The sequence below is a fragment of the Tyto alba genome, unplaced genomic scaffold, assembly GCF_018691265.1.
Source record: "Tyto alba isolate M040663 unplaced genomic scaffold, T.alba_DEE_v4.0 Super-Scaffold_26, whole genome shotgun sequence".
In the NCBI taxonomy this organism is placed as follows: Eukaryota; Metazoa; Chordata; class Aves; order Strigiformes; family Tytonidae; genus Tyto; species Tyto alba.
The window spans coordinates 16,484,926-16,629,104 of record NW_024881300.1 but is presented as its reverse complement, the minus strand read 5'-3'; the positions used below and the strand labels follow the sequence as shown (position 1 = coordinate 16,629,104).

At 38.4% G+C, this 144,179-nt stretch overlaps 3 protein-coding genes across 6 annotated transcripts in view; all 3 read right to left on the bottom strand.

The window, feature by feature from the left end:
* Window positions 1-27,438, bottom strand: part of WWOX (WW domain containing oxidoreductase) — a 529,125-nt gene extending 501,687 nt beyond the window's left edge. For all 4 annotated transcript variants that reach the window (XM_032990637.2, XM_032990638.2, XM_042797682.1 and 1 more), the window contains exons 1-4: window positions 27,291-27,438; window positions 24,632-24,696; window positions 23,321-23,378; window positions 21,936-22,114 (exon numbers count right to left, since the gene is read on the bottom strand). In XM_032990637.2, the coding sequence (XP_032846528.2) occupies window positions 21,936-22,114; window positions 23,321-23,378; window positions 24,632-24,696; window positions 27,291-27,397 (409 nt within the window). In that variant the 5' untranslated portion in view covers window positions 27,398-27,438. The remainder of the gene's footprint in view (window positions 1-21,935; window positions 22,115-23,320; window positions 23,379-24,631; window positions 24,697-27,290) is intronic.
* Window positions 27,439-47,453: 20,015 nt separating this feature from the next.
* On the bottom strand, window positions 47,454-54,957 carry CLEC3A (C-type lectin domain family 3 member A). The gene is made up of 3 exons (XM_009970898.3): window positions 54,774-54,957; window positions 52,573-52,653; window positions 47,454-49,521 (listed from the first exon to the last, which is right to left on the bottom strand). The coding sequence occupies exons 1-3, from the start codon at window positions 54,886-54,888 to the stop codon at window positions 49,130-49,132; spliced, it is 588 nt and encodes a 195-aa protein (XP_009969200.2). The 5' UTR covers window positions 54,889-54,957; the 3' UTR covers window positions 47,454-49,129.
* A 15,072-nt stretch (window positions 54,958-70,029) lies between these two features.
* Window positions 70,030-132,986, bottom strand: VAT1L (vesicle amine transport 1 like). Its single transcript, XM_032990664.2, has 9 exons — window positions 132,596-132,986; window positions 126,060-126,189; window positions 121,903-122,118; window positions 110,763-110,905; window positions 107,078-107,181; window positions 105,795-105,850; window positions 103,884-104,078; window positions 74,395-74,478; window positions 70,030-73,098 (listed from the first exon to the last, which is right to left on the bottom strand). Exons 1-9 carry the CDS (start codon window positions 132,823-132,825, stop codon window positions 73,000-73,002), a joined length of 1,257 nt encoding a protein of 418 aa, XP_032846555.2. The 5' UTR covers window positions 132,826-132,986; the 3' UTR covers window positions 70,030-72,999.
* Between the last annotated feature and the right edge of the window lie 11,193 nt (window positions 132,987-144,179).

The window sequence follows — 144,179 nt, the reverse complement described above, 5'->3', positions numbered from 1 at the left end:
CCAAGTGAATTACGTTGCTCATTTAGTTAACTTTAATAGCACCTTGATTTTTCCCTGCAAACTTGGGAGATCACTGTTACATTCCTCTTGAGGACTCTTCTGGGCTACCAAAGGATGATTCTTCACCCTTAGACAGACATGTTCTGGACTTTTCCATGAAATTATGGGCTTAAAATAACCTCTTATCAGAGGATTTTTAAGCAGCAGTCCATCCTTCCATTCAAAATACTGCCACAGGTCAAGTGCTGATGTGTCTCCCCATCAGACATATTTTAAACCTCCAATTCATTCATAAACACTCCTGCATTGTATTTAGGACAGCTAGATTTATGAAAAAGGAGAAAAACAAATCCAGGTACCCCAAACCACACAACGGTTCCAATTCAACTACTGAATTACTGGCTGTAAGTAGGAATTGTATATAACTATTACTACTTGATTTTTCTATCACTGTAAGTGGAGCAGAATTCATAAGGCATCTTTTCAAACCATCTACCAGACGAAATATATCAAGAGGAGGTAACACAATGTCTTCTTCATAGAGCTCACAAGTGTTTAAGTACAATCTACCTACCAACTTACTATCGAGACTGCAGCATTTTTATATATGTCCTTAAAATATATCTTCATAGACCTGAAAATCCTCATTAAGCAGTACAATTCAGTACCTTCACAGTTTAAGAAACAACTATGCAGGATCTTAGAAGAATGCAATTGCTAACTGAAACACCTGAAGTAGGACTTTAGAAGCACCTCAATACCCAAGTCCTTTTACAGCTTTAGCTCTTTGTTTCTTCTGCAAAAATTAATGCTTCTTTCCTCCCTCAGTGTCACAGTTTAAACAGGTGGGGAAAAGCTCCTAGCAAGGTGGAAAACTTTTTTTAACAAAGTTATTGTGTCAAACTAAGTTTGACAACACTGTTTGTTCTTCAGCAAAATGTAATCATGTTTTCAACATACAGTAAATTATAAAACCTCATCCTAATACAAGGATTGAGTATTTGAAGTACAAAACTATTTAAACTCTGCAAAGAAAAACCTTGCCTATTAAAAAAATACATTGACTCAAAATCCACATTGAATATGGTTTCATACACCAAAGTTATACCACAAAAAACATAAACACCCAAACAACAGTAAAACCTTAAGAAAAAAAACACAGTAAGGTTAAATAGAAAGGTTAATATAAATAACTATGTTAAGGACATGAATAAATAGCGAACCAGTCCAACCTTAATTCTACCCACAAGAACAACTCTGTGGACTTGCAAAGAACCAAAGATTTCTTTATAATTTCAATTAATTTGAGACTGCAGCCACCAATGTGCTCTCTTATGGTGACACAGCCCTTTCACAATGAAGGAACGTGAAGAGCAATGATACTAGTTTCTTTTCCAGGAAACAAATCATATCCTTCAGTGGTGAATCTTCCCAGTACTATAGTGCTAGGGTATTGCAGCAGCAGAGCTATTTAACCCAGGTAAAACAGACTGCACAACTTCTGCTGTCAAGAACTGTTGCCCTTTACATTCTGCCTAGCTGCAACGACTGGCAAAGGGCGCACGTGGCTGAAGGAAACTGTGCCCAGGCTCAATGTATTATTGTTCTGTGCTTCAGTTTTCAAACGTCAAAGTAGGCAGCTCAAAAAAAGCTGCAAAACTTGAGCATCTTCTTATGGAAAAAACACATGTATACTAGTTGCGGGTTTGGGGTTTTTTTGTTTTTGTTTTTTTTTGTTTTTTTAAGTATGAACATCTACATTAGAAAAACAGCATAGGATGATATACATGACAAGGACAGAAAATTACAAAGAGTTAGATAGATACTTCCCCTAAATGTGACAGAAGAACAACATGCTTAAATAATGTACAATAACTAACAAGAACACTACAAGTGCATGGGATATGCTACAGACATTTAAAACCCTTCAGCCCTTTACTTACAGCATGCTTTTCATAAAGACTCAGAAATTAACACTCAATTTCATTCTTCATCTTCTGTGATGTTTGTTCCATTCAATACTCTCACATTCTTGTCTATCTGCAGTCAACTGTTATCACTGAATTTTGGGACAGATTTTCAGCTAACGGTCTCAATTAAGGAGCAGTTAGTATCGCTCAATTAATGCCAACTACATTGTGTCAACATACACCAGATGAGTATATGGTTCTGTCAAATGGTGCAACCTCCTCTATAAAACAGAGGAAGGGATTCACTGAGTAGAAAAGTAATTCAGCGATTTCTTGTTTAAATAAAGTAGACAGAATACAGTCTGTTTATTATTGGGGGAAATTTTGTAAAGGATTTGCATCTGGCATTTAAATTTTAAAACATCCCTTTATTTCAAATAAGAAAGTTTAAGTACACAAGAAGAAATACAAAAACATTTCAGACAATAGCAAGTTTTCTTCAGCTTCTCTACCTTCTCCCAAATACTCCCAGATACCTTGGGTCTGTCATTTACAACACACCTGAAACACAGTGGTGCTATCTTTCTTCAAACAGCTCAGTCCTCAAAGTAAAAGCCTACAGTGTTTCTTTGCATTTAGTTTCTCCAAAATCATTTCTTCTTTTCTCTCTGCCAACAGAAGAGCTCTGGAGGCCCTGAGATTGTAAAACATCTTCACATGTACTTGAGTAATGACTTAAAGCTAATGAGTCCAGCCTTCCTTGAGCCCTATGTCACAGGCAGTTTGCATGTAAACTAAAAAGGAATCCAGAAAAAAACTTTCTTCCCTTCCACTACAGTAAAGATGGCAAGATCCAGTAATTGAACAAAAGTGTTCTGTGGAAGTGAAAGTGAAAAGTATTAGCCTGCTTGTGTTACACAGTTTTGGCCTTTTGTACACTGATGTATTACTTATGGACTGTAGAACAGCAGAAAGCAACTCTGATTTTGTAAGCATGAGTGTATTATATCACTAAATGTGTGTATTACTTTCACAATTGTGTTCAGGTTTTTCTTCTTCCCCCCATTACATTGTTCTCAGACTTTCATGCTGCTTTCTGAATTGCAACAAAATCTATTGGGTTCTTACAGAGAGACAGATGACTCATTTGCAGAGTGAGATGAGTTAATTTTCAGAATAGATCTGGATTTTTGGAGGAATATTTGTATTTTCTTCCAATACAAAATATGTAAGAGACCTATACAAAATCATTCTTTGATAAAGTAGTAGCTGGAAGAGCAACTTCTTTTCCATATATGGTATTATGATAATGCAAGTAAAAATCCAACTTCCAATGCATAGGAAGTTTTTTATTTGTACAGCTTGGTTCTTCTTGGAAAGATCAGTAATTTTATGTAACCTTCATAATGTAAAAGCAACAGCCTTTTAAAGTAATTCTGCAGTCAAAAAAAAAAAAAAAACCCAAAAAAAAAAAACCACAACATTCTTGGCACTAAACATAAATAAAAAAAACACTTCCTGGCCTCTTTCACACAAGGGCAGTATAGACACTAGCTCAGGAGTTCACATTTAAACCTTTGTAGTATACAAACCACACAAATTAAGAGGACTCGTTCCTCCACGCAGAAGTGATGCAAAGAGAAATGTAAAAAGAAGGATGCTATTGTCTTGGTTTTTTCATCTCCTTCCTCTGAGTTCTTTCCAGAAAAAAAATAAACTACTTCTTAGGTACTTCCTCTTGCACTAAGCATAAGCCAATATGTAGTACCTTTGTTTTTTTAATTTTACTTTGGTTTAAGATCTTTGAGAGAAGAAAAATATTCTCATGGTTTGGCCAGTGTGTTTCTACAATACAAATCCAACACCTTACCTAGAAAACCTGCACAGATGTGCACAGACCCAGCAGAATCTTGGCAGTTTCAAGATGTCAAAGAGAGGACAGAATGCATCTTTTTAAATCCTTAACATTCTAATAAGGCACAACAATTTTTACTCAGCCATCAGAAAGTCCACCTGCAACATCCGATCATCCAAATCATACTTGCTTTCGGGGGTTTTTTAAATGCAGAAGTAATAAAAGTATCACAAAAATATTTTTTCTAGTTAAAAGGTGTTACTCCCTTCAAACACGCTTTGCTTTGAAAAGAAAACCATGCTTTTTTCCTGGATCAGGATAAACTTTAATTTTAGCTAAAAAGTAAGGAAGTAAAACCTTAAGAGCAGAACCTAGACTCAATATACAATACCAATACTTTTTTTTTTTTTAATGCAACATGTAATCTACATGAAATACAATTTAAGACCAGTTTTACCACAGAGGAGAGTTGTGAAAAGGTTAAGCACTCAAGAACTTGCAACAAATCATCTTTATAATGCAAAATAGATTCTCATCCCAACTTCTGCATCTCAGCAAACAGACTGTGTTTTGGGGGTTTCTGGTACCCAAAAGAACTGCATATAAATGGAAAAGAGACTTGTCTCCTAGACATCACTAGATTTATTTCAACTTGGAAGACCTAAACACCAGTGACAGTTAATCATATCATCTTATTCAACACTTCTTCAGAAAAGGAGTAAAGCAGATTTAAATGTGGTAAAAAAAAGCGATGAAGAACTTTGGAGTTACATAGGCTTATTTCCACATTGAAATACTATAACAATGACGGGTGATTTAGGGTAGAATCTTCTGCAACTAAAATCGTTGCTGCCTGTACTGGTGGGTTTAAGGAAACAACATGCAACAGATCTTTCACATGGAGTGATGGCAGCCATATGGAAAGCATCACATCATTGACAAACATACTTTTCAGAGCCCAGAAAGCACCATGCATTCTCTATCAGGATTGCTTGGCCACAATCACTCTGCTTCAATATGGATATTTAAGATAAGAATCTTAGAGTCACATTATTCAAGTTGCTCCAAATGCATGTTTCCAAGCAAATAAAGCATTAAGATATTTTTAAGAAACTAAATTTAAAATGTGCAATTCATATGAAAATACTTGTTGCTGTGTGTTTGCAGGCACATGGTAATGACACATTCTGATACTTTCCATTGAAAATTTTGATGTTATATGAAAGATCCATCCTGCCTCTCCCTTTGTGTGTAAATTGGACAAATGTGTTTTTCTTGGAGCCATGAACCACAGAAAAAGCCAACCAAAACAAACCAGAATGACTAATGCATTGGTTCTGTTTTCCATCTAACCAACTTAAAAATATGCACTCATTACATTTCTTTGCAATATACTGTTCTGGGCAAGGCAAAGTTATTCTTAACAATAAGTGCATTGCCATTGTCACTAACAAAACTCAAAATATTTTCTTTCATCTGAAGGGAACACGACACTTAAAAAATATGAAAAAAAATCCATAAATTGATGGGATTATAAAGATCTGACTCATTGTTCCTGTAAAAAAAAATAAAAATGTATCATTTGAGGCAAAGAAAGCTAAATGTATAACTGAAGATGCTGTAAGCAAGGAAAAATACAGAACAGTGACTATGTCAAGCACATGTATTACAAATACGCTGTGACTAAAAGCCACAAATTTGCAGTCAGATCTGGTATCTACTCTAGTTGTATTGCCCAAAGACCTCTACCAACTCACTTTAAAATGCAATTATGCAAGACACAAACAAAGCTTGGACTTCAGTCCTTTCAGCTATGTTAAAGCCTAACACAGACAATTATCTCAGGTATCCAAAGGCCCAGTCTAGCAGCAGATTCAAACCCACATTTCCTATCCGTGATGTTACAGAGGTGCTAGCATCCAATATAAAGATTGCAGTAACAGCCAAGGGTTCCAGTCTGGAATGAACCCTACTGTAAAATGTAGCATATTAAATACAGAGTCAAGCTGCTTATGCCCCATGATAAAATCTTGATTTTAATTGTGTAAAAGCAATTCCCACCAACCATTAAATGTATGCCCATAAAAATACATGGAGATGACTACCCTGAAAAACTATGGCTTTGCAATGTTAGATATTCTTAAAGAAGCTTTGTTAAAACATTGGGGGAGACAGAAACAAAACTGAAATTTAACACTAAACTGCATAGATCACCCCAATCAAGATTTTTTTTTCTTTTTTTCCAGTTGCTAGATCATGTAAATACAAACAGGTCCTGTTAAGTGCCTGAACAGATGAACAGTGGCCATGGATTAGAGTGAAGAGAAGGAGAATCAGAGGTAAGAACTGAATTTTCAGAGAAATCTCAGTTTTATCTTTTGTATTCACTCCTTGCATTAGATGTACATCAGTGACCAAAAATCCTGGTCAAAGGGGATTCAGACATGCATCTTCCATTTCAACCAATCCCAAAGCTCTCTTTGAAGAATATACACTAAATTAAGGAGGCGGGGGAAGTCTCAACCTTCATGTTTCATCATGCCTTTTTTCATCTATTAAATGATCATGGATCACGCTCCTAACAAATCCCAAACAAAGTTTTCCTGAATCTAAAATGTACTGTATCAATCTAATGAACGTTGTCAGAGTAGCATTTTACCAATACTAAAATCATTTGCAGAAATTAACACAACTAGTCATATCTTAGCATCACATCTGCAACTGAAGATTATTCTGTTTGAACTTTTTATTCTCAGTGTTTCTTCAAGCGTAGAATAAATCCATGTTTTCTTTTGATTGCCTTTAAAAGTGACATGTGGTTCCTTGCAAGCAAGTCAGCCAGTTTTCCTAACACAAATCAATTACTGTATTTTTAAAAATGTATATGAATTTAGCATTTGGCTTTACAATTTAATGTTTAAGGAGAATTTATTAGAGTTTGTTTTTCTGTTTGCATATAATTTTTCCCTTGTAAGAGATATGGTATCACAGAAGAAGACAGGCACGTGAATACACAGCAACGTAGCACACAACTTCACATTTTCTAGACAAAAATAACCTTTCAAACCAAAAAGTGCATCTACATGTATTATTACCAAGTCAAGTCAAACACAAAGCTATATACATTTTAAAAGAAACCTGAGCCAGCAACTTTGTCTCAAAATGATCAGAATTCATTTTAGTGTGACTCATATTCCTAATTTTAGTAAAAAAAACCTAAATTACGCTATTCAGAATTACATATGTTTATGTTCATAAGGGATAAAAATATTTTGTTAGACTACAGTTATGTTAATACACTACTTCTATTTTTATTGCAAAATAAACATTTCCAAAATAAACTGAAATCTAGAATAAGCAAAAACAATTAATCTATCCACAATGTAAATCAACATCTCAATGAAATCTAGATCAGAGTAGTCAAAGCTGACACGACATTTAGGGCACACTATTTCCCAGTAGGAAATCACTCCTGAATGTTTAGTCACTATGAGATAAGTGACCAGGTTTTTTGTTTATTTGTTTAAACAAAGCCAGTCTACTTTTAAGTACCACTACTTGAATACATTATCAAAGAAATAAATAATACTTTTGCGCATGCTACTGTAGCTTCATCTCTACTTTATAGCAAGGGTGAGGCAAGCTAAAGAAAAGCAGTGTCAACAAAAGGTTAAACAGTCACACATACACAGAAAATCATTAAGGATTTACCTAACATCAGTAGCAAGTACCAAAGGCCAACAATAAAGAGACTCCAGTTTCTAGCTAATCCACACACCCTTGAAGGGTTCTGGAAAAGTGTCAGCATTAAGAGCATTAATAACTGGGTTTATAAAAAGTGTGATCAGATATTCAGTATCAACTAGGTTTTGAAAGCTGTTTTGAGGGGCATATGTTTTGTTTCAACTTATTTCCAAAATTTGGGGCTTTTCTCCCACCTAATTGTTGCAATTTTTAACATACCTTCTTAGACAAGCTTACTCAAGTGACTGGAAAAAAGCCCAGAGAATTTAAAATTTATCTTTGACTGTCTCTCCCAGGCTTTTTTTTTTTTTTTTTTTCTTATCAGTTAAAAAAAGTTCCCAGTTCAAAGAAATAGGGTTGGCAAACTTTTCTTCTCTAAAGCTGCTCTTTGCATCAGCAGTAGCTTTAGGCAACACAACAGCTTTTCCCACCAAAGCAAAAATGGAGAAAAAAGGCAGAAGTTGTCTAGTTTCTTTTCAAGTACGCTTCTGCTCTTCTGTAAGCCAACAGTATCATGGGTTTCTGTACTACTGAGCTGAGGCCTAATTAAACGTAACAAAAAAATTAGTTGCATGTTTTGAATCTCCTTTTGGCAACTACAATGGTGCAATGTTAATAAAAGAAGTAAATTTATTAAAGTGGAATATTTCATCCAAGGTAGAATAATTAAAAGACATACTGTGCTGTCAGCTAAAGTGCTAGATCCTCCAAAGCCTTAATCCGTAAGTTCCTTCATGAGAAATATTCAGTGTTATGTAAAGTTATGAAGTATTACAACATAAATTGGACCAATTTTTTTCTTAAAACAAACTTGATATTTATTTATATCAGTCACACAAACAGTGAAAGAGTTTAAAATGTATACTAAACATTTTACAGATAAATAATGAAACAAGGTTCTGTGCTAAACAGCTCACAATTTAGGTTACAAAAAAAAGATGTCTTAGAGAATCAAATATACACATCTAGGTCCTGTTCTAAAGAGCTCACAGTTGGTGTCACAGGGGAAAGGAATAGACTAGTGGACTGAAATTTAAAAGAACGCCACTTGATTTCTGGCAGTCGCTACCCATCTCTGTCTTTGGGCAACATGAGATAAGACAATTTTTTTAGTTAAACAGCAGAAAAAAAATTTAATACAAAAGTCATTTCAGGATCCTGTGAAAAGAACTGAATACAGGGAAGATGCAGTTCATTGTTCTTTATAGTGCAAGCAATTAAAAACAGCAGTTAAGAGACAGCTGGCAAAGGCCACGATAACAAGACATGGAGGTCTGGGAATTTATACAGTCCTGGGTTACCTCCTTGAATTCTAGTTTTTCTGGATTAGATGGTATTCAGGATAGGTACCAACCTCCCAAGGTACAAAACTGGCAAACCTTTTGGGTGTACTTTAAACTACGAAGGAAAGAGGGAGATGGGAAGCTGTAATGTAACTCAAATGATCCATCATGTGGTTCCGACATACAAAGTAAGGCAGGAGATGAAGTTCTGAAACAAAAGATGAAGAATAAGAACAGTATTAACAAAAAGTGTCTATACATAAAAGCAAGGAGAATGGAAAACAAGCAAGAATTAGAAGTCATTAAATTGTAATACAAGGCCATGGGCAAAAAAATCAAAGACCTCTTTGCCGCACTTTCAAGAAGGGCACAAAAACATATCATGCATCTTCTCACACCAAAACTGATTTATATTTTTTTAGATAACATTTAAGGTCTACCTGCTAACAACTGGAAACCAGCAATCCCCCCAAAAGCTCAATGACAACAATCTTCTAAAGCAAATGACCAATTACAGCTGTATGTTCTGTACCAATTTTTTTCATGTTCCAAGAAGTTAGACCTTGTCAGTTTGAGGAAGGAGATGTTAAATCCAAAAATACATATGCCTACAAAACTTTACATCTGTAAAATAGGAAAAACTGCCAGGTGAACAAGCACACTAAACATTTTCTAAAACCTACTGGTTTTGTAACGTTATTGTACTCTAAAATCTTGAGTCACAATTTGCAACATTACTGTGAATTCAGTAGAAACCATTACTTCTACTGATGGTCAGAACCTACTGTTGAATAGTTCACTCAAGATCACAAAGAAATCAAGCTGCACAACTCCTGATCTCATATTAATTCTGCCCTATCCATAACACATTTCTCAGTTAAACGAGATTGTGTGTATAAAGTCTAGTAATTGATACTTACTCATTAAATTACATCATACACCGTTATGAAGCATATCTCTGCCTTACATTCTAGACACATAACTGTTTTGCAAGACACAAGTGTTTAAAGTACCAGATACAAAGAACAGAAACAGGAAGTCCAGGTCTTTCTTCTTTTGATCACAGATCAGACTCAGATACAGTAAAATACCTTCTCACAGATCACAATCTTGATTCACTCAGGGTGCCAAAAGTGTGCTGCCAAGTAGGTCATGCACATTTTTATGTATTCTTCACTGCCATTCTTAGTAAGGCAAAAATAGTCCAAATTTACCTTCAGAGTAAAAATCCTTCAACAAGAGTAAGATTTACAGCCCTCAGCAACTGCTCGCAGCTGGACACCGATCCAAACAAATAAAGCACTTTTTGGAATCCTTTACACATTTCTAGTTGTGATACTTTCTACTCTTAACATATCTTAATTAGTCCTTCTGCTAAAGAATTAGAATAGCTTTCAGAGGAGTATACTTTTTATCCTGTGACAAAGCAATACAACTCCCACTTTAAACTGGAATATGGACATGGACATAACCTGTAAATATAGGTCAGTTACTGCAGCTGTATGCTGCTCCATAAGTAAAAAAAGACTAATCACATGTCTTAAGTAGCATAATAAATGTCTGTAATGTACAAATGTATAAAAGAAATGCTGCTCATGCTTACCAATGGCAGAAAGGGAACATAACCAGAACCTCTCTCAGTTCTTGGATCTCTGAATACACAATACAACATTGTTTTCTTTGATTTTGTTGTGTTAGAGGAGAATCAGCTATCCTCCTTGCAAACTTTTAAACAGTGAATTTTTAAACAAAGGCAGCTTTTTGACTAATCATCACAAGAGGAAAATGCCCCACAAGTTTTATGAACTTGAGTTTAGATATAAAAATAAAGGAAATGAAATTAAAGCATGTGCTGATAAAGCTGCTTGGATAAAGACTAAATAATGAGAAGGCAACAAGCATACCTTCTACAAAGATAATATAACCTGGAAAATATGAGAAATTTCTAAGCAACACTGCATGCAAAAGATTTAAATAAATATATCCAAAACTGAACTGTGGCAGTTGCTTGTTCACAGATATTATTACTATCAAGATAACAACCAGAAAAATCAAACTTCACTGCTTTTTTAGTATAAAGGAAACACTTAGAACAGGAACTTAGAAACAATGACCAAGGTATCTATATTTAAATGAAGGAGAGGAAACATAAAGCGTATTACTACAAAGTTATTCAGATTTGAAGAGAGACAGTTTTGTAAGGAGCTTTCTGAAGCAACAGATGAAGTACTAAAAGCCACCTTGTAGAAGTACAGCAAGAAATCAAAACCAGCTAAATGTTACAAGAACACAGAAACTGAGGTTATATAGCTGAACAGAAAGTTACAGAGATCTCATATTAAAAAGAAAAGCCTATAGAAGAAGTGGAAAAAGGAGAAGAAACAAACAAAAAAAACCACTTTCACTCACAAAAGAAAAATAAAAACAACAGGATGGAATAAGACTTAGTGTGTAGTCAACAACAGAGCTAAGAACTGCAAATATCATTAATCACAAAAAAAAAAAAACACAAAACAAGCAAACAAACAAAATCACTGAAGACAAAACTACTTTTGTTTTTGATGATCTTCCCTTGAGAATTATTACAATAATGTGACATTTGATGCATTTATTTTCTTAAGTCACACACCATCTTTTAGAAAGGTTTGCACATCATAGACTTTAGGATGAATACAAGATCAATTCATTTCTCTTAGTACTATTCCTATTCTGTAATTCAGGCAAAATTCTGGCCTCACTAATTCTGAAGTCAGCAGCAAGACTCCTGTTAATCAGGTCAGGACTTAGATCTTTATCTTCTCAAGTTCTTACCTGTTTCCTTTCACTTCCTTCTTGGTTAGGCTTTACTGTTTCCAACTTGAGTTTCAAAACCTTATAAACTCCTGACACAATCAAGCATGAGAGGTTTAAAAGGGACAACACAGGATACTGAAATCCTTTCTTCTTGTGACCCTACTGCTTAGCATAGGCATAGTCACAAAGAAATTTTCTGCTGGTAAACCAAAAACATCATGTCCATTCATGTACATCTGTAGGCTGTAACTAGAGTTGACAGTATCTAGAAAAATCACTAGATGTCTCAGAAGATACCGTCATTAGAAAACAGTATACATTTATCAACCTCTTCTGTCCCCACCATCTAATAAGCATTCCAAGAAAATACAAATGTACAGCTCTTGCAGCACAATTAGCTTTCAAAGCACAAAGACACGAGATGATGGAGAGAATAACTTATGTGTTGAAGCAAAATAGACTGAATCATGCAAAAGGTCTTTTCATCTCTGGACTATGAAATACACATAAAATAATGAGAAAAATCTTTCTAAAGTTAAATATTTTAGAAGACAAGAAAGTGATTAAGTTATGTTGTGGCCCACTGAAAAGTCTTTTTAACACTTAGATAACAGGTAAGAAAGTAAATACCACATATGAAGGCTCCTGTTCAATGAAAATGTTATTCCCCTGTAAAAGGAGCACCAGGAAGTACAACACAGCATACAGCTCAATCCTACCCTTTGTGAAAAGATTCCATTACAAGTAGTAATCATTATTGAACCCTTTAGCCCAGATGTAATTTCTTACATGTTACAAGTTTCACATGCATTGTGAATTTCAGCCAAGGTTGATGAAGTTCAATAACTTGGCTAACCAACCATGTGTACTACTCATTACAGAAGTAATAAATAGATTCATCAAAATGGACATGAAAAAGCAGTACGAACATCTGACACCATTTTCAACTTACTCAGTAAGAAAAATAAATTACAGAAGTCCAAGAGGACCTTTTAATATTTACAATATGTAACAAGTAGGCAGTTGGAGCCTTATGTAAAGCAAAGCAATATTAGTATTCCACAATATTAAGCCAGAGTTAAAACAGACTGATGGCATTAATGGAAAACTCAATCACTATGACCTACCATAAGTTTCCAGAATACAGCACTGTAAATTGAATAATGTTAATAGAAGAGGGTTCTCTTAAAAGTTTGAAAGTAATGGCTTTTAGCAGTTTTTTTAATTGTTCCAATTACATCACGTACTAATCCCTGACCAACAGCTACTAACCCCACAACAGAATGAGTTAAAAGTTCCACCCCACTGGCATGTTCCCCTGCATAAACTGTGCTTTTCTACACCAGTTACCTAGATAATATACTCTAGCCAAAAATACACTTCCAGCAAGATCCAGGCTCTCCTGAAAAAGCTCTGTACTTTCATTCCCCAAAAACACTGGTACAACAAAATTAATTCCTGCTACAAAACTTTGGACTTCCACAAAGAAAATACCTGAAAAAAAATGGCAAAGTGTACATTTATTTTTTAAGGAATGTTTAAGCAAGAAGCAAACAACAAAACTTCTATACAGACACCAACATTTCTTGGTACGGCTATTCATGTGGTTTAAAATAATCTATGCCAAGTTTAGTCCAAAGCACGTGTATCACAGGAGTTAAAAATTCAGCCTTGAGTTTTTCAGCATTACTTTTCCCATGAATTCTTCATTAAGCAAGCAGTTTTTTCTCAAGAGAATGAATAAGTCTATTGAAGCCAGAGTAACAACATGAGAAGAAAATACATAGCTGCATATACAATACCAAACTATATTAGGCTGAAGGATGATTATTTTCTCCCCTCGCCTTCCCCACCCAATCACATTTTAAGAGGGCTTAAAACCAAACTCTCATTGCCACTGCTTTGCTGGTGAAGGATGGAAAGAAAGCAGTCCCTAAGCAACACAACTGTGCTGGCAGAGGACCCTGCTGTAAAAGCTGCATCTGCAAACCAATGTTTTTATTTGGTAACTTATTTTTCTCATGAGAGGTTATTTTCTTCTACCGGGGCAATGCATACACACACTGGCTGCACCCAGGCCAGTAGGATTTTCTGTGTTGCTAGTAATAATGAAACACAGAGCCTAGAATTCACAAAAAAAAAAATAAAATATACATCAAGGAACTACTGTTTCATGTGTTTAAAAGCCCAGTAAATACAAAAGTATCCCATGAAAACAATCACAGGAACATCTAGGACTTGGTCAAGAAAAATAATCCAAGGTATTGCTGATCTGCCTTACAATAAGCTCTGAACCCAAATCTCCATAAATAATTCCCCCTTCAGTTGTCCACATGTGAAACACTTCCAGCATGAAAACATACAACCATGCAAAGGTTGTAATAGTTCGTTCACCACAATTTATGCTGGTTTAGCAAAAACATAAGATGTAACTCCCTAGCAAAACCCTGGAACTTCCCTTCTCTCTGCATCACTGAGCTAGAACAGAATTACATACAGAAATTCCTCTCAATAAAAACAGGCAGAAGTTACAACTTATTAATACACATAAATTCATGCATTCTTGAAAACATATTTTGAGTCAAACAACACTTTTCACTCCACTGGGGAAAAGATCTAGTGAGTAGGAAAAGACTATTCAAGAAGCATTGTCACAAGTGTGCTTCCCTATGTCACATCCCTTTTTTCTGCTCTCATAAAGAAGAGGGATGCAAATAGACAATTACTGGAAAGTAAACACTCTGCTGTTTATTAATCATAATAAAACATATTTCAAAATAAGTTTACACTTAGAAATCTTCAAAAGTTAAACATATGAATAGAACTGAGAAAAATAACAATACAGACCAAAATAACAATACACAGATGTATTTTCTTTTAAAGATTTTTTCCAAATCAAACTATCTAACAAGAACAGGCTGATTTTTTCAAGACTGACAAAATTCATGTGCTACAGCATAAGAAAAATTCCAAAACCACGTAAGAAACCATAGAATGAATCTGAAACAGAGAACTATCTTGATTAGTTCCTCTGCAGAAGTCCTGCCAGTTGTATAACCTTTAAATAAGGTTTCATCTGGAAACAGAGGAGAGAAATTAGAAAATAAACTTCGTTCTTTCAAAGAAAAACGTGCACATTTTTCAAAGAAAATTTGCAATCTAGCTCAAAAATAGAGCTGAACAATTCCTTACTGACAGATTCAGACAAACATCTGTGAGCTTATACCACCAAACTGTGTGAAACACAGGGAAAGACAATGAACATGTTTAAGACAGTCAGACTAATGCTATTAAAATGAGAGTCCTCGATGGTATTTGTAGGGGTCTATTTTATTCCTCCCATATGATCTGAGTTTGACTTAAATGAGACCATTCACTACCCTAATTAGGATTCAGCAAATGTTACCTTCTTTGTGAAGGCCGATAAAGACAGACTCAGTAAAAATGCTATGTTGCCCACAAATAACATCAGTAACTTCTGCAGCTAGAATGGTTCCCCATATTCACAAAATTCTCTTGTCTGCAGGTGTGGAATAGTCAATTTGTAACTTCTTAAGAAGTAAAGTTGTTCTTTCACATCATACTTTTCCTATCTCTCTATCACCAATAGATTTAGGGCATAGCGGTGAAAGCTAGTCAGCATCTATTACAGACCTTAAATGATCTTCACAAGAAATTTAGATAAGCTTTAAAACTTTAATTTTGCTCCTCTTATGGGTAGTCACTTAAATAGACATTATTCAACTAGCTATTACTCAACTGGTTTAAGAAAAGCAAAGGTGAACTATACCTGCCTCTATCAAGGCTCTGAAGGTAGATTTTGTTCTTTAACTACAAGAAAGATGCAGAACAATACTAATATAGGAAGTGCTCAAATATTACTAAATGATATACATAAACAATAGCTCAGAAATCAGGAATTCAGAAATTCTGAAGCTATGCAATGTATCACTCCTCTAATAAAACAAATTTTCATTAGCTTCTGCCAGTATGAAATACAAAAGCACACAGTCAAAGCACACCAGCCTGGGCGTGTGGATTGTATCATTTATGTATAGGTTTACTCATTTTTTATACTCCTTTGATAAACAGAAAGAAGTAAAAAGCTAACCAAAATAGCTTATTTTAATACAATAAAATGATGACAGGAAAACAAATAGCCTGGGACCTTTCTGAATTAATGTAAGCACTGTATGCTTACTGAAAAGAAAGACTCCTAGCTTTCCAATAGCTTAAAGTTCCACTTCTACCCCGACAGTATCTGATCTTAGATGCTATTGGACTCGGAATTAACACAGTTAATCCCACATACCAGATGACTGAAACTTTTCTGTCTCACTTACTAGAAAAAAACAGTAAAGTTTCCACTATTTTGGGAACTGACTGATATAGGCAGGGTAGCCATTCTACATTGCTCACAGATATAAAGTGTTCATATAATGTCCAATATGAGAGAGATTTCTGAATTGGGTGCAGGTGATACAGTGAAAGACACATGATAAATTGCAGAGCTACGTAATTTGTATTTATCACAAAAGCACCACCATGTGTGAACAAAATCTAATCATCTACATATTACCATGATGATTAATACTAAGTAAATTATGTTACCCATTGTCAAAATGTTACCTTTACAGTTTCACAATCCTCAGTTGTTTGCATATATATACAAACCCTCACTGCAATTAACCATGACATTTGATATTGGGAATACAGCTCATTAAATACATGATGCACTTCACAAGCTGCATAGGCTCTCTATTTTGATAGTTGATCTTAAAACAAAAGTTTTACTTCTAAATCTCTTCCCCTGATTTCATATACCTGATCCTCAAGTGTTGGCTACATTTGTTTAAGGGGATGCCAATCAGCCATAGGTATAGCAAAAATCAATTTAAAAAGAAAGAATGAAAGAATATAGCTGCTAACTGTATTTTAGTAGTTAAGAGAAAAAAGTAGGAAAAATTGTGTTGCATTTCTTTGGTTTGTAAAAACACATTTTAATAAAACATGTCATCATCTGCTAAAATTTGTTAATCATTTTTAGTTGTAATTTAATCAGATTCTTAGTTTAAAAACCTAAGCAGTATGCTACAATTTAACTTGAACAACTTTTGCAATAACCATTTTTTAAATACCTATATCAAGCTAGCTCTTCATACTTCAAACATAATACACCAATAGAGACATCAGGATTAAAAAAAGCCATGAGAGATGAATAAAACAAAAACTTCTGCTTATAATTTAGAAACTAAGGGGCCAGTTATTTTAAATAACTTTTAAAATTGTAGACACTTAATTGCGATAAATTATAAGCACATTTCCCAACCTTTTGCATCAGTATGACAAAAGTTGCTAATACTGATGTTCTGTACAAGAAAGAAAAGAAATACGGTAACTTCTCACACCAAAAGGATATGCAGGTTGAAATCTCACTGGAGTAGTGACTTGTCTTTTAATTACTGATTAATAGCACCTAATACACAACTTTTCTCCTGGCTAAAGCCTCTTCATTGCATAGCAATAAAAGTGCCAGAAAAAAAGAGAATTCCATTTAACCAAACATTAACCAACGATTTGAAAGAAATAACCTAAAACATTTCCATAATTATAAAATTACATGCTTTACTCTGGCAAAATACAATCAAGAAAAGCAATACAGCAAGCCACATTATGACTGAAGCTTCTGGATTTTCTTCAGCATTTGCAAAAAATTAAGCTTCTCAAAAGTGCTTTTCATTTTCTTGAGATAATTTGTGCGTGTTCCAGGCATCCCTTACAAAAGCAATTAACAGATTTCTTCTGACTTTCCTATAGCAGAAAAATTAGAATTGCAGTTTAAGCAATGGTTTGGTTGTGATTATCAATACAGGTTTGTGGTAAAATCTTGGAAAAGCATGAAGAAAACCCCTAGTTCGTGAAATCTGCCTGACTGCACAGAACATACACATTTTGCCCTTCCATAATATACTGCAATACTACTTATATTTCGCTACTGATGCATACTCTGGCAGTCACAATAGGTTAGATACAACTGCACCCAATACAGAAAACAGGATACATTGTAGTTTCAAGGTCATACAGCTATATGACTCTTAAAACCAGATAGCAATATTTATACAAGTCACAGAAAATCACATTAGCTACACAACTGTCGTCTTGATGTTAAAATCAAGTAATAATGTTTTTTAAAAATGTTTGATTTCAGGAGATTGCTTACATATACAGATGAAAATACCACATCTCTTTATAAAGTTAAAGCTAGATGGACAGTTGACATCCTTTTTAAAATTTCAAATTCTAGCCCTAATAAGTAAGAACACAAACAACAAAATTACAGAAGTATTTACTAAAAACAGGAAAAAGAACCAGGTCTCTTTTGTTCAGTATTTTCAAAGAGCAACACAGCCCTCTAGTGGAAAAATTATAAAGTGTGACTTCATTCTTGGAAATAACATGCTAGGGAAGTATTTTCTCTGTAACCTAACTGATATTGAGAACTTTAAAACATAAAAACAACGCACACACAAAACTGCATTCAATTCCTCACAGTGAAATAATTCTTACTGACTTTAAGAGAACAAACTGACAATGTACACTACGCATGTTTAAATGTATATTGAACGATTAAGTTTTTAAAACCAGAAGGCTTGACACAAGACTAAACTGTTCAGTAAGTCAATTTTACTTCTTTTTATTACACCAGCATTACTGTGACCAAAAAGTACTTCAACTTCTAACATGATACTAAAATTTTGATTGAGCTTAAAAAAAATAAATGAGAAAAAAAACCCAAAGAACCATTGGACTGCAGGGACAGAAGAAAAAGCTTCCAAAAAAAAAAAAAACAACATGTTTTACTAATAACTCTTGATCTGCTGTGATCTCTTTATATCAGAAGAACAGAATAATTCATTAACCTTTTCCAAGCTGCTAATGAAATGTTTATAAATCTTATTTTAGTACATTTTTTTCCCTACACTTTTCACAGCAATTTTACGGACTAAGTTAAGAAAGAGAGTATGTAATCTAGGAAACTCTTACAGTGCATATTCCTAATAAGTAATGAACAGAATCACCACAAGACAGACAGTTTCCCCATTTTACAGACACGTTAAGAGAAGTTAATGAAAATGAGGTAATGTTTGAGAAGCTAGTACGTGTGATACCACTATAACTCCACCACTGCTGAAGTCATCCAAAGTATTCCCTCAGTAATTAAGTAAGCATTTCTGTTTTTCAGAAGTTGAAGAGATTTTTCAACTATAAGGAAAAAGAAAAAAAAATGCTCATGGCCAGCTACATTGGATTCCCTTTATTAGATTCACAACTGAAGTGAATTAACAAATCGTTCCATCTTTGTTGATCTGTTTTTAACTTTGCTATCTTAAATCAGTATATGTGGATGAATAAAAAAGTAACTTCTAAGTTCATCCATCTTTCAAGGGATTCTCAGTATTTTCCAAAATTTCTTTTGAGTATGCATCAATGCAGTAATTGAAAATGCATTCTTCTGAATTTTGACAGACTGCAGTCTATCAACTTACACCTTGATCTTTGTTGTACCCATCTTGAAACAAAAAAATTCTCAACAAATGTACAGATATTATAAATTTAGTTTCAAATATACCATTGAGGGTTTTTTTTTTTCCTTACATAATTAAGTACAAATGCTCAACAAGTAATACATTCTTTCTCAATCACTTTTTACTTAATGGACAGCAGTATTTCCTTGGAAGTATTTATGCTTACCTCTTAAAGAAAGCATGTTAGTGTTCTGAAAACACAGTAATTGTTTACGCCTCAAAACATTCAAGGAGGGAAATATTAGTTCCAAACTACACAGAAAGTTTAAAAGGAGTATCTACAACACAAAGTGGAGTACAGCACTGATATCTTAAAATAATCAGGGAATAAGCTCCAAAACTGGTAAGGCTCTGCTTGAGCTAGCTAGTTAGTATTTCCACTTGGAGCCTTAAAGAATTGCATAGGCATATTAAAGCTCACAGGGATCTCTGTATTGCAGTTCATTACATGACACCAACATGTTCAAAGCAGTCTGCCAAGAGTAACAAAGCATGCTTAAGAGTTAAGCTAAGACTGGTACATTTTAAAGACTCAAACAACAGAGTTTCAAGAAAACTTAAAATTCTGCCAATTATGTCCAAATTAACTGGACAAGAACACTATTAGCCAACCCCAAAGGGGAAGTGTTCCCTTCACACAACAGCAAGGAGTTTGAACCTTGTTTTTCTCCATCAAACAGGTCGATCAGATGACATAAACAGTCCAAGCCCTGCTCAGATTATATCCTCTCAGAAGCCTTTAGAGCTAGGAACAAAGAACACAAGATTACATAAAACCCTAGAACTGTTTTCTCCTTAATCCATGCTCTATGGCAATTGGTAAGTAGTATCAGACACAAAGCCCAGGACTATAGTAATACTAAATGCAACATGGTACTGCAAGAGCTTCGAGTTATACAGGCCATAACACCACCTTCATCACATAATTGCTACATCACCTTCCTAGTTTTGGACTCCTGATCTCCTAACCTCATATAGCAGCACAAGCCCAAGGTTTATTTCACTAATGCTCCCACTCTTCTTGGTATGCTTCTATCCAGGGGTGATATCCTGCCCTCACCTACTAACAGAAATCAAGAAAGTATATATCTGTATGTGTATATCTATCTGTGCATATATGTCACAAGTAAATATGATCTGGTGTGAGGACATGTTCACTTACTTCTCATCAATCCACATCATAAACTAAGGGAGAAACGGAGGAAAAAAAAATCTTGACAAAAGCATCATAAATCTTTGATTAACCTTTTGCCATATATGAAACACTTTCAGCTAATTCAGCAAGTCCAAACTGTACCTCTTCTCCTGCTGAAGGCAAATCATTTGAGTCCAGGTAGTTCTTAAATGTTCTAAGACTGCACAATTGCACACAAAGCAAATTCTACTGCTGGATGCGATGTAAAGACATGCTGTACCAGGAATCTGGAATGTAAACCTTACTTGAAAACAAATTACTCACTAAAACAGGTAAGTACACCACTTGCTGCCCTAACTGCAATACCAATCTGTAGTAGCATATCATGCAATGACATCAGGACATGTGCTGTTAATGCCAAACTTGTAAAGCTCACAGTAAAGCTCTAAATTCTTCATCTGACTCCTGTGGGATAACACTCCCTTAAGTAATTAAGGGGTAAAGATCAAGAGAATTCAGACTGGTAAATCCTGCTATTAACCCATTTTCCAGAACATCTCCAAGGTTTTCCAGTGTCCTCATATATGTATTTAAGTCAAGATCCTGCACTAAAAAAAGGCTCCAAATAATTTGCATAAAGACTCTTTCAGTACTGATGTAATCCCACCATAAAGAAAAATGCAAACCACAAAAGGGAACAAAAGATTAACAGCTTTCTAGGATTTAGGTAGATCTCCTCATGTACCAAAAAAATTCAAATCTAACACCAAATTACACCAGTGTTTTAATATTTATGGCTCCTCTAAATTTAAACCACAGAAAAGGCAGATCCTGTGCAGGTTGCTGAGTGAAACTTCAAACAGCCTAGAAAATTAAGTTGGAAAAGAAATCTTGTCTTCTGAGAAGAAAGGCAAAGCCCTTAAGCACCAAAGCTTCATTATAAAAATGAAACAAAAGCAGCTAATTAGAATCTCTCGAATACTCAACTACTACAGAAGTAATACTATCTAACAGATAACTAAACAAGCTGAGTGCCTAAAGATTTATGAACCTGCTAGAAAATACATCTAACAGGGATTTCAAAAGTCAGAAACATATTTTTTTGCCCTGAAGGAGCATTGAATATGACATTCTGACACAAGTTCAAGATCCAGTTGACTTGAAAATACCTTCAGAGAAAAAAATTCAACAGCCTCCTTGGAAAATTTTTACCTGAGTTTATTTGCTGCCATTAGAAAGTTTTTCTGAATACTTTATCTGAACTCCCCAGCAGCCATACAAACCTTACTCCTTGTCCTAGCCACAAAGACCATAAAAAGAAACCTTCTTTCCCTTTCACAGTCATCTTTTATATATTTATATAATGTAAAATGCCTCCATCAATATTTTTCTAGACAGAACTCAATTGTTTCAGAACTTCATGCCCTTCCTGTAGCTCTTCTCTAAGCTCCAAATTCTCCACAATTTATTAGAGAGCAATAAACAAATCTGAACTTTTCTAACTAAAGGTTTTATATGGACATAATGCAAGCCAAGATTGAATAACAAAAGTACACATATATTTAAACAACAAAGTAGCCTGTAATATAAAGAATGGCATATTTTACCTTATGTGTAATGTTAACCTACCTATTCCTGAATTTGCTCCTGTGATTATAACCACTTTCCCACTCAAGTCACGACCCTGGAGTATTTCCATTGCAGTACTGTTTCCATCATATTTTTGTCTAGTAGTAGGTTTTACTGGATTATCTTCAACTGTAAAGGCCAGTCTTGGGTCAAGGTAGGTAGTCCTTTTGTTTATGTGACTGCAAAAGAACACAGAAATTCAACTGCTTGGACCCTTCGGTACTTTGCATTTAGATTTTAAATGTATTTCAACCACTGTTGTGTACAATTTCAGTGGATTATTAAAATTCCTCCAAAAAAAATTGTTTTCAAATTTGTTAAAACGATCTCAATTACTTTTTTTATCAAACATTTTCCAAGTTGTGACAGCACTGATTATATTGTATTTACATACTTCACAAGGCCATTCTGAACTTCATGTGAACCCTGACACAGAAAGCACAATTTTGTCAAGAGAAAAATCTCATTGTATTAGGGAAGATCATGTTCTCATACGAGGTCTATAAAAGGGGCCTATACTACTCCCTTGAAATAATATACCAATGAGAAATGTAGATCAGTACTTTTTTCTCAAACAACTGAAAACAAATAGCTTCACATTACACCCGCAAATGGCACAATTTGGGTCAGGCTTACCTTTCTAAAACCAAATTTTAGTTTTCTTCAGACAATTATCAGAAAGAGACACTAAACAACAACTTTCAGTTTTCAGCCCTTAATTATAGGACAGAGGGACTACTCTTACTATTTTGGCCTGTGAATATTCTTCATTCTGCCAAGTCTGTTTAAGATAAGCACCCCATTTTGACACTGCCACTGAAAAGATACAGAGAGAAACATTCCCAGAAACCTCCTTCTGCTTCTGTGAACTTCCTCCTCCCTCACCTTTTCAAAAATCTTTGCTACCTCAGTCCCTGTCGTCTTTTCTTTCTGTGCTTTACATGGCAAGTGAGTCAGAGCTGCAGCAATTTTGGTTTCATCTTGTATGTTTAAAGCACTACTGCAATGTTAATAATCAGCCACGATGTTCTGGGTATGTTTTTAAAGTTATATGTACAGATCTTATCCATAAAGGTATACAAACAAAATGAGCCTACATAAACACTATCTGAGGGTCAGCTCACATTTTGAGATGCAGATATGCAAGCCACTTCAACCTGCCACCCAAACTAGTATTTCGGGGCACACGGAAGATTTCAGAAAACCACAAATGAGTGTTTAGACACTGCTACAACTGCAGTATCTGCATACAGATTCTGAAGCTGTACTTACTAATTTCTTTGTCTTGCCAGCTGATATTGTCACAGTATGATAACCGAAAAAGGCTACCCAATATGAAACATAGCTGTCCTGCTTGTCCATATTCTACATTTTGACATACTTACTCTACAAAATAGACTTGTCCATTTTCATCAGTCTCCTGCTCCCATCCGTATGGCAGATCTAGGAAATACATAAAACATTATCTTTTTTCAGGCCTTAGAGTACACTCTGATTTAATGTTGAAGTGATTTCTCAAACAGACATGGCAAAATTCTGCATTATTTCTTAAGTAACGCAGCTGCCTGCTGCACTTGGATATTGGAACTTGAAAGAAGGACTGCTTCCCTAATCACATGCAATTGCTCTCTAACAAAGGTACAATACACAGGAGATCTGGCACAACTGTAATGACTAGCATAATCTAAAAATTCATTATAAAGATTATTTCATGTTATAGCACAAACCAACAAAACGTAACCATGCTTCCTAGAACTTACATGTCTGTACTGCACACAATTTAGTATCTATCCCTGATAAAGTAAACAGCAAAAACACTGAACAAAATGTAGGAAGTTACATGTCACACACACCCTAAGTTGAAAGATCAGAACCCTCAAGTGGGTAAGGTATACATACATTAAATCAAACCTTAATGATTCTATGATACTATGAAGTTAGAAAGGCAGATTAAAAAAAAAAAAAAAAAAGAGACAAATCTTTACAGAATAAATTTGTATATAAAACTTAACAGATAGCATTCCCAGTATTTCTAATCCTGGTTGAAAAGTATTCAATTGACTCAAAATCTATTGAAAACATTCCAGTTATAGTCACATTACCAATGTCAAAAGAAATATGGCTTGCCAACAGTACAGCACCCCTAGGTACAACATACAGAAGCTTCTGGGAAGATTCAATTCAATGCACTGATCCAAGATCCTTAAGAAGTCATATACCTTTGGAAGTATCCTACAATACCAGCTGTCTTCTGTTCTGGCACAAACATTCAATAGGGTTAGGGAAAACAAGTAAAATTAAAACTAATGGGACTGCCTTCTGTGCCAGGGATATTCTTTGAAGAACAAAATCCAACTATAAATATTATCTGATGGACACCAGGATATCAGAACTCAATCAGAGAATTCTAGACTTTGACTATATGTTTTACAAGCCACAGTAAAACAATCCCTTTATCTTGGAATTAGTAATTTGGCTTTATGGAGCAAAAGAAAGCCATAAAACTGCAAAATGATCACTCTACACAGACACAATCACATAGGTAAAACCTCACTGAAAACAGCTGTATTTTGTAAGCTCAGTTTGCCTAGATGATTAGCGTCATCTAGAAGATCAAAATGAGATCTAGTTCCTGCAAAAACTCCAACTGATGTTTGCAACATAATTTCAGTTCATTACAAAAGCTTAACACTAACCTCCTGCAACACGTTTCCTCTTCCCAGACTTAGGATGTTCCCACTGTGTTTTCTCTTCTAGGTGGCTGTAGGGAAAGAAAAGTTTAAGATTTTTAAAAATTCCCTAAGAATTTTTCCAGTGTAATCCAAAATCTTTCTTTTCATGCAGTAAATACAGTTTAACTATTTTTTATTTTAAATACGGTTCAGAAAATGGCTTGACTTCCACAAAAAAAAAAAAAAAAAAACCAAACCATGTCAATCCCTTCTTTAAGGAAAGAAAGAAAGCACGGGAGTCTATAAAAATTCAAATTCAAATAAATGTTTGACTTCCAATATAAGTTTTGTTGCTTATGATGAAAAGAAAGAAAACCCAAGTCACTAAACAATAACATTAGCAGACTCAGAAAAGGTTTCAAAAATATAGTGATCCTTGGCAGCAAAAAGGAAGAAAGAAGCAAGAAAATAATTTATCAGAAACTAGTAGGAGTAATACTAGAAAGTTTTCAAATGACAAAAGCACCTTTCTAAAACTCCTGTCTAATAACATTGATTTGCAAGCTATAAGATAAATAAGTCTGGATTTCTACACAAGCAATTGCAGCTTATGACATAAGTTTATCCAAAGGACCTCACTAGCAGACTATTAATTTAATATGGGTGATAACAGTATCACATCTCTTCTTCTAATTCACATTTTTATTCACTAATATCACTATAACAGAATTAACATACTTTATCATAAAGCTTTCTGCTGTACAGACCAATACGCAAAGTGATGTGCACATAAACAAGCTCTTGATATACCCCAAGAGCTAAAATCGTATTGGATACTAAAATCTTATCTTTCACTAAATATTTTAAAATAATAACCAAGTTTTATATTAAGAGTCAGGCAGGGATTACTTGAAAGAGTGTCCAAATTGACAACTGCCCAAGTATGAAATAAAGATTGATAGCATTATTGAATAACATACACAAATAATCACTAAACTACAGATCTAGTACCAAGAGTAATTTACACACAACTTTTTTTTCTTATTATAATCACGCAGTTAGCCCACAGTGACAGTATACTGTTACAAGAATCACAGCTGGTGGTCTGAGATTAAACACACACGTCTGTGTGACCTGCAATAGCACCTGAGCTTCAGAACACTCATACACTAAAGATACAAGACCCTGAGTCACTCCTGGCTGATGTGAGATACATAACCAAATCACCACAGCTTGACAAACAAATGCATGCCCACCAAGCTTTGATAACCGACTGTGAGCATACCTAACTTGTCACAAAGACCTTTAAAAGTCTTAAGACAAAGTAACTCTATTCCAGGTAAGTTTAAAGTTCATATTGTTGATGAGATTTAAAAACAAATTTCAAAAATATGCATAAGTTTCACATATATAGAGCCTACATTAAAGGTAGCAGCAGTGTAACATCTCTTCACGTCAAATATTTTTTAGACACAGTGGGCAAGATTTTCAGCCAGTAGAGATGTATCAATGTCATGTCATTAAACTGAATCAGTTAAGTTTCATAACAGTTAAGAAACAGACCTACTGAATTAATTGTGTAAAAATTACACTCAGTAATAACTTATTATTTTGTAGGTTTGCTACTTTCACTGAGTGATTCTTTTCTGAAAGAGGTTTTGAAGTCAAAGTAAATATACAGAAGCTTGACATAAGAAAAACAAACACCTAGAGAGAATCTGCAGTGCTTACAAACAAAGTGCAAATAAACAAAAACATTCTGTCTGGTGTTTGTAAAGCAGAACTTGGGAGGAAGATGCCAACTCACCACAGGTGAGAATGCACTATACTTTTCCCCTTTTGTGAAAGGGAATAAATCTTGCAGCTTGAAACAGACTGAAACCGATTCCAAAACCAGCGTGGCTACTGAAACCACAATAGAGGAGAAAATATGTATATATATATTCCACTAGGTTAGTTGGCCCTGTAGCACATTCCTTTTTGTAATCAGTGAGGATTCAATCACTTGCAGAGTGGCAGAAGAAAATGGTACTAAACGCACATTTTTCTCTCTTGTCTAAGCTACTGTATACCGAAGAGCTTAGGGAAAGCAATTATAGTTTTTAACTTTCATGGTACCCGTTTCTTCTCTATTCCTACAAGGGGGAAAACTCTTCAACTACGACAACGCGTAAGGCTTAACTGCCCACGTGTGCGACGATCACCCGCAGAGCCACGAGGTGTTCAACAGCAGCAGCGGGGTGACAGCTCGCCCCTGCACCCAGAGCTGCTCCAGCACCCCTCCCACGCGAGGCAGGCGCTGTGGCTCTGCCCGGCGGCGCTCGGCACCGCACACACCTACTTGCCCGCTCCCCCCTCTGCTCCTCCGGCCTCCGCGCCCGCTGCCCGCGGACACCCGCGGGGCTCGGCGTGGGGAGGCTCCTGCGGACAGAGCCCAGCCCACACTCGACGCTGGCAGGAGCCAGGAGGGCACCGCATGCGGAAACCGAGTCACAGGGAGCGCGGTCCCGCGCTCCGGCCCCATCCGCCCGACAGCAACAGCTCGCCCCGCTGGGACAGGGCGGGAAATGGCGGCTCCCGCCCGCCGCGCTGAGGGGGCAGCAGCGGCCGCCCCACAGATACCACCCCAAGGCGAAGAGGCGGGCGGCCAGGGGGCTCCAGCCGTGCTCGCCCCCTCCCTTACTTCGCGTAATAAACCCAGCCGTCCTTGGTGGTGCGCTCCTCCCAGCCCGGCGGCAGCTCCTCTTCGCTGTCCGTATCCTCCAACCCCGCATACTTCAGCGCCGCCATTGGGACGGGCGCTCCGCGCAGCCCCGCACCAGCCGGCCCGCGCCACCCCGCCCCTTCCGGCAGGCCCAGCCAATGGCTCGGCGCGGCGGCCCGCGGGCACCATGGGAAGTGTAGTCCGGCGCGCGAGGCACCTCCTTCAGCCCGGGCAGCCGCTCCCCCCTCAGCCATGTGGGGTTCATCGCTGCCGCCGAGCTATGAAGCCCTGAGCGGCCCCGGACTCAGTCGAGATCTTCATGGATGGCCCAGGAATCTCAGAGTTTTGGGGGTATGAAGTGTTCCCAGCCCTCTGTTCTCAGAGGCAGGTATGAATACAACAAGGCGCCAGAAAGCAATGAGAAACAAACCGTTCTTTAAGCTTCCTGCCATTAAATTGACACCTCCTGATTTCTGGGACGAGGTTCTCCGTCGTGGCCATGTTAGTCAGAGCTCCTCCGCGTTGCTTTGCTTGGTGAGGAAGGCCTGGCTGGAGAGTAGCACCTTGCCGCCCTGAGGGCCCACCTCACCCGCCCGGCTGCACAGGCCCCGTGCCAAGCCTGTGTCACACAGCCAGCTGCAAAGACTGAAGCATTCCAGGTCAGTGAATTGATAGTACCTCCTCGCCTGTTAGCCCACTTTGCAGCTGTGAGAGGTGAAGAAGTGCCTTGCCTGTTCCCAGTACTCCGCTGACACGACATCCGCCCCCTAACATACCTCAGTGCTTTTGGTGCGTACCCATGTACTGACTTATTCATATCTATTTATATAACCAAAACCAGATGTCAGTATTTGTAACAGTATCTTCCCATTGTCGTCCTTTGGCGGGTATTTAAGAGAGAAAAAAAAAAAAAAAAAAAAAAAAAAAAGGGCAAACCCTGTGTTGGACAGAGCCTGTAATCATTGAGGTCTGCACCAGGTGGCAGTGCAACCCCACAAAATATAGTAGAGTGCTCTGGCTCCTTTGGGTAACATTTTTATGCCCTATTTGAGTCACTGACCTATATGACTCACTCGCTGTCTGCTAATGGCATGCATATCTGGCTAGAAAAAGAAGCCTGAACTCTTTTCTGCCCTGCTGCTGCCATCGCTTTGTGGGTTCCCTTGAGGGATTACACCTACTAAATTATCTCCTCTTGCTAGTAACAAAAACTAGTACATAATCAAGAGACAGTTTTCATGGGAGTATTACTGGGAGTATTAAAAAAGGTTTTGACCGTACTCCTTTCGGTAAACATATGGGGAGGGAAACTTCAGTGACATGTTCACTTCTGGTCCAGGAAAGGGCTGAAATACTCCATAGCTGACCAAGTGCAGAAATGTGCCAGGTCTCAAGAAAACAGCTTATTGGAGTCAATATTTGAAGAACAGAAAAAGGGTATTAATCTAGCAGTAGTACTGTAGGAAAAAGTAGTTGTTAGCTTTCTTCCTGTTGCAGTCTGCTAGTATTCAGCATGCAGTGTTCCATGAATTGTGTTCAGTGGGAATGTGGAAATCATTTGTCTGACAGTTATCATATCCCAAACATCTGTATTGCATAAAGTATTCATTATGTTCTAAATGTAAAGAGAAGTATTACAGTATTTCAGTGCTAAGGGTGTACAGTATATATTAGATTAGAAAGAGAAATAGAATTTTCAAATTACACATATATTTGTATACGTGTATATACTCATTAAACAGAACCGCTGCCTTTCATGTAAAAATATTTATTGAATGAGAAAGGCTTTTTTTGACAGAGCAATGTGGATAGTAACAAATTGTCTTGAAATCCTTGGTACACGAGTAACATGATACCACAGAAGTTCTATGGGTTTATATTGTTTTTAGTGCAATTTCAGTTTCTACAAAAATATTTAAGAAAACCCACACTTCCCTCTGAAAATTCAGAATCAACAGAGACTCCAACAGTTATGATATTTTTCACAAATATTTCTTCCCTTCTAGTTTCAACTACCTAATACTTTTCAGGAATTTTTCACTGGGGAAAAAAAAAAAGTCACAAATTTTGATAATTTGTTGATTCATGTTACTTACTTAATTGTTTCAGAGAATGCTGAAATTCAACCATGTACTTCAATTTCAAATCCTGTCAAATGGAGGATTCATTCTCTTTCAGCGGGTCAGAGAAGTCCTTCCCCATCTTTTCCAGCTTTTTCTTTTACATCAATTACCTAAGTATCTTACCAACATAATCCAAATTGCAACAAGAAACTTCTTGCAGACATATGAGATTTAGGTATGATTTCAGTGGGGGTCCATGCAAATTCAGGTTCTGTCCATTTGTATTATATTGCAGAACTACTTCTGTTAGGTTTCTCAAATGGCAGAAAGCAATGGCCATGATTTATTTAAGAGCAGGACTGTAACTTTAGGACATAGATTGAGGCCTGTAACAGTTTTACCACAAATTAAGACAATTTTTCAGATCCTAAAATGATAGGAGTAATGCAGTTTTCCTCCTTATCACTTCTTCCCAATCATCTCTGTGTTAGGAAAGCAAGAAATTGTATATAAATTGACTGAGGTACACACTTATCTTTGAGGTATACAGTGTGTGCGTTGTTCTGCTTGGGTTCTCAGGTTTTGCTTTTTGTTTGTTTGGGGTTGTTTTGGTTTGGTTTGGTATGGGGTTTTTTTGTAATAGCAGTTGTGTGAAGTTACTATCCATTTTCTTGCACTGCAGAAGAAGAATGGGTCTCTATTATTACAGTGATCTCAGTCATCATGTTCATTCAGGAAGGGTGTTAAATAATCCATTCTGCTTAAAATCTTCTGTCACTTGCTTTCAGAGTCATATTTTAGCAAATAGTACTTCAAAGATATCATTCTTATCCATTGCCACAGCAATCCTGTAAATTAATTCTTCTGATTCTAAGCCTTGCAGACCAAGATTAATTCTACAGCCTGCCAGAAAGTGGATAAATTGAAATAAGAAGACATTTAGAAATGGTTGTTGATTTTGCAATAACATAAATGTCAATTAGAATCTTAATCCCATTTTCTGTTAGTAATATTTTAAACCATCAAAATCAAGTGGTTTTGTCTAACTTCTCCATGAGAAACACTGACAAAAATTTGGTCATACAATTTCACTGGCAAGACTAAGGCAGCAAAAACTTAACAGTTCCTTCACATTAGTCACAGGTCTGCTTTGCTGAGTCATGGCCATTATCTGTCAAAGATTCAAGTACTGATTTATCTGACAAGGATTTGGTCACTGAGAGTTATCCAGACAAAAGAAAAATATTTGTGGCATATTTCAAAAGCACACAGATGACACAGCAAAAGGTTGATTCACCCTTTTGATAGACCATGTGTATATCTTTTAGAAATCATGATTCGGGAATATGACAAAAATCTGAACAGCCCTCAGATCATAATTTTTCAGCAGCTGCCAAAACATGTTTGCATAGGCTCCAGCCATTTCTTTTCAGGTGAAAATTCTGCCTCTGTGACTCATGTCTTTCTTACCTCAGCATTAGACTAAAGCAGTGTAGTCTGCATAAGGCTAGGATATTAATTCACCGAGAAATGGTAAATGAATATTTGAGCTACTGCCTAGTAGTAGTGAATGTGTCATGTCCTTCAAGTGAGCAAATTAATTTATTTATTTTTTGTGGAATTAAACTCAGCTTCCCATAAAAGCGTTTACAAGGTCATGGTTGACTTTCTTTCAAGTTATAAAAACTGTATAAACATTTTAAATCCCTGAGTTTTTACCCAAGTTTATTTTTAGAAATGTAAAGAAATTTATCCTCCTTCATTACATATAATAACATCAATTTCAACATGATTTCAAGGTTAATAGGATTCAAATAGGCCTTGTTGATGATCTTCCATTTTCCTCCGAAAACAACATAAATAATGTTTTGCATACAGAATCTAACTAAGAAACCTCTGTGGGAACTGCATAGTTAGAATCCCAGTTGTAAGAGTTTCTGTGTCCCTTTTTTTTTAAATTATACTTCCAGAGAAAACAACATACTAGTGAGATGTAAAAAACTGTAATACAATTGTGCCTTGAAATGCATGTGGCAACAGTAACCTCGGATAGGCAGATAGGCCCAGAAAGCCAGACATGTCCTGGGCTGCACCAAGAGAAGTGTGACCAGCAGGTCAAGGGAGGTGACTCCCTCCCTCTGCTCTGCTCTGGTGAGACCCCCCTTGCAGTGCTGTGTCCAGCACTGGGGCCCCCCAACGTAAGAAAGCCATGGATCCATTTGAGTGGGTCCAGGGGCCCTGAAGATGCTCAGAGGGCTGGAACCCCTCCCCTGTGAGGCCAGGCTGAGAGAGTCGGCGTTGTTCAGCCTGAAGAAGAGAAGGCTCCAGAGAGACCTTATAGCAGCTTCCCAGTGCTTAGAGGGGGTATAGGAAAGCTGGGGAGGGATTCTTTTTCAGGGAGTGTAGGGATAGGATGAGGGGTAACGGTTTTAAACTGAGAGGGAAAATTTAGGTTAGATATAAGGAAAAAATTCTTCCCTGTGCGGGGGGCCAGGCGCTGGCACGGGGTACCCAGAGAAGCTGTGGCTGCCCCCTCCCTAGAAGGGTTCAAGGCCAGGTTGGACGGGGCTGGGAGCCCCCTGGGCTGGGGGAAGGTGTCCCTGCCCGTGGCAGGGGGGTTGGAACTAGATGATCATTAAGGTCCCTTTCAACCCAAGCTATTCTACAATTCATTCTATGATATTTGAATATTGTAAAGTCTACCTTTTATATTTAATTTAATATTCATTTGTTAAGAACATACACAGTGTGGAAATTAATGTGCAGAGTCATATTAGATGTTGTTACCTGCAAATTCTGATATGTTATTAATAAAAATACTATTTTTGTTCAACATGATTTAAAAAATAATGATAGGAAGTGATATATAACAGTATTGGTATAAATGCTAAAAAGGACATTATTTCATTGTTTTATTCATCATTCAGGTAAGAACTTTCTGTCACATTCCAGGAGCAAACCTTACCCACTGCAGAAAAGTAAAAGTCAAGTAATCCAAAAGACGAGGCAGTGTTCAGCCAAACTTTCAGTCTGTGTATATGTTATTCCAAGAGTTTATAAATTTTTGCCTTATACACTAGTAATTTTTCATGCTATTTGTTTCTTTCTAAGCTTTAAGTATCCTTAGTCTCCAGTGCTTTGGTTCTACCAGTAGTGGCACTTACAGGGACAAACATACCAATCATAAAGCACTTCCTTTCTTGCATGTTTCTTTCTGTGCACATCAGCATGCATAAATACCTGTAAGACAAAGTCCAAACTTACCAGTGTCAAAATCCATCATTCTGGCAACTACTTCTTCTGGAATGACATTGACCTCCTCATTGAGGGCAATTGTAAATGTCCTGTGAGACACTGTATCTCAGTTAGTCTCCTGCTACATTGGATGTGATGCAGTCGGTTCATTCACCCTGGATTCTATATCCATCTTGGAGACACTGAAAGATTGATGGAATATTCTTCATGAGCTGGTTAAACAGAACAAACAACAGTCAAGCCTCACACAGGACAAAACCTGTATTTGAATATACAAAAATTCATTTACTCACACCTACTAAGTAATTACTCATCCTCCAGGCTTCAAAATTGGACACTGATAAGCTAGTAAAAAAAAAAAAAAAAAAAAAAAACAACCAACCAACTAACCAAACAAACAAAAACCAGAAGTGAAAGTCAGCTATCTAAACTCCTTTAAACATTTGGTTTTAATTACTTTGCACAGGCAAGAAAGTCAGAGGTAAGTAAAATTAATTAGTGAAAGAACATATGAATGGCAAAGTCCTTACACTTCAGTGCAATGAATACTCTTATTCACTCCTGATTTTGCAATCTCTCTCTGAGTTCAGGGATACAACTCACACATCTAAATCTAAACATGGTAATATTTGCAGCATCAGACCTAGAGGATATAGGAGAATGTGTGGTTCATTTTTTCATTATTATTCTGGCTCCTACCTGAGGCAACAATTAGAAAGCTAGAATATGCATGTGCAACATTACTGGCAATAGAAGGGGAATTACCAGTATATTTTAAAATGAAGATGAGAGTTGATATTTGACCCAATACATGACAAAGATGAAGTTTTCATTCTAAGAGATTTAAAAACACTCAGGTGATTTGGCTATAATTACTCATGAGAAAGCAAAGAGATGGAGCATATCTAAAAGAAAATAGAAAAACCATTATAACTGTTTATAAATATTTATCACCGGTACCCTTTCTTAATCAAATTAGTTATCACTCATAATTAATCTCATCTTTAATGAGCTTCTTCACACTCATAAGTGCAGTTCATGTACAATGAATATAATTCAAACACAGTTGTTATTTAGATTAAACTCTAGCATTTCTTAGAAAAAATGTTCCCTCCTAAAATTATTTCAGCACAATAGCCCATTGTAACTAAGTAACTGCAGGCTGATTTCCTTGATCTAGCAGATTAGTGGCCAGGACTGCCTTATTATGAAAGCAACTTATTAGAATAAGTATTGAGCACTGATGATATACAATCATTTCATAGCACTGTGGAAGAAAAGGTATTACTTAGATACAGGATCAAGAAGATCAAATGGAAAACACTTTATCTCCACTAAACAAAGCATTCTAATCCATATCAAACTGCTAGGAAAAAGAGACCTGATACAAAGAAAACAGTATTTCTGATAAATTTTGCAAAAATTTTGTAGTGGACTTTTTTTTTTTTCATAGCCTGGCTGCTGGATTATGTCAAGGAAAAACAAGACTAATGTCAGAGAAGTTAGTGCTGTATGGACTGCAGCAAACTTATTTTGGAAATAGTATGAAAAATCTTGAGCTGATTCTGATCTTGCTTAAACAATTGATAACAGACATAGTGACCTTTCACTTGTGAGAGATTTGAATCTAGCTTATATTTTGAAAGAATGTGTAATATATTTGCATGAAGAAGTATCATAAATCCTTCTACACCCCCCTCTCTGTTACCTTTGGATGACCATACACTGTTTGTTTATCTGTTTAAAAATCTTGCTTTTGTTTCCTTCTCTCTCTGAATCTCTAATGGTCATCCCAGTGAGGCACATCACATCTGGTTTTCTGCAATAACTTTATTTCCTTAGTAAGACTGTGGGAATTCTTCCTCAATGCATGTTACATACAACCATGTAACAGCAGTTCAAGCTGTCTGACACACCTTGATTTTAAAGATGTTTCATCAGCTGGTTCAGGATATCCATATGCTTGGCATAAGTGATATTGTACCACTTAGAAAAACACTCATGAATGCAGGGGAAAGGGACCAACTATCTAAATTCATACTGCACGTGACCTTCCTCAAAAAAAAATGTGTTATGCAAATCTTGGTGTAAGGCCACCTATAAAAACAAAGCCATGGCGAAAGCGTTCTTAGGGCAAGTGTAGATTATGACAGGTAAGCCATTAGGTTTAGACACAATAAAGAGCTCCTCATATAAGGCTTACTGAGTGTGAGGAGCAATAGAGAGAAATTTGTTAGCACAGACTAGTGACAAACACCTTGGTTTTGTAAAATTCCTATGTCAATCATTAGTCCTGTTGCTTTGTTGGAAGTTAAATGGTCTACAGTCTCACAGAGCTGAAAATGTGCCCTGTAGAGTCATCCTTGTCATCTAAATAAAATAAATTAAATAGCATGAGGTTTAATGCATGTCCCTGAGGCATTTCACTGGGTGCTTCTCCTCAGTGGTCTATTATCTTCTGTTTATGGTCCTTAAGCCAATTTTTGTTCTGCCTGAAAATCAATTTGAATTCAGTAAAAGGCTAGCAGTACATTCATTTACATTCCTGACATCTACTGATTCTGTAATTCAGTAACAAAAAAGCAGTCACAGTTGCTTAATCTACTAACTTAGTGTTAAGATGATCTAATGAGAACAAAGGCATTTATGGAAGTGCAAATTAATGGATACATTGGATTTAATTTCAAACATTACATAATGACCTGGAAAATACAGTGCATTTCACTGAATGCTATGTCCCTATCGGAAGAAAAATTTCAAATGGCTAAAATCTCATGTTGGCACCAAGTAGCTGGATTTTCAAAAGAGCTTAAGTTATTGAGTGTTGAATGCTGTTTGAACCTTGGGTCTTGAGTCTGAATGTATTCTTAAAAACCTGGTCATGAATTCCCTTGAAAGTCTATCTTTTATTGTACAAGATGTTTGAATTAAGGTATTCACCTTTCTTGCTGAATGAGAATATATATTCTGTGGTTTTGAAGAGGGACCAAAGGGAAAGTTACTTCCAAAAATAGCCTGTGCTTGTGCAGCCTTTAAAAATGAAAAATAGATCTTTAAAGAGTAATGCTTAACAATGTGCCCTCATTACTCATGTTTAAATTGCTTTTCTTGGCATGAAACATTTCTATGCTGGAGCCTCTATTCTCTAGTTGGAGAGAATCCAGCATTTTAAATCTCTGATCAAACTCACAAAACTTCACAATTACTCTATCTTCGGTGGTAAAATGAAACCCTCAAAATATGTTAATAAAAATCTTCAAACACACACTTTTGTATCCATAAACCAGACACAGGACTCTAATGGGGATCTTCTGCTACAAATATTCAGCAAGTGTTTGGAATACTCAAGGGTAGCATATGACAGTGTTAACAAGCAGATCTCAGTCCTCTCAGCTAAAGATCATATTCCTGAATGTTTTTCACATTATTCATAAGCTTCTAATAACAAGTGTGAGTCCTTTGGGAGCAGAGCTTGATAAAATACTATTTTACTTTTTCCTCAATAAAAGTCAATTGTATCTTGATCTTACAGAAGAATGTGAGGACCTGTTCTAGTTCCTGACACAAGAGCAGGAGCAGAGATGCCTCTGTAGTATACATACCACTGTTGAACAAGAAGGTGGGAAGAAGCATGAATAAGAGAAAAAGAGGTTCTTACCTTACCAAGACACTCATAGAAGTTTATTGTATCATGACAAAAAGTTAGTGTTAAAATCCCCTCTTAATACTGCCTGATTGACATGGCAGCTAAGGAAGACTTGTGAAGCAATCACAGATTTTGGCAGTTGGTATGCTCTCACTTTCTCAGGATTGAGTTTAAAGACAAAAGCAGCTGAGGCAGACAGTTACCAGCAGAGCTTCTCAGCTCCATGCTTAGTTACTACATAGCTTCCAAAAAGGAAACTCATGTCTAGCTGTCTCAGGACATGTAACTTTGAGGATCTGACACTGTAGACATACCCTATTCATTCTATTCTGAAAAGTAGCTGTTCCCATCAGCCATTTGAGAAAGGATAGCTTGGACAGTCATTACCAAGCAAAGCTGCCCGGCTGATCAGAGATCAGCTTTTCATTTTTTTGGTCCCCTTCTCCTTACCCCTCTTCCTTACATTCAATCTTCCTTTCCTCTTCCCTTCAAGAAAATAAAATTTTTTAAAACCCACAAAATTTTCTGCTTACTTTGATCATTTTTGCCCTCCTGGTTTTTTGGTTTGACCACAAAACTAGACAACCCGTTATTCACCCAGCTCTACTAATGAGCTCCTTTCTCAGAGGTTTTGTACCGTGCATAATGAAGAACATCTGCATCTTGTATAAAGCTTGACATTTCCCTGCCTATTCACCAATGACCTTTTTCTCTTTCAGTGACTGAATGGATTAACACTGCAATACTACTAAGGCAGTGTATGGGAAAGGAAACTGTCAGTGTCTCCAGAACATTCTATTCTTATCACCTTCCATTAATATTTCAGTAGAATTAACCAATTCATATGGTAATCATTTCCTTCTAATCAACGTTCCATATGTAACCTTGCTTATTCACTCCTACTTTTTCCTACTTGCCAAGAAAGCTGAATGAGACTATTGGGGGTATCTGTCTTTCATGATATTGAGAACAGATTAATCACGCTGACAACATGCTAACAAAAAGATGTTTTTCATTAGTTAACACTTATAAATAATTTGTTAAAGGCTACAGAGTGCTTAATGTATGCCTTAATAAGCAGCTATTACATGGACCAACCAACCAATAAATTGCTTATGACTATAAAAGCTTTTCTGATGTGTTTAGAGTACTTCTCAGCCTTTCTAAAATCAAAGGGCCACCTACTATCCTGAAAAAAAATGCTGACTGCCTAGTTCTGTAGAAATGGACTATTTTGTGCATCACTGCCACAATGTGTTTCATATTAATTTATTGAATTTTATTATTCATATTAACATATCTCTTTTTATTTTGCCTTGATGGTTTGGTCATGAGCATAGGATTGTTTGTGAGACCATGTTTTTTGGAAGGGAGAGAGACCCTTTTGCAGGCTACCTTGTGATGTCAGGCAAACCATCAGTGATCCAGGTTGAGGCATAGTGATGTATGGTACACACTGCTCATGTAAGGTGCTATTAGCAGTTTCTTTATTAAGTCTTACTGGAAGAGTACTCATGGACTTAGACTGCAGTCATTAACATTATTGAACAGCTGCATCCACAGACATGCGTGTACACTGACACAGTTTATATTTCCTAAGAAACCATCTGGTTTTAATTTACCACAAGTTACACTATTGAGTTTCAGTAGCACATCTAATGAAAAATGAAAAATCTGGATTTAAAAATTTGAAAAAAATGGAAGCAAAGCTTGTCTTCTGCTGGGTAAGGACTACATTAAGTCTCCTAGCCTCCCTGCTATGTCAGCAAAATCCAGTGGATATTACTTAATTGCCATATATTGGCAAGAATATTGTAGGAAAAATTATAGTGCTGTGCAGACAATAGTTTGGGAAGATTCACATGTTTATAAAATCCATTTGAGCTCATTGTCTTCCATTTATCACAGCATCTCTATAGCAGAGTATACAAAAGAAAGCTGGAGCAGTTTTCTTTGTTACCTGTCTCTGATCTCAAAAGCTGTGTTTGTTCCATATGCATTCCAAGATTCCACAATGTAATCTGGGCTGATCTAAGAACTGAACTGGGTTCTCCACAAGATCCATCCACTACCACAGGTTTTTTTGACCAGTCTCAAGATAAATGCTTCCTTACAGAATCACCTGAAAAAATATTTTTTAAAAAAGGATATTCATATGTGATTATTTAAAATTTGCTAGGGAAAATGCATGAAGTAGCTTACGTTCTTTATAAAATGTATACCAGCAAAATGACCTATGAAAATGTAGTCCTATGTCAGTTAAACTCATTAGGAATAAGTTACAAGAAAACATAAACAAATACATTATGCCTCATTTGAAAGATCCCTTGTCTAGACTAAACACACCTGCCAATTCTTTAGAAAAATTTCAAAAGATTGCGGCAGCATTAGTAAAATTTTCCACCTGCTAACGCTTTGAACTAGTTATAGATGTTCCATTTTATAGACATGGGATGCAGTCTAGGAGATTAAGCAGTTAGAATTTAATTTCTTTTAAAGCAATGGAGAAATTCCACTGAGGTCTTTGCACAGAACTAGTACCAAAGTTTTCATAAACTGGAGACTAAGCAATATTCACATAATTGTCTTTACACAACAGACTTTATGAAACATAGGATTTATAGTGGCCAAAGGGCTTCTTAGCAATGACTTTCAACTATCTTTTATAATGTTCCTAAATGGTTACAGTGATTCTTAGTAAGCAATATTCTCGGCAAATGTTGTGTTTTAAGCAGCAAAAGAACATACTGGATGGTTGCAGGTAGTACATATGATGATTGACAATAAGAATGGGTTGATAATGTCAATAACTCCAGAGCTAAGATAAAGCTAGGCATGAGTAAACATCTTTGAAGATAATGTTTGAACCTCTGACCTTGGTGCTTGGAACAGAGGAAGCTGTTTCTCATCTAATGTACCAACATAATTGCGCCTAGAAACTACAGACTACACAGTCTCAAATCTTTGTATTAGCCATACTTCTTTAGGAAATGGTTTAACTTGGTGTAGCATGTATGAACTTTATTTGCAATAGGAACAGAAGTAGTTTTCTCTTATTTTCATTTCTCTAGCCACTTAAAATTGTCATGTTATACATATACAATACATGTTTGAACCAAGACAAATATCTCAGTCTTCAGCATACTACAGTGAAATTAACTGCAACAATGCCTTCTCAACCTTGGACAGGTTTCCTAAAACAAATTCGCCTGTAGTATCCCTGTTTGCACTTCACCATATTGTTCACTGCTTAATTAGACACTAGCTACAGTTTGTTTCATGCTTCTAATCTTGATCTTTTTAACATTGCTTTAGCTAGCTTAGACTGATTGCTCAGCTAAATATGTAAGATGATAATTAGTTTAACAGTATGTTAGATTTATAGAGCAGTTCAACAGTAACTCATCATTGGCTACACTAATCACATAGTGCACGCTACCATAATTACTGTAGATGTACTGGAGTAAATAAGAAATATAGTATTTATCAATTGAATGCTTGGCATAGCATTACCTGACCCAAGAATAAAAATTAATTCAATATGGGCTTTTTCTTAGGATGAAAATTCAGGGTCTCTGTCAGAGGACAGGGTGGATCTGGCAGGAGCAGTCCTTGTCCTCCTCACTCTCCCAGCTGCCATCTTTGTTATCCGGCACCCGGATCCTTCAGCCTGGGCTGTTCCTATCCACTCCCACACATGCACACTCAACTGCTGCGCTCAGGTTGGAGGTAAACATTTGTTATAATGCATCACACACCCCAGATCTGACTCTTGGGCAAGAAAGATAACCTAGTGGCTAAGATACTGGGTCCAGAAGATTTCCTTTTATTAACCTTGCTTGACAATGCTTTATTTCAAACCTTAGTTTCTTAATGCTTCAGCTTCCCCTTTGTAGAACGGGGATAATAATCTTCCTTTTGTCTATCTAGACAGTAAACATTTTGAAATGGACACTTTGTTTTATCATGTACACAAGAAGGCCCTGAACACTGGACATGCTAATATATTAAGTTAGAATAAGTAACTCTGATCACATATAGGGAAAAATTAAAACAAATGACTCATCTTTTGAAAAGGGCTAGTTCTGCAGCTGCTGGACACTTTTTGTTAAAGCTGATTCTGCCCTAAGAAAACAGCTTGGTTTTTTAATCCTTACTTTGAGAAAGGAACTAAAAAGTCCACAACTCCTCTCTCTCCTCCTTCTCATCCTCTTTTTGCACTCCATTCCTCCAAAAGCAGACAGCAGGACAAGCAGGGATACGTTTTCCTACAAACATGCTTGATGCCTGGTAACTCTCTTTTCATCTAGCCAGAAACTGTGTTCAAAACCGCATTTAAACCGATTTTCTAGATGTCTTGAACAACACCTCAGAGAAGAACGAAGCCCCTGGTATTGCACACTAACCCCAGCTCCACTAACTCCTCTCCTCCGCGGTGCTCAGCAAATGAGTCCGGCACCGGCCGCTGCGCGTCTCCTCCGCGGGCAATAAGTTTCAGCACCTGGCGCGGCGGACAGCGCCCCGCGCAGCACCGCCCCCAGAGCCGCCGCGCCCCGGGGCCGGGGCCGGAGCTGGGACCGGGGCCGGGGGTCGGGGCCGGAGCTGGGACCGGGGCCGGGGGTCGGGGCCGGAGCTGGGACCGGGGCCGGGGGTCGGGACCGGGGCCGGGGGTCGGGACCGGGGCCGGGGGTCGGGGCCGGAGCTGGGGTCGGGGCTGGGGGTCGGGGCGGAGGTCGCGGGGAGCGGGAGCCGGGCCACTGCCGGCGAGGCGGAGCCGTCCGGGCAGCCAGCCCCCGCGCTTCGGCACGGCCACGCGTCGGTCACTGCTGACTTCGGTGGACAAGCAAATCACCTCCAAACCAACCAACCAAAAAAAAAAAAAAAAAGGCGCCCATCAGGTGGGCGGTGAGTGCTTGTCTGCGTGCGCGGGGGAAGCGCGAAAGCAGCGTGGAAACAGTTTCTCCAGCCCGCAGCAGCCACCCCCGAAAAGCCTCTTGTTCTTGCCCACCCAACAGCTCTCTCTGGGGCCTAACAGGGCAGGCAGGAGAAACGCTCTCACGGTGGAGATTTCTGAGCAGGGACTGTGGAGGGACAGCGGTGATGTAGCAGGGGGCATTGGTATTTAGGGCAGCCAGCACTTACAGGCGCTGCTGTGCTGGATGACAAAATCACTTGCTGCTGAGATACCCCCTTGGCCCACTGAGAATTCATGCCTCTTTGGGACTGGGAAATCATGGGAAAAATACCAGGGTTTTCTCTGCTCCTTTCCTTCTTGAGCTGATGTCTGCATTTACTAGTTTAAACACCTCCAGAAATGAAACCAGGGTGATAGCCAGTAACAATGGAAGGGGAATGACAAGTTCCTGTTTTGACCCAAAGTCTGTTGAAGGAATTTCCTTCAGTAGTTTCCAGATCAGGCCTTTGCACCATGAACAAACTGAAGGATTTCACTAGTGAATACATCTCCAAAGCAAGCACCACAAAGACCTAGTTCTGCTTCTGTTTCTCTCACGGGGAAGGAAAAAATCACTGCTATTGAAGGAGGAGTGAGTCTTTTCATTTACAGCTGAATATTCTGAAAAAGCAAAAGGACCTGGAAACACCACCTTTTGAACAGCCATCTTCTGCAAAACACTTGATAGTGCTTGCCTTAAAGTAGATTGTACTTCCACATTTGTGTAAAAAGAGTTTGGGATATTCTGGTTGAAACCCCCTTGATTTCAACAGAGGTCTTTCCATTCACTTTAAAGATCTTTGGATCATGCCCTAATAATGCAACATTAGGATGTTTCTGCTCCATTTTCCCTAAGGATGTACATTACAAAATGATTAACCTTACATGGACAAACAATGTAGTACTTTAGTAAAACAAAGATAAATGCCACTGTTCTACTGAGGAGGTTGAGTATCCCTGGAAAAGATATTTTTCATTATATTTGTTTAAATTAGAGAGAGAGAGATGACTTTGATTTCAAAGGGTTTGTTAATTGCTAGCAGCTCTCATAGCTGTGTTACAGTACAGGGAAAAGACAGCTCATTTAAAAGTACATCACTTACAGCTAGACCATCTTTAGAGTCTTGTCCCTGCTGCGCTGCTGCTTTTCTGTTTAACTGCACCTATATTCATCTTTGGTGATCCCGATAGAAGGGATACATGTTTGTGGAATTTTCCACATTGATTCTGTAGAAGCATCAAAGAATAAATCATGGTGCTTTAGTACGTGTATCACATTCCCATGTTTTAGGTCTGAATCTATTTGTCTTATAGGCAGACTGTCTAATTAAATGTGCCATCCACAGATGCCTAGCCATACTGTATCAGTAACAGGCTTTATTCACTACCAAAAAGGTTTTTAAACTTATTTTCTATTTAGCTGGCTGCAAGGATGAGCCAAAGTAGTACTCTGAATGTCATGGGTTGATTTGCTCAAGAAAAACCACAAGTGTTACAAGTTTGCTCAAACTAGATTATTTACTTTCAAACCCCTGTACTGTAAATTCTACTTCTTTTCCACATAGGCAGTGCAAAGAAGCAATGATCTGTGTACACCCCAGCCTCTGGGCTATTCCTCCCTAGCAAGTGAGAGAATGGCCATCTGTACCCTCATTTCAGGTGTTGCTGAAGGAGAAGAGGCTATCTGGCACAGTACAACACTGTGTCTCCCTATTTCTCTGAGCCTATAGACAGCTGCAACCTGAGAGAGCAAAGATATCTTTAAAAATCTCTCAAGCCATCCTCTCCTGCCTAAAACTTGGCTGGGGGGGGGAATGCTGTATCAAAGCCATCACTCCAGGGAAGTTATCTCTTGTTTAGACATCACTAAGTGAGATTGGTGTTCTATTTATCAGTGCAATAAACTGTTTCTAAGGTACCCATCATTTAGTTTCCAAGATCTAGTACTGCTTTTATTCTTCTCTAAAGTGATCCATCCACAAGATGGAATTTAACAAGAAAAGAGAAGTATGGAGGCTTTGTAGGAGAAAGTCTATAAAAAACCTTCTATATAGTAAATAGAAAATCAATAAAGAAGGAAATATTTCCACACTTTGAAGAGTAATTGCAGGCCACAGAAGGGAATAAATAAACATAAAAGGAAGTAGAGTTCCTTAGAGAAGCAAGTTAAGCCTTACCTTTTTTTTTTTTTTTTTTTTTCAGAAAAGAGTGCCAGAATTGTTAGAGACTTAGCTAAGCCTATGTGGGCCAAATTCTACCTCAATTTGTAAGCAGCCATCCAGCTGTTAGGACAATTAAAAACAACTTAAGATTGTGCATCACATTTTTATTTTAAAATGTGATCTTTGATATCTTACCTGCTAGTTACTGGGTCACCAGTAAGGCTATTCTGATTCATGGCAGATACTCCTTTTTCATGTGTTGATAGTGATCAGTAAGAGGATTTGGGACTCCTTGAAGCAGATTGATTGTCTCTTTCCAAAAGTGGAGGGATAAGGCTTATACTGATGAGAAATTCTCATGCAGTTCCAGTGAAGCACAACAAAACCCCCACAGTATTTTTGCTCTGCATAGCACGTTTCTCCTCAGAGAGGCTACAAGGCAGGAAGCTACATGCCTGTGATGCAAGTAAACAGGCTCTTTGTATACAGGTAGTAGCTATGCATGTAACCCCCATCTGTGTCCTGTATTCAGTAGCCTCCTGCTCCCACCGGGCTAATCCAGCTCTTACTGAAGGCTTTGAGCTCACCTACTTATACATGGGCCTGGTCTGCTGAGCACAGAAAGGTGCTTCCAGCTGGGATGCAGAAATTCTATCTGGGATTACATCCTCCAACCCCACAGCTTGGAGTCTGGTACAGGAGCACTTTCTCCTTTTATAAACATCCCTACAGTGGAAGGAACACAGCTTTCCTGATAGCACAGCCATCTCTGTGGTCTGTAGAGCTGGTTTAATCCCAGAAGAGTGTTTAAATCACGTATTAAGACCAAGCAAGCTGAAATTTTAAACCATTTCCCAACACTTCAATGGATTTCCAGTTAGTTTTAATTATTAAACATCTGCCTGTGCTCCATTTTTAAAGCTTCTGCTGCTAAAATTCGCAGCACATATCAGTCCCTCAGACAACCTGTGCCTTAAACACAGCTGAGAGTTTTTAACTGCAATCCAAACATTCAAGTGGGGATGGGTGCTTGATGTAGGCTAACAAGTTTAGGCTGAGCTTAAATATGAGGAGAGCCTCCATTTGAGGTTCTTTACTCCTACAGAGGAGTCCCCCTTGCTTATGGCTACTCAAAGGTGAGGCTTTTTGAGGTTATTGTATGTTGTTTGCAGACATGGTTGTTGTCCCTAAGTAGTTACACAGACTTAGGTAGTTGCAGTATGTGATTCAGATAAATTGTATGTCCTTGAGACATAGCAACGTTTGAACTCATAACTGGTCTGAGCTTACTGGGATAACATCAATGCCTCTGAAACACTGAGTGTTTCAGAAGGTATTGGGCTGTTGCTGATTGATGGAAGGAGTTCAACAAGGTTGAATTTTGCACTTGTGCTAGAGAGAGTACTTAAGAATGGGTCTGTAAAGTCTTTTAAATTATAGACCTAGCTACATAAGCAAACTTCTATGCTCCTATAACATTTTCTTTCCCAGGGGATTCATGTGTATGCATGAGGACTATGGAAAACAAAATATGGAGAAAAATAAATGGAAGGAATAAAAATCAAGAGAGAGGTCGTAAAGGTGACAATACTAGTAAATAAAAATACTGTGTTTACATTCTTGTGTGTAAGATCAGCTCTGGACTTGGCTTTGAATTGTAACTTCCTCCCACTCTGAACTGCTATACTTTGAGCTTTATATTCCTTACTGAGCTCTCTAATGAAGGTTAGGGGAAAATCAGCAAGCCATTGTCGCTGCTGTGCAGTTTGAAGAGCTTGGGAGATGCTCCTGAGCACCTCTCAGCTAATATCAGAACTTCCCCTTCAAGAGCAGACCAAGGAGGGTAAGTCTGTGGTACAGCTAAGCTCTTGGCTGGGTGTTGGTCCTGGCAGTCTTTCTTCTGCCTCAGACTCTCCCCTTGCTGGCAGTGTCAGCAGGCTCACTAAGATAAAGATCAGCCTAGTTTAATATACGCAGGCAGGGCTGAGGTGGTCAAAAAGAGAGAGGAATGAATGAAGCGGAGTTATTGAAAAGCCTGTGAGATGTAGCCAGACCAAATGATACTGGGCATGTATCATGTATGATGAATTAGGATGAAAGAACTTTTCCTTCTGACAACCTCTTATAACTACTAGCTCTTACCCTAGAAACAAATTACTGCGAAAACACATCATAAGGCAGAAGCAAAGAGATGTGAATTCTGCAAGAGACAACCTCTTGCTCTAATAAGAGATGAGATGCCTAGGGACAGAGCAGAGAGGGGTGACCTAACCCTGTGCCACCCTATATGGTTACTTGAGTGTGAACATCATCTGTTATCAAGTTATAAAGGCTGGGGAGGGAACTCGCTCGCTTAGGGGCCCACAGCCAGCTTTGTGTTACCTTAGGGCAGGAAGGTGGAAGAATGAGACCTCCCTTGGGGTAAGACAAAGGAGGAGGGAAATCCATGGACACATCAGATGTAAGGTAGGAGGACAAATATAAGTATGAAGTGGGGAGAGAAATCACATATTATTTAGCTCATTGTGATGCTGCAATGCAAGGAGTGGTTTTAGTTGGTTGGTTGGTTGTTTTTTTATGTTGTCATCTTATATATTCAGGGAACCAATCCCAAGGTTTTTATCACGAGGACTGTTTGGTCTATCAAGATAAAGTCCATGAAACTGTATCAGTTTAAGAAATATAATTTTTTTTCTGCCTAAAATGAAAATTTCCTAATATTTGTCGTAAAAAAAAAAAAAAAAAAAAAAAATGTAGGTTTAGCAGCTGAATGTTAAGCACTTGTGAAAATTAGTATAACGTCTTTTACAAAATTTTATTTTCTATTTTCTTGCGAAGATGCTAGTAGATGTTTGGCCATGTTATGTTGGGCCTTTTTCCTTTAACAAGCAACTAGAAGTAGTATTTGTTACACTAATCTTATTTAAATGGCTCTTCAAACTTTGTAAACCCTGCATTCTCCTGTTATACCACTAGGTGTGAGTGTTGCAGCTTTTTCTGTTGTCAGTTTTGCAATAACGTATATAAAAGTTGCAGTCGTGTGTCCTGTAGAATTCCCAGTCACCCAAGCAGTTCCCAGTGGCACCATGATGACTATCCGGTGTGCAAATGGGAAATTGCCAAGTGACCACCCACTCCATGGTACAGCACCCAGCTGCCATGCAGAATACCCGCCCCCCCCCAGCTGCAGAGCAGACCTCTGGCTCTTGCATCCATTTTGCCAGCTGTACATGCATGTACTGGGGAGCAGGGGTTCCTTGTGCAGAGTTTTGTGCGACTTCTGCCGAGATGAGGATCCCAGAGTTGTCACTGGAAGGGAAAACACCGCTGGGAGACCTCTGAGGATTTCAGAAAGTGATTGTGGGAGTCTGGTGTAGAGAAGGGAGCCTAATCTGCTTGAATGGAAAAGATACACCTCCGTGTTTATTAGGAGAGAGGAAAGGTAGGGAGCGAAGGTCTTCGGGACAAGAACTGGTGTAGCAGTGGGTCGGAGGAGACCTGCAAGGCAACAATACCGACCCTCGCTCTGAGCCCACTTCGCCCAGGCACATTCAGACATTGAGAAGAAAGATAGTGGCAGCTAATTTGACAGGACAAAGCCCATCTCCCTGCTGTGTTTCCACTTTTTTTCCCATCTGTTTTGCTCCCATTGCAGGCATTTCTGGAGGAGTTTTTCTTCCTACTGTTTCCTCTCCAACTCTATCCACCTGTGTTTTCCTCCCTCAGTTTTCTTTTTTGCTTTATGTCCCTTTGTTATTTCTTACCTAGGCATTCTGTTAGAAATCTTCAAATTGGTTGCTGATTTCTGTACGGTGGGTTTTATCTTTTTGCAGTAAATCACTACTAAACAGTTATTTCTGTCTGGTATCTGTATCCACCATCTGAAAAATGTCTACCAATAATATCTATAAACATATAAATTCCTGCGTACAACTTCAGAAGCTTAGCAGAAATAGATTGAATAGGACATAAATTTATAAACCCCTGAAAGGTAAACAAGTTCTGGAATTTGTGGTTAATTTTCAATTTTATTGTAGCTGTAGGGATATGCTGAGATACTGATTTATTTCAGACAAGCCAGAGGTAAAGAAGCCATACAAAGTTACTGCAGACTCTTAATCAAGTTAAAATGTAGGTAAAAGGAATGTTAATAGCAACCTTCACAAAGGTTGGTAGATTTTGAAAGAAAAGTTGAGATATTTGGGAATTTTTTGCTCTTTTATTTTAGCTCAGGCACTAAGTGAGAGAATTCGGAATCAGGCCTATTTTACAAGCACATTAAGTGTTGGAAAATGAAATTAGTTACAACACATTACAGCGGTGCATTGAACAGTTGCATCTCATTCAGCACTTAAGCAAGCAAAGATCCAAATTTTGTATTGTGGCATGCAGGTACACTAGTAAAAAATATATATAGTATAACGTGCCCGAAGACAGTACCCATTTTGAATCCTTAAGAAAAGTCCTGAGAGAGAATGACCTTCACACGGATGCATAAACTGTCAAAAATACTACTACAACTAAATACCAATAATCACAAATTTATTGCATAATTTAAGGAAATCTTGCACAACTGAAAGATTAAAAAGTAGGAATTAGCCTCCAAGCAGCAATATATTTAAATATTTAAATGAAATTCCTTTACACAAGAGAGAAACTGTGATTTATAACATGAAGGCAAATCTGTTGTGAGGTTAAGAATAGCAGAAAATAATTGGTGCATTTTACTTTTTTCAAATGCCAGGTGTTAAATTGGGAAAATTCGCGTGCCCAAATGAGCCACAGTTTGGCCCCAGTCTTTTCTGCCAATCAGGCGTGCTGCCTGCTATGTGGAGAGGGGTGAATGAGCCATGATGTTGTACCCAGAAAGGGGATCCTTCTTCTCTACTTGTGCTTTCAGGCAGCGTTACTGTCTGAATTATAAAGCTTCTTTCTGATCCTGCAGGAGAGAAGGCTTTTGCACATCTTATTAGGGTGTAACATGGTAGGGTTGTGATCTACGCCCAGGCTGGTTTCTTCTATGGGAATGTTCCACATGACATCTAATATTTAACTATAATGGAGACATTTAGAAGCAAACATGTTTAGACTAGCTGATGTTTTAGAGCAGCTACTTCCCCCATTTTCTAGCAGTGTCACTTTTAACTCCATGTAGTTTAAAAATTAACATCAGATTTTTCTGTTTAATTTTCTGTTTCATGGCTTTCTTAACCCGTAGGTAAAACTCTTGGTCACAGAGTAAGTAACCATCTGTAAGGATGTTGGCCATTTTTCACAGGAGCTCACATAATCCCAAAGTCCCTCTTATGCACTGGAACTGAAAGGATCCCTACACCTTATATTGACACATGTAACTATACATCTTTTGTAAACTTTCAATAAATTCACTAAAGTTCTGAGTTCAAGTAAATTGTCCTACCAGGGAGATAAAAAGTACAGAAATAGGAGGTAAATTCCAGCAACCTGGACATCAGGCTGAAATAATATGCCAAGATATGATACAACATAGGTCAAAACTTAATATATATTCCTGTACATAATGAGAGCACTCACTAAACACAACATTTTTAGCATCTGAGTAGAAAATAAATTATTAGAGAAAGTTTCTGTTTCAGGAAAGAGTGAGTACAATGTGGGGGATGGATATTTTTAACTTGCCACTAAGTGGGAGGGGTTACTAACAAACAAAGCTGCATGTTAATAACCCAAAGCATGGTCATGGTCACTTCTATATGCAATTATGGGATCAGAAATTCACAAATATATCTTTTGGCAATACGGCAGACTTCATCTGTCCACTTGCCTTGTGATGACTGGGAAAAAAACACACAGTTTTCACGCTTCCCCCCATTTGGTTGGGCACGATCCCAATTGAAGTACTGTAGAGCCATGCCATTGACATCAACGAATTTCCCTTCATTTGTCATGTCATTGACACCCACCCAAAACTCAGACGCTCTAGGCATACTTTTCTTGGCATAATCTTGAAGAGTGTTTGTTTCATCGTTATTCCTTGGGATAGCCAGTGTCCCTCCCTTGGCTATGCAGTCTTCATTGGCTTCATGAAAATGTTTGCTGCCTTCAGATACAAGGTAGCACTTCTTATGGGCCTTTGTCCCACGAAGACAGACTGTGAATAGATATTGATTTGCATGTTAGTAAAAGCTTGGGCTATAGCTTTGAATAACACTTCCTAAAATTATAATTTTCTAAAGGTATGTTTGGAATTAAGCAGACAAGTCTCTCAGCAAGTGAAAGGCTCTTGATTCTACTGAGCGGACCTGAAAGTAGCAGTAAGATCAGACTTTCCTGCTATTCATCCTGTACGACCTTGTATGCAGCCAGTGTGTTAGTGTGCCTTTGGGAATTCTGAACAGACTGCTCACAGGAACTCTGCAAAGCACCTTGGACTCCAAGGGATAGCCAAAAGCAGAACTGCCAAAAGCAGCTGTTCCAGAGAAAAGGCACTTAAAAGGCAGGACAGGCACACCATGAAGTGCTTTGGAGAACCTTTCCTGTGTTTATGCTGATAAACCCCAGGCATGATCTTGAGCCCCAGATTCCCTCCAGTAGTGTAACATTCTCAAGGATTTTTTTTTTTTTTTTTCATTTTGCTGTTTCAGAATGCCAAAATAAAACCCAGGTCTGTTGTTGGTGTATCGTATGCCTTCTTTCAGCAAATAGTCATGCTTTCACACATTTTTACCTTATTTCATCAGTCTTAAAACTGATGAAATGGATGAGGTATGGATGTTTGTATTGTTGGCAGATGTGAGTTGGTCATCAGGAAATCTATACTTGGACTTACAGTAAAGAGACAGACCTAAAGGTCTTTTCAGATTTATGATATTTAAGTGCCAAAGAAAAGTAAAGTTTTATGCATTAACGAAGCCTAGTTCCTAGCAAACAAAGGCAGGTCAGAAAAATGTTATTTTAAATGTTTTCTGCTCACCAGAAAAATATTGGTTTGAAATTCATAATGCAAATCTTTCTGGGTTATTGATAAAAGTGTATTTCCACCTGCATAAGAGCACATATTTGCCTCTAGTTCTTAATTTCTGGTCTTTCCATCAAAGTCTAACCCTTCAAATGAAATTCAAATAAGGTAGAGTGACTTAAACTTATAAACACTTCTAAAAAGTATATACTTATTACTGAGCTTGCATGACAGTCTGAACCAAATAATCTAAACATTTGCATTTATAAATCTGTTTGCTTTTAGTTTTACTGGAACTTATCAAGGAAGTCTTGATGTAAAGTCCAAATGTACTAGAACATTAATTTGGCATGTGCTCTGTACCTGGAATTGCCTTGCAGAAGTGAATCCTTAAACTTTGCCTTCCAGCTCTCCTAATGTAGATGTGTGAAAACCTGATTCTCCCAAGAAAAATATGAGAACAGTCCTTGAAGGAGTGTTCCTTCTGAGCTGAGGAAGGTAGAAAAGGCCTTGAATAAACTCCTGTCACAATTATTTTTAGAATCCTGCATGTGACTATTTCCAGATTATTTCATTTATTGCTCAAACTCATCTTAGAAATATGTTGTGAAACAATATGAACATCTTCTGTCCTGATGTTTTCTATAATCTGTTTCTAATTGCTGTCATCTGTTCTTGTAAAAAAGTAATTATGTATCTGATCAACAGGACATGGAAATCTACTTTGGACCATATTCTGTATGTCTCAGTTTTTTAGTATTTTCAGTTGTCATATGCACTGCATTCGTTAGCTGCGTTTTCAGGGTCATCAATTTATATTAGGGCTTATCCTTCAAATTTTATCCCTTCCAACTGCTAGTGGCCAAAGGAAAATAATGAACGTTTGATAAATGTTGAATTCTTTAACAAATTTATATTATTGGGAAAGATCAGAGAGAGACCTTATCTACTTCAACAATGCTGCAGTAATGATGGAGATCGGCCTTCTTTAGGGAGAATGCATGTGCTGCTAAATGGCATATGGCAACATTTCACAGTATGCAGAAAGGAGACCTAAGAAATTCAAGCAAAAGAAGAAATCAGATTGTGATGTGTGTCTTGGAAATGTCCATAAACTAAAAAAGCAGCTCCTTTTTCAAGTATCATAAGGCCATTAATAGACACAGTCTGAGCTAGAGGGGTGATAGTTTTCTTTTTGCCAAATTTGGTATCCAGCTGAACAGTGTGGGTTCTGAATTTAGAATATAGCTCAAAATAAGTTTTGAGGATAGAAAATCTCTTGGCTCTAGTTTCATTTCTAAGCCACTGCATGCTTACTCTCAAGCTCCTTCTGGAAGCAATACAAGAAGTACTTTTAAACAAGAGTTACTTGTCTAACACAGACTCCCTCTTTTAAGAAACTTCTAAAGACTTCTTATAAGAAATTTAAAATAAAAATATTCTGTAAATCTCAAAAAGCTCTATGTAACCCAAAACATAAAACAGGACAACCCAGACACTACCATCCCTAAGGAAAATATGTTCTGCTTCATGTGAATGATGTAATTTCCTCTGTAGTGTTCTTCTGTACATGTTTAAATGCCAACAGTCAACAGCTGTGAAAAAGCACAACTGTCTAGTAGGTGCATGTGTATTTACCCTTCTTATTTTGTTTGGAAATTTCCATCTGGCTATTTAAATTCTTAAAGGACTCTGCACATTGATATGAGATATTTATGAACTCACAGTGGGTATTACTTTGAAGTTTTATGGCAACATTCACAATTGAATGTCACAAACTGCACACTTTAAAAAGGCTCAGTCCTTTTAGCTTCCTTTTCAGGGTATTCTCAGCCTTTTCTGTGAATATTTTTGTCTTGATTGTTAGCCTATTTTCATATCAAATCTGGGGACCTAACTCGCTGAGCATCTGAACTCTCAAACCAGCAACCCTCATTGTGTTGCCTTTGTCTCACTATACATAAAATCACAGCTTGGGGTTGTGCATAGTAAAGACAAAAGTAGTTCTTACTCCAGATTAATTCTTGGGTTTAGTGAAGAATTGTCACTTGTATGCCATAAGTTCAGACTTGATTTTACCTGAAGGCTTCTTTCAACATTTGTCTCACCATTGCAGCTATGGCATACCATACTCAGTAGTATTTCTCAGTCACAAATCCCCATTAAAGAGAAGGATAGGAGTGAAGGAGAGAGGAAAGGCAGTAATAACTTTTGGAAGCTATTGACCGGTGTAAGCTACTTTACCTGTCTGAAGTGCTTGCATTTCTTTCAGAGCATTTACTTCTCGCCACAATTTGTCAATCTGGGTCTTAAGGTCATCTTTTTCTTAAATCAAAGAAATACAGAGAAGTGAACAGATACACATGCAAAAAATTATATATATATATATATATAAATATATATATAAATTATATGTTAAAAGCTGTTTCAAAATTCATGGGTTTCTGCATTGCTGAGATGTTTTGATTTCTCTTAAAGACTTTTCCTTAATTAAAGGATTCCTGTAGGGTTCCTATAAAAAAAACAAGAGGCATCCATCTTTACCTTTCACACTCATAGTTTAAATCTCTTTTTCAGTTGGGCTGTATCCTAGTAACAGTTTGAAAATCATGGATTGTTTCAGCTAATCGTTATTTAGCATGCCAATATCCAATTTACAGCAAAACTTGCCTATTTACTTTTGAACCTGTACACCATGGTGTGTGTGTAAATATATATATGACATAAAAATAACAGCAGGACACAAGATGTATTTATTCAAAGAAATGTTATTTCTGTGATCTTGAAAGTTTCACACAAGTCTTGTTTTAACTTGGTAAGGAACAACTAATATAATCAACTTCACAGTCTGAGTGTATGCAAACAAACTTGCAGAGCTGCAATTTCCCCTCCCCAGTATGAGCCTTCTCTCCATCAGTACAGAGAGGGCCTGATGACTTGAGTTACACACATTCAGTCTGAGTCACCATTTTGTAGCACTTACAAAAGCACAAAGAAGATGGTGGCACAAGAAAATAAGCTAATTTGCTCATTACTCCATTTTCATGTTCTCTTTTCCATTCTTAATCATTATAATATCCCACCACCATCAAACAACTAACAGGCATGTTTCCATTGCCTAAGATGACTATTTGACTGCAGCAGTAACCAGACCTTCCAGAAGCCACAGTAATGAACATGAGGAATAAATAAGCTCTTTCACACGTAGCAGAACTAACAAAACCACAGTTCCTACAGATGTGTGTTACATCACCTAATCCTCTAGCTGCACCCCAGAAATCTCATCGCTTCTCCATATTCCCTGCTGCCTGTGGGGATAACACTAGCTGTTGTTCATGAATCCCTGGTTCGCCAAGGCAGGACTCCCAGTTCCTTGATCCATGCTCCTTTGTATGACTCCCAGTTCCCAGTAGCTTCCCCATGTTGCCTGTCTGCTTCAAAAAAAGCAAGAAACAGAGCAAGATGAGCTCCTGGTGCAACCTTTTCATAGTGGGACACTGATGGAGATTTTTTTTTTTTTTTTTGCACCTTCACTCTGAATTTCATAAAATATTGGGGAAACTTATCCTCAGGAGCTCCATTCTTCTGTAGTAGAAGGTTGACAGAAAAATGTGCTAGCAAAACAGATGTATAAGCAGCCTGTCCTTAGGACACTGAGCTAATAACTATAGAGATTCAAAAGAAGGAAGTCTATATAACTGTGTAGCTCCAGAGCAGTGTAATAATGTTGTACAATGGCTTTATCAAAGCTGTGTTTTTTTCATTGCATAGGAGTTTAAATATTTGCCATTAGTGTAACCTCCATCATACCCCCTTTTACTAGAAATAAGTCTTTCAATTAAATACACAGACATTTCCAAACAACATTCAGCACTTTTTTAATTTGCCCTGGGAATTTATTTTTTTCTGCTAATTCTTTTTCATTAGTTTGACTTGCTATTTCACAGTACTTGTCACACAGGTAAAGTAATATTCCACAAATATTAGACAGTCATTCTGTTAAAATTAGGAAATGGTACAAAAATCTGAACAATAACCATTTGAGACTGAATATCTTATTCTGCTCTTTTCCACCATATGTAAATGAATTTCCATTCTTCTGATCTTAGTCAATATAACTATGTAACTAAGAATGATCAGCCAGAGTCCTCTCAGCTGTACCTCTGAGTCCTAAATAATATTGACAGAGATGATAGGCATAACAAAGTAATATATTTACAACTGTTATACAATTCTATTTCAGTAACTCATTCTGCCACCTTATTTTTAGCTTTGCTAACTCACATAAAAATATTTTAGAGACAGATGTTATGCAGAATCAACTGTCCTTTGTTAATAAGGATTTGTATAATGTTAGTTTCTGGTTCATGTGATGCCAGTTAAGTACATAGTAAATTTGTATAGTCTATAAGCTTCTATCCCTCCTCCCAGTTAAAACCCTGTACCTTTCACTTTACGTTTGCTGTGCTTCCTGGCTTTGAATTTGGAAGCCTGGCTGATGGTCTGATCCAGCAGTAGTATGCTTATGAGTAGAAAAACCGTAAGTCCAGTTTGTGCCATGTCTCTTCTAAAGAACTTCACAAGGATCTCCAAGAGATTCTCTTTAGCAGCTATGAGAGCAAGTCACATAGACACATCTTGGTAGGGACTGACTGAGGTCAGTTTTATAAAAGTGTTGTGATAGGGTTGGCTGTACTCCTTGCTTACGAAATGTGCTTAACACTTAAGGTGGCTGCAGCATAAAGCACCCTCTTGTTCTCACATCTCATCTGAAATTCCTATTTCTGTTTTGTGTTCAGCTGGGACAGGTTGCTTTTACAGAGGCTGTACCAACACTGAACAGTGCACTGATTACCACTAATGAGTGCCATATCTCCTGTTTTAACTTTGAAGCCAAAATGTATGGAAAAGCAGATGGATGCTCAGAAATACCTTGTGCAATGCCAGCTTCAAGGAGGGATAGCCAAAACACTTGTACAAATAAAACAGGCTCACCCAGCATGGCTCTGACCCAAGCTGGCTAATTCATGACAATGGTCATGATCTTATTTACATTGAAACAAAAAATGAATTTACTCACTCCTGAGTAAATGCAAACATTGCAGCTACACACACACACACATATATATATATACACACCCTAAGATCACATCATGTGAGGAGTGCGTTAATTTATGAAGAGTTAAGTTATGACTGCATTTCTGATTAAGAACAGTATGTGCTATCAGCAGGGTCTAGTCAGGGGAACAAAAGATAGTGCTACTCTTCCAAATGTTCCCAAGTCCTGACTATATGGTCGGAGGAAGAGATGCTGCTCTCAGTAAAGCGCAAGATGCTCAAAGCAGGACAGTCTCTCTGGACTCTGGAGAGCTCTCTGCATTTGGATCTCTTTCATTTGCCCTTGGGCTCTGCTGAGTTTTGTGGGGCTGCCTTTTAATTAGGATTGGTGGACAAATGAAATTGTCACAATAATGCAAGTATCCCTCACACTTTTTTTTTTTTTTTCTCCCTCCTAACCCTCTCCCCTCCCCCTGGTAAGAGAAGGTTTATTTAAAATGTTGACACTGAACACATCATTGGGTGATGGGTACTAGCAGGCACAGTTCATGCCCTCTCAGAGCTGTTGTTCCATACTTCTCTGCCATCTCTGCCTTGGTTACATTCTGCTCACATTGCCAGATTTTTTTCAGAAGTGTAACAGCAAGAGACTTGTTACTTTACTAAATGAATGCTGAGATTTAGGGACGTGCTGTTAAATTACATGACTGTATACAGTTTTTTTCCAACCCCCACATACCGTCTAAAAGCATTTCACTACTTATAATGTAAAAAACACCTATACCATCTGTTTTGGATACCTTTAAACAACTAGCTATATTCTAATAATCTGTAACTAGTAAGCATCTATTAATCATTAGTTAGTAAACTTTTCATAAAGGTATCCTGATATGATAAAACTTAGTTTCAGTGGTCTTGCTTCAGAATATTGAAATATGTTACATTATGTAGGGAAACCTCTAGATCAACCATGCAAAATCGTCAGTGCTATTACAGAGCATGGCACACCAGAGATGGTTATTACAGGGTCCCACCCACCCAGGACTGCCTAACAAGTCAGTCGCACAGCTGCACATTTCAGTATACAGTTAAATGTGGAAAAGGTTATCATTCCAACTAGCATGCCAGAAACTGAAATGTGGGCTGTCAGAGAGCAAAACAAGGAGCTTTGCAAGGGTCTACTTCAAGATCTAATCTGTCATTTAGAACTAACCCTAAATTCAGGGTTGATCCCTATTCTATCCCAGTAATATTGGGGCATCAATATAAATTAATTAAGGTCAGACAGCTGAATCAATAACTGCCTCTAGTTAGTTTTTCGGTTGGTCCCTTCTCAGGGGTTATGGAATTGCACATGAAGCTGATCCTGAACCACTGCATCTTGTAGTCTGACATATTAAACTAGTGCTAATTTTGGATTACCTCAGTAAGGGAGAGGTAAACCCCTGGAGCTGTCTTACAACGTGCTTAGCTGTCCCACGGGCTCCAAGAGAAGCAGGACCAGCAGCTGAGATCAGCAAGCATTTTAGTGTGTGTGTGTTTAAGGACTCAGTACCAGAATGTATTCGTTCCTGCTCCTAGGAACTTGAGTTTTCTAACACAGGCTTTCTTTTCTCTCTGTGAAATGTGCCTGACAGAAAAAGATTTGTATTTTACTAAGGCAAGCACACAACTCACTAGATAGAGAGGTATAAAGAAAACACAGATTTGGTATTCTTAGAGTTCTTGGACAAGACCCTGAGTAAGAACCTGTGCTTTTTGGAGTATGCCATGTTATGTCCTTTTAAGAACAGAGTGCAACTCTGTTTTGAAAGCTTCATCCTGCTCATTCAGTAGTCTCTTTGAGCATTTTACCACTCTGCAGGTAGCTCAGCTGGACCTCACTCCTAAAACCTGAGTCACAAAGCTGTCCTTGCAGCTGCTGTGAGAGACCACAGGGTATAGGGGCTTGTTTGTCTAGAATTTGTCTGGAGTACCTGAGAAGTAGGTTTCACACTTATGACTAATCTATGGCAACTGAGGAAGAAAGTTTAAGTTCTTGTATACAGTGTGTGGGCATGAGAGTCAGAGAAAAGTCAAAATATGTTGCTGGAAAGATTTAAATTCCCAGTTCTGCCATGAGGAAGCAGGAAATGGAACCACACAGGTGGCCTAAAGCCTCACTGAAATGAGTACCTGGTCTGTGTATGGTCTTTAAACCACTATTACAGTGTAATTTAGAGCTGTAATTTTTCTTTTACTAGCATACTTATAGTAATATAATGCAGCCCAGAGAGTGATAATACAGCCCTATACACCTATGTATAGGTGTAATTTTTCCTGGGACAAATTATTCCTCTTTCCATATCAGAATGTGTTATACAAGTATAGTCTCATACCTTTATAGCTGCATCCAGACTAGGATGGGATTGTGCTTTTTTATTTACAGCTGTATAGGAGAGCTTCTGCATACAAACAAAATCATAGTTTCTTTTGAAGTGGTTAGTTCACTTCAAAGCATTCTTGAAGTGCTTTGTTTGATAAGAAACATCTTACGGAAGCCATAGCTGCTATACTACACAGGCACATGGTTTTATGGCTCCTGTTTCCCCACCTCATTCTGTTTGCTGTCAGACAACTGAACCATTCAGAGCAGAAGCATCCTTTGGTAAAAGGTTTATTTCAGTTTTTCCACAGAGGTTCTTCAAGGTAAAAAGTCTAATCCCCTCGGAGACAGTTATACCTTTATATGCCTCTGTAAACTGGCTCAGAAAAACTCTTCATACAGTTATTTTTTCCTCTCCATTCTCAGCCATCACTGGGTTTGTGGAAAGAAAATGCAATTGGGCACAGGGTATGAGAAGTCACTGTGAGATGGGGGCTGGATGCTGGGCTGAGATCCTGAAATAGGTCTGGCTGCAGAAACTGTTTCCTGTTGTGTGGACTAAGATCCTATGTAGGGAGATCATGTCCTTTACTTATATCCTGAGAGAGTAGAGCTACAAATAAAACACTACTTGTGAAAAATATCTTTAAAGAAAAATAATGCTTCAGCCTGTTGAAAAGCAAACTCCTTGCATATTGCTATTAGTCTGGCTATGTTTTATTGAGATCTACAGTCCACTCCTTGCTTCAGAGCTAATGGTGGTGTGGCATTTTTGACCAAACAGGAAACTGATGGGCTATATCTGCTACTGAGATCATAGAAAACAACTTTTTTTTGCAGCATTTCAGTTGTGGAAAATTCAGATCAGCATAGGATTTTGGAGAAAAAAAAAACAAAGCTTCTGTGTGGGTAACTATTTGACCCTTCTACTCAGAGTATAAAGAAAAAAATGAAAACTGATTAGAGCTGTTGCCAGGATAAGGTATTTCAAGTGGGGCAATCTGAAGAGCCAGTATAGACAACAAAAGTAGATAACACACAGGTTAATAAAAGGTTTATCACCTCCCGTTCATCAGGTTTTATAACTGTCTTGAGTGGCAAATGGAATTCACTGGTTGATTTTCATTTGTTTCAATTGAATGTAACAAATGTTGCAAATTCTGCTAGTCATGGATTATGTCCTTCTTGGAAAATTACTGTATGCTTGGTTTCTTTGGCCTTGAAAAGTCTTGCAAAGTCTTTCTTAAGGATTTGGTCTCAGGTATGAGGCAGGGTTATGGCTGACATCCCAATACCAAAGTTATTTTGGGGAAATTTGTGCGAACTGTGTGTTTAGAAAAGGGAAGGGATAACCTTATGGTATGTGAGGTTCTGTGAAACTTCTTAATGATATTTTGGGGTTTTGTAATCAGTTCAAGTTTTTTCCTGTCATGTTAATTTTCTCTTTTGAAGAAATTTTCTGGTTACAAGTGATCTTCTCTATTAGAATTAAAGGAGATTCCAGGTTTATTGCAAAACCAGGATGCCTGCCAGTGACCTGCACTGAAGGTGACTGAGGGCAGAAATGAGGGCATTCATGTCTTCTTTAGATATGTGATACTGCTATCCCAAATGCATGCCTCATCTTCGCACTCTGGCACTGATAATGGAATTGATCAATAAATAGGCTTCTCTAGGTGGTATTTTTCAGTTCCAAACCTAGATGTTATTATCTACAGGTCTGGTGCTTTTCAATTCTCATGCTGTAAATAGAAGCTTCAAAAAATGAAGAAATTTGAGATATAAATACTGGATATATACTGAAAAGATGGATCAGGGCAGCATTTTGAGCTTCTGGAATATGTGCTTTTTGTATCTATTATTTGAGGTCTTTGTCACAACAGCATCTCACGGCTGGGTCTTAGCAAGCAGAGAGGAAGGTAAACAATTTGCAAGGGGCAGCAGAAAGACTTGTATTACATCTAGCACATGTTTAAGGCAAATATCATTATCTATGTGACCAAACTGTTTCACCTGTACTCATTTCATTCTCTTGTAATGGCAGTGAATATAGATAGTAGGTTGTAAGGCTGAGAAAATACTGCTTATCAAAGTCAGAAGAGATTCACCATATCTACATGAAGCAATGTTAGCAAAGCCATTGCAGTCATTTTTCGTTACCTATCCAATGCCACTCTGCACTGATAAAGTTGCCTTCCTGCAGTGTTCAGGTATCTAAAAGGAATGGCGCAGTTGCCAAATCCTTTTTACTTTAGGCCTTTAGCTACAAAAATAAGTAGGTGCTGAGTGTTTTGCTGACGGTATTGCCGATTTCTTTAGGTAGGAAGGACCCCAAAGAAATTGTGATATATTTAAAAATAAATGTTTTGATGGTTATGTGAAATGTGCAAAGAGAAAAAAAAAAACAATCCTCCTCAGAACAGAGGCTTTTTGCAGATCAGCTGACTTTGTGTCATCTTTAAAGGTAAGGGCCTTCAGGATGAAATGTAAAGCAATTTCTTTGCAGTCCAGGTGCAAATAGAAGAGTTGAATGGGGTCTTTTAAAATGCTACTCCTGTGGACTTGGCCAAGTTTACATGTTGGGAGTTACTGGCAGCAGCTCAGCTTGTTTAGCCCTTGGGATGTGTGTGAGAATGGGTCTCTTTCTCTTTTGTAAAAACAAATTACCTCTTGTGCTAATTTTTATCCTCTAATGTGTGCTGCCTTTTTTCCTTCCTGGAAATGATCTGAAAACATCCCCAGCATTTAATTTCTCCCTTTAAATATTTTATTTTTGGTCATCACAGTCTCCCTAATATGAGGTTTTCCAGCTTCACATTAACACGATCTTAATAGATTCTGCTCATCCTTACATGTGCCAGACAAAATGATTTGGACAAAGCCTTGATTTAGGCACTGTGAAGCTCTCCAGACAGTCTGAATTGCACATTCACAGGTTCATAGCAGGTCATACTGCCAGCAGGGCTGGCCAGAGTGAGGATTCTGTTTTGGCTTGTGTAGATATTTGTAGAATTTTCCTAAACCAGATGGAAAAATCAGACTTTCTCAGGAGTGTGATCATGTGTCTCTTTGGTGTCTCCACTTCACCAAGGACTCAAAGGTTCTGCTCAAGGGCTGAGGCCTTCTGCTTTGCCAACCCAGAAACTCGAGCCCCCACCTCATGTATGGCCATATGACCTCTGAGGTCCCGAACTCCTGTGCCATGGCAGAGGTGCTCGCAGAGACACCCCCAGAGCTGCCGCTCCCACCCCACCGCTGTGGCTGCCCACCGACAAGGAGATGCTTCAGTCTGTGACTGCCAGCCTGGCTAGGGGCAAGAAGCCAAACCACAGCTCTGCAGTTCAAGGCTGTCACAGGATCTGAAAAAAGCTGACCTTGTTTTACTGTCTCTTAGAAGCAGCACTACCCCATGCACAGGCATAATCAGCTCGTGCACCAGGCCCCCAGGGTTGGAAAACATGTGATATAGTCCAAATAAAACACCGTTCTTTATAATGTAAAGGAAGTTTTTAGTTGCCTGGTCAGGAAAGAAAAATAGTACCTAAAGGTAAATGCCTGGGAGATGTCTGGTTGTCTATGCAGGTAAACTCAAGCACTGAAAAGTGAGAAGTGGCTTGGCCTTGCTAGAAGCTGGGGAAGGGGCAGTTGTAGGGGGAAACAAATATTGCAACAAGCCCTTCCACCATATACTATGCATGTCCCTGCCCCCATGATGGGATGAAAGTGCCAACCACACATCACCTACTGGGAAATGCTTACACAAGGATGCTGAGAGTGGAAAATTAAAAATAACCCGTATCCGTGCGATCTTCACTAACAGCTCAGTATGTCAATTGAGAAATAACATTTGTTTCTGGGAATGCTGCCCTCTTGTGAAAGGTCAATAGTAGAACATCCCCTCCCATCCAGCTCTCCTACCCTTAAGGCTGTGTTTTGATGATACACAGATGATTTATATGTTCTTACTGTATTAGATGTTACTTCAAACACCGCCCCTAAAATTTTTCTGATTACAACACAGAAATCTGTGAGGGCTTTTTTGAAGTCTTAGTTGCTTTTCCCTGCTGAATTCTAGGTTGGGCAGAAAGAGCCATGATGAGGTAGCTCAGCATCTGCCTTTCCTCTTAGCTGCTGTCTTTAAGGATTTGAAATCTTAGTACATGTCATGGGTGGGTATTGTAGCCAGAATATCATGGCCTCCAGTGTGGACTAGCAAAACATATATTTACCTATCTTTTCTGATATGTTTTGTAGCTTGTTTGCTGATAGCACTCAAGCTATCTAGTATGAAGCCAGCTTGTTAATGTCTATACAAAATGCACTCACTGCACTGTCTACAGTGCAGACAGACCCTGGCTGAGATACTGGCAATATTTAATGAGTAGGATCATTCCATTTCAGAAATTGTAGGACATTCCAACTCCTGCACTACATGTCTGGGAGAACCCCGGAGTTTTTAAATAAAAAGCTGAAGGAATCAGCAAGAAGGTGGCAGCAGTTATACCTGAGAGGGTGAACACATCTGCATTTCACGGAGATTTCAGAATCAGGGATTATGGGTCTGGATATAACATGCTGCAGAACTGAAGAAATTAATATTGTAACATTATAATTAGCTAAAAGTGGATGTTGATTGTGAAAAGGGGGATAAAAATCCCTATTTCTCATCTTCCTGAAAAGTGAGATTTCTCTGGCAGAGTTGGGGAATGCCATAAAACGTGTCTCTCTGCAGTCCTTGGGCTATGTGTGAACCTCATGTCATATTCCTGGATCGTTGTCCAACTCCGTATGTTTCCAGCCCCATGCAGCAGCATCTCCCTGTGCCACGACCCCACAAGCCAGGTGCAGCCAGAGAACCAGAGCTGTGGGTTTACAGTGTGGGATTATGCAGCTGGGGATGTGCAAGTGGCAGAGCCACACACCCTGACAAAATATACAATCTTTATAAGCACTTGGAGTCACAACATGACTGATAAGCAAGATGTTTGTAAACAAGATTTGTAAGTGAAGAGGGAAAAAGATTTGTGTCATCCCCTGTATCCAACTGCAAAGGCATCTGATGTTTACATCCATCCAAAGCCTGAAACCTGGCCTGTACTTTAGTCCCAGCACACAATGCTACATATTGTGCATGCATGTCTGTTGCGTGACCTTACACATCAGGGGAGAAGGGGGTTCAAAGACTGCATTCAGACTTGAAGTTTTTTGAAAATGAAACTTGATTCCTTGGTGGCAACTAGAACAGCAGGAATAAACAGGCTATTTATTCAAATGTTTTCAAATAATACTTTCAAATGGAAAATATTCTGGCATTTGCCAAGTAATTTAGACATTGTGTAAGCATAAAATTGACAGAATTTTTCATTATTTCATTATTTATTCTGTCATGTACATTCTTACTGCAGTTTATTCTAATTTCCAGCAGATGTCTTAAGTGTCCTAGGAATGATTAGGAGAGCTCTGCTTTTATATTGCTTATCCATCAAAGTAAAAGAGAAAAGACCAGGCTCTCTTCTGTCTGCTTAATACTCAGGGTAAATCCACTTTGCTGTATGGCCTTACACCAGTGTTATCCACTAGAGGATCAGCTGGATTATACATTTTCCAGATGCTTCATTACTGTAGGAAGAGCAGTTGTGGACAGACATCCATCAGGTCAAACATGTTTATCCAACTGGGGTTTCAAAAGGAACAGGAAATTGTCCTGGTTTTGTCAATATTGTTTTCTAAAATAATGCTATGGGCTCTGCCTGGTTTAAATAAGCTTCATGTAACAAAGTGACATGATTTCACAAGTTACATGGACATCTGACTGATTATATTGGCTGATTAATCTTCTAAAGATCTTTGAATCTCAGGATCACTTGTGTTTCATACCACTTTGTGGCAGTAAGAATGGACAGGTTGGGTTTGTCTGGGTTTGACATTCACTGCCCGTGTTCATCTTTGATGCCTCTCCAGCCACAGGACAAATTTTTGCAGTTCTCATACCCCTCCCCGCAGGGCCAGGTTCCCTGCTGACATGGAAGCCTGCAGCTAATGTGGGCTTTCCAAGTCTTACGCTTTACCTTGCTCCCTGCCCTGTGCTTCTCTTGCAGCACTGGCAGCTGTACACAGCTGCAGTGCTGGCAAGCGCAGGCTCAGGTTGCAGCCATGTGCCATGGTTCCTCCCCTCTCATGTGCTGGGCACTTAAACAGTGGAGAGAGTGGCTTTTTTATGGCTTTATCAAGCCCTTTACTCTCCCTTGCTCAACAGACTTGCACGTTACTGGAAGGCTCTTAGCCCACAGAAATGGGGAAGGAGAAGTTGCTGTGAGTTAAATTCTCACTAAAGGCAACGGAGTTTTACCTGCAGAAGGCCAACAGCCTTTGTTCCTTCTCTTGATAACTAATGGCAAAACAGTCTGGGACCATCTCCCCATGCAGAAGTGGTACTAGGTCATGAAAGCTGGACATGTACAAGCGAGCGAGGAACACTTGTGTAGCACTAGATCGGAGCTGGTCCAGACTGGTGAGGTGGCAGGACTGCTTGCAGATATGAGCTGGCATGTTTGCACGGTGCCTCATGCTGCTACATAGACTTAACAGCTTGGGTTTCCATTAGTTTGAGAAACTTGGCACTGCATGCCACTGCTTGTAGATGCTCCCCAAGTTGCAAGCAATGAATGGTCTCTATCAAGGCAATCCCTTTACAAGGGATCTAATGTGACCAGGAAACAAAACAGCTGTTCTAAAGAAAGGCTACCAAATTAATCTCTCAATGCAGGACCTGTAAGACAAGTGCTTGCTTTGCATATTGAAGCTTCTTGTACAACCTGGCACTTGATGCAGGAGCTTGGCCGGCCTTTGCACACTGTCGCTGGTAGAGCAGAGGGCTGTGAGTCCCCTGGAGCATCAGAAGCAGCACAGCTGCAAATGCAGAGGAGCAGCTGTAGTCTCTGTGCAAGGATTTTCCATTTTATACTTCATTTACTTGTTCCAGTGGCTCCATAAAACCAGTATAAACCAATACTGCATCCTCAAGAAAGATAATTGGGTTTGGCATTGAATATAGTGTATTTTAATATGGAGACCTGAGTAATGATTAAAAAAAAATCTTGTGTTTGTTCCCCACCAAATAAGTTACAACATGGAAATAAATATTACTCCCTGAATTTTTAATACTGCAGCTATGATTAGGTTCATTTAGAGGACCAATCAGCTTCATGCTGTCCCTATCAAAGCCAGTAGTAAAACTCCTGTGAGATTCCAGTTTGAGTGGAGTTTACCATCTTAATGGGAATAAGGAAGGAAGCTTGCAACAATTATTCTTTTATTATCCTGTTTTGCTTGATGATTAGCAAACAGAACACTGTGTAATAACTTTATACATCACTGGTACGGTGAACAAAGCGCAGAACAAAAATCTCATATGAATCATATTATGTATGCTGTATTAAATTAACGTACAATGCCAAGGAATATGCTGCAAGAAAGATAATATTGAAATGAGATTAACATTTAATATGTGAACTGTGAGAATGGGTTATATAGCAAGTGTCATGCAGCACAGTTAATGGCATCTGATACAGTTAGGTGAGCAATTGTAGATTGATCATTCAAGTGAGACCTTAAAGACCATTCCTTCTGTAAACTCTTGTCACGTGCCTACATGGAGTCTGAGTACTGCCTCTCTAGTGACACTCTGCATAAACCCATGACTGATGTATGGGTCCAGCATCATTTGGCAATCAGATTTCATTATGGCACTCATTTTTACAGCCCAGTATGCAACACCATTTCCCATCCGATCCTCAGATGAAGCAATCCCAGTTCCACTGATGAGGTGAGGATGAGCCAGATCGGCTGGGTCTGCAGTCTCATCTGAATCCAGGCACTGCTCTTGTTGGAAAAGGCTGGGTTTGGGGATCCGGGGTGCTCCCTTCCCTGTGATGCCCTACCAGAGGTGATTACTCAGATAGTGTGGAAAGGGTGATCAAGAAGATAGTAGAAAATGCTTATAATAGCCACATACAGTGTTAGTTCAGGCTCTGAGCTATCCTACTTGATGAGAAAAAAAGGAAGATTTAGGTTATTGTGTCTCAACTGCATAGATTTCTATGTGGTTTTGCTGACAGTGTCTCAGCTGAGGACATTCAGCATAAGGTTCTGTGCATCTCCTTTCCTTTGGAGCAGGTATGATTTGAGACACAGCTTTCGGCCATGGAGGCAAAACTTCCAGCTCAGCTGCTCAGTTTAATCAGGATTCCTTCAGCAAGTGGAGAATTAAATGCTAGAATACTGTATGTCCTTAAACCAACCGGCAGAATTATGGCACCGGATAAGTCACTTTAAATTAATTTTCCCTGTCTACAATAGAAATGGTGCAGGAACTCAAAGGGATGCTTTTACACAACCAAGGAGATACTTGGCAAGTCTCACAGTAGACTTGGTTTGGTTTTTTTCTTTTTTACAGTGGGGAAAATATTCATCGTATAAAATGCAGACACTAGAAGGAAAAAAACAGCAGCAGAGAAACAGAAAAATAATCTGCCAAAGCAAACAGACTTGGAAAAGAAATACACTTCACTTGTCATCATCTCTTCTGTGTTAGCAAGAAAAGAAGTGTTTTCCCCTATAAGCCTCTGGGAAACATCATTGATCTGACGCATCCTCCAGGCAACATGATGCCTGTATCACCAGAAGGCACCCCAGTCACCGTTCAGCCAACTTCGCCCATCAGCTTTTACAAGTATTGTTTGGTTGTTAGCTTATCACCTGGCCAGCCCAAGGGCCAGCCATTTCAGGGAAAGTGCAGAAATCCTTAACATAAATAATGCATCTAGCATATCTGCCATCTCGCTCTGTTCTTCTAGGGCAGCTACGATGCTGCATCACTTACTGCTGCACTATATAGTGAAATACATCTCTCCTTGTGGGAAATGTATTTACAAAGATTACCCAGCAGAAGAGCACAAAATTATTTGTACTGGAACCTGCAGCTTATCAGGAAAATTATGTTTGCCAGGGACACAGCTAATGTTTGGCAGAACACAGCACAGTTCCAGTCCTGGAAGTTGCAGAGGCAAAGCTACTTCCAGCAGGGCTGCAGGTAGCAGGGGGCTGATTGATGGCCTTGGACCTGGGATGGGCAGAGAGCCCCTGTGCCTGGCAGGCATGGCAATGTGCAGGAGCTGTGGGTATGGGTGCCACAAGTACTTCACAGCTGTAGCTCTGAGAGCAAACCTGCCTCCAGAGAAGCGCTCACTTCCTATTTATTCCCCAATAATTACTCAGCTCCAGCAGTAGAATTTTTTCCTTCACTGTTTTTCCCAGTACTTTTGGGCTAATTGTAGCATCTCAGCATGGTCACTAAGCAAGAACAAAAAAAGCTCTTCCAGGCAGATCAAAGCCCTCCTCATCGCAGAAGGAAAACAAGCACGCCACCATTCCTGCAGCCCTCCCTCAGTCACAGACCCCATCTTCCCAAACCACAACCCTTTTCCCCTTTTTATAGCTGGCAGCTGGTGTTCCTAAACTAACAAGTGCCAGTGGCATCTCACAGCCCACCCATTTAACCCCTGCCCAGTTTGCAATTTTGTGTAGTGGTATCTGTACCAAGCATTAAACATCATGAGGGTTTGGAGGCTGCAAGATTAAACACTCTTCCCTTGTCTATTTAGATTATGTTTTAGTTCAGTCAGTTTTAAAGCTTTTACCAACAACTGTGTAGACTGTTCCTTTCTAAATGAAAGCTCATCTTATATGGTGGCAGGTGTTTTTAAGAGAAAGGACAATCACTATGAAGGCTGTCAATGCTTGTTCCTGATGTTTTGTTCACATCTTGTCCAAAACGCCTGCAGTTGCCATATGTGAGAAGAAAGGTTCCAATATGTGTAGGGTTAATCTACCTGTGATAAATCCACTAGGAGTTTGTCTGTCAGTCTCTGTGAGGAATGAAAGTGGACATGACCCAGTATTCTTCGGGGGGTAAAAAATTAATTTTCCTGAAGTGCTACCAGAGAATGATTCTTGAATATTGTGGGGGCTCTAGAAACCCTGCAGAGAAAGGCTGAGATGCCCATGTCAAACCTAGTGAGGGATAGGGGGACTGTTAAAGTAGTTCCAAGGAGGATGCTCACTTCAGCAACAGCAGTGTCATTGCCAGGCACCCCTTTATGCTGTAAAAAGCAGCATCTCTTGAACCTTCCTCTTCTCAGCTTTGCGTAGCCTGGCTGGCTGAGGGAGGAGGCAAAGGTGCAGCTGCCTCATTTACCTGCCAGGTCTGTGTTGATGGGCTGTTCTGCAGCCTGGTAAACATGCCTGGCTTCATACAGAGACAGGGGCTAAACTGAATTCTGAGTACTGAATACTTGCCCTGAAGCGAATCAGGTTTCCAGTGATGTGGTGAAAAACAGGGCAAGACCAGAAAGCCCTACAGGCTGCCACACAGGAGTGCAACAGCCTGGGCAGTGACTAAACTCCACACCTCTAACAAACTACCCTACTGCCTCCCTTTCAAGCATACAAATAAATCAACAGGTAACATGCTGCAAATTCTACTCACTTGTTACTCTTGGGTGGAGACATACATGATTCTTTTCATACATTCACTCTAACTCTTAATCATCTGCACTGTTCTAACAACACTTTCCAGTCTTTGCACAGCGTACTGGTGGTGAGGTGCCCAATACAGCATTGCTACAAATAGAAAAGATCAGGGCAATGTTCAGAAAACCACGCTATTTGCTGCAGAGGTAGTTGACAGTGGGGTAAACAGGAAAGGGGTGGCTTAGCTAGGATCAACCAAGCACAATCAATCAGCATGACATCTCAGACTGAGAAGATAAAGCTACATTTGCTTTTATACTCTAACCTGTTCTCTCAAAGGAGAACATTAGGATGTTTGCCTAGATGTTACAAATTACTTGGAAAAAAGGTGCTTTGATGCAGATAGCAATTATACTGTGTTGATTGTTTTGACTCTTTGCAGTGAAACAAAACACTAGCTCACACTAAGGGACTAAGGTGCTGCCAGGGAGAGAAACTCCTGCACAGTTCTCTAGGTTTTAAGCATGTTGTGTGCTGGCAATCATGGCCATACTAGTCTTTCCTGACAAAAGCCAACCAGGATTAATCACTAAGCTCACAGAAAAGGAGAGAGGAGGCACAAAATGGAGGATGAGGTGAGACCCAGGGATACTCAGTATTGTAGGATGATTTTTGCATTTTATCTGGCCAGACGCCACACAAAGGCAGCCTGCTGCATCCTTGCTTGCCCAGTAGCAGCCTCTGGATGTTAGATTGTTTGATAGTCGAGTATAGATGCCCTAGTGGGAAAGCTGGTAAAAGGCAGAGCTTTATTAGTAATCACTGAGAGTTTGCAAAAGGCTATTGCTGTTTACTCTCAGCCTTATCCTGACCCTGTGATAAGAGATGCACTGATCATTATTTGCTTATTAAGGCTTGAAAACAGAGGGCAGATTTACTCTGCTCCTCTTCACCAGCAACAAGTGTTCATATGAGCTTTTAGATTATAAAGCACATGCAGTAACTACTGAAGTGAGATTTTCCAGGGATGTTACAGGCTTTAGAACATGTCTTGCATGGCCGGAATGAACCAAAGATAACATTTTTTTGTTTAGGTATGAAAGTGAAGTCCATTGAACCATTTCTTCCTTCCATGCAGGGAGACTATTAAAGCCATGCACTCAAGTACAGGCTCGAGATGACCTGTAAGGTTTGCTAACTCTAATCATTTCTTTGAAAGAAAAGATGTAAGCCTCCTTACAACCCTGAGTTAAGACCAAGACCCAGAGAGAGTGGGATTTTAGATTAAATCATGTCCTTCTGCTTTCTATTAGCTACTTTGGTGGTGGCTGTTTTGGATGTTGTAAGAGTATTCCCTTAGAGTAGCTTCATTTCTGAAAGGAGCTGTCTCAGGATAACTTGTGTGTCAATCCATCTCCCAGTGCAATCTGAGTGCTAACATTGTGGAAAATAGTTTCTGTAAGTATCGAATTACACTTCCCTGAACACTTCATGAATGGTGCTTACATAATGTTTTGATTTTCTTAGACTGTAACAGTCAACATTTTATATGTAAATTGTCAATGTTCTATAAAATAGCACACTCAGCCATTTTAATAACCTCAATGTACTCTGTAATAAAAAAAAATTCTTTGTCTATCCCTCAGTGACCAAAATGGGAAATGAGATCTCAAATTTCCCTCTTAACCATTTCCAAGTCAGTTCCCTAATGTGTCCATAATATTAGAATAAAACATGTAAGCCAAGGATAATGCTATGCTCAATATTTTATTTATATTTTTATGTAAACATAATTTGCTTTGTAGGCACAATATAACAAAAGCTCTAAAGCAACAAATACAATTAAACAGTGTTTCAGTTCACTTCAATCAGGCTTAAGTTAAAGAGAAGCTTTCACAGTTCCTTTAAGGCAAATTGAGAAATAATTTGTTTCACTTGAAGAAACTATCCAATTGTCTTAGAGTTGTTTAAACAATGCTGTCAGTAGTAAGCACAAACCTTCATTTCTACTACAATAAGACTTGGTCAGTAACAAGCCTCAGCATCATCATTTTGTATAGCATGCCCTCTACCACCTCAGATGCGATACTACTGTTTGTGGTATTCTAAAAGGTACTTAGGGCTTGTGGGCCAAATTCTGCTAGCACAAATCCTGCTTCCAGAACAGATATGTGAAAAATTTCCATTCATTTCAGTAGTAACCTTCATATATGCCATATTAATACCAGTAAAACATAGAGTAGAGTTTAGCTTGCTGATGGTAATACTCATCTGTGGTGCACTTAGGTAGATCCAGAAGTATTCCTTTGTACTCACTGCAATTACCTGATATTCTGCTGATCAGAAAATGGCCCTAAAATTGGTATGAATTAGCATGAGGAGTATTTTTGCCTTGCTAACAAAACCAGAAAGAGCTAGCCAAAATTATTTCATTTGGTTGTTGTCCCTATGGTATTTGTGGCCATGACCAAGATCACCCGTCTTTATTTGTCTTGAAGGGTAATTTAACTGTAGAGCCAACCATACTGCGGTTTCTAACAGAACGGATTTGCTATTCTGCTTGCCCTACTAATTTAAGGCCTTGAGAATGCCACTTTACTGCCAGCTCGAAGATCACCAGCAATATTGCTCACTTTGGCGTCAAATCAAAATTTCTAGTTATGTTAAGGTTTGTTGCAGGACAACATCATTACACTAACTGCAAAACAAAATTGGGCATGTTTCCTACAGTTGTCAGCTTATGAGTCGTGAAAACTTAATGGCCTTTCTTAAGAGCCCAACTGGCAAGACCGATACAAGGAAAACTCTCACTGAATATATATTTTTTTATGTGGATAAAGTCCCTGTTTGGGCCTCATATGGCACTGGAAGTGTCGACAAGTCCAGCTGGAAAAGAAAATCAACTTTAATGAAGTTCTTCATCAACATCTAGAGAAAACTGAAGTTCTGGTTCCATTAATATTTCAAAAGCTTTTTTGGCATTTTTCTCCACAGTTATTTCTTCTCATTATTTTTGAATTTGTTTAACCCAAGGGAAACTCATTCAGAATGAACATTCTGCACAATTATCCGGTATTAGAACAGCAACTTCATGAGTACAGTGTAAAGAGATGGACATTAATACTCAGGCAGCAAGATGAAACAAAGAGAAAAAACAAGAGAGAATCTTCTAAAACCACACATAAAAGTCATCAAGACCCTCAAGTCCTCTTACATTGAGAAAAGCCTGAGAAGCCCTCGCTCTCCACTTTTCTATGTTAATTAACTTCTATCACTACAGGATACTTGTAGATTTAGGTGAACTATCTATACCCGGGAAAATACTTCCTTTTGAAAAGAATATACTAATTCAAAGATATATGTCATTAAATAAGGTCTCTGACATTCCTTTAGCATTTCTACTGTAGGTGGTTGCAATAATTTTAAAACAATTGTTTTAATAATACAGTTGAGGACCTGAGTAGCTGCTGCTTGGACAGGTGAAAGACATGGAAAAAATACTTACTTTTGCCATGTTTAGATATAGTTTCCACTAGTGGGAGGTAGATAAGACTAGCTGGTCTCTGAATACTTGATCCTGCAAATAATTACAAACATAACTGTACATATGGAGCAGAGCTTTTGATAGAACTACTCACCTAGATAAAGTTATTCCTGTGCATAATTTCTTATGGAATTAAGGCCTAAAACTCATTTTTAACAGGGTTAAATTCTGTAGGAGTTCAGCTCCAGCTTGATAGCTGATCAACACATTAGTGATTTCAGAGCAATGAACTCTGTCAACAAATTTCTTTCCACGTACTGATGAGTGATCCTAACCAATACAATTTAAAAATGAAATTTTAAATTGGTTTGGATTTTGGACACAGATGAGTCAATGTGTCCTTATCAGAAGACGTTGATCTGTCAATAACAATGCTACCTTCTACAGGCAATTAAAGTTCTGGGTCTAAAATGAGTGGCTCACTGACCTTTTTCATTGCCTGTAACGTACTGGGTGATAGCTCAGATCAACAGAAAAGCATGATAGTTGGCACTCTGAATGAAGGGCTTAATTACTGGTGCTGATGACTAACATGATTATACAATACTAATCAAAGTCTCTCAATTAATGATTTCTTGCACAGTTTCAGATTCCACAATTCTAAATGAGGTGTTTTTGAAAATGAAGATAAGATTGCTTATAAAATGATGAAGCATGACTGAGGAAAATGAAAACTCATCTCTTCTCAACTTTTATCTGTGGTTCATAAAAGGAAAACTATTTTAACACTGAAAATCCACAAACTTAAAATCCTCCCTCCAGTTACTAGAATCTTCCAGAGAACAAGTGGGGAATTTTTTCTGTTACTATTTCCAACTTGCAAAAAAAGTCCAACCCCCCCCAATAACTTTATGCAAAATGTTGGAATTTGCGTGAGAAAGATGCCCATCTAAAATTACACAGTAAATTAATAAGGCTTTTAAACAGGAACAGAAAAATCCATGGGACTCCTACAGGGAAATTAGGTATTACACAGGAATGTCATAATACTGCACTGGATGAGAATGGCACTTGAGTTCAAAACAACAATGATCAACAGCTCATAGCTCAGCTGACTGCAGACAAATACAACACACACTGTACTACAGCATTTGTTCACTGATGCACAGAATAGATTTCCCAGTCTTGTTCCCTTCTACTTCATCAATCTTTCTGCTTCCACCACGTCTGGCTGTTACTGGATGAATGGCATGCGCTCTTTATTCTCGTTGTCCCCTTCATGGTCTTCTTCCTCTTCTCCAGCCTCACTTGTCTCTGTGCTGTCGTTGGCCATCTGTAGGATGAAGGACATCAGAGCACCTTTCATACTGTTTTATTCATTCTTATTTCAGTTTGATTCATTTGATATAGTGACTTTAAAAATGGAAGAAGACATGGTTGCAACATGAAAATCAACATTTTACCTGTGCAAAACTTTTGTTGGCACTATACCACTTCCAGCTAAAATTGTAAGCTGTTCCCTCGCAGCTTACAGCCAAATTACTTAGCAGGAAGCTTTGCAGGACAGTTGTACAGGCAGAACTCTGATCTGTGCACTTACAGAAAACAGATATTAAGGCTCTCAGGTAGGAAATACAACTGTGTAGGAAGTTTACAGAATTTGTGAGATCTCTGGTTTACAACCCCTTCTGTATCTGCTCTTCCACAAACAGGTAACACTATTGAACACCAGTTAATGGATGGGATTTGGTCCCACCCCACTTCTAAGATGCAACTCAGCTACAAAATAATGTCCAGTCCATATGTAAGATCTCAAAAGCCTTCCTTTTCCTTCTATCAATTTTGTATGAGATCTGGGGCTGATTTTAGAGTAAGTGCAAGTAAGATCTTAACTACAATTCCAGAATCTTTTCTGTTCTTTTGAAACAGGAGATACCTCAGGTCTGTCTGAAAGCAAACTTCATAAATCAGTATTGATTTGAAGTCAGTTTTTCATTATGTTCTTTACTGCTCTCTCCTACATCATCAGTGAATGTTTAGGCATGATCCCGACTTTCAATAACTACTGCTCTCTCTAATGTTTCAGTACCATGGTAAGTGCTCCAAATCCAGTGGACCAGAGCTCCATCACAACTGTCTTCCTTCAGAACATTTTTAGAAGGAAGTATTCAGATATTGTATTTCATATATTATAGAAAAATAAATTCCTACCAAAGGTATACTCCAACTTTTGTATGGGAATCAGAAAGAACTTCTATGTTTGTATACTGAAGTAATACTGACTGTGTCTTTTTCTGTTCAATCCACTTAATATAAAATTCCTGAATTAGTAAGTGAAATGACTATTTGTTTTCTATCACAGAGACAGAAATAGATGTAGAAGTTTTAGCATGAGCTAAGACCTGCAGACACATTTGTGAAGAGGCAGACAGACATTCAGTATAGAAAATTAGATTTCATTTTGGGTTAAATATATAAATTACAATTATTGGTTGTATTTAGGTGCTATGGATTTAGAAGAAAACAGTATATATATATAAAAAAAAAATCCTAAGAGACATGTCTCCAAAAGTCACTACCATGCTTTAACTTCTGTGACTGTACCACATATGTAGTGCTTTGTGCTCACCAGGGGAGTGGGTGCTTTCTCCACATCCAGAATTAGTTTTCCTATATTTCCTCGGTCGTGGATTCTCTGCATGGCCTCCTTTACCTGAAAGAAAGGTAACCCATTAATAATTTTCAGGCACACACTAAGAAAAGCCAGAATTCCTTCCTTCCAAAACCAGCAATATGTTTAAGGCATGCTATGTGTCAGTCACTCAAGCAGCAGCTTGAAACAAAATTAATAGTTAAACATTTTTTACTGAATTTGTAAGGCCTGATTTTTGCGTTGTGTTTGGCGAAATGGGATGTGAGTCTTGATGACAGTTTCTGAATAGCATACATAATGCAGTACAAAAGTAATGCTCAGCTGAGGTGCAGAGCGAAATATAGGCTCAGGGAGTTCATTCTTACAGGTTGTTCATTAGATTGTCTCTTTGTAGAATATTTATCAAGAAACTCTGCTTTCACTGAAAGTATGAAGAGTTTTTCTAATTGACTTGTGGTATGTTTCAGTTAATTTCTTTTGTGTTCCTATAGAGGGAATGCTGTATCCAGGCAGTGGCTGCGATTAATGTAATACTGTAGTCCTCATTGCATAAGCGAGTATTTTTTCCCTTCCTCCTTCTACAGTTTTTTTTCCCCCTTTTAAAAAAAACTTTAAGTAGTGTCCTACAGATACAGCAAGACTAGACATTTAACAGGTGGCTGCAATTAGCACATGTGAGAAAAGAACAAAAACCTCTTCTTACTAGTGCAATGGAGAGGAACTCATTTTGATATATGAAGTTTCAGAACTCATGAGAGCTCAGTGTTGATGAATTGAAATTGTGTGTGTGCTGCACTCAAAGTTCAATGTGCACCATGCACACCGCTATTAAATCACTGAAAATTGGAAGATGTCAAGAGTTTCCTCACTTTCATGGCGGGAAAGTTCAGGAACACATAAAGGCTGTTTCATATCCTCATCACACTATTTTTTGCTGCCGTAACAGAATATGTTGAGTCAAGAAAGAGTTTTATGTTAATAGGATCTATCATCTGTGACATAGTTTTATTGAATATTTTAAGAATAATGGCATAGAAGTTTGAAACAATATGCTGACTTGGGAGCAGGTGGGTCCCACAGTACATTTAAAAGCCTGAACTGGGGTCCACGAACCTAAGATAATTACTGAATGTCTAATACAGAAGAAATTATGAGATTTTTAAAGAGACTAAGCAAATACAGCTTTCAACTTCCAATTAAATTTAATAGATGCTGGGCACAAAATGTCTTTACCATCTGTTGGCCTTATTTTGAAAGCTGACTGCAGCGAACTCAATGTTACAACCTTAATTTTGCAAAGTGGTTCCCTCAATTAGTAAATACCAGACTTAAAAATAAATAAATATGTTAGAACAAAAGAAAAATTGCACTGTAAAACACAGTGACTTTTGAACTTAGGGCATAATTTTAAATTAACCTTGGAAAACACAATCTTATGAATCCCAGTGGATAAAAGGTTGACCTCTAAATGTAGTCCACAAAATCACAATAACTTTTATGAAGTTACCTTACAGCATGAACAATATCTAACTATCCTATAAGACTTGTTCTGCACTATGGACAATATTCCTTTAAGAATATCCAACAAAGACTCTAAAGAAAGAGCAGCTATATCATTTTTTATGACTCTTATTAGCTAAATCAAGATTTTAGGAGTCTACAGCACAGCATAAATAACCAACGTAGATGTGACAGAACTGGAGAAATCAGTGCGCACACTTGCCCATCCACTGAAATTTATTACCAAAATATCATGTGGATAGCAGGGTATGCAACATTTATTTTAATTTGTACCATATCCTATTTAGCAAGGCAAATTTGAGAAAATGTGCTTTCCCTGCATTTTTAACATGCACAATATCAAATTTAAGACTCTGGAGAAAGGTTCAGGAGTTGTTTCCAGGACACTTGTAAGTAGCTTGCAAATGCAAACAGCAGGCAGAGGCAAGGGGAACAATAAAACTTATAACAATAATAGTGGCTACAGAATCCAGATGGAGCTATTAAAATATATAAAAAAAAAATTGAACAAAAGTCTGAAGAGCTGATACAACATCTGTATATTTTAGTGTTATTTGCAGCTTACCTACCCAGTCAAATTCAGTACTAGTGCAATGCCATTCACTACACTACATCTGAGTTAAGAGACCATTATGCCATTTTATAAATCAGTAATTTTTATGTTTATGGCTGCCAGCAGTCCACTTATTCAACCAAGACTGCAACTACTTGTTTCCCAAGGTACGTGAATATTAAAACCATTCCCTCATACTATAGAGGGCAGAGAGAATGAAAAACCTTTGCTCTGTAAGTATGGTTAAGGCTTAAGATGTTCTATGCAGACTATATAAAAGTATTTACTTTTTCATGCGAACATTTAAGTGCTGTGTATAGCCTGCCTTTTGCAGGGTATGGTATGGAGCTTCTGCAAAGTCTGTGCCTGAGTGTTTTCACGTTACCAAGGAAGAAAGTTTATCACTCTACACTTGGTTGAAATCAGACCCAGGATTAACTGGTAGTACAGTGAGCATGTGGAAATCCTGGAATTTACTGGAGGTTCTCTGAAGTGGTTGAAGTTTGATTCAAAATAAATATCCCTTCCAGGAGCAAGGATCAAAAGGCTTTCCCTCTTCTTTTAGAATTGTGGCTCTAAATTACTTTTCACCAATTATTTCATATTGGTTGCTATGTGCATTCATCAGCTCAAATCCAAGTAAATGGATCCGATGTACTTTGTTTATCTGGACAAGTTAATTGAATTTCATCTTGTGCAGTATCCTCAGCAGAGGGCTCTTGGGTTGGAAATAGTGCAAAGGAGTGTTTACTAATATAGAGTTTCCATTGGGATAAAGGACAAAAATTCTGTTGGCCTTTATATGCTTTCAGTATAGCTCAGCCCTTTAAGGATTTGTGTCTAAACTAATGCTGAACTACAGATTTCACCTTTAAGAGCCGCAAAATTGACACAGCATGTATCCCAGAGTTCTGTGCTGGAATTAGAACTATTTTTACACATTAGCAAACAACTGGAAAATGCTTCTACTTTCTGTTTTATTTATGTAAGGAAAGTTTGCAAACCAGTTACTCAATAACAAGACCAACCTAGAATGCAGCACAGCTGTGCACTGTCTGATGACTCCGACATAGGCACTCCTGGGCAGCAGTAGATGAAAATGATCAATAGCAAAGGAGAAAGAAAAGGAATCCCAAGTTTGCCTTTTCCCTCAAGCACACTTGTATTAATTTGTATTTTAGTTTGACGTACTGTTTTTAAGCGTACTCTAGAGCAGAATCATCTTCCCCTATCTGTTCAGTCTAGTAGAAAATTATGACAAACACAGGAAAAGGACCTAACTCAGTTTGAAACAATTTGTGTTTGCTTTAGGGAATATACTTTTATAATTGAAGAAACAATTTTGAACAAGTATATTTCTCCCATCCCTTTCAGCCCTACAAATGGTATAGTCGTGGATATGTTATCACATATCCTCATTCAGATGTTTTTCAGCAGGGACAGTGAATGTGGAAATTAGATGACATATGCAATAATGAGGTCATCTGTAAAACAAAAAACATGGTCTAGAAAGGCAAAACCAGTGTATCTCAAGGTCCTTTACAAGTCATGTTTACAATGCCCTGTGAGAAATATTCAAATTCTAATTTTCCATCATAACTCCCCAAGTGCTGCAGATTTTCTGAGCATTCTACAAGCTCCTTCCTTATACATACTGCTCTGCTGGACCCAAGCAGAGAGGCAAGGAATATGAAATATATAGAGCTTAATTGGGAATGTACAGAACCTCTGCACTGTGTTAGCATCACAGGCAAAATTTAGCAGCTTTAACATTTCTTAGAAAATTTTAATCTATTAACACACACTTGCATATCGAAAAAGGTGTTATGCTACCAATGCTACCAACAGAATTCTTCAAAGAAGTCTTGATACAAACACAGGAAAAAGAAAAAAAACCCTGACAAAGCTGGCAAAGGCGGCCTGTTGTAAAAAAGCCTATTCAAGTGTATTTTCCTGAGGGGATGTTATGGTCAGGATCTCAGAGCTTCTCTTGGATCAGAGCCATTTCTGGCCATCTGCATCGTGTATCGTACTGAGAAGAGCAACAATTACTGTCAATAGACCTTGGTAGGAGAGTAAGGGGAGAAATGCCTTCAGGTTACAGTCAGAAAATGTTCTAAAGAGGTTTCATGACAGCTGTGTTCTCCGGAAGCGTAAAGTTTGATAGCTGCACTGAATCTTCTCCAACACCACCTCAGTGTCTCTCTTGAGGTACTCCTCAAAAGTCTCAAGAACTTTGGATATTGTGTCCTCTTTAAAATTTCTTATCCTGCTCCAAATAGGCTCATCTTCTCCAACATCTAATCTTTTCAAAAGCAAGCCAAGGCACTTATCTTAACCAGCAATGGTAATTTCCAGAATATTGTTTACTACTTTCATCTCCTACCAGACCAGATTTTCTCTGTCTTCAAAAACAAGCTGTAACAACAAGGCTTCCCTCTAACAATTTTTATACAGGTAAGTATTTGCAAAAAGTTATTATTTTTAAAAGCGTGTATACAAAATAAAACAGAAAAGCAAAGAAAAAGCAAGTTGACCAGGCACGCTGGGTTCTAGTTTCAAGAGACAGATATCTGCCTTGTACTCCTAGTTTCAAATATCTCAGCTCCACAGGCTTCCAAAGACAGTGCAGGTAGTGATATACAGTAAGGAATAGGATTTCCGAAACTCTAACAATGAATAAGTCTGGAATTCCATGCAGGTCTAACAGCTTTTTAAAACCTGGATTGAGAAAACTCGATACTTGTTCCTCCCAGTGAGAACTTTGACAATTACTGGTTGTGCCAATAGCTGTTTGCAACTTCAGAAATGTTCCCACACTCAGGGTAATGGCATGCAACGTTCTGCGCAACATTCCTTCACTGATTAAAAAATTAAAATTATTGAATATTATAATCCTGTCCAGTTCATGCAAGAGCAACACAAAGAAATCAACAGGAAAATCTCAGGATAAAGCTCTGACTAGACAGCTGTATGTATTTTGGGGTATTCTGTTTGTGTGGTTTGGTTGAGTGTTTATTTCTGTGCTTTGTGATGGGGAAAAAATTAGTCTGGTGTTTACTTTGTGTGGTTTTTGAAAGATATCTTTCCAATTGAGTAGGTTGCTAAAATGATTCATTCGGTGTTGCTAATTCTGTTACATTTTGGAAATCTGATATTATTTTAGAAAGACTAATTATGTACCTTCAAATTACTGATACTTAGGTCTTGAAGCTACTTATTACCAAATTGAGCCAAAAAAGACAACACAAAAATGAAATAATTTTTAAAGTTTGCCTGTGAAATTTTAAAATGGTATCTTTCTGTTAAAAAATTAAGTTGTCATTGCAGCAAAGAGAATGATTTCAACTAGGCTGTCTCTCAGAGATGCTTATATAGTCTTAATTTAAGAAAACAGCTTATTTAGTATCATATTAGCTCTAGATATTGTTAAAGAGAAATAGAATGGTATTATAAATATAAAAGATTTCCTGTTCTTTGTAGCAATGATATGCTAAATTAATGTATCTCTAAAAGAAAGACAGATTTCCATATTTCTTTAGATAATACCTCATGGCAGACCATATGATTAGCAAAGTTTTTATTTCACTAAAAGCAAAAGAGAATGCTCTCTAATAACAGCCATAAATTGTTTTCCTCTACTGAATACGCCACCAGTGCATGCACTAGGAACATGGTATGATTTTATTGTAGCCATTCTGTCATCAGTGAGCTGATAGCAATTGTAATTTAAAATAAAGTACAAACCTGGAAAAAAAAAAAAGAAAAAAAAAACACAACAAAACCCCAAAAACCTGTTTTGGTTTCTTACTAGCATTTTTAAATAGTAAAGTAATAATAATAGCAGAATACTAATAGTAAAGTACTAATTCTGCAACCTAGAAACCAGCTTTGAGGAATCTCATTATATTCACAAATTACTTACCTAAATTTAATTAAGTGCTCTGTCAGCACTTCTGACTAACTTGCAATACATTTCTATGTAAGAAATATGTGTTAAAAAAGGCACAAAATTAAGCATGTAACCACTCAGACCGGAAAAGAGATCTTCATGCTGAAATTAAAAATAGCAGCCACAACACATTTTTTTACTCAAATAGTTTCTGCAAATCTAAAATCATGAAAAAACAAGGTGTATTCCAAACAGAGCAAGTAATATAACATGCTACTGGATTATGACATTACATTTGGATATTTGATACTAGCATCTGCTTATATTGGTTTTCCACAGCTTTTTATGGGAATGTAGAAAAACGGTACATTTCAAATTACTAAGAGACTTTTTTCCTGAAATGCACCTTATATGCCTGACTTGGCACTAGTTTCTTCCAATGTTCTTGGATTTTTCTTGTTTGTTTTTAGCATTATGTTCTCCCTACGTGAAATTAGTAACTGGGATAGATTTCTTGTCTGGCTTTTCATCTTAAGTCATTCATTTCAGGTCTCCACCTCTACTGTCCTGGCAGCCATGGCACTGATCCTTCAATTTGCTGAAGCCTGCAACTGAAGTGGCATGAAGGGAGGAGTGCAGTGCCTTACAGAAGATATCTTAGGATTTAACCTTGGATCCCCATCGCAGAAGAAGCTTGAAAACTGTGTGGAGACCATGACAACTTTGGAAAGTTCCTGAATAGAGGTGTGTTCCTGGATGTAAGTCTGACCCTATATAAATAATATAAGCCTGAAACAAATTATGCGCCAACTTTGTATTGCTATAGTTAAGCCTGCACTCATTTACCCACTTTACATCAAACTAATTTGTTGGCAGTTCTGCATTTGAAATCAAGAGCCAACAGTAATCTCTACTGATGTATTCATAAATGCTTGCTGACATTTAGTTGTCTGGAATTGAATTTTGTTGTTAGACTATAGCAAATGCAGTCTGCTGCTTTAAAAATATAGAAAAAGTTAAATGGAAAACGTATTACTAATTATCTGTTGTACCATTTCACAGTGTGAAAGATAAATGCAGCCTGCCTAAGAAACAGATGCTATTTTCAAGCCTTTAGATATTATTTTAAACATAATGATCCATTTCTGTATTTGGCTCTTATAAGGAACCAATCTCAGGAGTAAAATAAGAGCTACTGTGAAGTTGGAACACTAAACCACTCACTATGCCAATATAACACATTGGGAGCTTTAGGCCCATGTTAATAATATGGATGTTTACTGGAGAGAAACAATGAAGGCAACATGCCACGGAAAAACTTCCTAGTGGAAGTGTCAAAACACAATGCTTTCATCATCCTACGTGAAGCTGTTCAGCTCAGTAATACAATGAATTTTAGCAATTTTTTTTTAGTGAATTTATACATTTACTTCAGGGAACCAAAAAAAAAAAAAAAAAAAAAAAAAAAGAATTGAAAGACTGGTGTAATGGAAGAGTGGATATTCTTTTAAATCCATGAGGTTGAATGCAGTTTCTTGCACAAATTGCCATCTTTCATTTTTGCAGATGACCTCTTTGCTGCCTCACTCTCAGTTAAAATAGGTTTATTAGATGGTGGCAGAGGTCTGTGTACTTTCTTTTCTTGAGTCCCTCTGGTGATTGTGGGTTTTCCTGAGGTATATGAAAGGATTTCTGTTTACAATAAAGGAATCCTTCATTCCCTTCTTTTGGTAAATTAGGCTGTAGTATGAAAGGCTAAAGAATCTTATACCAAGGCTACAAATCTAATCCAAGCCCGAAGTGAAATAAATTAGTTCAATCTGTCAATCTCACCAACTGTTCTAACGCTTTATCATCACATGTTATGAAAAAGGTTATCAGTACCCAGATAAAGGGAATGTCCCTCACCTCCAGATGGCCACAGTGGAATAGAGCATTAATTTAGTTTATGATCTACAACTGTAATTTTTCCCTCTCATTAGTTCCACACCTTTAGGTTCAATATTGCTGTTTATTTTCACACATCTCAAAGAATCACCTTTTGTCCTCTGCTTACACACTGAAAACATCCAAGCCTTACACCATGTCAAGACTGTTCCCCTCTAGCCATGAAATAATCCTCTCATCCATTGTAAACTGTGCTGCAAAGATCACCCCAAAGTCTTACTCTTCCAGTTATGTCTCTTCCCTCTTTAATATTTCAGCTAATTCTTCAGACTAAAGCAAAGACATAAGTAGCAACACTTAGTCTCTGCATCTGGCCATCAACTCAAGTTTTTCTATCCACATCACCTCCTATGAGCACTTTTACCCAGTATTATTTTAAGCACCTGCACAATTTCTCTTCTGCTGCATTTACACATAAGAGTGTCCAACAAAGACACCTTCAAAGCTGATGCTTTTGTGATTCTTTACAGCAATCCCCAAAATGGCAATGTCACTACATCCCTCAAATTCTTCCTAAGTCTCTTTTGTATACAGGAGGCTGAAAACAGCTGATTATTTGAGAAGTAGCTGCCTTAGTCATGTAACAGTTACCCCATGCTCCCTCACTGGCTCAGACCACATGATGGTCTTGGTCTGGTTTTGAAGCAGCGACTGTGTCTTCTTAGGGGTGTGTATATCATGTCAACGGATCTCCCACCTGATCATAGCCAAGCCTGCTAATCACAGCTGTAGCACACAGAAATAGTAATAGCACCTTTTAACCATCTACCATTGTACAACCAATTTCATATGCAAGAAAAAGAGGTGGAACAAAGAATTTTGCAATGGCAAAACAGCTTTATCCTGAGGCTCTCTTACTTCTGTTCTCCAAAGATTATGGGGAAAAAGGAGGGAGTACCTACTGAGCTTGCCTAGCCACCAGAAACAGAATCATGTCTTTTCTCCAAAGTTTTAGTTTGTTTAACCATATGTCAATAAAAGAACTTTCAAGTTCTAGAGCGAAAGAAATAGCAGTAATGTACAAATACAAGAAATGCAGAAACTAGTGAATGGCTTTAGACAATTGCCTAAATATACAGGCATGTGCTAGAACTTAGAAGCCTTGGTTCAGAAACAAGCTGGAAAGGACAAAGAAATATTAGATTATCTCATGTGATCTCTCTAACAGTCAGTGTACTCTTTGGTGTGATAGTGTTGTGCAAAACAGGTCCAAAATCTACACTGTAACGCTATTGTTGAGTCCAGTAGATGTTGGATAGGAAAGCACACAGCATAACAGCTACTTTTTGAGAAAAAATTTGAATATTCTGTGTATACAAACCAATTTTACTCCCTGTTCTACTGATGTAACCTCCCTGATGTCACTAGGTTGCATGTAAATGAGAAGAGCAGGTATTGGGAGAAGATAAAAGTCTCAGTTGATAAAGGAATACTAGTACTGTTCAGTAGGCTTAAATTACTCAAACATATGTTTGGTAAATGAGTATTATCCGACAGACATGGTTTTCACACAGGTCAGCACTTTCTGACCAATCCCCCAATCCTGACAGAGCATGAACTTTCCATTCGGAGAACTCAGTATTTTCCTTATGAAAGCCAAGAGCGGTTCCTCCTCCTACGCTTGCCCCAGTCCTCTCTGTGCAGCTACAACAGTAAGAAGTTTCACTTCTGCATTACTTCCGTGCAGGCTCTCTCCGACAGAGAGAAGAGCTGTCTGCAAGAGCATTCCTTACCAATAATTAATTCTTCTCTTGCTCACTGTCGTGTGTCTGAGAAGCCTGCAACTGCATCATGTCTGCAAAATCACATGGACAGGATCTCCATGGTGATCGTGTCATGTGGTATGCAAACATCAGCTGGCTAGTCAAGGTTACTTTGGCAACCCAAGTGTCACAGGTAATGATCCAAATCCTGTTCAGATTTATGAAAGAATAATCTGAATTAAAAACTTGCCTGTTCTTCATTCTAGGGCTGGTTCTGTTCTGTTGCTGTTTGTAACAGACACTATCTCAATGAGCCCAGAGCTACCTCCATTAGAATTACCAACAATAATATCAATAATAATTATTTAAGCATCATTTGTATGCAGTAATGAAGAGAGAGATGCATACTGCAGTCTATTCTAGCTGAGATACCGCGTAAACAAAACTTTAATACTATAGCTTTCATTAGTGCTATAAGACAACATGATTTTTATTATCAGACTCACTGCTGTGGTCTATTACAAAGCTATCTTGTCTTTAATATGAATTGTACACTGCATTATAATTGCAGAGGCTCTTCTCAGACTAGGAGAAGAGTTTTCTTTCATGTGACTGCCATATAGGGCTTTTAAGACTGAACACAGCACTCCATATGAGGAAGAATCATGTAGTCTGTCTTCTGGGTGATGTCTGTTTTGCTTTTGTCTGTGGAAGGGAGGAAACTCAAGAAACAAAAGATAACAGTTTCTTAACTTGCTGGCAGCTCAAAGGGTAGGGAACTGGTATACTACTCCATGCCGATTTTGCCAGGGTGTTAGGGCATGGGAAGTATAGAGCAAAAGTACATCTCCCTTTTAGGCTACATTTGCCACAGCCCCATTAATGGGCTTGGGCTGAGAGAAGGGACAGGACACGGGCTCCGTGGATATCCTCACACACACACGGTGAGCAGTCACTGGGCTCCTTTGCACTAATGCCTGTGTCCTACTCTCAAAAGTGACATCTGTCAAAATTTAGTCCTATTGTTTTGCTGGCATATTTCTTCCTCGCTAATCATGAAATGTCTCTCGCATGTTTATGCAATGTGATTTAGTGGAATAATATGTCATTGGGAAACACGCTGACTTCTTTTAAAGCTTTTGTGTTCTTTTGTGTTGTTTTTTTTTGTTTGTTTGTTTGGTTGGTTGGGTTTTTTTATGAGTTTGCAATACTTTCCTTTCTCAGGCTAATTCTTCTGTACAAGCTTTTGAAGAAAAGCTGTTTGCCTGGGCCTGATTACTGGCAATTACCCTACTACAGACACAGTTATTTGGACAAAACCATCCTTTTGCTGGCAGTGATTATTTCCCTTGGGAGCAGTGGAATACCCTGTATTGACCACAACACACTTCCATGGAGATCATCTGCATTCATGATAGGAATATTTTCTTTGCACTGTGTACCTAAATAGCTGGCTGAAAAGTTCTTTTAGTATTCAATTAACATAACTGCTGTGACAAACTCCTCCAGTTACCTGTTTGTGTGGGAACTGGGTATATGGGAGGGTAGCAAACCTACATCTGCAGCTGGCCTGAATTATTCTCTCTTTCCCAGGCTGATTATCCTCTTACCTACACCATTAATTCTAAAGAGACCTCTCAAACTCTCTTTGTTCTCCTAGAGGTTGAGGGTATGCAAGACAGACGGAAAAGCACCATAGTATTTACAGGTTTTTGAATAGGCTCTATTCCTGCCCATGGTGTTAGCCAGCTCTTAACATGCAGAAATCAAGCACTGAGTATATGCAAGAAGACCTGTCAAACTCAGAGTATCTGGGGCCCTATTTTCATAAACACCTACTGGAAGAAAAAGTACAAGGGGAAAACACGGATACAGTCAAAATCAACTGCTAAGATGTTAAAAAGTTAGTATTTTTAGCAATGATTTTGGGTTGATTAGAGGATTTTAGACAGAAGAGTAGGAAAATAACTTGGGTCATGGAGTCTATTTCCTTGCTGTGACACTAAGATGTCACAACATCCTGCTAGTATCCATCTGAAATCAAAAATTGTTTTATCCAACTCACCTGTTTATGCTCTGTTATGCTAAGCTTTTGCACCAATGGTTTTGTCTGCATATATGCAAATAAACAGTACTTTTTAAATCCCTTTCACTCCTCCATTGCTATTCACAGCTGCAGACAGCAGCTCTAGCCTCTATTCCCTTCTGCTGCCTGTCAGCGAGGAGAGACCTTTTCTCTGGAATACCTTTTAGCCTCACTATATGTTGCCATGGCAGCAAGACTAAAACCAGACCCAAGATGAGAAAAATGTCAAAGGAATAAAAACTGACGCTACCGGCAAATTCTGACTCTGAGTCCTCCCTCAGCTACTGAAGATATCTATTAGGTTATACATCTTTTAGATGGAGACCTACAGCTGCAGAACTGTGCTGTTTTCACTCTTTCCTTATTCCTGTAAGCTCCTGCTGACGTCAATGAGTATTTGTTTTGCCTCAGTAAAATTCAAAGAAAAAAAGATTTAAAGCCTCGTAATTACAGAATAACTAAGCTAAATCTTGCCGGCTTTCACTAACTGAGTCAACAGGAATAAAGCAGAAAAAAGGCAGAACCAACACCAAATTAAATAGTTAGAAGTACTAAACAGCAGTGCCTAGATTATCAATTTGATGGGAGCTTTCCTACATGGTAAATAAGAGAAAAGGCTTGAAATTTGATCCATCAACACAGAGAATTCCAGCAAGTTAGGACAGCTCAGGGGTATACAGCACTTTGACAGTTAAAGACTAGTGTTTTGGTTGCAAGTGAAGTGCTATAGAAAGAACATCTCTGTAAGACTATGTGTATTATCTTAGAAAAACCTGCACAGATTGAGAAGGGAAGCTATTTTTGATTTAAACTGGCATAGCACAGCTTTTCTCATTATCACTTGTTATTAACATAGGCTTGAAGAAAAAGGGAATTTTTACTGCATTAGTATGGGAAATAATTAACTTATTACCTTCTAAGTCAAGGGTTGTTTCTGAAGAGTAGAGATTTGGTGAAGAAAGCCCTAGAAAAAAGCCACATCTCATGAATCAGGATGAAGCTTTAAGGATCCTGCGTTGGAATTTCTTCTGGAGCAACAATAAAGCCAGAATTGCTGGACCCAAATCTTCTGCAGCAGCCTGTCTAGTTGATAACACAATACAGACCTATTGACTCTATAACTGAGTAACCAGTCTGAAGACGAGCACAGTGCTGTGTGGAATGGAGACAGAACTATTGTGATAAAGTTAAAAAGTTCCTCAAATCCACTGACCAAAGGGGGACCCCTCTTACATCACCCTTCTGGTTGCCACAGTAGGCCTGTGAGCCACTGACTCCCAGCTGCTGAGTCTTTGGGATTGCTGGTAGAAATTACAATAGCATGGTCCCAATTTATACTAGGACGATGGCTTCAAACACATCAAAGCCACAAGCAGAGGAGCTCTGAACTGGTCACCCTTATGATACCTTTCTCAATTCTGAGCAATAAGGCATCTTACAGTAAGTTGCAGCCAACTGTGTGCACAGGGATGCCCCAGACACTCCTGAACCTTGGGGTACACAAAAGTGTTGTGATTCAGATTCTACTCTAGTGAGTCTGGTTTGGTTCACAGCAGCCGTTCTTACACTGGGGAAGATTCCTTTGGCTGCAGAAGAGTTCTGGCAGTCACAAGCAAAAGCAACAGCCCTCTGTATTTGGTCAAGATGCAGCAGTCTCCTGCCTAAATTTAATTAATATATAATGTTCAGTTTGGTGTATTCTTGTATCCCATCACTATCTGTTATAAAAATTTATGGCAGGAAATAAAGTTTATTACTTTCATCACTATGCAATTAAAAAAAGACATTTTATGTTGTTATTGACTATCAAGCTCCATGACATCAGTTTTTAAACTCTTGCCTCAGCCATGCTGCCTTGTGATCTCTGAAAAAAAGATTTGGAGAAAAACTGCACCAACCCACAAGTATGTCTCATTTGTTCTCTTTCACATAAGCATGTTCTAATAGTTAGAGTGTCACTAAACTCTCCCCCCTCCTCCACCCCCAGAACATGCATACTTAAGTATAAGCATACTGCTTTGCATAGTGTTATACTGTTATCTTCCTAATAATAATGCCTAGGCTGAAGAAGGTGAACATTGCTGATCTCCCCTGAACAGCCTTGCAGCGACAATCCTGTCTGGTTACTTCTCTGTGGAAAGCTGGCAAACAGAGATCCCTCTTCACACACAAGCACAAGATCAGACAGCCTTTCTGGAACTATGTTGTTTCACAGCCATGCGAGAACTCACAAGTCTGAAATATTTCCAGAACCACAGCTTTTCACACAGACTGTCTAGACACTTGCAGGACACTATTTAAAGACAGAAAAATATTTTCTTTGATATCATATTCTCAACTGAGTCTGAGCTAACTAGCTTCAAGGAGTTCCAAGTCAACCCATATCCTAACTCTGCCTCTGAGAAATGGACACAAACTTTGCCACTTGGGGGGGGAACCCAGAAAAACAGTTTGCAAAATATTAGGTGATTCTTGAACATAAGTCTGTCAAGAATCAGTGTCAATTCTACCATGTTATTGTACATGTATGCAGTTACACTGGAATATAAATGAAATACCAGACTATGCTCTTTTCTGCAGGGACTCCACTTTGTCTGAGGAACACTTGGGACTATGGGGCCCTGATTCCCAAGGTTTCCAAGCACAGCAGACTTTATATTAATGTCAGCATTAAACCTTCACAGTGACAGCACCTGTGGATATTATTTGTGGACTTAATACTGCTTCACTGTATGACTGCGTACAAAACATTTTAATTACTTGCCTTGGTTTCTTTGTCTTTACAACACACAATATTTACGTAGTCCATAGGAATATTGCTGTGTGCTAGTGCATCAGGCAGGTGACCCTTTAAACCGTACCACAGCTTTAGTGTACAGGCTATTACAACATTTAGTGTTCAGAGTCAAATAATGTAAGAAAATTATTCCAGAAAGCTCAGAGTGCCTGTTCTAAAGGCTGTTTCTTTTACTGTCTCTCTAACCAACAGTCCTTGTCATGTTAGAAGCTGGATAGTCGTGTGGGTAAAACCCTGTTCTGACCTCATATGACTGTTCATATGATCCACATGCAATTAAGCTAGGGATAATGCAACCTGAGCTTACCAGGTACACTGAAGTTTGATGCATGAATAAAGATGGACATTTAACTTCTACATGTTACTAGTACTGGTTACTCTGCCTCATTCCAGGATGCAGAACTACACACAAGCTTTGGGTTTGCAGGCATATGCAAAAGAGAATCACTTTTTTGCTACTATGGTGAAAAAACAGCTATTCCTTTTCACAGTTGTATGGTTAGACCAAAAGCCCTTTCAAGTATCTTCTGTATACAGCAAAACTAAAACCCCACATGTGGTTATTTTTTTGCTCTTTTCCAAGCTTTTATCAGTCCCTGATTACTGGCAACAAAACCATTTATTTTACATAACGGAGATATTTCTTTGTGTGTACTTCACTAGAGAGGATTTGCTTTTAGGAAGCTGCAAAACGACAGAAAACTTTCCAAAAAAGAAGGTCTTTTTTTACCTTGTATTATTTGACCAGCACTCCATGCTGATGGCCTAAATTACTGCCACTTCATTTGTCTTTCAGGCTTGTTCCAGTTCTCTAATCCACTAGAACCATCATTCAATAACTGGATCTTCACAAAAAAATCATTTCTACAGTCTCACCATTAGACTTCTCCATCGCTTACTAGCACCACCAATTTTACAGTATTCATCATCAACACCTTTAAGTCTGGATTTAAAGCACTACAACCTGCATGACAGTAGTTTCCTTTTCTTTGCCCTTAACCTCCCCTGTTGTGGCCTCTCTTTGTCTTGCAGTGGTAGGGGTTGCTGACTGTGCTTTGCTTTCTTCCACTTGAACCTTGTAATAACATCCTGCCTCGTGAAAACACGTGCTTCTTCCTCTACCTTTCCCAAATGGCAGGTGATTTTTTTTGGTAGTTAGACACAAGACCTGTGACCAACATGACTTCTGCCGCTGTAACTTTTCATCATATTTTCTAAACAATTCAAGTGAATCAAATATTTTTACTCCCAAAGATCTTCTATCACATATTCATCAGACACTTCCTTGAGCTCTATCTTGAGCTATTTATTTCACAATATGGGATCTAAAAATCAGTAATTAAAAAAAAATTAGAAATGCCTGTACTACCTGTACACTTATTCCAAGGAATATTAAGTCTTCCTTTATTACTATTATGGAGAAGCAATTGTGCTCTATTCCAGAACTATACCAAACCATGGGAACTAAACTTACTGGTTACAAAATACAGTAAACATTCAGTCTTCCAGATAGTAAAGATGTAATCATTAAAAATCCTTGACACTGTAATTTCCAAAGTCTAAGAAGCTTCATATACAAATCTACCTACTAGGATCCGATTGCAAGAGCACATGAATATTGTGTCTTTGAAAAAAAATCTCCATGTTCTTTTGTAACAATGGATTCTCTCCAATAAAATCCATCCCTAATCAGTAAACCAGTTATGTAAATTCTTGAAACTCATCAGGCTAAATCTCAAAGGTCTCTAAAGATCCAAATGAGAAAATATTTCTCCTTTGATTTCCTGCATATTTTTTTTATTTGTTTCAGAAAGTAGTACCATGAGGATTGCAAATGTAAATATTCATAAGTCATCATTGTATTTTTGGATTATTCAAAAAGGTTCCTAAGTCAGATCCTACCATTGGGTGCCACTCCATAACTTCATTAAAATTATACCTAAACAAAAACCACTGATATTTTAAACTGTAATTTAACAATAACAGTTGTAATGTTAGGGAGTATGATTCATGCTTATCCTCAGTTTGAGCTACATCAGTTTACAGTACAATTGAAATAATCCATCTAGGTAACATGAAAGGTATTTGGATTTATCTTGTTCACTAGTTAACAGTTTAACAATATATTTTGCAGTCCTATTTGCTTTTTTACTTACTACCTCTCCTGACACTGTTAAGAATTGTCTCATTCTAAGCCTATATTAAAGATCTTAACTCCACGTAAGTATTGTACCAATGTCATTGCTATAAAAATTGATTTAGTTTACAACAAGTTTAATGCTCATGTGTGAATACGCATTCAGCTTCACATTACATTGTATCAAATGAACTCAAATTGCCATGTAATTGGGTTGCAGGCAGCCAAAGCAGAAGCATTCATGTGATAGAACGTCACTGATTCAGCTGAGACAGTTTCTTATCCAATTCAATTAAGCTTAGAGGTGTAGATGCATCAAAAAGGCAAACTGCATGTATACTAGCTACAATAATTCAGGAAAATAAGCAAGAACTTCAGTAACACACATTTTGCTTGGTCTAGGTTAATGTAGGCTTAACTGTAGGAACTTTTAGGATTACTTTGGATGTTTCCTTTAAATTGAAGGAAAAGATATAGCACTGTGCTACTTCAGCTAAAGAATTAAAGATTATGTCTTTTTTCTTCTGGAAGGTTCAAGATCTTTATGATATTTTACCCAGGACATAAACATAGCATATAATAGAAAAAACCTCAAGGTTGTTGATATTTGGTGATAGTAGGGAATTCACTTTTACACAACCTTTATTCTACTAAATTAAATGCATTTAAACAAAGATTTGGAGCTGTCTGCGATGTGTGAGGCTTTATTTCTTATAGATATGGTGCACATTTTCAAACGTGTGCACTTTAATACCACATTCAAAGCCTGAACTTTGATATTCAAACTAGCATATTCAGTAAAATCAGAACAGTTGAAAATCAGTTGCTCATTTGAAAAAATCTTAAATTACATGGCTTACTTTTAGTACTCTAAGTCAGTGACTGTAGCATACAGATTTGGTCTACAAAATATCTTTGTGTTCCATCATTCACAGCTGACCATTATATGTATATATAGGAATCTTTTAGTGTCGACAATGTATCTTTGCTGCTTTGGTGTTAATTTATATCATTACCTGTAATGAGCAATAATATCATTACTAAACTGCAATACCACATAAAATTCTCAATTATCGCATTAAATTTGGATTATATTACGCTAAGAGATGTCTTTATGCCCAAGAGACATTTTGCTTTTAAAACTCATCTGTGTTTAAAACACTTGAAAAGAATATATGAGCCATTTCCATTAGATGAGAACATTTATCTTGATTCATGATTGTTATGCACTAAAGTGTTAGTTTGGATACAATCACTGCATTTTATTCAGGGTAAAATTATGTAAACCAGGAAAGTAAACTTGCTGTCAACTACAGTTCCCTAATATACTTAGAAGGGAGAATTTAATCACAGCATGCATGAATGTTGTAAAATCTTAAAGCTTTAAGACTTTAAAAATCACAACAGGGAACGTTTGGATGATGAAATAAAAAAAAATCCAAATCAGAACATCCTAATAATCAGGTCACAACAGAACAGAGTTGTACGCAGTGGGTGCTGCAACTACTACGAAGTGCCCATGACCAACTTTCACAGCCTTTGGGGAAACTGCATGAATCTCTTGGTGAACCCAAGAATGGACTTAGAGACTGGAAGACACCAGTTTCCCCTCACTGGGATATTCATTCTCTTCCTCTTTAGAGAGTGATGAATTGATCCATGCTGTGATGATCCAGTGATGAATCTCAAGGTGTGTAAGGCAGGACTCAAACACTGCACTATGTTTACTCAAGAAGTTCAACTGTCCTTCCTAATTACAATCAATACCAGCAATGGATCATCTGGTCACTATGTAGAAGATTATCTACATAAAACTGCAAAATTATCTTATCTACAAGTCTTGTTGATGAGACAGTAGTACGTGTTTTTTTGGGGATATTGGCAAAGTTATATGAAACAGAACACAAAACTTATGTCTTTGCAACAAAGATAATCTAGTAACCTGATTATTAGTATGAAAATAAAAATTGAAACAACCACCCAGAAGATTAATTTTGTTCTACTGCTCATGAGATTTCCAAACATTCTACCAGTCTGACAAAACTAGTCATCAACATGTTTAGCTGCTGAGAGACAGACTTGGTTTTGCTGACAGACCTCATAATTTACTTTTTCTTCAGCTATTGTTACATAGATACACTGATAAGCAGATCCCAGGAGAAAAGCTAGAGCATTCACTTTAGAAAGGCATTTCTAAAACCTGAAAGGTTTTAATTTCATTTACCAGAGTTCTGTGTCTACTAACAACTATACATCTTTCTACTATAGCTAAAAGCTTATGTCAGTGTTATGTCTTTATAGGCCAAGCACCCAAAATCCCCAAAAGCAACAAAATGGGAGCTAGAACGTACAGCAAAAATGCTGAAGGCATAGTATCTGCTGATGTTTCTCATCACAGTAATTTTGCAGTCTGAAAGCATCTTCTTCCCTTCTGCTCTATTAACCTTTCTGCTCACTGTCAGTCATGGAAGATGGACACAGGGACCAATGCTGCCAATGTAACATTGTTTAGGCAAAATGGACCTATCACATTTAAATACAGAGAGGTATTTTCTTTATCTCCCACTTCCTCTTGATGCTTTTCAGTGACTCCTTAGATGGCTTTCTAGGCATTCATTGAATAAAGAAGTATTAGACTCATAGATTAGAGGCAGAAAAACCAAAACCTAGTCTGATTTTTTGCAAATCAGAGGCAGAAACTTCATCCAAAACCATCATGGATTTCTTCCCAGTCTGAAAATTGGAAGGTTTCAAAGGCAGGAGGAATCTTTATTTGTATTCTGTATTGTGCCAGAAAGATAAGGATGACATCTCAGCTCTCTCAATTTCACCAAGTAGACGTCATTATTTCTATCTCAGTTTTCTAAATCCTTAGCACCTGGGAAAACGGGTCTATTTAATTTTGACCTGAGACCAGAAAAGTTTCTAAGAGAATGAAAACAATCAGTAGGAATTGTTAACACAAACCTAATTTTTCTCCTTCATGATACCCTGGGAGAAAAGCTGGATTTCTCACATTAGCAGTCCCTGCCAGTCCAACTTGAACAACCGAGAGCTTTCTTTCCAAACCAGTCAACTAATTAACAAAGAAGCGTGAGTGGAATTCTTTGACACAGAGAAAAATCCTAGGTTTCATTCACAGACTCTCTGGCTTAAACTAGACACACTAATAGCACATAGCACAAGAATGAAATAGCATCTAAATGTGTCTTTGAAAACTTAGGTTCTAATATTTTCCCTTTAGTACCTGTTATTTATCTAGTGTTTTTCATTTATGGAATCCAATAGTTATGTCTCTCAGTGACAGAAAATACTCACTGTTCCAAACCTTAAGAATTCCTTGCCAATTTGTGGTACTACCAACTCTGTGCAATAGGAGATAAAGTAAACTTTCTGTTAGAACCCATTTAAAATTATTTCTGCTGGTGGATGTAATGTTTAATCAACGTGCATGCAAGACTAGGAGAAGACAGGCAGAAGTTTAATTGCATTATCAGGTAGAAATAAAAAGGAATGGATTGAAGCATGTTTGGGTCAAGGGTAAAGAGCAAGTAGTTTTTGTTCTCTAATACTTCATGAAGAGTCTAGAAATTTTTTTTTAATAGGGAAATTACTCCATGAAACCCTGTTTTCACAACTCTTGAGAACAACTTAAATTCCATGACACAAACAGTAACAATGAAGCATAAAACAAATGTGCTAGTCGCACATTCAAGATAAACACAGAATATACTTTATCTCATGGAGTTATACACACACAATCTTTTTAAAGGTGTCCTTGATGTCTAAAGTATATCCTCCCTCTGCTTTGGTAAAGCTTTCCCTAACCAGGTCTCTGGTTATTTTCTTGCATGGGTACAGTATCACCGTATCAGTTCCATACATAAGGAGCGTGCCAATTTATCACTTAAAAGCCAGCTAATATATTTCAGTAAACAGACTACTCCTGTAAAATACTGCTTCTTCACGGTAATTAATCAGCAGCTTGCTCCACGTAACAGGTTTGTTCTTACTTTTTCTAATAAATGACAAATCAGTTTTTTCCACATACAGTTCTCCTGCTCCTAATTTAACTGGAAGCATGTGACTAGTTTATCTTTAATGGTGCACACTTTCTTGAGTGGAATCTATCAATGCTTTCTGTATTACTTTCCTGCCTATTTCCCCCCTGCCCTCACATTATCAATCAGGAACCAAGTCTCATGTTGTTTTCCTTTGGCCTGCAGTTACAGAAAGCTATTATCTCTGTGGCACACAAGGGCAAACAGAAATGACAATCTGTCCTGACCCAGAAACATGTATCATGACTCACCACTGCACTTGCAACTTCCAGTGTCTCATGCCTTCTAGAAAAGAATTTTTTGCCTGTGTATCTCCATAACTAATTAATTCTTAGCAGAGTGCTTACTAAGTAGATTAGAAAAGTGCTGTAGCTGCAGGCTGTATTTATGTTAATTGAGAGAGTTTAAATCTCACACTAGGCAGCTCCTAACCTTTGTAACAGCAACATTTGAACACAGAATCAATGTTCATCAGAAATATTGCCAAAATACTTTTCCATGTCTGCTACTTCATTCTGAAACTTTAAGACATTATTCCCCTGAAATGAAACAGCTTACTGAAGTTCGGTAGAAAACATACCATTCTGAGATTAGAGCCCCCAGTGAATGCACTGAATCACAAAGGCTCACAGAGGTGCTGAGATACAGCCCAGGGGCTTGGTTGTTAAAGGCCAGAACTGGAAATTAAGAGATTTTCAGGCTGATCCATCATCCTTCCACTAATGTGCTGCATGGCATCAGGCAAGTGAAAATATCCACTGTCTCTTTTGTTATTTATCTACTAAATGAGTATTATAGCATGAATACTCTCAGCATGCACAAAGGAACATTCTGAAGACTCTAGATGGCAAAATTGTTTAAACACAGGTATTCAACTGGCAGGCTAGACAAAACAAACTAAATTTCAGAAGCTGTAAAGAAAAGAAAGCATAGAGATGAAATAAATTACTTGTTTAATTAAATTCCATTCATGTAGCTTGAATTTCATGCAGTGTTTATGAGTAATATTTCACAATTGAAACTAATTGACTTCTGCTTACATACTTACCAGACTTAACAAGTGAAGTCTGAGTTCCCTAAAACAGCTCATTTATCCAACCTGACTGTCATAATCATAGCTAATGTCGTGTATCTGAGGCCTTAGATATAGGCACTGTGGCTCCATATTAAGTCTTGTCTTGCTTCTTTCTATCTCTTATTAAAATCATAATCGCATTACACTGCCATCAACACTGTGTGAAGCCAGAAAGACTACTGGGTTATACCATCACTTGCTGATACAGGTGGGAAGTGTAGAATGAATTATGAAGTCCTGTTAAACAGCATTAAATGGAGAAGAAATGTAAATGAAATTATATAGACATTTAGTAGGAATTTAATAATTCATGTAAGAGCAGTGAGGATCCCATAATCAGGTATACACAATGTTTTAGAGGGAAAAATATTGCAATGCCTAATTAATTTCCAGTACTTTCAAGGCATGCTTTACTCCTCTAAGCATATAGCACCAAAATTATTGGAGTTTTAATTAATATTTACCTCAGATAAGCATCTTGGGGAAAAATTCTTTGCAAAAATCACCTTACTCATGGCTCAGTCTTCTTTCATTTAGAACCCCTATTCATTATATTTAACGTTAGTAAGATAAAATGCAAGTGGAATAGCTTTCCCCTACTCTTCCCAAAATTTGAAAGATATTTTGGCCTGTAACTGTGTATAATCTGATTGCCAACATAGAAGCAAGTTACCCTGAATTATTCAGGCTTTCCTTCTTAGTCTGCTTTCCTTTCCCCACATCTCTATTTTGAAACCCGTTACATCAGTAAGACATAGCTCCTTGCGTTTTTGTATGCTTTGATATCTGCATGAAGCTTGTATTAAACTTCTGTTAGACTTGTTTGTATACAAAGAAACAACGGTGATGTACGGATAAAACATTTAAATTTACTTTGAACTACAGATGTTTATTTTATACAGTAAAAGGGAACAGAATCTCACAGGGAAGAACAAAGGGAGTTCTAAGGCAGTATCACAGGACAGGGTATATGCAGAGCTAATACCTGTAAATCAGGAAAGCAGTTCATAAACAACTGCAAATGAAGTACTGTCAAAGAAACATCTGCAGCATCAAAGCAAGCAGACTCTGCATTGTAATGCTGGAGGAGCAATCATAACAAAGGAAACACCAATGTGTTCATGGGAATTTTCACAGAATGAGTTACATCTCCATCTTCCTACAATATAATACTGCAAAGTAAACTGGTTTATACTTATATAAAAAAATATTTTATATTTCAGGATGGGTTATTACTTTGGTTATAAATGAACTTCCACTTTTATCACGTTACTCTAGATTATTTTGCATATGTTGAAGAACAGATACAGGTTCTAAATGCTATAGAAGTCACGAGACTTTAAAAAAAGGTGTAGTTTGATCAGCTGAAGAATCTATTTTCATCAAGCAAAAAATAAAAAACCTTACACATCATTATTATATTATCACTTTAAAAAAAACAGTCACAAGATGGCATAGATGACATTTAGTATTCATAACAAGGTACCAGCCTGATGTGGTATTATTAGATTGCCCTCTTACTATGTTAAGAGTAACTAATGGGTCAATTTTCTCTATGTCTTACTATAGTGATACATGAAAGGCTTTTTGCCCTAAAGCTAACATCAGTGAAAGGCATGAATAACTTTTGATGAAATTAAAGTCTCTGCTTTAGGGGGGTTCACTATTACTCTGTTATCATGGGTATGAGATCTTCTGTCCCCCTCCCTGAATAATGTTGATATCTAAAAGCATATACTGAGATGGTAATTTATACGAAAGGATGAGTTCAGTGGGAAAAAATGGGTTTACAGTACTTGAATCCTTTGAATCCACAGAGCAGTGATAAAAACAGATGTATTGTGACAGCTTTGCCCTCCCCAAAACACACTATAAATTCGGTATGGAAGGTGCTCCTTCATCCAGTTCTTGTCACTGGATTACAGCTTGATAAGGCTGTGATTTTTAGATGTAAGGTTTCTACTGTTCTCCTTTGCATGCTAGTAACACTGAATGCTAACGCAGAGAACAGAAAGTATGTGAGAACAGCAACATATGAGAAAATTTTTTCTTTAAAGGAAATTATTGTTTCAGCAGGTATTCTATAATATTACTATAATGTCATCAGTTGCACTGCACTCCTTTAGGTTTATGTTCTTAAACACAGCTTGGTTTTTCCTTAGCAATTTACTATAGAGAAAAGCTCTGGCTTCAAGACAAGGAAATCTCACTTACATAAAAACTGTATTTACATAAAAACTGTATGTACAGCAACATCTCTCATAATTATTCAGCCAAAAAAAACAGTGACTGATAGTGCAGTAATCCTTCCAAAATAAATTAAGGTGCTTTGCTCTTTCCAGCCAACAATATTGTATTCACTGACCATGAGGCACAGTCACTAGAGTCCTCTGATATCATATCAAGATCCACAGGGCTTGATCCATCAGTGTATTTAGTGCCTTGATTCCACTGAGTTCAATCCCAGCTGAGTGCCACAGCATCTTCCTGGGTTTGGGCTACAGTTGTTGCATTGCCATTTGCTAAGTAAGGAGTTGCTGAAGACATTATTACGTTATCTCTACAAAGCAATGACATGGGGTGACTTTCAGTGCCTACTATAAGGTACTTGCCTGATCCTGTAATATTATCAGGTTATCCTCTTATTTTTTAAGAGTAAATAGGAACTCTATTCCACAGGTTTCAGTATCTTCATCATTCTTATTGGCCCTAAGGCAGTACAGGTCTTTGATACCATTATTACTATGTAACAGTGCATTCCTTTAAATCGTCTGAGACAAGAATGCAATGAATCCTTTGGTACACACCACAGATCTGTAGTCAGGATGTTTTTCCATAATCTCACTGGTCACCCATGTGGACCAAATAGCCCAAGTCTGAAAGCTTTCTGCTGTACTGAGAGCCCTTTTTAAAACAGGTAGTCTAATATGAGGAAAAGGGGCCTATAGATATTTTGATGACATGGGCCATATTTTTCACTGTCACTTTCCTGACTGGCAGTTCATGTGCAAGAGTTTGAGTTTTGGTTTACATGCTACCTGTGTTACTTCTAACTGCTGTGTATCACCAAAGAAGGTATGCATAGCTTCTACGTCAATAACCCGCTCTACCTTGACTATATATTTTCTTTTACGATTATAAAAAGTTGAAGAAAACAGAATTTTAATAGAAAAGTGCAAAATGTTCATTTTTATTCAACACACTAGTTTTTTTGAGAACCTTCAGTATTCATCCTGCTTAATAATCTAGGATCATCTACTGTGTAAAGCCAAGGATTCTCAGACCCTAAGGAGAATGCAAATGCATAAATGCAAGCTACAAATTAATCAGAACGAAGAGTGGCTAATTAGATAAGTAGTTACTAACAAAGAAACAACCACAAAGCTCAAATATTCACCGAATACTAATTCTGTTTTAAACTCTACCATTTATAATAAAATGCAATCTTACCAGACAGTCAGCTTTTTACTACAGAACCATATTTTAAGCATGTACCATCTACAAATTATCTCATTTTTTAAACACTTGAATGCATAAACAAATAGCTGTAAAATAGCAAGATATCTCAACAGCAGCTAATTTATCGTATGACTTCACTCATCCCATGATGAATAATTCCCCAGTTAGATTTCCAATTTAAAGTATCTACGGATTTTGTTACTGTCTCTCTTAGTTAAATCTTTCTTACGTTAGCATCATAAAATGGCTCTAATAGCCTATTTAAGAACAGACTTGACTTTACTAGGATTTATGGATGTAATTTTGAGATAAAACTACCCTTCCCAAGCTAACATCAACAGTTAACACAGCAACACAAGTAGCTTTGCCCCATAGCAGTAGTCAGTAGTCTACATCCTGATCTCCCTTGTGTCAGTAATAATCTGAGGCACTGAAGAAAAATAAGTCACTTCTAAGTTTCCATCCAGAATATATTCTGTCCTACTCTATCAAGTCAATTTGCAAATTCGTTTAAACAGCCTGTACTGAAGAGGCAGGGCAATCCTCATCCTAAAACAAAGACCAGTGAAAATAGGAGTCCTTTCACTGGCTTCCATGGCCTTTGGATGAGGCCCTAAAGCAAATAAATCAGAACACCACGAGGGATTCTATCCTAATCAGAATGATCCCACTGACACTCAGACAAACCTTCATTGATCAACAGGAATAGTGTCAAGCTAAGTCAGTCTAATAATTTCGGAACCGTGCTATCTTCAATATTATTCGACAATCAACTAAACATCACTTAACATACACTAACAATAGACAAACAGTAACCCAATACTGTTCTCTAAATCCTGTATTACAGCCACTTGAAACACTTTAAAAAGCAAAATCTTACTGCAATTACAATATTCTCTAGCCAGTATATTCTTTTAAATTCAAACTGTGTACTCCTGCAGAAAGTATTAAGAAATAAATGCTGTTCAGGGAACCATACCAGGCTTTTAGAACAATTAAATCTTTTTTTTACACAGTTAATGGAGACCTATTAAAACAGACATAAAACCTTTCTCTAGCTGTTCTCACAGGCACTAGAACATAAAGCCCTCAATTCGGGGGTCATCATGTGCAAGGAAGTAGTCCTGCAGCAACCAGCCTTAAGCAGCAAAGGGGAACACCACTGTCAATATAACTCATTGTCCTAACACTGCAAAGATGCTTTTCAGCTCTGATACACAGATGGTTATGGCAACTTATACAGGATTGAAAAGATAAGTATTTGTACTGTAACACAGTTTTGGAAGAAAACCAGGTTTCTTCCATGTTGCCTTTAGAGAATCCACATTAATTTGTGCATTGATATTTGCACAAAGAAGGAATACATGAAAACAAATGCAGATGCAGAGTGAATAAAACAAGCTGAAGGGATACAATGGGGATATGACTTTTATATATAGATCAAAACTTTTATGTATATGATGATACATTCAGGTATTTAACATTAAACATTTGGAGAGGTGTCCTGTGGCTAAGGCTTCTCAGATTTTTTCCTTAAAATACTTTCTTTTTGAATGTCACTTACTGGATTCAAGCTCATCTCTATGGCAGAATTACTAGTCAGAGGACAAATGGCTTCTGTGAGCCTCTGGAGAGGGCGATATTCTTTCACAGAAAACTATTCAATCATTAATTTTCAGTTGCCATATAGGAAGTCTACCTTTCTGACACACTCTACCTAAACATACTTATTCTCAATGCGCTTACGGGTCAGATTTTCTCAGGAAACATCAATGGTAAAAATTGGTCATATTGGCTTGGTCTCTAATGAAGAGTACTGAGAATGGGCAAATGAAAGTGGACATTTGGAGAAAATCAGGCTTACTCAATAGGAAATGAAAAGCAAACAAATGTCAAACTCTGAAGGGGGAAGATGTTAGAGCTACGGAGTTAAAATAAGAAACCTCCCAAAACAGAACAAAAATACACACCAACCTTTCTTCAGTCTGGTTCCATTTAGTTCTCAGCTATGACACATTTTTCTGTGTATCACATTAACTTGCATGTCAGCCCTCAGTTACTTTTATACCCACGAAAATATATCCCCAAAATTATAATGCCTTGAATGAGTAATATTTCAGTAATACTTCACACTCGATTAAGGACACCTCTAGCATCGTTACACCTCTGAAGATACTAGCCAGACATTTCCTTTGCAAATTACCAGATAGCTCATGGAAAGTGAGCAGGCATGAAAAACGAGCTGTAGTTTTCTAGACTGTGCTTTTTAACAGATGTATTTACACATTTCACAATCCACCGGTAGGGATGGTGCCTGATACTGCCAAATGTTAGATGAAATGTTATCAAACAGAAGTCTCCCAACAAATTCCCATCATGTTGACTATTAAGATCAGCCTGCCACACGTAATTTTTCATGTTATGTCCTCAATCAATATTTTTTTAAGCTATTGTTACTATTTTAATTATCCTTTTCTTACTCACCAATACACGAAAAGTACATATTTACATGAACAAATAAATTGCAGAATGCCTATCTAGAGCCTTGTGCCACTTAAATTTTTAAACTTCCTAAACTTATTTAATAATTAAAAAAAAAAATCCAAAACAAAAAAACAACACATCAAAAACCTAAATCTGATCCCACTTCTATTTGACACTGCTCTTCAAAGGGCTCTCCCTTTCAGACAATAGCAGAGGATTTTGTCTTGCTTGAGCCAGCTGCTCTTTATCACAACATCTGATTTCCCTTAAGCACTTTGATGGTGAGAATTAGCCACTCCCATGCTGCTGGCTGGTAGCACCCCGAGGTGTTGCTGGGTTGCTGTCAGTGACCCTGTGGCCTCAGGTGGATGTTTTTGAGAAACAGGAAGAGATTCCTGGGGAATCTGTCATTCCTCTCCATTTTGCTGGAGTGGAACAAATGGAGCCCATATCATGCTGGACTGTTTGCATCTGCTGTACCCCAGAGTGGCACATTGGGGTCCACTGGGGCAGATGTAGTGATAGCATGAAGAGGCAAATAGTTTCCACATTTGCACAACCTAAGGCAGTAGAGGCCTTGTCATATAACCTGTCCCAGGCACGTACACGTCCCAGTGAACGTGCAATGCATCCTGCTGCAAGAACTGTCACACACTGTGGTGTCCTGCCACGCAACTCAAGATATCTTCCCGGTGTCCATGATGGTGCTGTAATGCCACTTGAATAATGAACATGCTAGGCTCAAACCCCTGCCCATAGGGCACTCAAAATCTTAATAAAAATACAATGTTATTAATGTATTAAGTCTGATGGTTACTATTTCCTCATGGATGCATGGTAATACCAGCTAATGTGTTCATAGACAGAATTTTGTCACAGCATCTTCTGAATAGCAACCATGGAACGATACAGCCACAACCCACATTCAGCAGAACTCTTGCAGATCGTGGATCTTAAGTGATGTGTCAGGCTCAGTGCACTTCACAAACACATCAAACACTAATACTAATCTGGCAGTGCTATTATAATCATGCTGTTTCTTTGTATGTTAATGACTTTCACACCTCCAAAAATACTTACGCTCATTTATCAGCACCTTAAGTATAAAGGTCGCAGAAATAGTGCTTTGGTGAAGGGGCTTATAATTGCCCAGGCTATGATCAGATTGGTTTCTTTACACGTCTTTAAGAAGAGCTGAGCAATTAGAAGGAAAAAAAAAAAAAAGAACCAAAAACCCCAACACTCCAGAAATGTAACTTACATTAGAAGTGATTTCTGATTTGACTGCCTGTGATACATTTTCAGTAACTTCCTGAAAACCTCCAAGCTTCCAAGGTTTGCTAGCACAAATATAACACAAACTAAAGCTTATGTATTAGATCTTTACCTCAGAATAGATTTTAATTGTTTTCAATCATAATGTCTGCATTTCACACCACACTTGTTAGTCACATGTTTCAAGCACTTAGGAAACAGAAACAATTTTCTAGGACTGAAAAAACACATTTATTATTAGGATTTTCAAGAACTTTGCACAGAGCATTTGAAACTCCACAATATTTAGCAGAGAAATGTGTGGATAACTCTGGATCATGGAGTTTCTGAATAGCAGGGGCTCTGAAGACAACTTGTGCACAAACAAAAAAGCAGAATATATTAATAACTAGAAAGCACATTTAAATCTAATTTCACATCTAAAAGTGCATATATTTCAGACATTTCAAAATCGGGAAAGAAATTTTGCTCCTACCTCTTCCAGAGCCCATAATGAATCAACTACAGGCTTGATCTTCTTATTGTTATATAGATTTAGCAGTTTGTCCATCACACCCTTGATCAGGCCACCTCGATTCTGTTTGAAAAGTAGATTCAACAGGGAAAATCCAGCAATGACTTTGTTCTCCTCATACAGCTTGATAGGATTTACTTTCTCAACCTGCCACCACTGGAAAGCAATGAACAACAGCAGGGTTAGAAAAACATTTTTCAAGAAACGTACAGGAAACTTCACAAGAAAACTGTCTGGGCAGATGTGATACAATACTCATCTGTCAGATCTGAAACAACAGCCAAGAGAAGCAGTAAAGATTTTATTTAAGGAAGAGGCAAAAAAGTATGCAGCTGACTGACATGTGGAAATAAGACACAGACTTGTGTTGTATGAGATTAGGGTGTTAGGAGAATGGTGAATACATCTGGTTTTAGGACATGGGACTAGAAGTATGGAATTTGGAGCTCTCTTCTTACTTCTATATTCTTCTCTGTTATCTCAGGAGAGCCATGTAAGCTTCCCAATCATTTGCAAGCAACTCTTGACTAACTCTGCTTTCAAAAACAAGGAAACCATGGACTGCTTATCAGATTCCATTTACTTTTCACCCATTATTATAATGTTTGTGATATTAGAGCAAGACTCATAATATCTAATGAAATTATTTTATCTCACTTAGCACAAAAGCATCCTTGAGACTGAGATCCCACTTCCAAGTTTGATTTGAATGGGTCAGCTTTTAATTAAATTTCCATACAATTTTGATGAGTTAATTTTGCAGTATAATTACACAGAGAAACTAGTTACAGTTTTATACAAAATTTTATATGCTTTTTAAAAATTAATTCAGTAAATAAATACTAGTACTATCTGAAAACACGTTCAGTTGAAATCAATTTCACTGGCCAACCTATCCTACAAATTATACACATCTAGATATTAACAGTAAAAAGGCTGCATAGAAAAGATTATCTTGTTCACAAGCACATGACGATAACAAGATTGTGCCACTACAACCATTAAGAAAATGTAGGAGGCAAAGAATAGGTTCTTGCTACAGTCTTTAATTTACCTTGTTTTCGACTACATAGAGGCTTTTTAAATTAATTTCTCCTGGGAAGGGGTTGTTGCTGGAAGCTGTAAATGAGATCCTGGCAGAAAGACTGTATGACACATCATCAGTCAAGACTTCTCCCTCTGCTCTTCTTGTCTGAAGGAATCACTTTCACTCCTGGTTAACTTACTTCTCACTAGCACTTTATTCGATATATTTGTCCCTTTTTCAATCTCTAGTATTTCTGAGCAGATTTTTGGTGTAAGAAGTTGAAGAAAAAAATTTCAGCATTAGAATTTTGGATTTGTTGACATCATCAGTTAGGAAACAAATACAACATCATCATCTCTTTGATGTCACTTGAAATGAACATGGAGAACTTAAAAATGCACTTCTGTACAGAACTAACTACTGAAAAGCTGGAATTGACTGGCCACAACCCCCATCTTAAAAGATGTATCTCCTTTAATTCACTGCATTGTCCTAACTGTTTTCAGATACAAGGAACCTACCGGGTACAGTTATCCATATCCATGGATATGCTATTCTGCCACGAGTCAATAAATAATGCAGTCTAACTTTAAACTTAGCTGTATAAGAGATATACATCTAAGAGCTGACAATTTAAATACTCATTGCACACAGATACAAATCCTGACTAGCTGTCATATCAGAAGAAAACATGTCAGACAACATTGCAGTCAGAAAAACACTCTCTTTAGCTACATCAGAAGTAACAACTTAGTAGAGATAAATGAGAATGATAAAGATGAGAATGCTACAGAAAAGACTGAGGGTAAGAGGAAAGAACAGAATCACGGCACTGGGACACTTACTGATTTTGCGAAACTGAAGAAGCTTTTTGTCTCCCCAGTAACCATGTTAGATGAACCTGTAAAACATGAATACATTCACACACAACTTATTACATGCTGACAAACAGACCATTTGTTATAAGTAAAATAATTTCCATGATTCATATTTAAGAAGAAAAAAAATTCCCCAGGTTTAGAAGGCATTACTATACTTTATACTTTGGAAATAAATAACAAAGAGGCCAAGGTGACTGAGCCCTACCAGTTTATAGGTATTCTGAGGTGACAAAAACAATTTGCCAAATCTTCCAAAACCAGGCACAGCTAAGTGATACTAGGCATCTTGACACCAAAATTCTTCTATAGCTCTCTCCTATGCATTAAAACACCATTATGTCTCTGGCACACTATTATTTAGCAGCGATCACCACACAGCTCTCTCTTCTCTGTATCTGTAAAGGTACATTTACCTGACCACTACATGTGTGAACATATATGCATTGTACACTACAACACCAAGACAATTCACTGTCAGGGACTTCATTACAAAACAGGCAACCGGGTTGGCTTTTAGAGTCCAAACAGATCTCCAGGTGACAATGCGTTTGTTGTTGCCACTCTGCCAGCTAGATGAAAGCCCAAGGAAGCAGATATGCTTATCCATGGTGCCACCGCACCTTCCACTGTGATAGAGATAGATTATTAATTTCAAAAGTTTAGCAATCCCTTCAGCTGCTCTCCTACAGAAGCCTGGCCTGCTTTATCAACACACAACATGGCAACCTGGCAGAACTGCAGGAAAGACTCATTTACTCATTATGTAGATCAGTCCATGTACCTGAATGGAAATTTGTGAACAGAAGCCTGGGCTTGAATTCCTCAAAGTCATGTCAAATAAAAACATTAGCATTCTTCCTGAAATCTTCTTCCAAGCTTCCCTCCCACAAAAACCATATTACAGTTTCCTTGGCCACACTGATTCTTACAGTGTGTAGAATGAGAGATCCAAGTTTTCTCCTACATTTCTCCTGTCACACCCAATAACATTTAACAATCTGAAACATATGTTCAGTTTCAGTTTTGGAATTATTTTTTTTTTTAAGAGTTTCTTTGTATTACCTATTGTTTCTCAATAATTTAGTCCATGTTCAGCTTAATTAAAATCCTTGATTAGAAATAGTCAAATTGAGAAAGTGTAACATGGTGGCCTCCAGTTCTGGAAGGAGTGGCACAGGTGATTTTAACAGATTTTAATCTCTACAGAGCTTCAGTTTTGAAATATGTATCTGGCTTTTTCCACTCACCATATAAAATATAAGTCCCAAGTGGTTTGAGAAGACTGAGGCCTTTCCCAGTATTTTCTCCACAAAGACAGTCCAAAACAATATCTACGCCATCTGTCGAGATTCTAAAAAGCAAGAAAGAAACCTCACTTTGCAGTAAGATCCACAGGACTGGTCAGCCAGCATGATACAGGCTGGTTGTTAACGTAATACTAACATTTTCCAGGTACTTTAGAAAGGACTCAAAGGCTGAGGCTTTGACTACGTGAAAACTTTCTCCTCATAAAAAGACTATACAAACGAAGAGCTGGAATGCAAGTTTGTTGGACTAGCCAACCCACACCTTTCAGGCTTAGAAGAGTAGTAAACCATCTTATTCCCCCTTTTTGACAGCTTTCAGTGAAATTCTATTATCAAAAAAACAGGTGATAGATATAAAGTTCTTTCTGAGTGAATGTGAATGTCAGAGAATGTCTTTTTTTGGGTCAATGAATGTCAGAGAAAAAGGACATTTTTGTTATTCACATCATCTTATATTCTTTTTCAGAAATTGTAAGGAAACAAATGTTCTTATCCTAGCTCTTCTCAGATAAAATGATGTCCTTGTAAAGTTATTTAAAGAGTCTTCTGTTTCAGACTTTGTATCAAGTAGACGTCAAAGAGTTAAATCAAGCATAAAGAAAAATCACCAAGAGCTAGAAACCCAGCTCTTAGGATACAGCCAGGCCACATTATAGAAAGCAGAAAGTATTTATACTGTTTTAATAAATAGGTTGCATATTTGTAGTTTTCCAATAAATAGCTTTCTGAATCCAATCTCAGTGTGACGCTGAAGGGAAAAATACATCCAAATATTCTGATTTAGTTCTTTTTTTCTGGCAAAACACCAGCCTGCAAAATCCTATAAGTAGTTTGATCTAAGCCTAATATCCTACCTCCTTACCAAGTAAACAGCCCAAGCAGTAGTAAATTCTTGATTAATACTCTTAATTATGCTAATAACTGTTGCAGACACTAGAACAAAATTGCAACCTCAAGTAAAACTACCAAAGGTGTAAGGGGCAGTCAATAGCATCCAATAGCCAGAACAACTAGCTCCTGATGCCCATGCCTTCTCAATGGTGTAACTGCAACTAGAAGTCAGGAAATATCTAAAGCCTTATGGCTTGTAATGCATCTTTGTTTCCTCACAAAACAAAGGTGATACTTGGATATCCACTACTTACAAACCGCAACAAAATTGGACAACTTTACTCTTTGGTACTGCTGCCATATATGGGGTAATAAATTGTTTATATTCAGGCCACTGGATGAGCTTTCATTGTAAATGAATGACTTTGCAATCAAACAGCTTTCAGTGGCTTCCACAGTTGAACTGACGCCTCATCCCCTAGGAACATTTCCACACTCATATCACCTCTGGGGGTTTTTTGTTTCTTCATTTGTTTGGCCTTTTGGGGGCTTGGGGTTTTTTTTTGGACTTTGCTCCCTGATGAAAGCTCTTCCCTGGAATACCGAGTCACCTGCAATAAAGTAGGTTCCTACCACTATCCTTCCTCAACCATGGGCCCACCCTCTCCTGCTCACAAACTCTCAAGAAATGCAGAGCCTCCCCTTCCCTTAGGACTCCCCCTGATCCAGCGTGCAGCAGGCAAATGCAGACTAGCTGTCTTCCCTGCTGGCCAGCCAAACATTTTAAGCAGAACATAGCATACAGCTAATATCCAGCAAACCAAACAACACTGTTCCCCCCACTGCCTATTTCAAAATACAATTTGTCTTTATAGTGTTCTCAGAATTACCACTGTATTTTTTTTTTTTTATTCTTTCAATGCAAAGTGAAAATACACAGAGCTGAGCAACAAATCAGAGTACTGGCATATTCTACAGGGTGCCAATTCTGTTTTTTAATCAGGGCTATTGCATCTACATTTTATCTTTTGTATCTACTTGTTCTCTGCCTCTTTGGTCTATTGTGAGATGTGAAAATGCAGGATCACCAAAAGGGATTTTAACAGACTTAACAGAGGAGAATTCCACCCCTTTGTAACCAGATCTCCTTTCGATTTCAGTAGTTAAGGTCTGTTACACAGAGTCAGGGGTGGTGTCACGGAGCTGTCCCAAAAAGAACTGTTCTGATGAAGGGCAGAAGCAGCCAATGTTATCTGCAATCATAAAGTTATCAGAAGTTAAAGAGGATTTATTCCTTTTTCTAAGCACTGATTTCTGTTGTATCTGCTCCCATATCACATACCTGCTTAAATCAGATCTTCTGCTGTCCCTGCCAAGAGTTCGGATTTAAGGTTGGTGCTGAACTCTGACTAACGTTTTCAAGTGTTCTTTCTTGCTGAATCAATGTTCATAAAGTGGGAATTGCTAGAATTTAGTCTTCCTCTCACTACAGAAATTTTCCAGAGGCAGCAAAACACTTTATCTATCTATCTATCTATCTATCTATCTATCTATCTATCTATCTATCTATCTATCTATCTATCTAATCTATCTATCTATCTATCTATCTATCTATCTATCTATCTATCTATCTATACTTCCCCAAGAGAAAGGCTATCAAAGGGCTAAAAAATGTGCTGAAAATCTTCTGAGCTGTAAGAAAATGGTAGGGGTGTCATCTGCTGGACAAGTCCTATCTTTTTTTGGTGAAACTTACCATATGGAAAAATTGTCCTTTGCAATAAAACGTCCTTTGTGATTGACTGTTTCAAATGTTCTCTTAAGCCCTTGGGAGTACTCCAGAAACAGCAGCAAGACACCCTGCTTTCACCTCCAACACAAGTCTGTACTGCTAACAGGTCGAACAAAAAGTCTGCTCTATACTGAAGGCCCTCTTCAAAGGCTTGTAACCCTCGTACTAAGAGACCTTATGAAACGTTGCATGTCACTCTGAGGAATGCAGAAGTTTGACAGGAAGCCTGTCAACTGTACTGCCTTGGGGTGCCCCTTTGAGAAATTTCTTGTTTTATGCCCAGCTACATAATTTAGTATTTTGACAGATACAAGATGAAGGGAAAACATTATTCTTACCTGTCAGACAAGTAAAATCAAAAAGACATTTTTTACTAAGGTTTTCTTATAAATTCTAAAGTTTTGCCACCTGTATCAACATCAGTATCTAAAACCAGACAAATTGGAAAACAAAGTATTTGAAAGCACGTAAATAGAAACACACATGATAACTTCAAAAGGCAACAGGATGATTCTAATCTGGATGCAAACAAACAAAATCTAAGGATCTGAAATTAAGACAGACATCATGTGCTATGAGATCAATCTCTGGCAGAGGATAAAAACCCAGGCAGACAGAAAAACACCAGAGAACTCCAAAACCTGGATAATTCACAGATCCACTGAAAATCTCTTACTCTGCATTACAGTGAACCACTACATATGCAGATAATAGCAAAGTACATCCTTCTGTTAAGAGCTTTATTCTTTTTCACTTAATTTATTCTGGTCACAACAGAGGTCCAAGTATGAACATGGACTAACAAAGCTTATGTTGCTTATAAAGAAATAGGGAGCTGCTTGCTATCTTGTCCCTTGTAGTGGACAGATGGAATATGTGGAATAAACTACAGTTCCCAAACTCACAAATATAATCTCTTCCCATAAATATGATCAGCCTGGTGTCTTTCATAGTATTCTGCCAGATACTATACAAAGCTTACTCAGGAAAATAAAAGATTACCTTTTTACTTCTTGAACATAGTCTGCATTTCTGTCAAACAGGTGAGTTACTGAGTCTTTGATTGCTTCATGTTTGAAAGATGAAGCTGTTCCGAAAACAGTAACATTGGGAATAGTTGAACAGAGCTGAGCAACAGCTTGACCCTGCAAACACATTATTATGTTAGTTCACTGACATGGAAATTGGTGACAGACTTCACAGCTGCCAGTTCACTCATGACACAGCAAAATCCAAGACCAAACATGTGCAAGGACTTATCAAACCAGTTTCTTACCAGTGCAATGCAATTCAACCACAGGAAAAAAATTACACTTAAATCAAAAGGATATTCTGAAGACAAAGCAACTGCAGGGATAAAAGTAATTTAATGCATCAAAAATTGTATTGGAGAAAGAGTCCTTGATCTTTTAACAAAGGGAGTGTAATTTAAGGGAAATGGCATTAATTTACAAAGACCATCAGAAAAGATTACTCAAAGAGTGCTATAGAAACATTTTTACTTGCTACTTGCATCCTATGTGCGTTTCCCCCAGAGCCCTGTGAGTAATGTCAGCAGTCATCTTTGCACTTCACACCTTAGAACAGTGTCAACTGCTTCTGCACGTGATTCAAATCCTCTCTGCTCATGGGGAAGGCCTTGCAGATAACATGAAAGTACTTGACTCCTCGGGTACTCAGATACAGCTATTATGCTTCAGATTTTTGCAGTCCTAATACAGGTCTAGCATAGTCAGTCCCAAGACAGCATGTAGTCTACCATTCCTAAGTGACCACATTTTCTTATGGTTTCAGTGGGAGACAGAAAGTTGGTATAACAAATACTGCAGAGTAAAGCAAATCTGGTTTACAGATTATTAATAACAAAAATTATTACAGATTTTTCAAATTGCCAGGATACCCTTGAGTCACACTAACAGGCCTGCTTAGGCCAGTGCCCCAACCTCAAAACTGATAAATGGCAAAGGGGATAAAAAGGCCTAGGAGAGGTACAGGAAACCCATTTTCCTAGTATATCTCTCCTGCATCTGAGCAGGAATCCAGTGGGGTCAAATCAGATGCTATGTCAGTGTTTAGGTAGGGCGTCAGAGAATTTGTGCATTCAAATGCCTGTACTTTCCAGCTTCAGGCTCCAGAAGGCTTTAACTTATAAGTTTTAACCTCTAATTTCATGAGGCTGAGAGAAGAAGGGAAGCACCACACAAATACTGAGCTATCTAGATTTCAAAAAACATCGTAACAGGTCATCTTTTTACAACCCTGAGTTTTGTTTTACTCTTAACCCACTAACAAATGGAGACAGACTTTTGGCAGCCACATCTTGCCTCTTGTTGTAACCACATTATTCCACTGAAGCTAGCACAGTTACACAGATATGCCCAGAAGCAAGAAATGGCACTGTCATTCTAAAAATAATGTCCAACAGAATTCAGCAGATTCTTACTTATATTTACAGCCAGAAGATTGTAATTCACAAACTGTATGCATGACCAGTAAAATCATCCATGGATAAACACACTTCTGTTTATTCCAACCAGAAACCCTGATTATTAACATGTAAATACCAGTAAGCAGTGTTTTGGTTTTATTTACAGTAGAATAATTAGATAACCCTGCATACCTTTGGGGGTCTTGGCACCCTCATGTGTAATGCTGAATGTAATTGCTACTGACAATCCTCTGAGCTGAACATTACAAGAGAGACAATATTATTATTTATATGTGGTGGCATGCAGGAGTTTTAGACTGGTTTCCTATTGGATTAGTTAGTAAACAGCTAGACAGCAAGGTACAGTTAATGTGATCCTTTGGACAGGTACCAATAGACACAGAGAAGAGAGCAGGGGAAGGGATGCATTCTCATTCTTACTTTACAGATAAGAAATGGAATAGCACAGAAAATTGAACAACCTGTCCAACAGCTCAGAGAAACTTATAGCAGCACCCAGGTATGAATTGTGATTCACAGCATGGTAATCCAATACCAAACATAAGTGACCTTTTCTTTTTAAAATCATCCACCGTTTTCCTGGGTTGAAATCCCTAATCTCTTAGAAGTAACAGGAAAATGCATTCCTGAGGGACCTCATCTCACAAGATGTAATGTCTTCGGTGTGCAGAAAACGTTTCACTCTTACGATACTTCATTTCTCTACTACTTACTGTCTCATTCTGAAGCCTAGGTTTTAGCCTCCACAAATACTGTAACAAAATTACAAGAAAAAAATTAATCTGGATTTTGTATCTCTCCTCTTCTTAGTCATTTTCACTAGCAATCCTCTTTTCTCACTTCCTGTGTCTCCCAGAAAACCATCACCCACAATGATTCAGATAAATCAGTATTTTATAATGTATGCTAGTTCCATGAAATTCTGACATTATTGATCTATTATCTAATTAGTTTTCTGCATTTTCAACATAACTTGGGAAGACAAGGGATAATGAATATATCCTGAATCAAAAACACTGAATGTTTAAAAGGTCAAATGTTAGAGTAGAAAACATGTTGATTTTTATCCTGAAGAAGATGATTAACATTTAATAAACTCACAGTCACATGAATAGGGGAAATGCACAAAAAACCCAGGCTGTGCATATTCTAACTTCTTCCTGACTCAAACTCATTAGTACACCCTTCCCTCCCCCACCACAGAGCAGGGTTTTATCTAAAATCCCAGATCAGGATACTTTCCAGCTTTCTGTAGTTATTTAAAGCCTAAAACTGACTCATATGACCAGTACTTTTACAACTGGGTGAACGACATCGCTGAAGCATTTTGAGGCAATTCCATGAAACATTCTTTTACAGCTCTCTGAAGATCTTAATATGATGTTGACTTGTACTTATTTTTGTGCGAAGTATTCTTAGTATTTGTATCTCAGAAATCTAGGAATAAAGGCTGATATCGGACTTCTCATGCTTTCCCCACCAAACTAACAGAATTGAACGCAACCTATGAACTCAAACATTTCACTAATTTCTGTGGAATTCAATTAAGCTCCAGAACAGCACTGTGGCTATGCAAGTCACTCTTAAATCTCTTTTCTAATCCCCCAAGTCATCTAGCTACCTCTGCATTAGTAGCCAATATTTAGAGGGGTATACATTTTAATTGCAAGTATGTGAGGCCCTGGTGTTCAGAATGTCCACAGTACACAAATGAAGTATGCACAAAGGGTTTTGTGGCTGGAAGGAAGAACATCATCTTCCCAGGGCTGGTGAGGTATCCATGCCAGCTCCTGTCCCCCCCGCACACTCTCACCAGGAAGCACCCTTTGATGACGGGGACACATGAGCCCTGTCTTGCCTTTTGGATTCCAAAGCCATTCCTCTCCTAAAAATTGCTTTTTGGTAGACAGAAACAAGAGGGCTTTCCATCTCCTCCCTGTCCACACAAAACCACATCATCTCTGCTACCAGCTTTCACCATGGAGACCACATGGATATGGAAGCAGGCACCATGATATCAGAAATAGTGTATGAACCCTAAAACCTTCCAAGAGGGTATCTAATTAGATAGGCGAGATTTGAAAAATGAAAATAACACTCTTCACACATCTAATTTTTCATACAAGATGCAAATTTCTACATGTAAGTACTAACTAGATTATTGCTTCCTGAACCTGGGAAAATTAATGAGTGGCACAAAATAATTCTCACTTGGACAATTAATTTTACCTTTAATAGGATTTAGCAGTCTGAAAAAAATTGATCAATCGCTTCGCTGAAAAAATAGACATAGTTACAAAATAGTCCCTTAAAATGGAATTAATCTCCTTTAAAATACATGTATTTTATATACTACTTATCATGCAGAACTCCACATGGTGAGTCCTCAAAGAAATTAATGACCTGGATTAAAGTGTTCGGTGGAAATGAAGCATGTCTCCTAATACTAGATTTGGCATAGAAGTCTTGTGTCTCTTTAGTTTCAAAGTCTGTTTGATGTATTCTTTTCAAGGTGGACACAGGACTGTCAATTTATAAAACCAGTATGTTGAACCTAATCTACATGTATTATTATTACAGAATTTATTATAAATGGGTATCCTTATAGTAGTTTTAGATCCAGTAAAAAGAGGTTTCTTTACATTCCTTCGCTTTAAAACTCAATTTTAAACCTGCAAGATTGGAAACTTCTCATACTGAGATAATCACGTAAAAGAAAAGAAAAGAGGATTTTTAAGAAGTAAAAATGAAATAGTCTGTTCTGCGCATTTAAACCATTTCAAAAAAAAGAAAAAAGTAATTGACATTTTAAAGTCAATAAAGAAAGAATGTAGAGAGGAAAACTTTCTAATCTAATTATCTTATTAATACCATCTTAAAACTGGATGAAATATAAATAAGGGGTATATGTTAGTGGATTTCTGAAAGGGTCTGACCTAATGGCACAAGCCAGACCTCAGACTGATGTGCAAGCTGTGCACCGAATTACAGCACTTACAGAGCAGTATACTTTCAAGAAAGCATCTTTTTTAGCTATTACATAAACTGAGGCCAGCTTTATAGCAGAAGAGAACAAAACATCTAAAAGATACGACTCTGCAAAACTACATCTATTAGAACCAATAGCATCAGTAAGCAATTATAATTTCTAGGATATATTTTTGCAGCCCAAAGGTGCTACAGAATTTTTTAAAAGTCATTAAGACTTAATCTTGCACAAGAAACCTGTCTGGAACCGAATGTGAGAAGAATTCACATTTCCAAAGTGCTTTGATGCCACATGACCATATCTGGTGGTGGCACAAAGTACACAAACATAGTAAGAAAACTGCAAGAGAAGACATCTACTAATCTCCTGGCATCAAGGAAAACTTCTCTAGTGTTAAAAGTCAGATACACAACACTCCATCTCCTGAAGGTGTCATTTTTCCAATTACAGCAGAGGAAATTGGAAACCAAACACTAAGGTGAACATCACAGAGTAGACAAACTGAAATGTGATTCTTAGACAAGCGTAAGGCAGCATCAATGCACCACAAGTAAATTTTGGAGTAGAGTGAGGGGAAGAAATAGCCACTATGAGATAATGATCTCTTTTACCCTCAAAAATCTCTTATTTTCTGCAACAGTAGCAGGGTGTGTTTTTTTCTACACCCTTGCAAAATTGTGCAGCTGAGGTGCATCCAAAACTCAAGGCTGAATCTCCATCTGGTACAAATCCTCTTCAGTTTACTGGAGCTACACCAACAAACCCCAGCTGAGATCCTCACCCAGAGGATATAAGCTCTGTCTGAAAAGGTAGAACAGCCAAGGAAGAGTTAAGCACTGCCCAACTGTGACATGACTCAGCAGGGGATTCAGAGAAAGGACACATCCTCTGGGGAGTGCAGGTCTTCAAGAGGCAAAAAGAAAAGCCATCAGAGGCTGCAGCCTGCTTTGGTCAGGGAAATTGCTTTTTGTGTACGACTCGACAGCCTTTCTGTTTGATTAACAGATTATGCTCTGAGGCAGTGTCTGGAAATGGACTCAGGCGTGGCACTGGGACTCTCCTGAGCTGCTTGAGGGAGCGCATCCACTGCTTTAGAGGCACTCAGCAGCCCAGGGCAGCTCAGCGCGGAGATAACCTGTCTGGCTTTAAGCGAGACAGTTTAGATACTTAAAGCAGCCTAGACTTGGTTACATGGAGCTCTGTGTGAGCTGATTTACTCCCTTCCTTGGCTGCTGGAGATGAAATAAGAGGAAAGCACTTCATCAAATGCAGAATGGCTATGAACTGCTACTATGAAAATAGCACTTACAGTCCTGGGAGGTATTGGGTAAAGATTTCAGCAAAGTGGGAAGTACTAATGGTATTGTACAGTATGCTGGCCAGGACCATCACAAGAGCGGAGTAAATTCTAATTACTCGCATTCAAGGAGGGCTGACTCAAACACAAGAGTGCTATTTAATGTGCTCCTACCTGCTAGGTACAGACAGACCTAAATTCAGTCTACCCATACAATATTTAAAAGGATCAGGGATGCTGAGAGACCTACTTTAAAAGGCTCTGGCTTTCATACCAGCTTACTGCTACTTTGCTGCCAACCAGCTCAGAGACCAGGAAATGGGTATGTGTCTGCCTGGACTGGTATCTGTAGGATGGCCAAGGAAACAGATCTGACCTTAAAAAAAGGGGGATGGACAAACCAACCTGCTTTCAGCCTGAAAAATAAAGGCCAAGGAGAGATTTGATTCTGAGCTTGTTCTAGCCATAAACACATATACATTCTACCAAAAAGATGTGAAAGAAGTACCCCAAGAGGAAGAAATAGCTAATTTTAATTAATTAACAACACCAGAAGAACAAAGATACATTAACTGGCCACAGATAAAGACTGGAAACTGAGAAAGGTTTCTCACTGAGCAGGACAGAGGAGAGAGAATTTGAAAGGATAAACACAGGTATTTTTATAAGAATAAGTTTGATAATTCTCTTGAAATGGTTCCTATATGCTGCCTATGATAGCGCGTGACTAGATTTACTAAAGAGTGCCAGTTCTTTGTCAGATAAAACATCATCACTTCAGTGATTCAGTTTGGAAGACATCCTCAAATATTTGCAATTTATGCAGGGGAAACACAATAAAAAAGAGGGTTCCTGCCAAGCAGTAACCAACCCTGCCAGGATGACCTAAATCTGTTGCCAAGTCAGATTTACCCTTCAAATTCAAACATAAGAGCTGCATCTGTAACTTACTCTGCTTGCACTTCCTCTGCTGCTGAGCCTGAAAGGGAAGGTCAGATCATAGCTTCAGGGTAGCAATCGATGCTTCTGCCTGAAAGGCAGCTTAATTTTAGCATCTGTAAAATCAAAATGCTAATGAACAGGCTAATAATTCCACCTTGTGTCTGAGAGGTTAAGGGATGAAATTGAGGAGTTTATAGAGTCTTGGTAAACAACCAAAGTTTTGTGCTCTAAATATTCAGAATAGGAAGTACATAAAGAGCAAACAAATAAGCAAATGGGCATAATGGCTGTCTCACAAATCTAAATCCCTGAAAGAATTAATTTTCCAAGTAGCTATCATACAGAGACTGGATTTATTAAAGCTAGAAGAGAAGAGCCTAAGTTTTTTTGCTTTGTCATTTTTTGTGTTTGTTTTGTTGGGGTTTTTTGTTTGTTTGTTTGTTTTCTGTTTTGATATTGTGTTGTTTGGTTCTTTTTTTTTAATACAACAGTCCTGTATTTATACTAATTCAACTAATCCAGGATACAGTATACATTAATAATTTTAAGAGCAACTTTATAATCTCATTCAAGCCTGTGCCATGACTCGTACTGAATGCACTTTCTTAAACAGTCTTCATTTTGAAGAATTAATTGCTTCATACATTGCATCAGTGCCAGCAGGGTGCATGCTACTGCTCAGTTTTCTCAGTGTATTTTCTGCAGTTGCTACTTTGCTTTGCTTAAAAAAAAAAGACGTGGGAGTATATTTGTGAAGGGAGCTATTCTATCATTGTCTTACAGTCATTTCAAATATTAATTACAGCATTTTACAGTTAAAATAGGCCAATATATGTTCTACAGTAAGTCATATGTTCTTGCAAACTCATATTTCTGAGCATTAATTTCTATGTATGGATAATAGGAAGTTTTTGAAGTTCACTGTTAGCTGATTTTCTCCTTATTTTAACAAACAGTTCAGAAGGACACTTAAGCTCTATTTGTATTACAGTTTTATCTTTTGTTAATTATCAAATTGACCTGATACTCAAAATAATGGTGTAGCAAAAGTGTTAAGTGTCCTGCCAAGCAGAGTCCTGAAAGGGAGCGTATGACAACCACTGTCCTTGTTAGATCTTGGTCAGTAGCAGCTTGAGCAATGATAACAGAATGCTTCACAACGTATTAATTTCTCGTCAAAGTCCAACAGAATAATGCAATGCAACTGTGAGCCTATACCATCCTTCCTTAGAAGGCCCCTAAAATTTCTCCAGCCTACTTCACTGTCCAGGTTGAGGGCTGAGAATCTGCCCCTATCTCAAGGGGGAAAAAGGGACAGGAAAACTAAACCAATCCCCAAAGCAGCCCCCTTTCCAAACAAATCAAAATCAACAAACAAAAGCAAATACAGTCTCTCCTTTCAAACCCCTTTTCAAAGCACTGCAGCAGGTCCTCCTCTTCAGATGGAAGGCCACCATATACCAACAGTGTCAGAAGCAGAGTTTGTGGGTGTGTCTCTCTCTCTCCTCCTGGTTCAGATAGACAAGGTGGTTCCCTACAACTAGTGACATCTCCTACCATGAACGTGGATGATCACACCATGCCCTGACCTTTCAGCTCAGTGGGTGGCAGGGAGGGTACTCATTTGGTATATGGAATAGGATTCAAGTCTCTAACAGACAGACTGGTATGTGAGACTTTTTTCGAGATAAGTTATCTTGGTACATTTCCTTTTTCTTTACATCATCTTCTAATGTCCCCTGGAATTTCTGGAAATAAGTAAACTGTCTTATCTAAAGGGTCCTGTCAGACATTAAAGGATACCATCACGTACTAATCATACCCCAGGCACAGATGGGAAGACAATTGCTATAGTTACCTCACTACCAAAAATATCCGTAAACAAAAAGAAGGCCATGTAAATAAACTGAGGCAACACATAAGTAAAGGTGCTATAGAATTTTCCCTGACTCGATTTATTGAAAAAGCTGCAGGATCCTCCTAAAGGGGGACTGAGGAGCCAGAACAAAGAACCTCACAAACATTTTTGAAGCAACAAGTTCTTTTTCATAAACTGCCTGAAGCAGCTAAAATAATGATCTTGCATAATGAGAAAAGAACAATTATAAACTTCTAGTCCCACAGGGAGCCTATTGTTTCATTAAAGCATTCTGGAATCTCTGTGACATTTAGAAACAAACTGGACAGGTTTCCCACTTGCTGAAAGTGGGAATGGGCCTTCTATCTACTTAAAGCAACAACACAAAAAAATACCTCTTCCCATAGTGAGCTCAGTGCCAGTTTTCTGTTTTATTAACTAAGAACTTTGTCAGAATGATTTGTTTGATTGAGGCTGTTGAATTTTTCAAAGGATTAACAGACAGATTGTTAGCGTGATTTAGAGAGTAACACAGCCCCCTCTGAAATCTTTGTCTAGTTCGCAGGAAGAGGGAAAGGGGGAATCTGGAGGTACATGGAAATTTTACCCGTAAGACCTATCAAGCAGTGAGAAGTGTCTTTCCTTTCCAATTCTAGCTATACAAGCTCTTCTCTTACAAGGGCTATCAGGCTGCACAGGGCATTCTCCCCTGTGACACAGTGGCCTCTTGCAGGCCAGCCAGCCCTGTCTCCCTCTTCTGTACAGTCCCCACTGCAGCACACACAGACCTTTATCAGTTATTGGCCAACCTGGCTGTTCTTCCTGCATCTCTGGTCTTTCCCTTGGAAACTCTGTGTTATTTAACTACTTAGCAGGTGATGGATCTGGTTTCTCCTTGTTCTCCCAGCAGCCAACCAGGGCTCATCCTTCCTTTAGCTTCTCTTAGAGAAGATCCACAAGCCGCCACAGCAGAGAACCTGCCAAAAGCTGCTCGCTGAGCATCTGTGATAAAAGAGAGGAAGCCAGCAGCTACTTATGGGAACAGCCCAGCAGAGGTTGGGCACCAGTGAAGAACACTACGCGAGAGTTGGTAGAGCATTAAAAGTGCTCCAAGAAGTGAAGGAAGAAAAACAGAGGCGAGTGAAGATAGAAAGAGGAAGAGAGAAATAAAGAAAAGTAGCAAGGACACTTTATCTTAATATGGAGAAGGAGTTCATTTTCTCTAGATACACGCAGGGATTGCTTCTGGGTGTTTTGCTAATGCTGCATGCTCCGCATGGGTCTGTATAGTGTCAGCTGGGCAAACGGCCTTACAGCTGAAGCTGAGCCTTCGACTCCTGTAGAATATACAGTCCTCAAATGTGTGGCCTCATGTTGCTTTAACAGTTCTAAATTCCACATGAAAAGATTTAATATTAAAGAACAATAAAGTCAGCCATAACACTCTAGGTTGTACTGTGCCAAAGCATAATGCGATTATAAATTCCATTCATTTACAGAAGTATTCCAAGAGGACCATTTACTGCAAGCAGGATTATCGTTAGCTAAAAATACTTTGTACAGGGAACTCATGAATTTATTCCTTTGATTACAGATTTCTTTTATATGAGAACCTGAAAGAAGGTCTAAGGGCATAGAATTAGGGATAAGGCATTTGGGGCTGCCCGCAGACCTCAGCAGAGAACAGAATACTAAATAAGGCATGACAGGAAAACAGAAGAGGTACTTCTGTTTGCAAGGCTGAGATCTGCTAATGTTCTCAGGCCATAAAGTCTGCCTTATGGAAAGGGACTGCATAATTTCAAATGTAAACAAACTTACCTGTTAGTGTCTTAATATTTTGCACAAGCTTAAATATTTTCCAAAGGAGAGAGTTTTTTCCTAAAAGATAGATCAAGAAACTGGTAACACAAAATGCTGACTTTTTATTTCATTGCGTGGCCTGGTATTCCACCAAATTCATCCTACCGTTGCTTTGCCCATGTAACACAACACCTCCTTACTAACGATCCACACTACGACATGCAGCAGCCACCACTGCCTCAAATTCAGCATTTATATATTTTCCTCAAGGTTGGCATGATAATGCTTTTCCTTGCTTTCAACCCTTCTACAACAAAGGCGAAAAAAAAGTATTTCACGGAGATAGCATCACACGCACTCGCACATGGTATTTTCAGGAGTATCCCAAGAGGGCCATTTACTGTAAGGAGGATTATGGTTACCTACAAATACCTTGTGCAGGGAGCTGATTATTCCTTTCATTACAGCCTTCTTTTACATAGAAGTACAAGGTGCGTAAGTTCGGGAATGCAATGTTTGGGACAATACTTGCTCCTTGATCTCTGACAACCAACGAGGGAGTTCTGGAGGTGTTTTTGGGTAGAGTTTATTGTCAGAACATTTTTATTTCACCAAAAGTTCCTGACAACCATTCACATCAGCATTGTGATGGGAAAACAGATGCAGTTCCTCCCACCGCAATCTCTCACATAGGGAAGTCTGATATCGAATCAAACTGCAGGGTCTGGCTCATTTCAGAAATCGAGATGCATCAGATTGCTTCAGTTACTTGGTGACAGGAAAGTAAGAAAAGTTCCAACTTACCACCCCACCTCCTGCCGAGTGAACCAGCACAGACATGCCTTCTCTTAGGTTAGCAACTTCAAAGAGCATCATGTAGGCAGTTACAAAGTTCATGGGAAATGCAGCAGCTTCAGAAAAGCTCATGTCATCTGGGATCTTGTAGACAAATTCTACTGGGGTACATACTACTTCAGCCCATGCATTGTAGTTTACAAAAGCCATGACTCTGTCTCCAATCTACAAACAAGGAAGAAAACACTGTTGAGAATATGGCTGCAATTAAGACTGTAGAGAGCAACTTGTAAGACCTGCAACTCTCCCCTTCAAGCTGTGGGTCACTCACTGACTGAAGATAATGATACTCCACATCTTTGGCAAAATAGCAGTTTAACTGCTCGGCTTTGGGCTTGGACCATTGAACAATGAAAACAGCATTCTTACTAATAACCAGGAAATTTGCTTATTGGTAAAAAAAAAAAAAAAAAGGCAAAAAAGATTATAACGATATTGATGAGATGTGTGGAATAAACAAAATTACATCTAAGATAATTTTCACATTGCTTTCTCAGTCTTCACACTAATTTAGAGCTACTTCTCTCTGTGGATTGAGAAGGGGAGGCCTTGTACTCTGGTAAACACAATATGTGAAAGGGTTCAGAAACCACTCATTTAGAAGATAACACCATCTGTTTTTATCACTCTCTATTTTTATTATCTTAATAACTGACTCTACCAATACATTTCCATGATTGTCATTTCAGCAGCCATGTGTCAGAACAGAATTTGATCCTGTGACTTCAAATAAGCCACCTTAAGCACCAAAAATATACCTCTGGATTCTGAGGCACTACTAAGTCTACAAAGTAAATTTGACAGGATTTAAAGGAACAATGAAATATTCTCTTTGAGTGCCAACATTTCTCTACTCAATTTATCTGGAAAATATATAGCAGTGAAAGGGTATTTCACTACAGAGAAATAAAGGTTTTATGTTAATATTAGATACAGTTGGTTCTTCCTAGGAACCTTTCAGAGTTCCAGGCACATCAGATTCATACGTTTGTATAGTGGCCTTCATTGCAGCTTCAGGTTTTTAAAACTGAGATAGTGACTCCCCACAGATGGACAAGAATAATAACCAGGCAAGTAGAGCTCTGAGGCTCCTGCAGGGCTACAACCAGACTTGGAAAGCAACACTTGCGTAAAAGTAGAAATTGGTCTGCTGGGGCTACTAGGCACAGACACAGCAAGCAAACGTTTGGCCAGTGTATATTAAAACCTTCACAGGTCAATAATGTATATTGTAATGTATATTAATGTATATTAAAACCTTCAACTGTCAATAATGGCTTATCACCAGTAGCCCCTATGCATCTTTTACCTTGTCTTAGACCTCTTTATCTTTCTATAATACACCAACAAAAATAGCATCCTCAACTATGAAGGGAGCTCTTCGATGCAGCCATGGTATAAGGCAGGAATAGCATCACACTTCAGGACTTCATGTTTGAACTAAAACTAACAGCTGCTGTCCCTCAAATACCTTTGCTTATCTTCCTGATATTCTTTATCTTACTTTTTCTACTAATACCCACAAATGCTTTAGAAATACTATAGGTTGTTCTTTGTCTATTTCAACTATAATCCACAGCAATGGAGTAAAGCACAACACTTTTACCTTCAGGCAAATGTTTACAGACAAGTACATTTTGGTCTCCCAAGTACTTGTCATCACTTTGGCTTTGGGATATTGTGGGTTTGCTAAACGCCAAGGTGCTGCTGACAGTTCTGAAGGGTTTGTCTCTTTTAGAAGGAGGATGCTGAAACAGAACTGTCATTCTAATTTCAACAAAATGCCTCCTCCTTCTGAAAACGACATTCGAATTAACAATGCCTCACTGGTAACCACTCTGTGGTTCCCTTTTGCTGTTAGAGAAGTGCCTAAAATACAAAATCTGCTAGGATTAATTAGTGAAGGTGTTAATATGTCCTATATCCTTGCAAACAAACATAAATGATTACCAAAGACAATGCAGAGAAGTCCCTCTTGGTGATTCCCAAGGGATTTCTTAATCATAATAAATATAATAAATATAATATTTTACCACACATACTATACAGAACCTAGTCATCACATCAGACTAGGCCTTAGCTCCTGCGAATCACCTCCACAACTAGAGAGAAATCAGGGCTGATGCATTTGAGCTCAGTAGAAATCAGCTTTTTCTTTTAACAGGAGAAGGAATGGGCATTACACCATTATTCTATAAAAAAAGGCTGTCTTTCAATGTAAAATATGTTCTTACACATAGCTGTCAAAATGGACTGCCATTCAATGCTCTCACTCATCATACAATAACACAATCACAGCAAATGGAGACAATAAATGGCTGCCAGTATCTCAGGTAGTACAGAGTAAGGGCCAATAAGATGTGTTTTTCCAGAGCATGAAATGCCCATGACTTTAATGTGACTTGAACTGGAAGAACTCTACAAAGGAAAAGAAGGTCAAAAGATGTAGGGTGCAATCTTTGCCATTCCTGCCATTGTTATGGACAGTGGTAACAGCATATGTCAAGGAGAGAACAAACACCTGGCATGCTCCTGTTCTGAGCAAAAAATCCATAAAGAAACTGGCAGAACATTCTTGCCTCTCCCTCATGGTAAGTTCTCCTGTTGATGGGTTTGTACCTCTGCACAGCAATTATTCTAAGTGTCGACTTTTCTTCTGGATCACTCAAACATTACCATGGCTATGCAGATTATATGCAAAAAATAAAATACCACGGTTTGTTTCAATTTCAGGGAGTACAGCAGAGCATAAACATGTTCTATAGTCAGAACAAAGATGTAACTTTAACAGAGACCCAGTATATTCAGTCAGGTGCAATGTTATTCAAACAAGCACCATATGCTGTAGCCTCATGATGCCCTTCAAAAATAGCAAGAATTTTTAAACTGTGAATGCAGATCTAGAGCAGAGACTTTCTATACTCTTTTCATAAGATATGCTTCGATATGGAGTATAACTATAAGACACAGATACTAGAGCAGAACAACTGAATCAGTGGAGTTTTTCAAACAGCAAAGTTACTGTTCAGTTATTGTTCGTCACAAAAAACATTGGAAGATTATGACTTGTTTCAAGGCAGAGATGAGGCAGGAGGGGGAAGGCAAAGAAATGTCTTAAGAAGAGCTCATCATTGAGACCCTACTAGAACTGGCCATTATCTTCACTCAACTGAGTGAAAATTTCTCACTCAACTGAGAAATTTTTGCTTTTCTAGAAGGGCTGTAAAATGTTACCTTTAAATAAAAATATTTTAGGTAATTGCATTCTTAATTTCAAGATACAATAAGAATTCAGAAAACACAATTACTTGATGACATAACTGACTCGTCAAATAACTAAGATAGGATTGACGTGCATTAACTCAGCTTTTATTTCAAAATTTTTCTACTTAGGAAATAAAGTACAAGATTGAAAGGAATACAGATGTTTAACATCAATAATGGAATAGGAAGTAGGACAGAATGCTGTTTATATGTAATAAGATATACCAAAGAGTACATAATGCCAAACAGTTATGAAAGCTTTATTATATATATTAACTATTTGTCAGTTATCGCTATTCTGTTAATTGAAATAGATCCTTTTCCCAAGTGATGAGAATAAGTCATGTACCTAGAATCAGGGTCCTAATTTTGGCTGCGTCTGATGAATGCACATGGTTGTAAGCTGCAATGCTTATTGTAGATGGGGGTCTCGTTAACTCAAACTCAGAAGTTGGAACTAGAATCAGTAGCACAATGGCTTTGAGAAAGAGAGCAACAATGATAGCAAACATGGCCAAGAAAAGAGACTTAACGAGTTAACTCAATTTCTTTTACTTTCTTAAAGCACATCAGTCATGCTTTCCAGTTCCTATTTAGCCATCAGGATATGAACATGGCATGAGTGACTTTTCAGGAAGGATCTGAAGGAGATGACAGTGGTGGCTTTAGAAACTAATTCAAGAGGTCATTCTCATGCTTGGGAAGCAGCAAGAAAAAAATTGCCCTTTCAGATCTCAACAGGGTGGTGAAGGCTGCTGTTGCGGGCAGACCAGAAGGAATTAGGGACAACATACTCAGTGACCTGGTGATTAGTCTCACTCTGAAAATAAAGAAAATGTTACCTCAAATCCTTTCACGTTATCTCCAAGAGCTTCTACAATTCCAGAGCATTCAAATCCAGGAACAAGTGGTGTCTTGGGAGGGTTGTCGATATTCCCCTGTCGCACCATCAAATCAATAAAGTTCAAACCACTGTAAAACACAGGAAAAAAATAAAATCAAGACTATTACCATACATAAAAGCAGAGGGGGAAAACTTAACCTGAGTGATGGGAAAGCCAGCAAACCTCAGGGCAGCATTAAAAAGCTGGGCTCCACAGCATATGAGGACCCAGCAGACATTCACATTCTTCATGGGTGGAACAGACAGACTTTATACCGTGCTGTATGGGCCTCGGGCAGGAGAGTACACATGCAAGGCAACCACATCTGTCATTACCCCAAAGCTTACAAGACTGTTTAGGAGTCACACACAGAAATTCACAGAGGGCATTTAAAATTGAATACAGTGAAACTTTATGATTTCTATGAACGCATTACTAGCTGGCAAGTAAACCCAGTTCCATTTAAGAAGAAAACCCCAAACCTCACACATTATAGATGTTTTGGCCCAAGAGCAACCTGATGTAACTGTCCTAATCTCTGATGTGTCTCCAGGACTGAATGTTGAGTTCATCCCGGGCAGGAGTCCAAACTTTGACATGAACTTATTAAGTATCAGATATGCTGTTGTTTTAAAACTGTCCCTCCTGGATCATTTTTGTACAGTTTTGCAAAGGTTATTTAGGTCTTTGGAGCCCTCAGGGTTGCTTCTCAGAAAAACTACAGGTCTTCCCCTGTAGCCTCAGTTTTGCAAAAAATCTTGAAGCATCTTTGCTTTGTTTTTCATACGCTATCCAATTTTATTAAGTAAAATTCTATGGTTTTCCAGACAGCTACAAAAATAACAACTAAAACAGGCACCGTTTATGTACTATGTGCATATACTGATTACTGGCACAAATGTCATGCATAGTTAAAACTTCTAAAACTCTTAACAAGCTAAAATATGCTCCAACATTAATCCATTGTTCTAAACACAGCCCTGTATTTACTGTTAGCCAAAACTGCTGCATACTAACTCCCCCGACTCTATGAAGCTATGCACACAGCCAGTCCTACTCATGCATATGATACCAGCAACTGCTTGGATACATAAAATTACAGATGCACACAAGTATTTATAAGATGGAGCTTTAGTCAGATACTAATCAAGACACAAACAGACTGAACAGACCCAACAAACAAAAAGAAAGAGTAGACACACAGTATAAGCATGAAGACAGCATTCATGAGATGTAGGTCACTGGTGGGAGGGAGGAGTGGAATGGGACATTCTATCAAATGTAAATATTTGTAACTGGGGTAGAGGGTTTAAGAGCAACCTAATCCCATGAATTTTAGCTCCATAAAAGGAAGACTATAGATTAGTTTTTAAAAACATGACTTTGACAATCTAGATTAACAAACTCAGGAAAAAAATTAAAAACAAAAAAAAACCAAACCAAACCAAAAAACTCAACATGCTCATACACAAAGCTCATAGCATTAACCATATGGAAGGTTAGGAGGGGTTTGGAACAATTAAATTGGCAGCTTTAAAATTATTTTGGAAAGGTCACTTCTTATCCAGTGACTATCTTACATAGCCACTGTAATGTTGATAATGAAAGAGAAATTCCAAATAACAAAATGCCTGTAAGGCAGTCATCATATTGGGGTGGGGGTGTGTGTGAAGAACCAAAACAAAAACAAAACCACCATTAAACCAAAAACCTCACAACATATACATGGTGGCAACCACTGACTATGTACATAAACTTCAGTCATGATTTTTTGAATACATTCTTCTACACTGTGAGCATTTTATGAAAAGTTAACTTTTCCTACATTCTTGCAAGAAAGGGCAGCCACAGGCAGCACTGTGATGTGGAAACCTGTGTAGGAACATGCACCATGATGTTATAACAAGCAGGCAACAAGCAGACAGATGGATATGGCAAAGACTATAGCTGTTTGATAATGACATATGATTACAAATACATTATTGCAGCTCTTTCTAGAAACATTTATTCTTACAAAATAACTTGTCAGACAATTTTTGAAAGGGCAGATATTCAGTTTTGCATCTAACTACATAATACCAGCAATTCAGTTCTGTTCTAGTTCCATTTCTCTTCCATCTTTATCCTCAATAAAAAGCAGCAATATTAAATAAGAGTTCATCTCTATTACAATGAATTTATAAGACCTGATACCAGAACAGGTGTGATAAGGAAAGAAAAAACACTACACAAGGTATGTAATACCCAAGTTGCATGTTTTTATAATTTTAATTTAGCTGGAACATGGAGTGTTGATCAGCATTTCTAACCATTCTAGTTAGTTTCCAGAATTTCTTCTGCACTTACTTCATCTTTAATCTCCTATATGTCTACGTGTTGTCATGTCCCTGTTATTCTCATACATGCATTTATTTCCATTCTTCTCCACTTTCAAGTAAGGACAGAAGTAGGTTATTTTACCTGCCAAATTTGAACAAGACTCATCAACACCAGTATACCTGAAAGCACAATTACATTGTATGGTAAAAGCAGCACTTTTTTTTTCTTTTGATTAACCTGGCAGGCCCAAAGATGACTGACTAGTTCAGTAACTACCTCCAAGACACCCCGCCTTATCAAAGCCTTCATTAAGATTCAACCTACAGCAGACAAGAAAAGGGATATTTGGCTGCGCAGAACATCGCAAGAAAATATGTCTCATTATGAGCAATCGTTTTAGAGAATAAGCACAATTTATTTCTTGTATCAGTACAAACCAGCATAGCCTGCTCTGGTGTGCAGCCAGAGAAACCGACTCCTGACCTTTAAGTAAGGGCATGTGCAGAGGGAGAAGTGTAAATGCAAAGTGATCCAGGGACAAAAAGTGCACAGTTTCTTGCAGTTGTGTGGTTTTAATCCTAAAGCAAGAGCTGGACACAAATGAAGACAGCGAATGATATGAATTGCCAAGATCAGTATGTTGACACAAGGGTTCTGCAAGAGCCTTTCTATGGAAGAGCAGGGATGTTGGTGTGAAGTGCAGAGGCAGAATTACCTGTGCATCTCTAAAGGCAGAGTCAGCATGGAGGTGTCTTTGAATCTGACTTTTTAAGTCTGCAATGCTCTGCCTTAACACCAGTTTTGAGTATTATTTTATATACGTGTGGTTTAGCTTTGCTGCATTTTTTTTTTTAAGAGTGGAAAGTCCTGTGGATAGAAAGCTGTATTCTAAACTTCTCCCACCACCAGACCAGCAACAGTCAACTTGGTTCTCCTTGCTTTGTCCTATTCACTTGAGGATGCCCAGTACTTTCCATTGCAAAATACCAGACCACCCTTCACACTTTGGTTTGGAAAGGTGCTGCTTTTGAGTTGTCTTTCTTATTTCACTGTAAGACTCCACTGAAATTAATTACTGAAGTTAATGAAATATAACAGAGCAAATAAGAGGACCACTGAGTTTTACATTCTTAAAATCCTTCCTCCTACCCCTGGCCAGCAACTTGTCTGACAATCTTTAAAAAAGTAAAGTGCAAAGGTTTAAAATTATCAGATCTCATGCTTTTTATCCAGAAACACCCACAACGTATGAACAAGACTGCCTTTAAGAACAAAACTGATACACTGTCTGCTACTCTGCTATACTTAGGATTTCTTTTATTTGCTACCAATTTTTTTAAAGTGCTGTTATCTTACAGTCACAGAGTCAGAACGGTCACTCCTGCCTCATTCCTCATGACGCACATGTATAGCGGCACAAGGAAGAAATAATTCTAACAGAATAAAAATAAAGAAAGGTAATTACAGGATACTATTCCTTCTTCACACATCCGATCCGAAATACTACTCTGGTCAGTTCTAGCTACTAGTCTAATCTTTTAAACAGCATGTATACTAGTGTTCTGCAGACTACAAATTACAATACAAACAAATACAGCAATTTCAACTGCTTCGTCATTATCAATCAAAAATTATTTCAGGAAATATGCAGAAGCTGTGACTCAGCTTGGACATCGATGGCTGTTCCATTTCTTAGTCACTGAATGAGGCTAACACATGACTCATCTCAGCTGACACATTTTCAATTGGATCATTGATATTCCAGACCTTCAAAAGAATTATTCATCTGGTTTAGAGCTAATAGCAACATATTCTCCATCTCCTCCATCTACAGTACCATACTACAAAACGTATAGCTACTATTTAACTGATGTATACATATGATTCAACTGGTTTCATCCACCAGTGAATGCAGAGACCACATAGAACTTTCACTTTTTACTGATACATGCTATTTATCATGCATGCACACATTCTTATTAAAATAAGTCATCTATAATAATGGTCAACTGCAAAACTGATTCAACCAAAAACATTATTTGTCATCAGTAAGTCTTACTAGAGCAGCCCATCTTTGGCATGTTCAGCACCACATGCATTAGCACGTGCATACTACACTGGGCAAAGCCAACAGACGTTTTTCTCAGTCTCTCAGACTAGACCGCAAGTCCATCATCATCCTGATCAATCTTCTGTATTTACAGACTTGGGTCAAAAGGATTGGCAAATTGATTTTGCCTTGTTTGGAAGCACACTTTGGTGACCTGATCACATTTCAGCCCTGGCCATTTCCAGCCAAGAGTGACAAGCAGACACTACACAGCATGCATGTTCCTCCAGCATGAGGGGAAGATTCCAAAACACACACAGTATTGTGCAACCGGGCAGTAACTGTGAAGCAGTTGAGCAGGTCTACTGATGTCAAGCAGCAAGCATGCAACTCAGACAGCTCACTAGTGATAATGCAACCCTGGAAAGCAACTGCAGTTGGAACAGAGCTGAACAATTCTATTTTACAACCAACTCTTCTTTTGCAGGTAACTTGCTATTTGTAATACACACACATCTACTGCTTTGATGAAAGTGAAATTCATACAGGTCCTGGAAAGTGCTGTACACCCCTCAGGCATTTAAAGGAATATGTCCACATGCTCAGAACATTTTAAGTTTTGCATGTTAACTTTCTTTAATGGCTGAAAAAACTCAGAAAACAACACAGCCTATTCTCAAATAGGATTACAGCCCTGCTTGATAGCAAAATGAGCTCCTCAACAGCTACTACTTCTGATATTCATTTCTTATATTCACCTAGCATGGCATTTCTTCCATTTACCAATGATGGTAGTGGAGGGGAAAAAAAAAAAAAAAAAAAACAAAACAAAGAAATACATGAGAAGGCCAAAGATCTCAGCCCTTCGTTTATTAGTCCTCATTCAGATTGATGGATATCACCATTTTTCATGGGCAACACCTTTGGAGGAGGGGGAGAGGAGGAAATCCTCACACAGGTCACAAACTTTATGATCCCCATTAAATACAGGATGGAAAGCCCAGTGTCTGAACAGACATTCAGCTACATTCATCTACTGGGATATTCCAAGATCTGAGGCACATCCACTGGATACATTGTTCAAAACAAGCTCACTGCACCATACCAGTATAATTTTAAATGCAAGTTACTCCTAAAATAAACAACTTGGCCTTCACCTTGGAATTTATCTTCTGGAAGCACCATGTTTTCACACGGTAGAAGAGGACAACAAAAGATACATCCCTGCCCAGGCAAAATTAATTTGGTCTTCAGTAAACATCAAGTCGTGTGATAAGATCCTAATGTTGCTTCTGTCACTTAAAAAAATAATCCTGTTTTCATGAAGGAACATGTGTACTGGGAACCAGCTATCTAGGAAGAACAGTCTCTCCAACTGTCTGGGAAAAAAAATTAGCCTTCTAGGAAAGCTCGTTTCAGCATGCTACCAGATTGCTAGCCACTTGTCAACTGGGCACAGGAATTAAACACTGTTAAGTTATCCTCAGCTCCAGCTACGCTGTCACACCAGCTCTGAAGAAATACAATGATGACTGAAGTAAGTGATTCCCAGGAGAAAAATAACGGCGAGTAGGAGAAGGGGAAGAGGCAGGTGCTGAGCAACACACACAAGCTGGCATCCACGTTTCTCAGAAAGAAAGCAACAAAACCCTTGAACACAGTTGGCCATTTTTTTTTTTCCTCTCACTTCTCCCTGCTAGTATCGTGAAAATCAATGACTTCTTTTTAAAATTATTCTTTTTTCCCTTCATAGCTGCTGCCGACAGCACACAATCCCCCCGCGTTCCCCCACGCTCCCCTGGTACCAACCGACGCGGAGCCGGGCGCCGGCCCCGCCGCGGGGAGCAGCGGGCGGCAGCGGGGCAGGAAGCGGCTGCGGAGAGCGGGGTCCCCGCCGGGGGGAAGAAGCCACAAGTGAGGGAAGTTACTGCAACACCCGCCCGCCCCGGGCTCGCACCCGCACCCCGGCGGCCTCCGCCCGCCGCGCCCGGCCCCCCCCTGCGCCCGGGCAGAGGCGGCTGGCGCACCGCGGGGGTGCGTGGGGGACCACCCTACACCCACCCACGGGGCTGCGGCCCCTCAGCCGCCCCCAGAGGGAAGGAGAAGGCGAGAGGCGATACTGGACCAGGCTTTGACGCGGATCTTCAGCTCCCCCTCCTGCGGCTCCGGCATGGCTTTCTTGGACACGCGGAGCTTGTTGAGACCGCCGAAGGCGGACAGCACCACGGCTCTCATCTCCTTGGTGTCCCCAGCCCGCAGGCTGCCGGCGGCGCTGCCCTCGGCGGCTTCCTTGCCGCCCTCCTTCTCGATCATCTGCTCCGTCTCCTCCGCTCGCTGCGCTCCCTCCTTGGCCATGGCGGGGGCTGCCACCGGCTGCTGCTGTGCGAGGCGCGGTGCCGCCGCCTGGAATGGCCGCGGGCGCGGAGCGGCGCGGGGCGGCGCGGCGCGGAGCGGTCCAGCCCGCCCGCCGCAATGCACCGACTAGCTGCGCAGCGCCATCCGCCGCCCCGCCGCGGCGGGGGGCGGCCGCTCCGCCGGCCTGAGGGCAGTGCCGAAACCCGCACCCCTGGGCGAGGGGGGGCTGCCGAGGCCGGCGGCGGCTCGCCCGCCCCAACGGGGACAGCCTGGCCCCTCGCCTCGCCGGCCGGGCCCGCCAGCGGGAGCCGAGTACCCGAGCCGCAGGTAGGAGCCGGCGGCAGCCCTCGCCCACCGAGCAGCGGGCCGCTGCTGGAGGTGCTACCGCACCCTGGCGAGGCCAGGCCGGAAAACACCCCCCGACACCTCCGGCTCAGTCCTGGGCGCAGCCCGAAGTCCCCAAGGAGCTCGGTGTGCAAGCTGGGGCTGGCTCGGAGGTTCTCTTGTCAGACTGGCCTCCCTGCGACACCCTCACCCCTCCCGTGCCACGCACCTAATGTCATCATGGCTTAAATCTCCCCGTACGGTGTCCAGGCCTTGGCCATTGCTGGGGAACGGGGTGTGCAGAGTCGTTCCTTACCCGTTCCTTGTCCTGGTGCTGTTCTCAGGGTGAATGCTCATAGCGTTGACAAAATCACCCAGGCGAGCAGTTGCCTCATGACTGACACACACACACACACTTGTAAACGAGACCTAAGCTTAGAACTCCGCTGTAATGAACATTTAAGCCTTTACACAACAGGTCTCTTCCTGGCGATTGTTGCCAGTGTTTGCTGGTTTCTGCAGGGAGCTTAATCCTCTAATGCGAGCACTGGGTGTGCTGTAAGACATCTGCCAGCTGGAGCTTCCTGGGACTGGCCTGGCCTGGCCTGGGGGCCCTGACAAGGCTCAGGCATCAGGCACCCAGCTCGGTGTTAATAAGGGGGGTGCCCAGAGCCCCACCTCTGACAGCTGAAGGTGGATTTGGAGGGATCACTGCTTGTCGTTTCATGGGTGTCCGAATTTTGTCTGTTGAGTTCAGAATTAGGTGCCTGCATCAGTTTGCTGATGGCCCCTCAGTCTGACTAAATCCAGTTCTTACACACCTAAAATTAAGCATGTATTTACGGAGTTTCAAAGTTCATTGCAGCATGCTAGGTGAACAGCGAGCGTTCCTGCAGACCTCTTTGTGGACACAGTTCTTCCATCAGTCCCCTTGCAGCAACTGAGCTCTGAAGAACTTTCAGGACCTTTCCAACTTGTGGTAGGGTTTATCATCATCATCTCTTTGGGCTGTGGATTTCTTGCAGTCTGAGTTCATCAATATTTCTTAATTTCACAATATGCACTTATTTCATCTCGGGTTATGTATTCAGTGTATTGTATTTAGAGGAAGCAAAAAAACTTGGAAATGCCTTAGCTATAATGAGTAATGGGGTAAAACATTTTCATTCACATTAACAGACAAAGTGAGCTAGTGGAGGAACGGATAGAGTTTTCATATTTCTTCTTAGTACATAACACTTTTGGTTTTTTTTTTTTCTGTCTAGGCTGTAAAAAGCTTGCAGACAAAGTACTTTTTAAAGCCCATTTCTGAGAATTTGTCATCTAAGCCTGTCATAAATGAAGCAGTAAACAAATACATGTTAGGAGCAAAGGAGAAGGAGTACTAGCCACAGGGAAGCTTCACTAGCTTCACTGTCTCAAGAAGTTCAAACAGATTTTATCAGAAGTGAAGTCTGATGCCTCAAACGCCCCTTACATTGTCCTTAAGATATGCTTTGGACAAAGATTCAAAACCAGCTCATTAACACCACTGAGAATATTTTGTGTGACATATTAAAGTGCTACCATCTAAAAGCTTGTGGAGGGATCGAACTATTTTAAAGGTCAGGAAGCTTTTTTCCTCCCTTGCTCCCCTGGTAATAGCATGAATATTCCCTTCCTGCTCCCTGTACTTGGCTAATTCAGCTCTGTAATAGGGAATGCAAAGTTCTGTCACTTTAGATCTGGCCATTTGAATGCATGACCAGGCGGGCAGCATCTGAATAAAGAATAACATGCATTTGACTCCAAATGACTCACTCAGCTGGCATCTTATTACAGTTCTAACTCAAATGAATGGTAAAGTGCAAAATGACTGGGGAAAGTAAAGCAGATAGGATATGTCAACTGAGTGGCATCCGAAATAATGAAGAGGCCATGGGGCAGCTCACTCGCATCACTCCAGCAGTCTAAAACATCCGAAGAAGTGACTCTGGACCTTTAGACTGTATTTGTTTTGCATTGGTTTGTCTGCTACTGTAGTCCTGGTTTATGCTGGGGGGATTTTCCTGATTGACCCTACCCATAATGATTTAAAACTCTTTCTATTCCTCCTTGGTCCTGAATCAAAAGTAATCTATCCTAAGTGATTTAACCATGTACTGTTTGCAAGTCATAATGGTTGAAGGGTGGACATTCTGTAGAAACATAATGTCTTGCTTGTGGTAGAACCAGTACCCGCACACATCAGTTGTGGCAACTGAGGTAACATGTAGCAGATATTTTTACATAATCCCAATTCCATTATTTTGATTTAATTCGTAACCACTGCTTTAAGAGTATTAGATGAGGCAGTGAAGAAGCTTACACTGAGAGGTAAAAGTAGGATTTGTTCTGACAGTTGACTGTAAATTTAACCGCTCTAGAAATAGGGAGGTGAGATGGCCATTCATATCACTTAAGACTTCAGTAAAAACATTCTAGTGGTGGCTTTTCATTGACTTCAGGGGCTGGTGGATGAAACCTGTGAAAGTGAAAATACAGAACTCAATTTGATGGGTGTAGTCAAGTAGTGACAATATTAATGAACATGCTGTGAGAACCTGAACAAAAGGAATTGAGAGTTCTTTGGTCACCATCTTTATCTGCTGGTCGAGTTGGTAATATCTATTTTTTTCAATAGTGATTTTTACAATGCTGTGCAGGAAAGAAGGGAAATGGAAGAGTGTACTTGCGGGTAAGTGCTAGCAGGTACAGTCAACATCTCTTCCCAATTCAGATCATTTATTTTCAGAAAATAATCATCTGTTCGGCAAAAGAACCTATGTATGACTATATCAGGAACGAAACAGTCTTGTTCACAGACATTGTTTTGAGGGTTCATGCCTGAATTTCATGGAGGGGTGCAGCCATTCGGGTTAAATCTAATTCCAGTATTACCGTACTTTTGGAGTAAGATAGCTGAAGACACCAAGGTTGTTATTGGAAACACAGGTCACATGGAAGGTCAATCAAAAACTAAAGTAGGTGAGTTAAATGTAAGGTTTGATTCTGTGTGGAGATGAAAAAAAGAAAAAAAAAACCCAAACCAAGCCAAACAACCCTTGAACCTTTGTGGAAAAGAACTATCCTATATTAGATACTTATTTTGTACTTTGTATCAGGTGTTTTTGGAAGAAAAACAGTGAGGTTTCTGTTCAAGAAGGATCTGATGTCATTGTATCAGTTTCTCTTCTTAGCAGGAACAACATTAAGACCCCGAACAATAGCTAATCACTTTGCTCAAGGAAAGTAATACAAAAATGGCAAAACCAAACCCTCAGTATGAATGGATAATACTGCATTTTTTATCTCAGTAATATTCTCTGGGGTATAAATCACATTTTGTCTTAGAGAATAAAGTATTAAAAATATTTTATGCTAAATGCTGTGTTTTTCTAATAGTTACAAATTACATTAATAAAATCATATTGATATATGTTCTGGCTGCTGTAATGTATAAACAGGGCAGCTTGTAATACATTGGGTTCCAAAACATTGTTTTCTTTACAGTCTACTGATACAAAATTCTCTTTAGTGCAGGGACAGAAAACAAATCCTCAGGACTCTCTTAACTTTTCAATATTATTCAACATCTTCTCCCTACTGTTTTGTGTGCTACAAAACATTCATATTGCTTGACAGAAGATGCATCTTATGTATTATGTCTTGAGAGCATATTCGGAATACCCATTTCAGCTGTTATAACCTATAGTCTACAACATCTCTTATCAATAGGAAAATGGCTTTAGTGACTTTTCCCCCCGTAGCCATGCGTAGAATGTATTAACAAAGCAAGACATTTCCAAAGGAATCTCTAAGAGTATAGGTTGCTAGATTTATTTGTTAGGGATTTTTAAAAACAAAGGAGACCTCTATTTCCTAAGGTTAATTCACATTGAGATTTTATTTTATTTTATTTTATCTTAGCCAGGGGCTTTCTTTTACTGGTGGAGCTATGTATGAATCATAAAAGCAATGAAGCAATTCTCTGTTTATAGTTACATGAAAAGAACTGTACGTTTTCCTTCAATAGACAGAAGCAGTTCAAAGCTCCTCAATATCATCAGGAGTAATGAAAATGTGTTGTGTTTTAAAGTAAAGAGGAAAAGAAATCAAAGCATTCACACAGGATTCAGCAAGGCCAATATATGCCAATGTGACTTATCCTGTTGACTGCTCAGTTATTGTATTCCTTCATTACTTTACCATTTGTCTTGTATGGAAATTGTGCTCAGATAATTCAGTCATGGGTACGATAGAAATTAAATAAGTGGATCACATTGTTCTTGATCAAGAATAATACAATTTAAGAAAATGTAAGTGGATTATGAAATCTTTACATCATGGTGATGATAGTCGTGAATAAACATGGACAGACCAAAATAAATGCTTTTAACAAAGCTTCACCTATATATTTATTTTTAGAGCCATACTATTCATTTGTTTGGCTAACTGAATACATGTTATAATGAAAAAAATCCTCTTCAGTATCTTTGCCTACTGTCTGTACATTCTAACATTTCTGTTGTGTTTTCTGAAAGCTCTGAGCATTTTTTACACCAAGAGAAAATACTATTATATTATTTTTGATAGTAAAATTTAAGCTGTATGTTTCATTTTTGGACTCAACTCTGAGAAATTAAGAAAAAACGCTCAGAAAACAATTACAGAAATAGATAGCAAATCACAATCAGCAAAGTTACAGAAGATGAGTACATTAGTACTGTCATTGCTTAAAAATGTCAGTCAAGACAAGCAGACTGGCTGTACTGTCCTGACTCCAACATTTCTATGACTTGCTTCCCTCTTTGTAAAGCTGAGGTCAGTCGTGTTTACATCATATGAATTATAACTAGTAATACACACTTACAGTTCACTTGTGCTAAGTACCCCTAGACTTCTTTAGGATATTACTATGCCATCCCCGAATTCCAACAGATTCAAGACATTATTCACACCTTGTTCTTTAAGGTAATTCATAGCAAAAGTAAAAAATCATTGCACATGTTAAGTCCTCTGTTGAAAGTACTGTGTTCAGTAACTGGACTGTTATATATCTGGGGATACACACAGTGCCTTATGTACTTATTCATTCTGTGTGGCTCCAAGCATTGAGAAAGACTAATCCCACTTGGCATTTTGACTCAATTTGGTCTCTGTAATTATAGATCCAGAGTAACTTGTTAGAAGCTTGTGAGAAAATGTCTCTGAACTTTACAACAGAGCTGAAGTGTACAGAAGAATTAGAATTCAACAAATACCGAGAATAAGTTTGAAAAGCATATCCAGTTGTTACACTGGATGTATCCAGTTATTATACTGGTTATATCCAGTTGTTATCCACTGTTACAATACAGTGCACAATATCATCAGGAAAATCTGTCTGTGAATGTTATCTTCCAGGTTGATTACATCGAATAATGCACTGTAGTTTTGATCAAAGTTAGCTTCTACAAATTACCAACCTATCTTAACTTTTTGTGGCTCTCATTTTTTTCTTGTTAAGTATTTATATGTATAATCCAGGTGGCTCTTGATTATGCTCAAGGAAACAAAAGTGAGCTTTTAGGTTTACTACATTGAGCTCTGTTTTGCATATTTCTGAAGTTGCAGTCCAAGAGCATGTGACATAAAGGTTGTTGCTCTGGAAGCAGTGATGATTCTATCTTGAACTTAAACTTGAAGGCATCATAGTAATTTACAGCGCTTGTGGGAGCTCTGTCACAGAACGGAATTTCCCTAGGCTTTACAATACAAAGAACTGTCCTTTTCCCCACAACTCTTGATGCAGCACAACCACTCTGGTTGTGCCCTCTGTGATGGGCTTTTTGAGGAAAAGAACAGCATGCTCTTTAGCATAATTGTGTTTTCTATGGGGTGTTTTATCATGGTCTATTAATGGTCTCTTTTCCTCAGTTCCATATCTAGTTACAGCTTTCTAACTCATTGATTTTAATAAACCGAATGTGCCACTGTATTCTCTTCTATTCCCCCTCCAGAGGCAAAAAAAATGCCCATAATAAAAACCATAAATGCCATCTTATTAGGAGATTGGTTTACTCTGAGCACTCTTAAGATGCTAATGGAACTGTTCATTACAAAACTGCTAGGTTAGATCTCACTTGGGCTGGCAGAAACAGGGATTTTCACTGAATAAAATCATATGAGTTTGCAGGCAAGGTTTAGAACCTGTATTATTTTTTTCTGGGATGGAGTTAATTTTCTTCACAGCAGCTCATATGATGCTATGTTTTGGATTTGTGACTATAACAGTGCTGATTACACAGCAGTGTTTTTGCTGTTGCTGAGCGGTGCTTACAGAGCACCAAGGCCACCTCTGTTTCTCACGCTGGCCCAGCAGCAACTAGGCTGGGAGTGCACAAAAAGCTGGGAGGGGACACGGCTGGGACAGCTGCCCCCAACTGATGGAAGGGGTATCGTGTACCATTTGACGTCGTGCTGAGCAATAAAAGCTGAGGGGGGACATTCAGGGTTATGGCTGAGGCCCTGCTTTCCTGGAAATGGCTAAATGTCTGCCTGCCTGGGAAGTAATGAATAAATTCCTTATTTTGCCTTGCTTGTATGCAAAGATTTGCTTCGCTTATTATTATGTCTTTATCTCAACCCAGGAATTTTCTCAATTTTGCCCTTCTGATTGTCTCCCCTGTCCCACTGCAGGGGAGACAGCGAGCAGCTGTGTGGGGCTTATCTGCCTGCTGGAGTTAACTCACAACACAGCCAAACAGACAGCTTTCTTCTTTTTGTAGTAATTTTAACAGGTAAACTGATAAATTAGGGAACAGACATGAAAGATCTTAATGCCTTTTCCACCTAGAGAAGTAGTTCCTTAGACTACAGTTAAGTATACTAGTGAAGTACTCTAGGTAAGCTGATACTATTGATAACAACACTGTACCAAATATTTATAAAAGTACTAGAATAAGTGTTCTAGTGTTATGACTTGTTTATTGCTTCTGTAGCCGTATTTCACAGTACTGGAAGATAACTGAAAAACAAGTATTGTAGTCTGAAATGGGACCATTTGCTGACACCAGTGTTACTACAGACGAGGACTGACTGTGGCATTCTGTTTCTTAGGGGCTTTGAAGAAGTATTGGCTTAATTTCCAATTTGCTTTTCAGTAATAGTAATCTAAATTTTAGATAAAGGTGATCTCTGGAGACAAAATTAATACAAACCTTGCATAGCAAACCTTCATGTTTGCAACAAAGACAAATGATTCTTCAGCACTCCAGTCTTTTGAGAAATCAGATGTGGTCCAACAGACTCCATGGTTTATAAGTGCATTTAGAACTTCTGGGGGAAAAAAAGTCAGGAGTCAAGAGCCCCATACAGCTTTCTCACACTTCCTTCGCTGATACTGTCTGTGTGGTAAGAAACATCTTAATAGCAGGGTAGGATGTGGTTGTAGACTCAAGGTGGACAACATATCATGTTGCATAAGGGAAGCATTCATATTTTTCTCCCTCTAGAATCTGTGCAGATAGGTTATGATTTTGATAACTTGTGAACTATCAGGAAAAAGTATTCAGAGAACGTATTTAAACATGAATTGTGGAACTTGGCCACAGTGGACATTAGACCTTGAAGTCCCAACTAAGGAGTCAAAGTGGGGACTACTTACTACCGTGATGTAATCACATTCCATAGCTGTGATCGCTTTGCATTTAAAAAATTTCTGTGTTTCTGAGACACTGTTAAAGGGCTTCAAAGTCCTGATGAAATGATCTTTTTTGTGGAAGCTTTAGATCATACCAGCTAGCTCCCTGTATTACCTAACACAATTAGATATCCATGTAAACAATAATTTGCTTGATATTTTGTTCAGTCTAAGAAAAGCTACAATAAAATTTAGGCGCTCTGGATAAAACTTTTTTTTTCAGGGTAAAATGGAAGGGCCACAACTATTTCCCAAGCATGCAGTTTGATTCCTCCTCACTTTGAGTTAATTTTATAGCTGGTTGATATATCACATGACTTAAATTAAAATTGGAAACCATTTTAGGCAAGAGTTTGGAATGCAGCCAAGAGTCACTTTGTGAAATCACAGTACCAGGTAGACTACACAAGTGCTGGCATTTGCCTTACCCTTTAAAGAAATAATTCAAAATGCTCTCTACATCTACTGTTAAAAATAAAAGTTGAGAAGGACTAACATGGAGAGCACAGTTGGGACAAAGGAAATTGAGATTTCTAGGGAAATGGGTATTTTGCACTATACAAATAGAAAACCTCTTCCTTTTTTTTATTGCATAAGAAAACAGAAACTTTTCTGCTTGTTATTTTAACCATGAGCTAAGCAATGTCCTTTCATGGCAGATAACCAGTCAGCATCTGTCTTTAAATGTGGAGATGCTGACTAGTATTTGGAATCTCAGGTAGAGGAGAAGGGGGATTGCATTACTAAATCAGATCCAAATACCAATACTATCTTGGTTAAGCTGCAGCATCAGAATTATTTCTGCTGAATGTTACCCAAGTTTCTTCAGAGACCTTGAAATCAGTGGGATTGTCAGACATGTATAGTCCCAAAAGACTATGAAAAAAGGAATTTTTCCAATAACGGGCCAGACCTCTAGTCACCTCCTTAGTCAGAAGATGGGAGAGGCCTAAACTGCTTTCAGGTCATTAACTGAAGGCTTTAATTTCTTCCGTTTAGCAAAGATAAAGCTACTGTTGGTTTCATCAAATTCAAAGAGGAGCAAGAACCTATTCACAGTTACTAGCTAGGTTCGGAAATGATGAACAATGCTCCAGAAAGTCAACCTTGGTAGGATTTTTCTCTTATTGCAATAAATTTTAACAGGGGGAGGGGTGTGTGTTGAACTTGCTATATTTTGAAAGAAAAGTGTGGGTAGGAACGTGAAGGAATGAAGAAAGAAGACACACCTAAGCAAAAGAATCTGGTATCATTTCTTGGGAAGTAAGCACATCAAAAGAGAAATCCATGTGAAGCTGTTCAAAAAAGCTTCATGAGTTACTTTTGAAAATGCGTGCCCTATCCAAATAAAACATTCTTTTAAGACAGGTGATTAATCTTTTAAATAGCAGGATGAGTATTCAGCAGTCTGAGGTACTGTGGGCAAGAACTGTCAGGGACACAGAACAATACTTCCTTTAGTCGTGCTCCAGCTTCACGGCTGCTGAGACTGACCTCTGCAGGAGACTTCAAAAGTTATACAGAAACAACTGAACGGAACATTTATCAGCAAGTTTCCTGGATGACCAGGCAGCTGTGAATTTTGTGACCAAAGCCCTCCTCAAATAAAAATACAGAGTCAAGCCTTGTCAAATTTTGAAGGGAACTGCCAAGAATTTTAGCAGTTTCTGACAGACAGTTACACTGATTGCAGCCCATGCTGCTGGTGAACGACAGCAGAAATGGAACAACTGAAGTTAAAAGGGAAGAGATCATTTTAATCATTAAAATAAGAGGAAATTAAGAGGTGTTTAAGTGGGAAACTGTGACATAGACCCATCAATGTCAAAACCAGTGACAGTACATTAGCCCCATCATACAGTATTGCTGCACAAGAGACAGAACAGCCCCAGAAGGAATAGGTTCCTGCCAGGATCTGATTTTTCTGCTCAAGCACCTCAGCCAGGAGCTGGGTTTCTCTGCCAGGATGTAGAACAGAAGATTCATTCATCAGGAAAAAAGCCATTCTGAGAGGGTTAGTTCAGCCTAATAGCAGCATATCCTTATCCTGAACATACGTGCTCCTTGACAGAATTACAGTAATGATATGTCCTGATGGTAATTCTCCTTTATCATTGCTCTCTCCTTTGAATTGTGCCATCTAAGAAGGAAGTGCTTGTGCAGTAGATCTTGTAATACACCATCCAGTGTGTTCATGATGCCTGTATCACAACTGACACAACGTGCATATGCTGCTAATCAGTGACAGAGCTTGGAACAACTCGTAAGTCACAACTTCCAGTCCTCCTCTTATTGATTTATGCCTGTGATCAGTACCATGGCTTGCTGAGTTACTTCCTATCATCTGAGCTGCTGGAATGGATTTTGCACATCCACAGATCTCCCAGGCTGGTGATCTTTTCAACCAGCCCAATACATTGTACCTCCCAGCTGAGTAGAAAAAGAGTGCATTATTAGTCCACAAAGAGTTACGGAAGATTAGCTGTCAGGAACTACCTAACTAACTATAAATCAAGCTGCAACTCATGAAGACAAAGCTTCCAGCAGTTTAGGGTATTCTCACTTACCCCTTGTTGGCTGCTCATTGCTCATTCCCACAACCTGCCGCAAGATGTTGCCTCCTCAGTGGGACTGGCCCAGCCACTTATGTGGCCACACTGTGAGACACACCACAGAATTGCTGGGTCTTAAAATGCCCCAGAGTGCCAGCTATGGAAAAAGAAACAGCCATGCAACAAGAACTTAGAGAAACAGTTTCCATACTTTTTCACTGAACGACCTCTTTCCCAGACCTTTTCATTTCCCGTGCAGTACCACAGACCCTCTTCCATAAAGTACGTCACCTTTGGTGCCATGCTAAGGACAAGCAAAGGTCTGGGCTTCCTGCTGTTAAATATTTTCCCCGTCTCTGCAGCTACAAAGGTACCCTTCAGCCAGGACTGATGCTGCAGCTCTTCCTTGACCTTCTAGACACTCTCATCAATCAATACTGAGATTTCAAACTCAAGGAGAGGAGCCTCACTAGGGTATACTCCCAAAGGCAGGGATACTCTCAAGTGAAAATCATTGCCATAACTTGTGCCACTTTGCTTCTGAGCTTAATGAGGGGAGCATCCCCATGAGCACCCGTTTTTGCATGCTCTCTAGCTCTGGACTCTAACTGCAGATGTGCCAGTTGTGCCAAGGAACATGGATTTCTATCTGTGAATACTTGCCAGATTGTGCTAGGACAGGGATGTTCCAGTTGCACTTTGTTCAGTGGCAAGCATTATCACAATGAACCCTAGCTCCCTGTAAATGAAATAATATTCACTTCATGTGAAAAATG

Coding starts and splice junctions, on each gene's coding strand:
- VAT1L (XM_032990664.2), bottom strand. CDS start 132,825: ATGGCCAAGGAGGGAGCGCAGCGAGCGGAGGAGACGGAGCAGATGATC. Junction 107,182..110,762: donor TATGTTCAAGAAGTAAAAAG/GTAATCTTTTAT, acceptor CTTGCTTTTTAG/AATCTCGACAGATGGCGTAG. Junction 73,099..74,394: donor AGAAAGCACCCACTCCCCTG/GTGAGCACAAAG, acceptor TTCATCCTACAG/ATGGCCAACGACAGCACAGA.
- CLEC3A (XM_009970898.3), bottom strand. CDS start 54,888: ATGGCACAAACTGGACTTACGGTTTTTCTACTCATAAGCATACTACTG. Junction 52,654..54,773: donor CAGCAAACGTAAAGTGAAAG/GTACAGGGTTTT, acceptor CTTTGATTTAAG/AAAAAGATGACCTTAAGACC. Junction 49,522..52,572: donor AATGCAAGCACTTCAGACAG/GTAAAGTAGCTT, acceptor ATCTATTCACAG/TCTGTCTTCGTGGGACAAAG.